At 37.7% G+C, this 135,902-nt stretch overlaps 10 protein-coding genes and 1 long non-coding RNA gene across 18 annotated transcripts in view; 4 read left to right on the top strand and 7 right to left on the bottom strand.

The window, feature by feature from the left end:
- Positions 1–5,064, bottom strand: part of LOC128604442 (uncharacterized) — an 8,830-nt gene extending 3,766 nt beyond the window's left edge. For 2 of the 4 annotated variants that reach the window (XR_008385183.1, XM_053619574.1), the window contains exons 1-2: positions 4,753–5,064; positions 1–70 (exon numbers count right to left, since the gene is read on the bottom strand). The exon at positions 1–70 is cut by the window's left edge and continues 236 nt beyond it. Coding sequence is in view for 3 of the 4 variants with exons in the window: in XM_053619574.1 (XP_053475549.1) it covers positions 1–70; positions 4,753–4,807 (125 nt within the window). In the remaining variant the exon portion in view is untranslated. The remainder of the gene's footprint in view (positions 71–4,752) is intronic. The other 2 variants (XM_053619573.1, XM_053619572.1) reach the window with 2 other exon arrangements.
- Positions 5,065–15,231: 10,167 nt separating this feature from the next.
- On the top strand, positions 15,232–19,267 carry LOC128604397 (natural killer cell receptor 2B4-like). Its single transcript, XM_053619507.1, is given in 7 exon segments — positions 15,232–15,318; positions 16,576–16,911; positions 17,511–17,692; positions 17,694–17,817; positions 18,053–18,163; positions 18,276–18,340; positions 18,480–19,267. Coding segments are annotated over 7 exon segments (957 nt in total). The 5' UTR covers positions 15,232–15,254; the 3' UTR covers positions 18,555–19,267.
- A 26,969-nt stretch (positions 19,268–46,236) lies between these two features.
- On the top strand, positions 46,237–52,889 carry LOC128604396 (natural killer cell receptor 2B4-like). Its single transcript, XM_053619506.1, has 6 exons — positions 46,237–46,561; positions 49,162–49,497; positions 50,362–50,655; positions 51,327–51,440; positions 51,526–51,596; positions 51,739–52,889. Exons 1-6 carry the CDS (start codon positions 46,489–46,491, stop codon positions 51,808–51,810), a joined length of 960 nt encoding a protein of 319 aa, XP_053475481.1. The 5' UTR covers positions 46,237–46,488; the 3' UTR covers positions 51,811–52,889.
- On the bottom strand, positions 46,810–54,404 carry LOC128604404 (uncharacterized). The gene is made up of 2 exons (XR_008385179.1): positions 54,177–54,404; positions 46,810–49,284 (listed from the first exon to the last, which is right to left on the bottom strand). It is a non-coding gene; the product is annotated as an uncharacterized LOC128604404 (long non-coding RNA).
- Positions 54,405–60,420: 6,016 nt separating this feature from the next.
- LOC128604400 (uncharacterized) lies at positions 60,421–61,906 on the bottom strand. Its single transcript, XM_053619514.1, has 2 exons — positions 61,635–61,906; positions 60,421–60,810 (listed from the first exon to the last, which is right to left on the bottom strand). Exons 1-2 carry the CDS (start codon positions 61,900–61,902, stop codon positions 60,443–60,445), a joined length of 636 nt encoding a protein of 211 aa, XP_053475489.1. The 5' UTR covers positions 61,903–61,906; the 3' UTR covers positions 60,421–60,442.
- A 7,928-nt stretch (positions 61,907–69,834) lies between these two features.
- On the bottom strand, positions 69,835–75,577 carry LOC128604395 (C-type mannose receptor 2-like). 3 transcript variants are annotated; one of them, XM_053619505.1, is made up of 6 exons: positions 75,036–75,577; positions 73,453–73,526; positions 71,612–71,998; positions 71,139–71,480; positions 70,358–70,449; positions 69,835–70,186 (listed from the first exon to the last, which is right to left on the bottom strand). In XM_053619505.1, exons 2-6 carry the CDS (start codon positions 73,484–73,486, stop codon positions 70,082–70,084), a joined length of 960 nt encoding a protein of 319 aa, XP_053475480.1. In that variant the 5' UTR covers positions 73,487–73,526; positions 75,036–75,577; the 3' UTR covers positions 69,835–70,081. The 3 variants fall into 3 exon arrangements, with proteins under 3 accessions (XP_053475480.1, XP_053475477.1, XP_053475478.1); XM_053619502.1 differs by having other exon boundaries at positions 69,835–70,449; XM_053619503.1 differs by having other exon boundaries at positions 69,835–70,449; positions 73,453–73,499.
- A 3,349-nt stretch (positions 75,578–78,926) lies between these two features.
- LOC128604056 (C-type lectin 1-like) lies at positions 78,927–82,351 on the bottom strand. The gene is made up of 4 exons (XM_053618828.1): positions 82,297–82,351; positions 80,507–80,896; positions 80,235–80,374; positions 78,927–79,031 (listed from the first exon to the last, which is right to left on the bottom strand). Exons 1-4 carry the CDS (start codon positions 82,328–82,330, stop codon positions 78,927–78,929), a joined length of 669 nt encoding a protein of 222 aa, XP_053474803.1. The 5' UTR covers positions 82,331–82,351.
- A 17,379-nt stretch (positions 82,352–99,730) lies between these two features.
- Positions 99,731–101,396, bottom strand: LOC128604055 (C-type lectin lectoxin-Lio2-like). Its single transcript, XM_053618827.1, has 4 exons — positions 101,350–101,396; positions 100,581–100,966; positions 100,029–100,114; positions 99,731–99,841 (listed from the first exon to the last, which is right to left on the bottom strand). The coding sequence occupies exons 1-4, from the start codon at positions 101,394–101,396 to the stop codon at positions 99,731–99,733; spliced, it is 630 nt and encodes a 209-aa protein (XP_053474802.1).
- A 7,401-nt stretch (positions 101,397–108,797) lies between these two features.
- LOC128604399 (uncharacterized) lies at positions 108,798–113,148 on the top strand. 2 transcript variants are annotated; one of them, XM_053619512.1, is made up of 3 exons: positions 108,798–108,923; positions 111,390–111,473; positions 111,810–113,148. In XM_053619512.1, the coding sequence occupies exon 3, from the start codon at positions 111,815–111,817 to the stop codon at positions 112,526–112,528; it is 714 nt and encodes a 237-aa protein (XP_053475487.1). In that variant the 5' UTR covers positions 108,798–108,923; positions 111,390–111,473; positions 111,810–111,814; the 3' UTR covers positions 112,529–113,148. The 2 variants fall into 2 exon arrangements, with proteins under 2 accessions (XP_053475487.1, XP_053475486.1); XM_053619511.1 differs by lacking the exon at positions 111,390–111,473 and having other exon boundaries at positions 108,799–108,923.
- Positions 113,075–122,186, bottom strand: LOC128604393 (ribosomal protein S6 kinase beta-2). Of its 2 annotated transcripts, XR_008385178.1 has the most exons (17): positions 122,010–122,186; positions 119,992–120,046; positions 119,653–119,690; positions 119,452–119,566; positions 119,275–119,343; positions 118,440–118,587; positions 117,806–117,863; positions 116,739–116,839; positions 116,279–116,369; positions 115,471–115,561; positions 114,680–114,787; positions 114,511–114,573; positions 114,318–114,395; positions 113,973–114,080; positions 113,751–113,863; positions 113,157–113,362; positions 113,075–113,126 (listed from the first exon to the last, which is right to left on the bottom strand). XR_008385178.1 is itself a non-coding variant. In XM_053619500.1 (16 exons), the coding sequence occupies exons 2-16, from the start codon at positions 120,043–120,045 to the stop codon at positions 113,212–113,214; spliced, it is 1,386 nt and encodes a 461-aa protein (XP_053475475.1). In that variant the 5' UTR covers position 120,046; positions 122,010–122,186; the 3' UTR covers positions 113,075–113,211. The 2 variants fall into 2 exon arrangements, 1 of the variants encoding a protein (XP_053475475.1); XM_053619500.1 differs by having other exon boundaries at positions 113,075–113,362.
- Positions 122,187–133,793: 11,607 nt separating this feature from the next.
- LOC128604401 (protein enabled-like) lies at positions 133,794–135,675 on the top strand. Its single transcript, XM_053619515.1, has 5 exons — positions 133,794–134,057; positions 134,463–134,519; positions 134,677–134,751; positions 135,351–135,392; positions 135,484–135,675. The coding sequence occupies exons 1-5, from the start codon at positions 133,932–133,934 to the stop codon at positions 135,523–135,525; spliced, it is 342 nt and encodes a 113-aa protein (XP_053475490.1). The 5' UTR covers positions 133,794–133,931; the 3' UTR covers positions 135,526–135,675.
- Positions 135,676–135,902: the final 227 nt, after the last annotated feature.

Genomic DNA, 135,902 nt, shown 5'->3' with positions numbered 1-135,902 from the left:
AATGTAACAGACTCGCCTACAGCACCGATCACCTCCTGAACTGAAGATCCACCAACAGAGCTGAAGATCTCTGAAAGAGAAAACAGCACTGAGAGTGAGTCTCATGGAAGAGTCAAAATAAATCACATTTAAATATATAGATATTTTTAAGAAATGTACCATAAATCATTCAAATGAAAAACCACCCCTGTGTGTTCATACACTCGCATCTCTGCTTCATCCTGCAGGTTTCCTTTAAATCTGGGATTCCCATCAGCCCCAAATGGACTTTAAGGACTTCCTTCAATACCAAGCGTTGACCATCCTACATTTACCCAATTTATAATCCAGGACTAGTGTAACATTTTAACATTTTAAACAGTAGCTTGAAGTCAGTAATTTATTTAATGCTAATGCTATGCTTGAAAGTTTCATACTCAGTAAATATTTTGCTGTATTTTTGTGCATGCTTTCTAGAATTATACTGTTCCACTATACTGAGTCACAGTTTATTGTTTTTTTGTTTGTTTGTTTGTTATTTTAAAGAGAAACTTGTGGTGGGGAAGTGTTTATTAATTACAGTCATGGGGAAAAGAAAGTACACTTCCTTCAATTCTATGTTTTATTTATTAGGGCTTAAATAACATTGTGTTAAATCTAATAGTGAAATCTGTTGTGTTTTGTTGTCACCTGTGGTTATTTATCCGTTCATAGAAGCTGGCGAGGACCACACAATTGTTATTTAAATACAATAAATAAAAATATAGAATTGAGGGAGCTTATACTTTCTTTTTCTCATGACTGTAACTAGTGCAGTGTTTAAGGATAGCAAAAATACTGAAAATAGCACAGACGCTCTTCATTTTAATTTGTGTGGCTTGTTTGAAGGCGACACCCTATACCTACATATTATAAAGCTTCAAAACCTGTTTCTTTAGATTACCTGTACAGTTCTATATCACGCTTTTACTCAGTCATTACACACAAGTTTCACACTGTCTGAATTCTTACATGCACTCCAAACCTTTTACTGTCATATTCTACATCCAAATCTGCACAGTGAAGCACATACACAACAAATATACAACAAATGTACAGCAAATATACATCTCCAGCCAACCCTCAAACATTGTTCGAACACAGGAGCTCGTACTGTAATGATGAAGTCATGGAGAAAAGTGCTGCAGCGAAATCTCTTAGTTCTATAGAAACTTTTTTCTAATTATCTCTATACATATACAGTGTGCTATATACTGTAGAGTATGACAATCATACCTTACTCTATTATCAAACCTAGGTGCTGAATTACACCTGGTTTGGGTTGGGAGACAAAATGACACTCAAAACCAGCACCACTAATCACCTGAAGCGGGATATGTAATCAATCCCACGTCCCATTTCTCCACCTCTTTTCTGCACCTACTTTTCATCTTCTTTGCATGATCCTGATTCTCCCTCATATTCAGAGCTGGACTTTATGAACAGTTTTATAAACCTGGTTGTAGCTCTAGGGCCCCAAATTAATCAAAAGCTATGAATACATATTTAAGTTTTCAATGTTCAATACCACAATACATAACACACACATATTCTATTAAAGTTTTTAACATTACAGCAAAAAGAGAATCAACTGATTGGGAGATAGTAAAACATTTTCTCTGAATACTGTATATGCTGAGTTTCTGCAGCACTGAAACCTTAGGGACCGTAGCTAAAGTGTGGGAAAAAACAACGTGTGAAAACGTTGACATGAAACCGTCTGGTTTCAGTCGCGTCTCGCTGCACAGGACCTACAAAATACTAATCACTCCAAACAACTGCTGCTAAACTGATTAGGTGAATTTCCCAATAGGAAATAATTATAACGTCATTAGAACAGTGGCTCCAGCCAACAAGCACCTCCAACAACACCTACTAGTTGGGCCTCATATTTAAGCTTATACCTGAAATGTACATGGAATAGATTTTTAAATAATTACGATTATTATTAATAGACACTGATAGTATAGTGTCTGAGTAGTTTCTATTATAATAATAAATTGTCTGTTAATTCCATTTCATCACGATATTAAAGTAGCTACTGCTGTTATAGCAGCTTTGCTTTTTTCTGATTGTAGAGTTATAGATTCATATTAAGGTGTATATAAAGGGCCCCAACAATGGTTTAAGCTCAGACGCACCCCAAACCCCTACATCCACCCCTCGTCCACTCATATTCATATGTATGTTCATGAGTTCATGTTCATGAGCACAGTGGTTAAACTGAATGTTAATTCTCGTGCCCCAGATCTCCACATAACACACATACAGAATGCAGTCTTATTGAAAAGAGACAGCTTAACACATATATCTGGTCCTATGTGCTATGTGATTAGAAATTCACTTCACAACTAAGAAAAATGACAAACAAGTTTCTCCCACTGACAGAAACAGTGTCTCCTGGTTTTATTTGTTGTTCATGTATTTTGTAGAATCCTGATTCATTATGTACTGTTCAAAACGTGGAAATTTTCATGCTCAGGAGACTGTGCAGCTTCTCGGTCAGCTTCCGTGCATTGTTATACTGCATGTATGCACAGAACTGAACTGTATGCACAACCAGCTTTAATGCTTTAGTGGTTAACCGTCTAAAATCCCACCATGTTTACTCGCCCACTGACTTTCCACTCATCACATGCGACACCAAAAACTACACAGGACACAAAAGATCATTCTTTACCAGTGAAAAATTAGCTCTCAATACACATACAATACATAAAAGAAGGCTTTTGGGCTCAAAACAATTCATGTTATATTTTTAAAGAAAACTAAGCATCAGAGTAAAGACTGTGTGTACTGTATATAGATGAGCGGTTTCTATTTCATTTCCTCTATTCTTTTTAATCACATCTGAATCTGTATACAGCTTCCTCAGCCAGTTTTGAGTGGTTTACATGTAAAATGGTGTTTCCTGTAGTTTCTGTGGTTGATCTAATGTTTGATAAAGCACAACTATAATCCAGTTCTGTCGGGACATCTGTCAGTCTGAAAAGCAGATGATATTTTCATAACGTATAAATTCCCCGTATCATAAACACTCTCCTCCCACGTATATCCAGTTTCACATAAATAATTTCTCCTGTAAGTTAATGCTGCTGTTTTTTTAAAAGGAGCAATGATGTTGCATATTTTAACTGCAATTTATTTATTATTTTTCGGTCTTATTATGTTCAAAAGAGGGGGGAGGGCACGGTGTCTTAGTAGTTAGCACGTTTGCCTCGAATACATGTTCTCCCCGTACTTCAGGAGTTTTCTCTGGGTACTCCGGTTTCCTCCCCCAGTACAAAGCCATGCGTCGTAGGCATCTCTAAATTGTCTGTAGTGTGTGAATGTGTGTGCGATTGTGCCCTGCGGTGGGTTGGCACCCCGTGTCCCCCGCCTCGTGCCCCGAATTCCCCGGGATAGACTCCAGGCTCCCTGTGATCGTGTGCAGGATAAGTGGTACAGATAACGGATGGATGGATGGAACTTCAAGAGAGAAAAGTTTTTTATCTTTGGTTGATAATATTGAGGATTATTTCCTATGCTCCTTTGTGTTTTATCCCTTACATATCGTATATAGTGTCGTAGGACTGCAGGTCAGGAAAACACCTCGGATTAACCATGTGAGAACTGTAAACATGTCAAAAGTATTTTCCCAAAACAATGAAGTATGTTGTGGAACAATTATGAGTATGAAGGACTTTCCAACATTAATGAAGGGCATGATGTGTTTACTGTACACACTGTAGACCAGGAAGTGTGCGCTTGTCTTTATGTATTCACATCACTTCCTTTTCCATTATTCAATGCTTCCCCCAGTTTTATATCTCAGTATACACCTTTCCTGTTATATATATTTTCTAACTCTGTCTCTGCACAAGTTGACCAAAACTCCGGAAATCCTGTTTAGATAAAGAACCAGAGTGAATAAGAGTAAAGTGCACAACAGCTCACCATCATCTGGAAGAGTCTTATAAACCTTTCATAGGTTAGATTTATATTCTGCACAGAAGTAAATATTCATTCTTGTATCACAAAGCCTCCTTTACAGATAGAGATAGAGATAGAGAGTACTTTATTGAACCCCAAGAGGAAATTTAGTATAATTTATTCCACTGAAGTTTAAAAGGGTGAAAAGGGTTTCACAAACAGACACGTCCCTTAAAATACACATATATCTCCTGGGATCCATTTACAAAGCAAACCTGTCTGAGTTGCTATGGCTATAATTTAGAAGTCAAATATCAGTTGCACCGTCCAACAGAACAAAACAAGGAGAACTCCAACAATGTATATGCTGTGCTAACCCTAACCCTAACCCTAACTACACATGATGTGTTATGAAAAAAAGGTTGACTTTATTGATTAAATTAGACTTGCTCTTTTGTTGTTGTGTGTATATTTTTTCACACTGTACTGCCCTCCTCCAACAGTTTTATCTTGATGGTATACTCTTAACTGTAAAAGTAAATGCCAGAAATGTTCATGCTCTTTTATATAAGTTAAATTATACAAAAATAATTGTATGCAATTTTCCCTCTTATGCTTAACATTGAAACATGAGCCATACAAAACACAGAGTCAGCAGTAAAGGTCACTAAGCAACTGGTTCTGTTTCCATACAAAACATATACTTTACTGAGAGAGAAGTTTTAGCTCTTAGTTATATAATAAATGCATTAGGGATATAATCATATAGCTCAATTCTTTTGTTATCTAATGAATAGCACAAGCCATATTAAGAATGTTTACCTGATAGGAAAAGGAAAAGTAGGAGCAGTCGGTGACGCTGAAAACATGTCCTCATTTTGCTTTATTGTCTTCACTTCATTTTGATTTTTATACAACTAATGTAGGCAACAATACAAATAAATAAATCCCAAATATAACATTAAAATGTTGAACTAAATGAATCAAACGGATCAAATGAATCGTACATCACTCCTCAGGGAGGGAACTGGCTGCTGAACGGGTGAACGGGGCGGGGCTACAGGTGTCGCTCCGCCCACACGTCCCCTCATTATTATCATTTCGATTAAATAGCGATCACAACTAATTATACATAGGCCCAATATATCTTTGTTAAATATAGGTGTGCAACAATTATTGGCACCCTTTTAGTCAGTACTTGACAACAGTTACTTGACAATAGCAGTAAATGAATCTGTCCTGAATCGAAACAATGCCCATGGCCATATAAGATCATTTTTAATTTCATGTTATCACATTGCTTCGTATAACATGGACATTCAAATGTGTAAATGATGGCAGAAGGGGCAGAAGGTGGCATCTGATAGTTTATTTTATTTCATGGGCATTCAAAAGAATGTAGGAATTTATATATATTTATGTTATGCTAATAGTGTGCCTTTTTCAGTGTATTAAAATCTGTATTCATAGGAAGACTGTTTTGAACGCTGTTAAGACCCTGGAAAAAAAAAAATGTCCTCTTGGAAAACATGAATATGGTCACAGTAGCTTTTGTGATGTAATGTTACCCGCATCAGGGACAGTCATGTTTTATTTATTTATATATCTATTGATTTTGACTTTATTTACATATGTGACCTTGAAGTAATCCAGAAATAATCAGATTACATTACTTTCATATAGTTATACTACTGTTTACATTTTTTATGAAGTAATTTGTAACTGTAAGGGAATAGATTTTTAAAGTAACCTTCCCAACCCTGATGGTGTGAATCATTGTGATGGAAATCAATATATTTAGAGAATTATTATTTATATTATTTATTTATAGAATTATTCATTGAAAGACTGTTTTGAAAGCTATAAAGACACTGGGAAAAAAAGATGTTTATTCCATTCCAGATGTTTATTCCAGTTCCTAGTGTAAACCTAAACATAAAAAAAACATATTGCATATTTGGTCTCCAGCCACCATCTATCTCTGAACAGTGTTCTGGAGTTCAGTAAAGGACCAACAGGCGTGTTCAGCAGGAAGCACCAGGTGAAGACTGAAAGGAAGTTTATTTATTTATTTATTTATTATTATTTAAAAATATATAATTTCTTCTGTCATCTCCAACTTGCCAGTTCTCACCCATGCTCTGTTCTCAGTAGAGAGTGAGTAACTCCTCTTCCTTGTTCTGATCGTCCTCACACAGAAAGCAGCACTTTTTATGGATCTCGTTATGATTTCTGGACATTATGATTTGTTCCCACACACACAATGAATGCTTACACACAATAGCTGAGTACCAGATATAACTGTAAATGGACACATAAACACATTTTTTTGCACATATAGTGTGTGTGTGATTGAGATGTTTTTGATATGTTGCTTTTTTACTTATTTTTCACGTCTACTGCTGAAACTGAACTGCTGAACACCGGCCAAGCTGGACAATGCCGAGCTGGACAATACTGAGCTGGACAATACTGAGTTATTTTCCAGTTTTCTGTCTTTGACCAGCAGGAGTTTTGGAAAGTTGGATTTTTCAGCAGGGGCCTACCTCCATTTTGGTGAAAGAATGGGGGGGCTCATGTGAAGTAAACATGACCATTTGCCTGACTTTAGCTCAGATTTCCTGTAAATCACTGACTACACGGGAAGTTTGTCATTATAAGTGGCATGGAGGCCAACAGGGAGCTCATTAGAGTTTCTCAGTAGACCAGCTGAGGCGTCTGTCTGTGGTCTTATCACTAAGACAATATAATTAACACACACACACACACACACACACACACACACACACACACACCACACCCAGCTGTTTCATGGAGCTGAACAGTAGTCAGATAAGACGAGTGAGTTTAAAGAGATGTTGAAATTACTTTGGGATTTTAAAAAGATTAAATAGTTATCCTCCCTGATGTTTCTCTGTTAGATGCGGATAAAACTACATTACATCACTGAAGGAATTATAATTATTGAGTGTTGAAATCATTGGATAATGTCTTATGGGTCTGCAAACATATGTTCAAGAATAAGATTCATCATGAATAAAAGCCGGTGTTAAGTCAGTATTTTGTAAGCAGATGCGACATTACTAGAGAGAATACAGTAGTGTGTGAAGACCACAGCAACAGCGCCCTCTACTGTATAATAGAGCTACAATTCTAAGTTATTTTCTTTTTAAATTCGTAGATTTAAAGATATCCTGCCTGTTTATTAGTTAGTTAGTTAATTCGTTTGTGTTTGTTTGTTGGATGTCATGTTTCTACTAATTTCTGCTAAATTTACATTCACTGACTCAGATTTAACACATTCACAGCAGTGTATTGTTTAGTGCATTGTTTATTGTTGAGCATTACTGAACTCAGATATTCTTCCTTTTCAAATATCAACCTTAAAACACAACAAGACTAGTGAGTCACGAGGACACACACACACACACACACACACACACACACACGCAAAGTTTTTGTAGTTTTTGTGCCACATGACTGTTTTGCTTGCAGCTTGTTAACAAATATAAATTTTCTGATACATATCCTGTGTAATAGAGATGTCTTGAAGTATAGAGATATGATATCTTTTGTATAACAGTCACAGGAGCTCCTCAGAAACTAGACTTTCAGCCCATGGCAAAGAATCCTTTGCAGTGAGATCATTTGGAAAATAATACTGTCTTGTACGTCTGATTCATTCTTTACATCATCACGTTCTGTCCCTTCTTTTATGGTGAACAGCTGCACATTCACACGAAACCACATGAAAAGATCAAACATGTAATCATTACCCTGGTGATAAGACCTCATCCGATGCTTCATCCTTTATTACAGCCTTGTGTTACTTTTCAGGCAGATAATTGTGACTTGCTGTGAAAAGGCTAACTTAATTATATAAACTTAATTAAAGGCCTTTAATAATAGATCTGAGACAAAACTAAGAAGAGATTAGATGTGTATAATGAAGCTTGGTTACATTAAGGTTCACATTAAGGTTCAGTATTAAACACAAAAAAAACAATGTCTTAGTCATATATCTGCACTGTGTACAGTAGATCAGTGAAACAGCACCTAGATATATTATGAAAGCACATGAAATTCTTTTTTTTTGGGAACGAAATAAAAAAACACCACGAGATGGCGCTATAACTTACAGATGCTACATACAGTACATACAGCGAGTTTTCATGAAGTGATGTACTCCAACAATAGCATGATGTTTTGACCATTAGAGAATACCAGTGTATAATCTACAGTCATTTACCTGAACCTGTCTGGAATTATGATCAATTATAACATGTTCTCCATTATTAGGTTTAAATGTAATCTTTATTGACCAATAGTAATGCTGTGTTTGCTGGATGATTATAGTAATTACGCTGCTTTAATTACACTCCTCTGACCACTGACAAAACAACACCCTGTGGTACTGTTACAACACAATGTGTAACAAGAAAATAGACCAGACAAAACAGTATGAAAGCTTTACACTTCTCTGAGTGTTTTAGCCCAGAGACTGAAAAAGGTAAAATGGCAGATTGTGGGGAAAACAGTGAGCCCAAAACCACAGCACTGGTATATCCACACTTTTACTTGTTTGACATTTACTGGGGTTTTGTAGTCAGTTACTGCCCTCACTTTATCCTCGTTTGGTAGGATACTTTGTGAGATGATGCAGTACCCCTTCACTCCTGGAGAGTTCACTCCTGGCACGTTGCTAGTTTAGTAGACAGCCCTATGGACTTAAGCCAGGTGAGGATGTTTCTAAGCTTGAGGTGTTGTTCGAGCGTGGGCGAGGCCACCATGATGTCATCCAGATATATGGAACAAGACAGCTCCATCTGCAAGCTAAATAGAAGGCACAGACCATGGGTTTGTTTTTATTTTCCTCCAGGAATATTTTGGGTAACTCTGCCTGTACAGCAGACACAGAATCATCTGGATCCAGTGTAGCATCAAATACTTGCCCATAAAGTGCTCCAACATGACAGAGTGAGCTAATGAGCCGCTCCGGTTTAATTCCTTAATTAACATTAATTGAAGATGGACATTTTGTTTCCTCACTGGCATTTGATTTCCTACCTATAAAACATACCATGAAGTTGTAAAAAAATAAACACTTCATGCTCTGTTAGATATGTTTTGACTACTTTTAAATGTACATTGTGTAATGATATCTATAGGAGCGTATGCAATATTTTGTTAATATGTTTATATTTCACAGGGGGAAGGGACACAGTTTTGAGACCATGTTCAGAAATTGTACCGTAGTTCCTTTCTTTATTCGTTTTTCTATGTTCTTACAATTGTTTTCAATAAAGAAATGAAGTCTTTGAAACACGCGTCTACTGCGATTCTTCCATGGAGGTAAAGGGTCACAACGATATGTCTGGGTAAGATGAAGACATAATACTAAAATAAATCTGTCAGAAAGGCCCCACGCGTTTATTTTGCCTCACTTCACCACATAATCTAGATTCGCCTACGTGTAAGTTCACACTTGTATGATGTCGTTATTTTCTTGTATGATGTGATATTTTTTGCTGAGTGATGGAAGTCTTGAAGTATCTGACGCTACCAAAGGTTACTCCTATTAATAAACTTTTGGTTGACTTTTATTCGTCATGTCAGCAATAAATTCAGTGTCTGACTCTGTTTCCCAGATTGCACATCCGACTACAAACATGGCTGTCATGGACTCCAACTCCCAGGTCACATCCTAATGTTCACCTGATTACTGACTGCACACACCTGGGCTCAATCACCTCTCCACATTATATAAACACGCTCACGTAGACTTTGTGAAGTATTTCTTCAGCTCTTTTCTTGCCTGACATTCCAAGCCTTTGAGTCATGTTTACTATGTCTGGTTTTGACCGCATTTGTTTTCTAATTTTGTGATTATTGTCCTGTTCACTGAGTACGTGTTTGTACATCTCCTGACTCTGGATTCTGATCTTGAGATTGTGTTGTGGATTTGTTTGTGCATGCCAGTCTTTATTTTTTATAAAAGCATTCACCACAACTGTTTCTTTGCAGCTAAGATGCTTGAACCTGTTGTTCTTGCGGTTTATCTGGTTTTCCAGCGTGGAAGCGGCTTTCAGTAAATCACACCAGATCGCAAACCTCTTTTCAAGTAGTGTTTCTGTCACAGCTCTAAAGGAAGTGGTGAGCAACCAGTGGGCAAACGTGTGAAAGAATTAAAAGAAGGTGTAAAAAGATGCTGACAAGGTTCACCTTCGTATTTTCAGGTGTTTGAGGCTTGATTTAGAATGTTGTGTGTGACGTGTAGACGGATCTTCACCTCAGTGTGATGTAGTGCTACAGAGACTAAAGACGAAAAGACAAGTCCTCGTATATACGTATGTTTTGGAATCATTTGTAATAAAGAATGTATGTGCATGTGTCATTACTTTTGCATGCACGCTCTCAGAAGAAAACCAGCACAGAGTCTCGTGCAGCTCTCTGTCACTGCAACTCATAATAGAAGCTGTGGCTGCTGTATGTAGGGCAGTACACTGGTGTGTATGAATGCGGTCTGCACTGTTTGTGTGTGAAAGTGTGTGGTGTGTGGACTGCTTCTTCTCACATTCATCAAACTTCAATTCTTTAAAAAGTTTAAAAGCAAAATACACCACTGAGGTGAAATTCATCGCTCAATTTCAATTTATTTAAAAAAAGAAAAATTTTATTCCTGGTGCATCATCGTCATTATTATTATTATTATTATTATTATTATTATTACAAAACAAAGGCAGTTTGGAATTAAAATTGTACACAAAGAAACAATAGCATCACAACATTTTCTTATTTACTGTGTTGCTCGGTAATGTGTTGCCATAGCAACCAACCCCCAGCATCAGTTATACAGTGTTAGATGAATATTTAACTCATTCTCATCTCCAGATGAACACACACACACACACAACTAACAAAGAAAGGCCTGACAGCACACACACCGAGTCGTTCACTAACAAAAGGCCGTTATCATGTGATCAGTAATTACAGACCAGCTGCTGTTCAGTTCCAACATCTGGTTTGTGGGGCATCTGGTCTTAATCCTGCATTAAACTTATTATAGAAGCTGAAAGGAGTCTGAGTTTAAAAAGGTTAGCGAGATCAGTGAGCTGGAAAGGATGTGTGACGTACAGACGGATAAATTACAAGCAATTATTTATTTATATTATTTATTTATTTAAGGTCACAGATCAGCAGAGGACAATAAAAATAAACTACAACATGAACCTTTATTGAACTGGACAGTTATTGTAATGACGCATTTTGAGTTATTTCCAGTTTTGGAATAATACAGAATAAAACAAAACACACTGCACACATTCAGGGTCTTACTCACGTGATTGTTCAACAGGAAGCGTGAGTTTACAAAGACGGTCTTACAGTCAGAAAGACAGGAAATGGAAAACCCCACAACCCAAAATATCAAACAAAAGTCATGCACAAACTCATACACATCATTACACCAGACTCTGTTTATAAAACACTAAAACTTTCTACCAGGCATCATGGAAATACGACACACTCCGAGATATAAATCTGAATCTGTACATTAAAATTCTGTATAAAATATGTACGAGACTTTGAAAACTTTTCTCAGATGCGTCAGTGCAATCAGTGACTTTAGACCTCATGAGTATACACGATCTGACCATCGAAACTTCCTGTTTACTCAGAAGGTCTGCTCACATGCCACTGAAAGATCCCCAAAGGCTGGGTTAAGTCGTGGCTAAGTCGTTTGTTTTGCAGCTGAAGCTGAATGTGAAAGATCAGGTGCAAAATACTGTTTCAAATATATACAAGTAAATGTTTAGGATTTTAATTTAATCTAGAAACGATCATTTATATAACAATTTACAAGTTTGCTCTTGTGCGTTCCGGATTTGGATGGCTGTAGATCATCAGGATTTAAACTGGTGGCACTCAGGAACTCTGTTTTTCATTCATACTCTGTTGTTAAAGCAATCTTCTGCTTTCAGCGTGTTCTGACTTGCTCTTCCTGACACTCTGTGGTTTCTGATGTTAAGTCTGATTGTGGTACACATTACAGTGCAGTAGATGAGATGAACTGATATTCTGCCTCAGATCCAGAACCTACATACTGTAGTAGATCCATTATGGAGTCTGAAGCTTGACCATGTGATTTTGTGCTATAAATCAATAACAAAGCAACTTTGTATGTAAGAAGCTCTCATTATAAGTGTCTCAGCATGATGTGTTGCATAAGAGTGTTCTGCTGAAGTACAAACTATCAGGAGCGAGTGTCATTCCCTACAGCTAAAATACTGCAAACCCACATGAACGAGGTTTTCAGCTACTGATCATGCTTCCTGTCCCTGTACAATTATATTAGAGAATGTGAAATAGACCATTGTTGTAGTTTTTAATGCTGCTTTTGAGAATGAACAGACTATTTAAATATTTCTTGTTAGCAAATACAAAGTAGGATTAGAATCGTGTTAAACTGTGGGCGATATGGGGAAGCAGTGACAGACTAGAAAACCACATCACTACCCTCATTCAATTGCAAAAACTGGCCAGATGTGTTTGCTGAGCCATCAAGTGATGGTGTTACTCGACACGAAAAGGTTTTGTGTTCGTTTTTGTTTGAAGCGGTTATTTCCCTGTTTTATACAATGCTCATTATAATCTGTGGGAAGATCATGTGACTGATTTCTTAACTTCTAATATGAAAACAACAAGCCCAGACACACACTGAGGCTTAGAGTCAGAACAGAGTGTTAGTGGAGGAGTATTACAAACTGAAAGTATGGGACTGATGATGGAAAACCATCTCTCGACGTGTTCCAGCTTGCTGTTTGGGAAACAGGAAGCAGGTGAAAGGCAGCAGTCGTTGTCTGTAACTGACTGACAGTAAACACAAACATCTGCTGGGAATTTCTGTTTTTGGACCATTTACAGACATGAAAACCTGATAGAGGTATAGATAAACCTGTGAGTGTTTCTCTGTGGTATTAAATAAATCCCAAGGCATTAAGAGAGAGAATATTACAGGGTGTGGTCATGCAGGAGACATTTGTTGATTTCAGGAGGGTCCGTGATAATCACACTCCCCTGAGGAATCTACTGACTCTCAGATTATTCTCATTGTTTCTGTGTTCTTACTGACCAAACCATTACACCGTTAATATCTTCACATCTGTACAATGTCCAAATTCCAATCATTTCCATTTCTGTTTTAAAATCGTATCAAATAGCAGCTTTTATACTGACACGATAATTTACTGTCATTGGGTCTGTACACTGCTTCACTAATTTAACACAGATACACATTTAAACCTGATTCTCAGTTAAGGACAAACATCAAAGTGTTTCACATCAATAAGTGTTCAGAGTCCCCGCCTTTCTAATGCATCTAGAACACACAAAACATTTAATGAACCATTAACAGAGAAAGGAAACGACAAAACAGTGACATTTGTCATAGTTAGTGCAGAGGTCTGTGGTTCAGTGTTCAGCTCTCCGTCTCACACACACATGCACACACACACACACACACACACTCACACACACACACACACACACACACACACAGTATAAAAGGGGAAGTGGTGATGGACCACCAGACTGCATCCATCATCAACTTTACATGTTTTTTTTACACAGGACCTGTGAAGTTCTGAAACTACTCCTGAAGTGATCGTTCTGTTCGTTCTACACAAAGTGTTAATGTCTTTGTTGAGAACCAATTCAGTTTCATTTTTATTTGTCTAAAACCTCATCACACTCATTTTAAAATGTCACATACAGTATGAAACAAAGCATGATCATACATTACATAATTCATTCTTTTTAATTAATTGTTTGCAGGCGTGAGCATGATATTTCTGGTTATAAGTACAGACTGGAGTGAAATTGGCATGTAATGTAACGTCTGCCTGAGGGTGTACAAACTTCTGAATGAATCAGGAATACACCCTGGATGGGGCACCAGGACTCCACACGGTTATGGATGATCCATTAGAGGGAAGTCGAGAACACTGTGTTAATCATAATATTGGAGCACAGGTACATGACAAAAATCACATGGAATTATGTAAAGCATTTCTCAAAGCTTATTCAAATCCACGGTAAACACGCATAACCAGTGTATTTTAAATGCAAATGACTTCTCAGCACCAGACTTTTGTTAATATGTGCAGACGAGTTTATAATGTACAGACATTAGAGGGAAGTCGAGAACACTGTGTTAATCATAATATTGGAGCACAGGTACATGACACGGTTCTGAAACTGTAAAATAGAAACTAAATGGGTTTAGGATGAGAATATGAACTATTCAGATTGTTATTGCTACATGGTGATGGTTGGAGTTAGCAGCGTTGTTTATGGTCAGTAACACTGATGAACATGCGGGGGTCAGGCGTACAGTAGAGAATATAAACTACTGCATCTTTTATTCAGGACTGCTGTGTTTATATTGTACACGACAATGTTCAGTACTCGGGACTGCTGTGTTTATATTGTACACAGCAATGTTCAGTACTCGGGACTGCTGTGTTTATATTGTACACAGCAATGTTCAGTACTCGGGACTGCTGTGTTTATATTGTACACAGCAATGTTCAGCTGTAGGATATATGTTGGAGCTGGTATCATTTGACATCAGGTAATAATTACAGGGCGATTAATGACAGTGTTTTTCAACATTCCTTTTTAAACGCCTCTACAACCCCATTTATATTCACAGTACAGTACAAATGTCAGAGACCACCATTTTGTTTTCAGTCAAATGACCATTCAATATTTATTGTTAATTATTTGGAGAGAAACAACATGGGAGAATGTAATGTACAGTACGTCAATTCCATTTTCATTCTAATAGACATACAGTAATTATTTGAACAGGTCAATATTAAAGTTCAGTTTTACAGATGAGATATTGACAGAATTCATGCTGTTTTGTGTGATTTTCTGTTAAATACATTTTCCTGTCATTATTGCTCATAAATCACACAAAGGTGCTGCATGACTGCTGTTAAATAAGTTCTGTATGAATTTAAATGTTAGAGACCCCCAATAAATACATTTGAGAGAGCTATTTTATATGTAAATAAATGTGCAGATCCACAGAGCTGAAAGGAAACCCTGTGTGAGCCTGTACTGAACACGCTGAGGCAGGAGTTAGCATTTCCACAGGATGTACCAGTTCGCTAAGCTAACAGTATGAGGAAGGTTGTGTTTCACAGCTCCATAAATCAGGCTAAAATACACAATAAATCACTGCTTTGTGCACTGGATTCTTCACTGACACTGATGTTCAGGAACACGGGGAAATGTTGGGCTGAGAAACACGATGGATTATGAAAATGATGGATATTTTCTCAGGAAACAGGATTCTCTGGACTTTTCTTCTCTTCCTGTGCTGTAAGTTTACACTTTTCCTTCACATCAGGAGAAACTAACTGTAAATATGAAGAGTTTCTATAAAATAAGTTGATCCTGAAGAAAGTAAAACTAGATGTGAAACTCGGGTGTAATACTGTGTGTGTTGGATGAAGGAGTTTTCCTCAGTGTTAAGCTGAACAGTGATACAGCAGTTTAGAGCTGTGTGTTAATGAATCCTCTGAAAAGATCAGGTTTCACACAACTCTGACTTTTCACACAAAGACAACAGTCTCTTAGTTTATTTCCTTTTATTAAACTCTCACAAATAAACAGTAAACAGTACTTTTCATTGTCTCTGGGGTTCTTCTCTCTACAGTACATCTGTTATTCCTATAGCTTCTATCTCTTCTGTTATTCTGTGAATGTGAATTTTATCCTAAAATTTATTTTGAGAATACAATTAACTTAAGGACCATTCATGTACCTTAATTTTTAGAGGCAGAGATTAAATGTACAGAAGGTGTACTGGACAAATCTGTACATTTTATTTAAATATATCCCAATTTCTCCAATGTTATGTACATATACACTCACTGTTCACTTTATTAGGAACACCAGTACACCTGGACATTTATGCAGTTTTCTAATCAGCTAATAATGCAGATACAGGTGAAGAACTTCAGTTAATGTTCACTTCAAACATCAGAATGGAGAAAAAGTCTGATCTCTGTGACTTTAACCGTGGCACGGTTGTGGTTGTTGGTACCAGTTGAGCTGGTTTGAGGATTTCAGAAAGTGCTGATCTCCTGGGATTTTCAAACACAACAGTCTCTAGAGTTTATACAGAATGGTGTGAAAAACAGAAAACATCCCGTGTTGTGGAGGATCTGCAAACTGAAACACCTTGTTGATGAGAGAGATCAGAGGAGAATAACCAGACTGGTCTGATCTGACAGGACGTTTATAGTAACTCAAATAATCACCATTTACATCAAGTTTCTGAAATACTCAACCCAGCCCTTCTGGTAGAACTTGACTTAACTGCATGATGTTTTGTATTGTGCTGCTGATAGTTAACGGCATGAATGTACAGGTGTTCCTAATAAATTGGACATATGGGGTGTGATGGTCAGGTGTCCACATACTTTTGGACATGTAATGTGTCAGATTTGCAGAAGTATGTTATTTTTGTAGTGGAAAACAGCATTGATCTGGAGCACGGTATAGTTTTAATGGACTGTGTGTGATTATGATTGCGAGTGAAATGATTAATCTGAAGCTGAAGCTGTGGTGCAGGTTTACTGTGTGCAGCTGGAGACAAGACGGTCACACTGCAGGAAGTGGAAGGAACCACTATAACTCTCCATACTGGGATAACTGGAATTCAGAGTGATGCTCAGATTCAGTGGTTTTATGGACCTGAGAAAGCAGAGGAAATTATATTGATTAGGCAGGTGTTTAAAGGAGAAACTGTTACAGAAATCAGTGAGAGATTTAAAGAGCGACTGCAGCTGGACAGAATCAGTGGAGCTTTAACCATCAGGAACATCAGCAGAAACCATTCTGGAGTTTATTTATTACAAGTTCTCACTGGACGCATCTCATCTAGGACTTTCAGTGTCAGAGTTTATGGTGAGTAAAAGTGTTTCATGTCTCCTTCCTGTCCATGTTCAGTCTCATAACTTCATCAATACACAAAGGCCAATCAGAGTTTAGTTAAATGCATAATTTACAGATGCTAAGAATGGTTTGTGTCAATGTGTGTCTCCTTTTGAACTTAGTCAATGAGGGATTATATCACACACAGCACTGTCGAGATCTGGATTGTGATTGGTCAGAAGGTGTTGATTAATTCTCTCTAACAGCATCTCTGACAGTAGCGCGACTAAACATCACAGGTTTATATTTATGCACTTGTTCTAATTCGTTATCGTTTCTATAGTAACGGCTCATTCACATGCGGAATGACGGGAATTTACGCTTTGCAGTTTCTTGATAACATGACAAACTGTGTTTATTTGTCTAATTAAATTGATGAGAAGGAAAAAGAGAGGCTGATGAGGGAATGTTTAATGTGCGGTGGTAGAATTAACAGGCTTTGCAGAGGAAGAGAAACAATTAAAGTAAAACACAGAACAGAGTGAACACATTAGGGGAGCCAACCTATGAAAAGACTTCTAAATCTGTTGTCTCTAATCTTTTCTGGTTTAATCCGTGTTTCTGTTTCTTAGCTCCAGTATTGACTCCAGTAATAATAAAAAGAGAAAGTCGAAGTGTGGTTTCCACAGAGGCGTGTTCCCCCCTGTGCACTGTGGAGAATGGAGAAGATGTGAAGTTATCCTGGTACAGAGAGAACGAGAGAATCTCCATCACCAATAACACAGATCTCAGTGTTCCCCTCAATCTCCCACTTTCAAATACAACACCATGATAATAACACCAACACTTATATCTGTGTGTCTGCAAACCCTGTCAGTAATAAATCATCTTCTCTCAACATCACACAGCTCTGTGATCATCTACACCATCATCTCTCAGGTACGTCAGCACGTGTTACAGGCCACAATGGAGTATTAGTCAAGTGCCAGCATCATGTTACAGGTTTCTCATGGATTTTCACTAACAAACCTAAATATTAATCATGTATTGTATTATCATCAAGTATTGTGTTATGATATTTTCTCACATCACACAGCTCTAGCTCTTATGTTTGTGTCAAATGGAGAAAATTCCACATTTTCTTACATTTATAAAAATATCATAATTTTCACAGAACAAAATGAACGTTCCTACATACTGCTTCCTGTCCTGATACCTGCTGGAGTTGTGGTGCTATTAATATTAGTATTGCTGTATATCTGGAGAAAAAAGGAAAAGCAACAAGGCAAGTAATACATCTTTCTGATCTTGGGATTTGTATAGTCTTTATGTTTAGTAGAATTAATTTTTGTCTTTAGGTGTAATAGAATTAATCAGAATTTTTTTTGTATCTTTAGTTTCTGAAAGAACTGAAGACTTGATGTATTCTGATGTGAAAATCATCACAGAAAGATTTAACAAGGTAAATATTTAAATAAAACTGAAAATGATGATGATGTGAAATTCAGTAGAGGTTTTAGTATAAAAATCAGGTTTGTTCCACAGGGGTGATAAAGTCTCGCCCAGATTCAGATACTGAAATATACTGCTGTGTCTTACAGGAAGAAAAACCCAGAACGACGCGTGGTGAAGAGAATCAGACTGTGGTGTATTCAGAGGTGATGAGATCCACATAACTGAATATATCAATATATAATATTTTTGACTATATTGTTATTATAAACATTATTATTATTATTATTATTATGTTGTTCATAATTGTTCACTGTATGTGTTACCTAACACATTTACATGTGTTTAACATGTGATTATGTAAAATAACTATTTAAAGGTTAGTTTTTTATGACAGTATTTGGTAATGTATAGCAATATTTCAGATGAATGGATTTGATGGGATTACAGAAAGTAGATTTCAGAGCCTGTTCAGAGTCGATTTTCCTGACTGAACTATTTCTGCCGGTTAAATTTCTGTTTGTCTCGTCACGCCACTAACGTATTTTCAAACAGATTAATCCCATTGAACTGAGCTGTGCTGAGAAATCCTGTAGGGGTTAGGGCGTGTCTTCAGGCACTAGTGTTTAATATCAGTTTAATATTTGCATTTGCTCATTATACAGTATAATCCTGAATATCAAAAGAACAAAAACAAGCATCACAAACGACAAGCTCATCAAAAATTCTCTAGAGTATTTACTGGAACACATCAGTTTATTTTAAGCGAATGAGCAGCTTCAGTTTTGCAGCTGCTTCTCAGTGTTTACGCTTCTCACATTACAACCGTATTGTTCAGATCAGATACAGGATACACAGCTCTGTGTTAGAGGTGTGTGTGGGAGTGGATCTCTCTCACCATCCCAGAATTCAGACTCCGTCTACTCGCACTGACCAGCAAAACCAGTAGAATGAGAATAATGAACACACTGAACAATAAAGACTTTAACCCTGAAAACAATACACCAGACTGTTAAAGCTCCAGACTGAGGGAGAGACAGATCTAGAAGATGGTGTTAAAGGTGTTAGTCCGTGTTGTTTATTTGCTCATCAAATTAACTCATTGCTGAAAAACCTGATAATCTGATCTTCTTCCTGGAACACGGCTCGTTCTGGCTTAGTGTGATAGCAGTCATAGCAGTAAGAGACAGAAGGTTCAGAGAGCTTGTATTATATGTAAGAGAGAGTGCAGTGGTGTTGTTTTTTTTTTACTTTGTTTTTTAAATAAAAATGTAAATGTGTAAATTCCCCTTTTGTTATTTTTGCTTTATATGCTATTAAAATGTGGAGCTGAACACTGAACCTGCGAGAGGTTTAGGCTTAAAGCCAAAGTTACAACAAACATTGACTTAGTTTATTATTGTTTAGTGTAAATAAGATCATTTACTGGCCTAGAAACACTTCATTTCATCCACCGTGAAGACTTTTACAAACTATTATACTTCAGTGAAAAATTATAAATTAGAAAGCTCAATTCTGATCCTTTAAAACAGGGGTGTCAAACTCATTTTAGTTCAGGGGCCACATTCAGCCTAATTAGATGTCAAGTGGGCCAGGCCAGTAAAATCATAGCGTAATTACCTATAAATAACAATAAATCCATGTTTTTCCCTTTGTTTTCATGCAAAGAAGTACAAGTACATTAGGAAAATCTTCATATTTAATAAAATATCCTTTTACAAAACATATCATGAACAACCACAGATTTCTTAATGTCATAACAAACAGCAGAAGGCGCATTGCTGCCATCTGCTGTTCGGTCTGAGTTTTTCGGTCCAGCGTCTTCTACTCTGACTAAAACAGTGCGCCCCTAGCGGATAATTTAAGAATAGCATTTTATTAAAAATTTCTAGTTCGTGTCTTTTATGCATTTTTTCACTTTCAAAATTCATCCTGCGGGCCGGATTGAACCCCCTAGCGGGCCGTGCGTCTGACACCCCTGCTTTAAAACAATCAGACAACAACATCCCTGTTCTTTTACTGTCACCTGTATAAGTATTTCTTTGTATAAATAATTTTTACCAAACCAAAAGCCAGGAACTAATCTCCCAGAGTTTTTAATAGGATCTACAGCTGATATTTCCTACAACATTTTCCCATCACTTACACTTTAACTTTTCCTTTCTTCATATCAGTTAAATCAGAAAAACTAAATCATTTTTCATGTCATTTATAAAAGATATTAATATTTACTAGTTTTGTGCTTTGATCATAGAATCATAAAGGGATGTGATAAAGTCTCATGAGTTTTTCCCAGTATATAATTATCTCTAAAGTCACACTGTATCTATCAACTGTGTGATTATAAATCAATTTTACACCAACACACTTATTTATTTTATTATTTATGCCCAAATCATTCTCAGTTGTTAGCTATATTGATAAAACTGTAAAGTAACATGTTAGAACTCAAACTCCACTATAGCTTTATAATATTTGTTATAATCAGGTATTACACATGTATATTATTATCAGCATTTTCCATTTCATCTCTGTACATTTAAATAAAGCATTAAACAGAGTAAAGAAGGTGAATAAAGTGATTATTTCCTGTGAGGAGAGAAAGTTGATGAAAACAGTTTCTCCTACCGTAAAGAGCTCAGTAAAGCCTCCAGGTCAGACGACGACGATGTCCTTTTGATTCACATCCATGTGAGGACACTGCTGTGTAAATGGTCAACAATTAGCATTGTTCAGTAGCAGAAAATCAGGTTTCAGGAATGTTTTAAGTGGTTTATCAACATTACTTTCATTCTTTTGCTGTACTGAGACAATGCTCTGACCTTCACGAGCCGCACGCCTGCGCTTTCAAAATGGTGGGAATGAAGGAAGCGAACGGCTTTTATTTCCCCTCTATACACAGGGCGGCGTGAACCCCGTGACGAAGACGTGACGAAGACGTGACGAGGACACTGGCACTTTCCAGCTTATTTACATGCACGAATCCAAACCCTTTACACACTGAACACATAGACATTAACGATGGTGAAGCACAGAGTCCTACCTGTCTAGAACCTTCCAGCAGGTACATGAGTTCTCTTTCAGAAACCTGAGTGTAAAACCAGGAAGATGATTCAGCACATCACACAGGAAACATCCTGGACATCTAATGGACTTGTTGGGATTTCAGGTTGAACAAGTTCCTCGTCTGTTTATTTAATTTGTGTTCTCAGAACAGATGAGGGAAGGTCACGGTCCTGCTGACATTTCCATAACTTTGCTTAGTGGATCAGGTGAGGGATAAAACTGTTCAGTAGAAAACAATGGTGTATTCACTTCTCCTTTCTCTCATTTAACACATTCATCACTGAGGGAGTTTTATATCACTTATGGCTTTCATAATTATCTTTAATATGATAAAGTTTTATTTATGACCTTTATTTGGAAGAGTGTGTGTAGACAGGTACAGAAGAGTTTGCCACATTTTTGCATGTTAATAAAGATGTTAAATATTTATTTATTATCTTCATTATATTTATTATTTAAGCCCATTGATAACACGGTGCTGATTAATACAGGATTCTGATTGGTCAGAGGGTGTTGATTAATTTTCCCACAGGTTTATTACAGGTTCGTATTAATGCACTCGTTGTAATATGTTATTGTTTCTATAGAAACAGCTTATTAACTGGGACTTGTACATTTATATTTACACATAAAAGTTTTTAAAACGTATAATCGCTGATATGTTTGAAGTTTTCTGTAAGGATAAATTTATTGAACATTTATGGAAGGAGTCTCCAGTGTCAGCTCTTTAAACAGTAACACGAGAAGCTGTGATTTTTGCCTTTATAACGTTTTTTGTGGACGTTCCATACCATTAAATATAATTATAAACAGATAAAAAGTGTGACATGGTGGAAAAAGACACTTGGGGACGTGCTAATGTGGGAAAATAATCAGCTTCATTGTCGTATCAGTAACTCCGCTTCATCACACCACCCCATCACTGAATATTTTACTGTAACAGTCATTTATTTTGGAAGTGTAATATTCCCATTCAGTTTAGAGCTGTGATAGCTGTGTGTGTGTGTGTTAGAGGTTTTAGTATAAAAATCAGGTTTGTTCCACAGGAGTGATAAAGTCTCGCCCTGATTCAGATACTGAAATATACTGCTGTGTCTTACAGGAAGAAAAACCCAGAATAATGCAGGTTGAAGCGGAGACTGATCCAGTGGTGTATGCAGATGTGAGGAGATAAGTCAACATCTGTATATCCTTTTTATTATTTTAATGAGTTTTATTTTTTTAATTGAACATACTTCTGTTCACAATTGGTCATAAATGTTCAGTGTTTGTGTTACATAAACCATTTACACATTTACAGTGTGTACATCCTGTACAGTAAGCGTTAAAGCGTGAACTTGGTAATGTTTGATATTATTTAGAGATCATTTCAGCCTAGAGTTTGATGGGATTATAGGAAGTCGATTTCAGAGTCTATTAACTGAGTTCTGTCTGAATTAGTATTCCTGCTTGTGTTTGTCTCGTCATAAACATATTTATAAACTGATTAATCCCTGAGAAATCCTGCAGGGGTTAGGGCGTGGCTTCAGGCATCAGTGTGTAATATTTGAATATTTGCATGCTCTGACTAGCAACATTAAAGTTAGCAAAGACCCAAGTGTCAGAAAGTTAAGGTAAAAAACGAGCTTCAGCGAATCAGCAGCTTTCAGTGTTTACGCTTCTCACATTACAGCCGTATCGTTCAGATGAGATATCAGACATCAGATCAGATACAGGATACACAGCTCTGTGTTAGACGTGTGTGTGGGACTGGTTTCTCAATCCAACCCCCAACCAGCTCCTGAAGGAATTCTGACTAAACCCCACCCATAACACCAGACTGTTAAAGTTCCAGACTGAGAGAGAGACAGATCTAGAAGACGGTGTTAAAGGTGTTTGTCCGTGTTGTTTATTTGCTCATCAAATGAACTCATTCCTGAAAAACCTGATAATCTGGTCTTCTTCCTGGAACACGGCTCGTTCTGGTTTAGTGTCGCTCTAACAAACACAACGTCACAGCAGTCAGGGACAGAAAATATAAGATGTAGGAGAGACGTTTGCCGAATTTATTTTTTATTATTTTTTTATTAAAATAAAAATGTAAATATGTAAATTCACCTTTTGTTATTTTGGCTTTATGACTATTAAAACACTGAGCTTCTGCACAATTTGGGGATTTTTAATTACATTACATTTTTAATTAAAAACAAATTAGTGCTAAACCTGTAAAGTTTAAAGGCTGTAAAGTTTTTCTCATTAAATGACTGTAAATCCATTATTGTTTATTTCAGTGATCACACACACACACACACACGCACAGTTTAGCCCACAGAGATCTGTCCTTCCCTGTTTTTAATGGGCGTTGTCCTTGAATTAAATAATAAATGTCTATTACACACAACACTGCCCCCTGCTGTTCATAAACAGTACTGTGCAAAAGTCTCAGTAATAGAGGACATTTCAGATAAACCCATAATGAGTCTGTTCTGGTTTTACTGCAGAACCAAAGTGAGAACCAAATATTCAGAAGAACTGTGTGAGGTTCTCCAAGATGCAGAAAACCTGAACCTGAGAGAACTGATACAGGTTTAAAGGCTTCATAACAAATACTGATTTACTTTATTAATGTTTATTGCTATTTATAGTTTATTTATTTTATATATAGAAACATTTATTATATTTGAGGACTTTTACACAGTACTGTACAATCTATTCTGTTACAGTGATAAAAGATAAATAAGAAATATCAATTCTGATCCTTTAAAACAATCAGACAACAACATCCATGTTCCTCTACTGTCACCTGTATAAGTATTTCTTTATATAAATTATTTTTACCAAACCAAAAGCCAGGAACTAATCTCCCAGAGCTTTTAATAGGATCTACAGCTGATATTTCCTACAACAGTTTCCCATCACTTACACTTTAACTTTTCCTTTCTTCATATCAGTTAAATCAGAAAAACTAAATCATTTCTCATGTCATTTATAAAAGATATTAATATTTACTAGTTTTGTGCTTTGATCATAGAATCATAAAGGGATGTGATAAAGTCTCAGGATTTTTTTCCAGTATATAATTATCTCTAAAGTCACACTGTATCTATCAACTGTGTGATTATAAATCAATTTTACACCAACACACTTATTACACATTTATTTTATTATTTATTCCCAAATCATTCTCACTTGTTAGCTATATTGATAAAACTGTAAAGTAACATGTTAGAACTCAAACTCCACTATAGCTTTATAATATTTGTTATAATCAGGTATTACACATATATATTATTATCAGCAATTATCCATTTCATCTCTGTCCATTTCATCACACAGGAAACATCCTGGACATCTAATGGACTTGTTCCAGTTACAGATATTCTCACTGTAAAGATGGATTTCAGGTTTAAAAAGTTCCTCATGTGTTTGTTTATTTTGTGTTAAAACTAGAGCAGTGTGACAGACAGCCCTGATCTCAGACCTGATGAGGAAAGGTCACAGTCCTGCTGATATTTCCATAAGTTTGCTTAGTGGATCAGGTGAGCGATAAAACTGCCATTCAGTAGAAAACAATGGTGTATTCACTTCTCCTTTCTCTCATTTAACACATTCATCACTGAGGGAGTTTTATATCACTTATAGCTTTCATAATTATCTTTAATATGATAAAGTTTTACTTTCAGAAAGTTTTATTTATGACCTTTATTTGGAAGAGCGAGTGTAGACCGGTACAGTAGATACACAACATCACTACAACCATTTAAAGAAATGTCTTTTAAAATTTCCCTCTTTTATTGCCTTAAAGTCCAAAAAGAGTTTAGGCTTAAGTTTAAGATTTTATTTTTTTAAAACAAACAAAATGTTTACACTTTGCGGTTTTGCAGTAACATGACAAGGTGTGTTTTTTGTCGTTTGTCGTAAAAAGGATTTACTGCTAAAGTAGAAATTTCATTTTAAAAGTTGAAGCTTCTGAATTTCCACTGAGTTCCAGACGGCTATTAAATGAAACAATGACACGGGTTGAGTCCTAACCTTTAAATGACGTCTGCACTGATTGTTCTGAAGCAGAAAATCAGGTCTCAGGTTTCTAAAACTGACCTTCAGCATTTCCCATTCTTTTTTAATCTAAATACAGAATTAGACTATTTAAAGTAGAAATTACTGTTAAAGTAGAAATTTTGCAAATGCTTTACCTTCGGCCCAATTTACATACAATCTGTATTTTTGATATTTAAATGTTTTAAAGATTTGTATTTAGAGCTCTGATTTTATTAAATCTCAAAACCCTAGAATATAATTTTGAATTTCAGCCTGTTGCTAGGTGTTTGAGTTGTGACAATTGAGACCAGATACAACCGAACAGTTGAGGGTTAAGAGCTCTGCTCAAGGGACCAGCAGTGGCAGCGTGGTAATGTTGGGATTTGAACTCACAACCTTCTGATGAATAACCCAGTGCCCGAGCTACTATATTATACCAGGTGGTTGCTATGGTGTTCTAGGTGGTAGTCCAGATGGATGTTATAGTATTCCAGGTGGTTGCTAGGTGGTTGCTATTTTATCTTAAGTGGTGCTAGTTCATTGCCAGGTGGTTGCTGTGGTATTGAACATGGGTGCTAGGCTGTTGCTAGGTTGTTGCTATATTTTCTGAGGTGGTTGCAAGGGTGTTGCTAGGTGCTCGGGCCATATCAGTGTTACCCTACAGTCATAAGTCTTTATCTCTCTGTGGAATACCTGCCTCAGCTTTCATAGCATAGAGTGGGTGAAGGGGAACCAGTGACTGAGCACAAATATTAAATAATTTATTTGTACAATAATCTAAAACTTTCTGAGTGTTCTTCCTATAGCACAATCCTCCACAACCAGTTCATGGTGTGCTTTGTGCTGTTTCCACCTTGTGGTCAAAATTTGTATTGCACATAAAGCACTAAAATGGTGTTGAAGTGACGTCACCACAGACAGACTGGATTACAAAAACACTCATTGCTGATGGGTGACTGTATGTTGTCGAATCTCAGCTCCTTATTACAATGTTACTCTAAAAATTCACTAGATATTAGCCTATAGCATAAATCCAGTGTGATATCCTCCTCACTTCATTCTGTTTGAGGCTTTGTAGTTATTAATGTCGTCCTGCTCCATCAGTATCTATGGTCACGAGCCGCTGCTGGTTTCTCTGAAGCTAGAATTTCAGTCCATGGCAAACAATCCTTTGAAGTGGGTTCATTTGGACAATAATACTGTTTTGTATGTCTGATTCATTCTTTACATCATCACGGCCTGTCCCTTGTTTTCTGGTGAACATCTGCACATTCACAAGAAACCACATGGAGTCTTTACCTGGTGATAACACCTCATCACACACTTCATTTGCTCTGAAACGTGACAGTTTTTCTCTCAGTAAAATCCTTTAACAATAAATCTGTAGTGATAATGACATTAATGTAGCTGTAAAGTGAAAGATAAAAGAAAGAAGAGATTAGATGTGTATGAAATTCTTGAAGCTCAGTGCAGTGCATCAGTAATGAAGCTTGTTCACATTATTTCACTGGCTGATCTCATTAAATTTGTATAAAGTTCAGTATTAAACACAAACAGATCAATGTCTAACTTGTATATATGCACTGTGTGCATTAGATCAGTAACACACCGCCTACAAATATTATTAAAGCACACGATAGATGAATCCAGCTAGATAGATGAATGAATCCTTTTCAGCTGACAGAGGCATAAAAGCCAACAAAGGTATGTTTTTTTCTTTAAACAGCCAGAGAAAAGTTAAGATATTTTTGACGTTTATATATATATATATCTTCTTATTATAGTTATTATCTTCACTATTATTGCATAATTATAAAAAGTGGTAATGTAATAGAGGCCATTTCACATTTTCGTGTTCTTGACCTAACCGCCTGCACTTCACCTAATAGGCCTGTAGGCGGCACTTGGACTTCATTTAACCAACTATGAAAGTTTCATTAAATAGTAAATCATACAAGACGCAGTAACAATAGAAACGATACTTGCCGTCTTTTCATTTTTAACCATTTCACCTTTGTTAAAAACAAAACAAAACATGAAAACATACTGGCTATGTAGTTTTCAACCGATGTATGAATTAAACCAGTTGTTGTGCCACGTCACGATTGGTTGGTGTATACATGACAAACGGAAATCGATTATGAATTATGTAATATTTTAAAACATGCAATATGTAGAGTTGTAATTGAATTTAGACACTAGCTTTCGTGATTGTTTTTACTATTTCTTTCCCCGCCGTTGAGCCAAAGGCAATAATAAGTGGCTCGCGAGCCGTAGGTTCCCCGGATGAACCTGATAAAAATCAAAAGAAACTAAATGCAGTGTCATTTAAAGGCCACTAGGTGTCCTTACTGACAGACTGTGAGTTTTTCATCGTGTGAATCATTGTGAGTTTCTGCAGCTTTACCTCAGCGGTAAATACATTTATTTAGAGAATTATTAAGCAGTATTTGACTGTTTCTTCTTTTTCTTCAGTTAGTTATACATATTCTTACAAATATCCTCCTGTAGCTCTGGGACTGAGTTCTCTGTTGTGTTAACGCTCAGCACTAGTGTGTAGTTCCCAGCATGCTTTGCGCCATCATGTGCTTGGGCAGTGTTGTGGTTATCTGTGGTCTGTGTATCGTGAGAATCATCAGTATGAAGTTTTTCTTTAGTCATGAGTTTTATTTTTGTTGAAGTGTTTTTTCTAACACTGTGTGCTGTGAGTCTGTTGAAGTTATCACCTTTTAAGAACTTGGCTTAAGCGTGTGTTCTTCATATTAGAACCACTCCAAATGACCTCCAACAATAGCATGATGTTTTGACCATTAGAGAATACCAGTGTATAATCTACAGTCATTTACCTGAACCTGTCTGGAATTATGATCAATTATAACATGTTCTCCACAATTAGGTTTAAATGTAATCTTTATTGACCAATAGTAATGCTGTGTTTGCTGGATGATTATAGTAATTACACTGCTTTAATTACACTCCTCTGACCACTGACAAAACAACACCCTGTGGTACTGTTACAACACACTGTGTAACAAGAAAATAGACTAGACAAATGGTCACCATGGAAACGGATTCATTTTGATCATACTGAAAAATCCACCCTGAGTGACAGTCCCCTCTGAAAGTATTGGAACAGCAAAGCCACATCTATTTTTTTTTTTTGCTATATATTGCAGGCATTTGAGTTTGAGATCAGAAGATGGATATGAGACGACAGATCAGAATTTCAGCTTTCATTTCCTCATATATACATCCAGGTTTGTTAAACAACTTAGAACATGGCATCTTTTGTTTGAACCCAGCCATTTTTTCAAGTGATCAAAAAATATTGGAACATATGACTGATAGGTGTTTGCTGCCCAGGTGTATCCTGTTAAATTAATTGTTTCAAGAATTAATAGCACTGAACGTGTACTCTTGGTTTGAGCCCTAGTTTTTGCCTGTGAAGACCATTTGTTGTTAAAAAGGATAAACCAACATGAAGACCAGAGAGCCGTATATGGGAGAAAAACAAGCTAATTTTAAGCTGAGAAAAGAGGGAAAGTATAACAAAGCCATTGCACAAGCGTTGTGTATAGCCAATACAACAATTTGGAATGTCCTGAAAATGATATAAACCACTGGTGTACTAACAACCAGACGTGGAACGGGTCGGCCAAGGAAAACAGCTGCAGTTGATGACAGAAACATTGTGAGAGCTGTGAAGAAAATCCCCAAAACAACAGTCAGTGACATCACCAACATCATCCACAGGACAGGGGTGAAGGTCTCACAATCCACCGTGCGAAGAAGACTTCAAGTGCAGAAACAGAGTCCATATCACAAGATGCAAACCACTCATCAGCAGTAAGATTCAGAAAGTCAGATTGGAATTAGCAAAGAAATACAGAGATGAGCCACAAAGTGATGGAAAGACCAAAGTGTGGAGAAAGAAAGGATCTGCTCATGATCCAAAACATATAAGCTGATCTGTGAAACATGGTGGAGGTAGTGTCATGGCTTGGGCTTGCATGGCTGCTTCTGGAACATTAATCTTTACTGATGATGGAACTCATGATGGTAGCAGCAGAATGAATTCAGGAGTCTACAGAAACAATCTGTCTTCCAATTTACAGAGAAATCAGGAGGAACTTCATCATGCAGCAAGAGAATGACCCAAAACACACTTCAACCTCAACAAAGGACTTCATCAGGGGGTAAAGTGGAAGGTTTTAGACTGGTCAAGTCAGTCACCAGACATTAACCCAACTGATCAGCATTTCACCTCCTGAAGAGGAGACTGAAGGGAGAAACCCCCCTGTAAAACTGCCTGTAAAACAAACAACAACTGAAAGAAGCTGCGGTAAAAACCTGGAAAAGCAACACAATAGAAGAAACCAACAGTTTGCTGATATCAATGAGTTGCAGGCTTGATGTGGTTATTGCAAGCGAGGGACATGCAACCAAATATTAAGTGTTATTTACTTTTAGATGATCTGTTCCTATACTTTTGCTCACCTAAAGATTCTGTGGTCTGCCTCCAAAGGTGCCATGTTCCAAGTTGCTTAACACATCTAGATGTAAATATAGATGGAAATGAAAGCTGAAATTCTGATCTATCATCTCATGTTCATCTTTTGATCTCAAACCCAAATTTATTCAATGCAAAGCAAAAACAAATAAGTGTCCTTGGTGTTCCAATACTTTTGGAGGGTACTGTATAGCCCCCTCTGTTTTGTGATGGAAGTTCACACTCGTATGATGCCACTGATATTTACTGCTGAGTTGTGATAGAAAGTCTCGAGGTATCTGACGATGCAAAATTTACTCCCATTAATAAACTTTTGGTCTCCTTTTATTCTATAATTCATCTTACATAATTAAGATGCTTGAACCTCTAGTTCTTGCGGTTTATCTGGTTTTCCAGCGTGGAAGCGGCTTTCAGTAAATCACACCAGATCACAAACCTCTTTTCAAGTAGTGTTTCTGTCACAGCTCTAAAGGAAGTGGTGAGCAACCAGTGGGCAAACGTGTGAAAGAATTAAAAGAAGGTGTAAAAAGATGCTGACAAGGTTCACCTTTGTATTTTCAGGTGTTTGAGGCTTGATTTAGAATGTTGTGTGTGACGTGTAGACGGATCTTCACCTCAGTGTGATGTAGTGCTACAGAGACTAAAGACGAAAAGACAAGTCCTCGTATATACTGTACGTATGTTTTGGAATCATTTGTAATAAAAATAAAGTTTGACACAAATGCATGTCATTACTTTTGCATGCACGCTCTCAGAAGAAAACCAGCACAGAGTCTCGTGCAGCTCTCTGTCACTGCAACTCATAATAGAAGCTGTGGCTGCTGTATGTAGGGCAGTACACTGGTGTGTATCAATGCGGTCTGCGCTGTTCGGTGGAACACAAGTATAAAGGTTTGTGTGAAAGTGTGTGTGGTGTTTGGACTGCTTCTTCCCACATGCATCAAACTAGCACTTTAAAAGTAGAACACACCACTGAGGTGAATACACACTTGGAAATAAAACTGTGTGCTGTATGTTAGCATAAGAAGGCATAACCACCACACAGAGTCTTTATAACCTCCATAAAACAATTCAGCTTCCAGTTTCACTTTATTAAAAAAGAAAATTCATTTTATTTCTGGTGTCATTATTGTTATTATTGTTATTATTATTATTATTATTGTTATTATTGTTACAAAACAAAGACAGTGTGGAATTTGAATTGTACACAAAGAAACAGCAGCATCACAACATTTTCTTTTTTACTGTGTTGCTCGGTAATGTGTTGCCATAACAACCAACCCCCAGCATCAGTTAAACAGTGTTAGATTAATATTTAACTCATTCTCATCTCCAGATGAACACACACACAACTAACAAAGAAAGGCCTGACAGCACACACACCGAGTCGTTCACTAACAAAAGGCCGTTATCACGTGATCAGTAATTACAGACCAGCTGCTGTTCAGTTCCAACATCTGGTTTGTGGGGCATCTGGTCTTAATCCTGCATTAAACTTATTATAGAAGCTGAAAGGAGTCTGAGTTTAAAAAGGTTAGCGAGATCAGTGAGCTGGAAAGGATGTGTGACGTACAGACGGATAAATTACAATCAATTATTTATTTCAATTATTTATTTATTTAAGGTAACAGATCAGCAGAGGACAATAAAAATAAACTGCAACATGAACCTTTATTGAACTGGACAGTTATTATAATGACACATTTTGAAATTTTAAGTCAGATTTAAAGTAGAAAAAAATTATTTCCCGTTTTAAATTAATACAGAATAATAAAAAAAACACACTGCACACATTCAGGGTCTTACTCACGTGATTGTTCAACAGGAAGCGTGAGTTTACAAAGAGGGTCTTACAGTAAGAAAGACAGGAAATGGAAAACCCCACAACCCAAAATATCAAACAAAAGTCATGCATGAACTCATACACATCATTACACCAGACTCTGTTTATAAAACACTAAAACTTTCTACCAGGCATCATGGAAATACGACACACTCCGAGATATAAATCTGAATCTGTACATTAAAATTCTGTATAAAATATGTACGAGACTTGAGGAGATCAGAGACATTAGCCCTCGTGCACATTTTATGTTGTTGAAATAAAGTTAAACTTTTCTCAGATGCGTCAGTGCAATCAGTCACTTCCTTTAGACCTCATATGAGTATACATGATCTGACCATCGAAACTTCCTGTTTACTCAGAAGGTCTGCCCACGTGCCACTGAAAGATCCCCAAAGGCTGGGTTAAGTCGTGTTTAAGTCGTTTTTATGCCAGCTGAAGCTGAATGTGAAAGATCAGGTGCAAAACACTGTTTTAAATATATACAAGTAAACGTTTAGGATTTGAATTTCATTTAGAAACGATCATTTATAATGGATGTTATATTAAAATGACAGGAACAGCATTTTACTTTTTCACATCTCAGACTTAAAAGCATTCGGTGAAATCACAAAGATTTTAATCTGGTGAAGTTTTCTGTAAGGAGACGTTTATGTCTCTGTGGGTTTTCGGTATAATGTAGGAAAAGTGAATAATCTGAGGCAGTGATTTTTAAAAATGTTTCAACATGTTCTAACACTGTTTTTTTTATTAGTGCACTAAGTTATAGTATGGCAGTGTTGTGTTTGACAGGTTACCCGGTCTATCTTCTCTGTACTTTGGTCATGCTCCTGGGGAAGTTGTGCAAACAGAAAGCATGCAATCGACTGCCTTATTCTCAGTTCTGTGTTTTGCTAATATCCCTGAAAAACCAGCTGGAAGATATTGTGTGTTGGATTTTTAAAAATATTTTCTCCCCAGTTTGGTCACATGCCAATTCCACCTACCAGTCAGCTGTCCCTGTCATACAACAGCTACCAACCAGGAGGGTGAAGGCTATCACGTGCTTCCTCAAGCACAAGCCAACACACTGCATCTTTTCAAACTGCTGCTCCTGCTGCCTCACAGGGCGATGTAACACACGCAGAGGAAAGAACTACCTGCCCTCTTCCACAAAAATAAACTCACAGACACCCATGATTGTCATTGTGATTGACAGGCGAGAGAGAATAAGCCCCTCCCACACAGAGAGCACGGCTAAGTTTGCTCTTTTGGCTCCCGGATGTCTGTGGCATCATCAGGATTTAAACTGTTACCCCCCACATAATCAAACAAAGCTACACACATTCTGAACAAACACATTACACATCATTCAGGAGAAACCCAGTGAGCTCGGTAAACACCAGTCATGATGGTGGCAATGAAAATTCCATACGATTGAGCTAAAGAGGAAGAAACATTGGAAAGAACCAAGACTCAGCAGATTGTTTCTGCCTGGCTCTGTGACTCATGAGTTATATTTATATCAAATATTTTAAAAATGCTAGTTTATAAGAAATAGAAGTTAGTGGTAGTGATGAGGATTTAATACAGCAGGACAGGAGTCAGTATATCTGGAGTTATCTGTGCAGATATAAAGCTGAATGTTCTGTTTTACATTCATACTCTGTTGTTAAAGCAATCTTCTGCTTTCAGCGTGTTCTGACTTGCTCTTCCTGACACTCTGTGGTTTCTGATGTGAAGTCTGAATGCCGTACACATTACAGTGCAGTAGATGAGATGAACTGATATTCTGCCTCAGATCCAGAACCTACATACTGTAGTAGATCCATTATGGAGTCTGAAGCTTGACCATGTGATTTTGTGCTATAAATCAATAACAAAGCAACTTTGTATGTAAGAAGCTCTCATTATAAGTGTCTCAGCATGATGTGTTGCATAAGAGTGTTTTGCTGAAGTACAAACTATCAGGAGCGAGTGTCATTCCCTACAGCTAAAATACTGTCTCTGTAAACAGCTCTGCACGCCCACATGAGAAAACCAGTTTAGGGAGTGTTCCTCCTCTCCCGCCTTTTTACAACGACATTTAAATTCTGTTAAATCCAGTCCTTATCACTAGCAAACCCACATGAACGAGGTTTTCAGCTACTGATCATGCTTCCTGTCCCTGTACAATTATATTAGAGAATGTGAAATAGACCACTGTTGTAGTTTTTAATGCTACTTTTGAGAATGAACAGACTATTTAAATATTTCTTGTTAGCAAATACAAAGTAGGATTAGAATCGTGTTAAACTGTGGGCGATATGGGGAAGCAGTGACAGACTAGAAAACCACATCACTACCCTCATTCAACTGCAAAAACTGGCCAGATGTGTTTGCTGAGCCATCAAGTGATGGTGTTACTCGACACGAAAAGGTTTTGTGTTCAATTTTGTTTGAAGCGGTTATTTCCCTGTTTTATACAATGCTCATTATAATCTTTGGGGAGATCATGTGACTAATTTCTTAACTTCTAATATGAAAGCAACAAGCCCAGACACACACTGAGGCTTAGAGTCAGAACAGAGTGTTAGTACAGGAGTATTACAAACTGAAAGTATGGGACTGATGATGGAAAACCATCTCTCGACGTGTTCCAGCTTGCTGTTTGGGAAACAGGAAGCAGGTGAGAGGCAGCAGTCGTTGTCTGTAACTGACTCAGACATTAAACACAAACATCTGCTGGGAATTTCTTTTTTTGGACCATTTACAGACATGAAAACCTGATAGAGGTATAGCTAAACCTGTGAGTGTTTCTCTGTGGTATTAAATAAATCCCAAGGCATTAAGAGAGAGAATATTACAGGGTGTGGTCATGCAGGAGTGTGTTTTGGAGTGTTTTCAGTGTAAGTAAAATGCTTGCTCTGACATGCTCTCTCTCTCTCTCTCTCTCTCTCTCTCTCTCTCTCGCTGTGTATTTTGCTTTTTTTTTATTAAATTCATTAGAAATTCAAAATAGAAACACAGACAAGCCACAAAACAAGGAAGTGAAATTTGTTCTGGAAAAGGAAACCAGGAAAAAAACAACAACAATGCAGTTACTGAAGACAAGACTGATAAAAGACCAAATATAATTAAAGCAATGAATCATCAGGATATAGATTCAGAGTCAGTAAAAGAGTCTGTTCAGTCCTGCACCCTCCATCCAGTGCTCTCTCCATGCATCTACAGCTCTTCTCCTGTTGTGATAACTAACTAACTAACTAGTTCTCTGGGTAATATTAGCTAACTACAGTTTTGTATCCCCCTTATACTCTGGCTGTTCTGCTGCACTGTGTGTTTTTATGGCTTCCAGCCACACAGGCTTTTAGATCACAAAAGCATTTGCTATGTTAGTTGTATTGATTTGTGGATGATGGGAAATGGAGAGATGGTGCATTAGGTTCTCCAGCACAATAGGAGTCACAGAGGAAATGAAAACTGCCTGTGAGGTCTCGAATTCTCCGCTGGGGAATCTACTGACTCTCTGGTTGTTCTCACTGTTTCTGTGTTCTTACTGACCAAAATGTGACATTTAAACCTGATTCTCAGCTGACGAGAAACAAATCTACAGAACCGAGTCGTGCTTTTACCTTTAACAAGCGCTCAGGTAGCAAAATGTTTCACATAAATACTGAAACTCTTCATTATCCCCATCTTTATAATGCACAACCTCCAAAACATTTAATGAACCATTAACAAAACAGTGACATTTGTCATAGTTAGTGCAGAGGTTTGTGGTTGGTTCAGTGCTCAGCTCTCCTCTCACACACACACACACACACACACACACACACACACACACACACACACAGTAAAGAGGAAGTGGTGATGGACCACCAGACTGCATCTATCATCAACTTTACATTTTTCTTTTACACAGGACCTGTGAAGTTCTGAAGCTACTCCTGAAGTGATCGTTCTGTTCGTTCTACACAAAGTGTTAATGTGTTTATTGAGAACCAATTGAGTCATTTGTTAGAGTCATTTTTTTATATATTAAAACCTCATTACACTCATTTTAAAATGTTATATAAAAATGAAGCATGATCATACATTACATAAAACGTTTTTTTATTAAATGTCTGCAAGCATGAGCATGATATTTCTGGTCATAAGTACAGACTGGAGTGGAATCAGCATGTTACCTGCATGTAATGTAACGTCTACCTGAGGGTGTACAAACTTCTAAACACAGACAGGAGTCCAGTCCAGTGAAGAACTTCCTACAACAGGCTTGATAGAATAATTACTGACAGTGAATCATCACATTATAATAAATACCACACATTTCTTTACAATATAAATGTAAAAGTATGTTTTACACACTGACCCATGCTGATTCACAAAAATAAAATCGAACCAACACATCTGTTTGCTCAGTGCGTTACTAACACTTCAAATGAGCTCAGTTATAAGTTTAAACCTTTGTTTAATTGTTGATTGATTTGATAAAGAATTCTAACATGGTGTAAATAAACTTCACAGGAAAGCTGAAACACGGTTATTTTAATCTGTTCATCTGTGTGGTGTGTTCTATCTGGGTCAGAGCTCCTGTAGATCTTTTTATTTCGAGGTCTTCATGACACAACAACAGTTCAGTTCAGGAAAAACAGAGAAATGTAAATACAGACATTAAAGTGCCACTTCACTAGTGTCGTTATTGATTATGAACGTTTGATCTAACACACATAAAACACAAGTCCTGTAACAATCACAGTCAGAACTGTTCTCTGTTTTAGTAATAATGCAAAAATCACATGGAATTATGTAAAGCATTTCTCAAAGCTTATTCAAATCCACGGTAAACACGCATAACCAGTGAATGCAAATGACTTCTCAGCACCAGACTTTTGTTAATATGTGCAGACGAGTTTATAATGTACAGACATTAGAGGGAAATCGAGGACACTGTGTTAATCATAATATTGGAGCACAGGTACATGACACGGTTCTGAAACTGTAAAATAGAAACTAAATGTCCTGTAGAAATAGAAACAGCCTGTCCCTCAATCAACCACAACCTCACTGTACAGCTCGGCTCACTCACACTCATGCCAACCAGGACGGCCAGGAGCCTTGGGGTGATTCTTGATGACGGCTTGACCTTTACAGACCATATCTCAGCAACTGCAAGGTCCTGTAGGTTCATCCTGTACAACATCAAGAAAATCCGACCCTACATCACCGAACAGGCTACACAGATACTAGTCCAGGCTCTTGTTATCTCTAAACTGGACTACTGCAACTCACTGCTTTCAGGCCTCCCAGCAGCTCCATCAAACCCCTTGAGATGATTCAGAATGCTGCAGCGCGCCTCGTCTTCAACCAGTCCAAGAGAACCCATGTCACACCCCTCTTCATCTCGCTCCACTGGCTTCCTGTAGCTGCCCGCATCAAGTTCAAGGCCTTGATGCTCACCTAAAGACCTTGTCAGGAACAGCACCCTCCTACCTCAACTCTCTCCTGAAGGCCTACGTTCCCTCTCGCAATCTGCGATCGATTAGCGACCGACGTTTAGCAGTTCCAGCTCAGCGTGGAGCAAGGTCCCTTTCCAGAACCTTCACACTAAGTGTTCCTCAGTGGTGGAATGCACTTCCAATCTCAATCCGGACCGCAGAATCTCTCACCATCTTCAAAAAACAGCTAAAGACCCACCTCTTCCCTGAACACCTAACCAACTCATAATAATAATAATAATAAAAAAAATGCACTTACACCTCTACTCTGCACTTTGCTTCTTCTGGAATTCAATTAATGGATCTTGTATGGTAGCACTACTTGTATTGTTCTCTGCTTGATATATCGCTTTGCTTGTATCTTTCCCATTTGTAAGTCGCTTTGGATAAAAGCGTCTGCTAAGTGAATAAATGTAAATGTAATGTAAATGGGTTTAGGATGAGAATATGAACTATTCAGATTGTTACTGCTACATGGTGATGGTTGGAGTTAGCAGCGTTGTTTATGGTCAGTAACACTGATGAACATGCGGGGGTCAGGCGTACAGCAGAGAATATAAACTACTGCATCTTTTATTCAGGACTGCTGTGTTTACTGTATATTGTACACAACAATGTTCAGTACTCGGGACCGCCGTGTTTATATCGTACACGACGATGTTCAGTACTCGGGACCACAGTGTTTATATTGTACACAACAATGTTCAGTACTCGGGACCACCGTGTTTATATCGTACACGACGATGTTCAGTACTCGGGACCGCCGTGTTTATATCGTACACGACGATGTTCAGTACTCGGGACCGCCGTGTTTATATCGTACACGACGATGTTCAGTACTCGGGACCGCCGTGTTTATATCGTACACGACGATGTTCAGTACTCGGGACCGCCGTGTTTATATCGTACACGACGATGTTCAGTACTCGGGACCGCCGTGTTTATATCGTACACGACGATGTTCAGTACTCGGGACCGCCGTGTTTATATCGTACACGACGATGTTCAGTACTCGGGACCGCTGTGTTTATATTGTACACAACAATGTTCAGCTGTAGCAGTTGGGACTAGGGATATGTTTAGGATGCTGGAGATGGTATCACGTGACATCAGATAGTGATTACAAGGCAGTGACAGTGTTTTCCACACTCTCCTTCTGACTATAAACACATTTATTTAAGTAATATTTGTAGGATTATTGTGTAATTATAACACATTTAAAATGTTTTTTAATGATATATTAGAGCGCCCACTAAATACAGCTGAAAAGATGTTTAAAAGGGGTTTGTATTCAGAGCTGAGAGGAAAGTGTGAACTGAGCATGTCCACACAGGAGGAGCTGCAGCGGGTTGATGGATGTGAGCCAGTAAAGACGCTAAAGCTAACAGCTCGGGAGATTGTGTAGAGTAGAAACATACATCATGCCGCTTACCTGCATTGTTTATAAAACTCTTCAGTGACACTGATGTTCGGGGAAACGGGAAAATGTGTGTGTGAGAAACGCTTACTATGGATTATGAAAGGGTGGTGAATATTTTCTCAGGAAACAGGATTCTCTGGACTTTTCTCCCCCTACTGTGCTGTAAGTTTCCACCTTTCCTTCACAACACATCCAACTGTAAATATAAAGAGTTTCTATAAAATAAGTTGATCCTGAAGAGAGTAAAACTAGATGTGAAACTCAGGTGTAATACTGTGTGTGTTGGATGAAGGAGTTTTCCTCAGTGTTAAGCTGAACAGTGATACAGCAGTTTAGAGCTGTGTGTTAATGAATCCTCTGAAAAGATCAGGTTTCACACAACTCTGACTTTTCACACAAAGACAACAGTCTCTTAGTTTATTTCCTTTTATTAAACTCTCACAAATAAACAGTAAACAGTACTTTTCATAGTCAGTGTGGTTCATCATAATGTATTCACATCTTTACTTTTAAAATGATTTAAGAACACAATTACATTAATAACTACCTTAATAATATACCTTAATTAGAGTTTAGAGTCATTTTACAGGTACACATTAAGGTACTGAAGGTGTTTTCTGGATGGTTCCACACCAGTAACAGGGAAAAGTCCAGTTTAATACACTTTTTTGGAATTAAAATAATGTTTGCAGTTAAAGTGTTTTGACTGTATGGTAAATACAGCTTGTGGTTATTGATTTAGGATTCTTAAGATTATAAATCCATGGTGTACTGGATCATTGTGCTGATTTGTGATATTTTCCACTTTAATTCTCTATTTTCATGTGTAGCTATAACTTTTCTATAGTCTACCATCTGATTAATGAAAACCAGACAGAAATGACCCATACAAGGGAATTGTACTTGTACATTGTTGTTATTTTTCAGTGGAAATCCTCTTTCATATTTCTCAACACCAAAGTCTCTCCTTATTTAATAGAAATATATTGCATAATTCTGTGCACTATATTTGTAAATATAAGCAAATTCCCCCCAATGTTATTTACATGTACAGTGTCTTGCAAAAGTATGTAACCCCTGGAATTTATCAGATTGGTCTGAATTACAAATAATAAATGAAAATATTCTTCCTCTCAGTATTTTTATTGCAGACTCGTGTTCTCTTACAGTGAAGTTTCAGTCTAAATTAATTATCGGTCAGTAAGTATCTCAAAGCTCCAGATGAAAGATATTGTTTTAACGACTTATAATTGACCTTCACCTGTGAAATATTAAAACAGCTCCTATTTTCTGAACAAAAGCCACCCAAGTTGAACTGACACTGAAGTGATGTTCAGTCTGAAGAAAGAACTGAAAATGAAGGCTAAGGAGCATTCTAAAGAAGGTAAAGGTAAGATAATATAATTTTACAACTTAGGAATAGGGTGTAAAATTATATACAATTGGTTGAATATCCCAGTAAGCACTGTTGGATCAATATCTATTACAAGAGAACCTGCTTCAGTCAGCTAAAAAACAAACAAACCTAATGCTTGGTGGATACTTCACCTTTCATCACTGGTCCCAAAGACAAGACCAAAGCAGTGTAGGAGCAGTTAAAAACAAAAAGGTGAATGTTCTACAGTGGCCAAGTCAAAGTCCAGATCTGAATCCCACTGGGAATGTTTTAAAAAATTGCAGTCAATAAAGAACATCCACCCAACCTGAAGAACCTGGAACAAATCTGGCAGGAAGAATGGGTGAAAATTCCAAACAGTGTGCAGAGCTGGTAGGAACTTCACCAACCCCCAACACACTCACAGCTGTTACTGCAGCCAAAGCTGCTTCTACCAAGTACTAGTCTGGAGGGGGTGAATACTTATGCAAACAGCATTTTTCAGTTTTTAAAGCTCTGCTGACAAATAATGAATTTTGACTTTGAAAATGTGCTTTATGAGCAGATTGGTTTGCAGTAAAAATACTGATGGAACAATCTGTGTAAGTGTCCTTTATAACTCAGACCAATCTCATGACTTTTAAGGGGGTTGAATACTTTTGCAAGGCACTGAATATAGATCATTGTATTGGAACACAGTCCGAACTGGATTTCACAGAGTTTTTTTTTGTGATTGTTGCGGCCAATAATGCTGGATTTTTTTTTTCAAAATTTGTGATGGAATTTGCAGAGTTTGTGTTTTTTTGTGGAAAATTGGTAAATTTGTTGGTAAATGAGAACTTTTAGCTGTACAAGTGTTCGACACACAGGAATCAAAGAGGGATTTGACTGAATGCACGCTGTGATGATGTCACATGACACGTCTCGGCCCAAATCTGCGGTAATTTTGAAAAATTGCAAACTCGTATTGCGGCGTTTGCTTGATTTTTCATTAATTTCTGCGATTGCAAAACTGCTAAATCCTGGAGGGACTAGTAACGTATCTAGTAATAGATGCAGCACTGTAGTAATATATAATAATAATAATAATAAGTACTAATATGTAACAATATATTTGCTGCAGAACATATCAGATTCCCTGAAATGTAATATTTCTGCATTTTGAAGTTGAAATCGGTGTCATCTGAAATCACAAATCTGGAGCACGGTATAGTTTTAATGGACTGTGTGTGATTATGATTGTGAGTGAAATGATTAATCTGAAGCTGAAGCTGTGATGCAGGTTTACTGTGTGCAGCTGGAGACGAGACGGTCACACTGCAGGAAGTGGAAGGAACCACTATAACTCTCCATACTGGGATAACTGGAATTCAGAGTGATGATCAGATTCAGTGGTTTTATGGACCTGAGAAAGCAGAGAAAAAAATATTGATTAGTCCGGTATTTAAAGGACAAGGAGAAATCAGTGAGAGATTTAAAGAGCGACTGCAGCTGGACAGAATCAGTGGAGCTTTAACCATCAGGAACATCAGCAGAAACCATTCTGGAGTTTATTTATTACAGGTCATCGCTGAACATCTCTCATCTAGGACTTTCAGTGTCAGAGTTTATGGTGAGTAAAAGTGTTTCATGTCTCCTTCCTGTCCATGTTCAGTCTCATAACTTCATCAATACACAAAGGCCAATCAGAGCTGAGTGTAGTCAAACTGCATCATGAACATCACTTACAGATGAATCTGCCCTGAAATAATAATCTAATAATAATAGAGGCTGGTGAGGGAACATTTAACGTGTGGTGATAAGCAGGATGCAAATGTGAAAACGTCAATAGTTGTAGTCGGAAATAAAATCACTGACAATGATAAACATTCAGCTAAATAATCACAGGAAAATCCATATTCCAAAGCGATTATAAATGCAGTGTAAAAGGGAGACTGGAAAATGGTACGCTAGAAAAAAATATCAGAATTGCATGAGTACCATGAACAAGACATCACAACGAGGACAGAAACAACAGGGTATAAATAACACAACTAATTAAAGCAAAACACAGGACAGGTGAACACATTAGAGGAATCAACCAATGACATGTCAGGGGCGGAGACAATTCTGAGTCCAATACAAACACACATGGAAAACTAAACAGAAACAGAACTTGTGGTGCTGTGTGATGCACTGAGAGGGGGATTTGTGACTGAACAACTGTTTATAACTGTTTTACAGACATTCTACATTAATTGTAACTATATTGGGATTAAAATGATGGTATTTGTTTTATGAATTATTTATAAATGAGAATTGTAATCTTTGACAAATTGCTGTGGTATAAGAGGAATAACACACACGTGCTGTTTTAGGAAATTAACCAAAATTGGGATGGCAACACACGCACACACGCACACATACACACACACACACACAGTGTTTATGATGTTTATTATTATACTTAAGCTTGTGTTGCTTTAAAAGAAAAGTTGTAGTTTTAATCTGTTCTATTTAATCTGTGTTTCTGTTTCTTAGACAAGACTGATAAAAGACCAAATATAATTAAAGCAATGAATCATCAGGATATAGATTCAGAGTCAGTAAAAGAGTCTGTTCAGTCCTGCACCCTCCATCCAGTGCTCTCTCCATGCATCTACAGCTCTTCTCCTGTTGTGATAACTAACTAACTAACTAGTTTTCTGGGTAATATTAGCTAACTACAGTTTTGTATCCCCCTTATACTCTGGCTGTTCTGCTGCACTGTGTGTTTTTATGGCTTCCAGCCACACAGGCTTTTAGATCACAAAAGCATTTGCTATGTTAGTTGTATTGATTTGTGGATGATGGGAAATGGAGAGATGGTGCATTAGGTTCTCCAGCACAATAGGAGTCACAGAGGAAATGAAAACTGCCTGTGAGGTCTCGAATTCTCCGCTGGGGAATCTACTGACTCTCTGGTTGTTCTCACTGTTTCTGTGTTCTTACTGACCAAAATGTGACATTTAAACCTGATTCTCAGCTGACGAGAAACAAATCTACAGAACCGAGTCGTGCTTTTACCTTTAACAAGCGCTCAGGTAGCAAAATGTTTCACATAAATACTGAAACTCTTCATTATACCCATCTTTATAATGCACAACCTCCAAAACATTTAATGAACCATTAACAAAACAGTGACATTTGTCATAGTTAGTGCAGAGGTTTGTGGTTGGTTCAGTGCTCAGCTCTCCTCTCACACACACACACACACACACACACACACACACACACACACACACACACACAGTAAAGAGGAAGTGGTGATGGACCACCAGACTGCATCTATCATCAACTTTACATTTTTCTTTTACACAGGACCTGTGAAGTTCTGAAGCTACTCCTGAAGTGATCGTTCTGTTCGTTCTACACAAAGTGTTAATGTGTTTATTGAGAACCAATTGAGTCATTTGTTAGAGTCATTTTTTTATATATTAAAACCTCATTACACTCATTTTAAAATGTTATATAAAAATGAAGCATGACCATACATTACATAAAACGTTTTTTTATGAAATGTCTGCAAGCATGAGCATGATATTTCTGGTCATAAGTACAGACTGGAGTGGAATCAGCATGTTACCTGCATGTAATGTAACGTCTACCTGAGGGTGTACAAACTTCTAAACACAGACAGGAGTCCAGTCCAGTGAAGAACTTCCTACAACAGGCTTGATAGAATAATTACTGACAGTGAATCATCACATTATAATAAATACCACACATTTCTTTACAATATAAATGTAAAAGTATGTTTTACACACTGACCCATGCTGATTCACAAAAATAAAATCGAACCAACACATCTGTTTGCTCAGTGCGTTACTAACACTTCAAATGAGCTCAGTTATAAGTTTAAACCTTTGTTTAATTGTTGATTGATTTGATAAAGAATTCTAACATGGTGTAAATAAACTTCACAGGAAAGCTGAAACACGGTTATTTTAATCTGTTCATCTGTGTGGTGTGTTCTATCTGGGTCAGAGCTCCTGTAGATCTTTTTATTTCGAGGTCTTCATGACACAACAACAGTTCAGTTCAGGAAAAACAGAGAAATGTAAATACAGACATTAAAGTGCCACTTCACTAGTGTCGTTATTGATTATGAACGTTTGATCTAACACACATAAAACACAAGTCCTGTAACAATCACAGTCAGAACTGTTCTCTGTTTTAGTAATAATGCAAAAATCACATGGAATTATGTAAAGCATTTCTCAAAGCTTATTCAAATCCACGGTAAACACGCATAACCAGTGAATGCAAATGACCTCTCAGCACCAGACTTTTGTTAATATGTGCAGACGAGTTTATAATGTACAGACATTAGAGGGAAGTCGAGAACACTGTGTTAATCATAATATTGGAGCACAGGTACATGACACGGTTCTGAAACTGTAAAATAGAAACTAAATGGGTTTAGGATGAGAATATGAACTATTCAGATTGTTATTGCTACATGGTGATGGTTGGAGTTGGCAGCGTTGTTTATGGTCAGTAACACTGATGAACATGCGGGGGTCAGGCGTACAGTAGAGAATATAAACTATTGCATCTTTTATTCAGGACCGCTGTGTTTATATCGTACACGACGACGTTCAGTACTCGGGACCGCTGTGTTTATATCGTACACGACGACGTTCAGTACTCGGGACCGCCGTGCTTATATCGTACACGACGACGTTCAGTACTCGGGACCGCCGTGTTTATATCGTACACGACGACGTTCAGTACTCGGGACCGCCGTGTTTATATCGTACACGACGACGTTCAGTACTCGGGACTGCCGTGTTTATATTGTACACGACGACGTTCAGTACTCGGGACCGCCGTGTTTATATTGTACATGACGATGTTCAGTACTCAGGACCGCTGTAGAAGTTGGGACTAGGGATATGTTTAGGATGCTGGAGATGGTATCACGTGACATCAGATAGTGATTACAAGGCAGTGGCAGTGTTTTCCACACTCTCCTTCTGACTATAAACACATTTATATTTTACTCTGGATGGTCTTTCTGTTTCATCATGTACCGCAGTTAAAGACCTTGGAGTGATTATTGACTCCAGCCTATCATTTGATGCTCATGTAGATAATATTACTAGGATAGCTTTCTTTCATCTCAGAAATATTTCTAAAATAAGAAACATAATGTCACTACATGAAATACTAGTTCATGCATTCGTCACCTCTAGATTAGATTACTGTAATGCCTTTCTGTCTGGATGTTCCAGTAGGAATATAAATAAGCTCCAGTTAGTCCAGAATGCAGCTGCTAGAGTCCTAACTAGAACTAGAAGATACGACCACATCACACCAATATTATCAGTACTGCATTGGCTCCCAGTAAAATCTCACATTAACTATAAAATACTTTTATTAGCCTATAAAGCACTAAACGGTCTCGCGCCACAATATCTAAGCGACCTTTTGGTTTTCTATGATCCGCCACGCCTACTTAGATCAAAAGATGCAGGCTATTTGTTGGTACCTCGAATAGCGAAGGCTACAGCAGGGGGGAGAGCTTTCTCTTATAGAGCCCCACAGTTATGGAACAGTCTTCCAATTAGTGTTCGGGACTCAGACACAGTCTCAGTGTTTAAGTCTAGGCTTAGAACGTATTTGTTTACTCAAGCCTACCCTGACTAGATTCTGTTCTACTACTTCGCAGTCATAATAATCTTTTTTCTCCCTCTCTCCTTTCGCCGAGCCCCACACGAATTTATGGAGATACTAGAGATCCCAGATCCTTTCTGCCTCTGGATGGAGCTCAAATCTTCTATAATTCCAGACTGCTGGGACTACGGCTGCTCCTAAGGCCATACAGACTTCATATAAATCCATAATGAAATTTTTCACACTATCTGTTGTTACCCAGATGAGGATGGGTTCCCTTCTGAGTCTGGTTCCTCTCAAGGTTTCTTCCTCTTAAAACATCTTAGGGAGTTTTTCCTTGCCGCCGTCACCACTCTGTGGCTTGCTCAGTTGGGATAAATTCACACCTTTAATATCTGTATACCATGTTGATATTTCTGTAAAGCTGCTTTGAGACAATGTCTATTGTAAAAAGCGCTATACAAATAAAATTGAATTGAATTGAATTGAATTTATTTAAGTAATATTTGTAGGATTATTGTGTAATTATAACACATTTAAAATGTTTTTTAATGATAACATATTAGAGCGCCCACTAAATACAGCTGAAAAGATGTTTAAAAGGGGTTTGTATTCAGAGCTGAGAGGAAAGTGTGAACTGAGCATGTCCACACAGGAGGAGCTGCAGCGGGTTGATGGATGTGAGCCAGTAAAGACGCTAAAGCTAACAGCTCGGGAGATTGTGTAGAGTAGAAACATACATCATGCCGCTTACCTGCATTGTTTATAAAACTCTTCAGTGACACTGATGTTCGGGGAAACGGGAAAATGTGTGTGTGAGAAACGCTTACTATGGATTATGAAATGGTGGTGAATATTCTCTCAGGAAACAGGATTCTCTGGACTTTTCTCCCCCTACTGTGCTGTAAGTTTCCACCTTTCCTTCACAACACATGCAACTGTAAATATAAAGAGTTTCTATAAAATAAGTTGATCCTGAAGAGAGTAAAACTAGATGTGAAACTCAGGTGTAATACTGTGTGTGTTGGATGAAGGAGTTTTCCTCAGTGTTAAGCTGAACAGTGATACAGCAGTTTAGAGCTGTGTGTTAATGAATCCTCTGAAAAGATCAGGTTTCACACAACTCTGACTTTTCACACAAAGACAACAGTCTCTCAGTTTATTTCCTTTTATTAAACTCTCACAAATAAACACTAAACAGTACTTTTCATTGTCAGTGTGGTTCATCATAATGTATTCACATCTTTACTTTTAAAATGATTTAAGAACACAATTACATTAATAACTACCTTAATAATGTACCTTAATTAGAGTTTAGAGTCATTTTACAGGTACACATTAAGGTACTGAAGGTGTTTTCTGGATGGTTCCACACCAGTAACAGGGAAAAGTCCAGTTTAATACACTTTTTTGCAATTAAAATAATGTTTGCAGTTAAAGTGTTTTGACTGTATGTTAAATACAGCTTGTGGTTATTGATTTAGGATTCTTAAGATTATAAATCCATGGTGTACTGGATCATTGTGCTGATTTGTGATATTTTCCACTTTAATTCTCTATTTTCACATGTGTAGCTATAACTTTTCTATAGTCTACCATCTGATTAATGAAAACCAGACAGAAATGACCCATACAAGGGAATTGTACTTGTACATTGATGTTATTTTTCAGTGGAAATCCTCTTTCATATTTCTCAACACCAAAGTCTCTCCTTATTTAATAGAAATATATTGGATAATTCTGTGCACTATATTTGTAAATATATGCAAATTCCTCCCAATGTTATTTAAATGTTCAGTGTCTTGCAAAAGTTTGTAACCCCTGGAATTTATCAGATTGGTCTGAATTACAAATAATAAATGAAAATATTCTTCCTCTCAGTATTTTTATTGCAGACCCGTGTTCTCTTACAGTGAAGTTTCAGTCTAAATTAATTATTGGTCAGTAAGTATCTCAAAGCTCCAGATGAAAGATATTGTTTTAACGAGGACACAACTGACTTATAATTGACCTTCACCTGTGAAATATTAAAACAGCTCCTATTTTCTGAACAAAAGCCACCCAAGTTGAACTGACACTGAAGTGATGTTCAGTCTGAAGAAAGAAGTGAAAATGAAGGCTAAGGAGCATTCCAAAGAAGGTAAAGATAAGATAATATAATTTTACAACTTAGGAATAGGGTGTAAAATTATATACAATTGGTTGAATATCCCAGTAAGCACTGTTGGATCAATATCTATTACAAGAGAACCTGCTTCAGTCAGCTAAAAAACAAACAAACCTAATGCTTGGTGGATACTTCACCTTTCATCACTGGTCCCAAAGACAAGACCAAAGCAGTGTAGGAGCAGTTAAAAACAAAAAGGTGAACGTTCTACAGTGGCCAAGTCAAAGTCCAGATCTGAATCCCATTGGGAATCTGTAGCACTGTTTAAAAAATTGCAGTCAGTAAAGAACATCCACCCAACCTGAAGAACCTGGAACAAATCTGGCAGGAAGAATGGGTGAAAATTCCAAACAGTGTGCAGAGCTGGTAGGAACTTCACCAACCCCCAACACACTCACAGCTGTTACTGCAGCCAAAGCTGCTTCTACCAGGTACTAGTCTGGAGGGGGGTGAATACTTATGCAAACAGCATTTTTCAGTTTTTAAAGCTCTGCTGACAAATAATGAATTTTGACTTTGAAAATGTGCTTTATGAGCAGATTGGTTTACAGTAAAAATACTGATGGAACAATCTGTGTAAGTGTCCTTTATAACTCAGACCAATCTCATGACTTTTAAGGGGGTTGAATACTTTTGCAAGGCACTGAATATAGATCATTGTATTGGAACACAGTCCGAAGTGGATTTCATGGAGTTTTTTTTGTGATTGTTGCGGCCAAAAATGCTGGATTTTGCTGCGGCTTTTTTTTCAAAATTTGTGATGGAATTTGCAGAGTTTGTGTTTTTTTGTGGAAAACTACTTGAATTGGTGAAATTGCAATCGCGCGAAATAGCTTTGTGCACGCTTTCCTAGTGATGTTTGTTGGTAAATGAGAACTTTTAGCTGTACTTGTGTTCGACGCACATTAATCAAAGAGGGATTTGACTGAATGCACGCTGTGATGATGTCACATGACACGTCTCGGCCCAAATCTGCGGTAATTTTGAAAAATTGCAAATTCATATTGTGGCGTTTGCTTGATTTTTCATTAATTTCTGCGATTGCAAAACTGCTAAATCCTGGAGGGACTAGTAACATATCTAGTAATAGATGCAGCACTGTAGTAATATATAATAATAATAATAATAATAATAATAATAATAATAAGTACTAATATGTAACAATATATTTGCTCCAGAACATATCAGATTCCCTGAAATGTAATATTTCTGCATTTTGAAGTTGAAATCAGCGTCATCTGAAATCACAAATCTGTGGCACAGTATAGTTTTAATGGACTGTGTGTGATTATGATTGTGAGTGAAATGATTAATCTGAAGCTGAAGCTGTGGTGCAGGTTTACTGTGTGCAGCTGGAGACGAGACGGTCACACTGCAGGAAGTGGAAGGAACCACTATAACTCTCCATACTGGGATAACTGGAATTCAGAGTGATGCTCAGATTCTGTGGTTTTATGGACCTGAGAAAGCAGAGGAAAAGATATTGTTTAGGCAGGTGTTTAAAGGAGAAACTGTTACAGAAATCAGTGAGAGATTTAAAGAGCGACTGCAGCTGGACAGAATCAGTGGAGCTTTAACCATCAGGAACATCAGCAGAAACCATTCTGGAGTTTATTTATTACAGGTCATCACTGGACGCACCTCATCTAGGACTTTCAGTGTCAGAGTTTATGGTGAGTAAAAGTGTTTCATGTCTCCTTCCTGTCCATGTTCAGTCTCATAACTTCATCAATACAAAAGGCCAATCAGAGCTGAGTGTAGTCAAACTGCATCATGAACATCTGCCCTGAAATAATAATCTAATAATAATAGAGGCTGGTGAGGGAACATTTAACGTGTGGTGATAAGCAGGATGCAAATGTGAAAACGTCAATAGTTGTAGTCGGAAATAAAATCATTGACAATGATAAACATTCAGCTAAATAATCACGGGAAAATCCATATTCCAAAGCGATTATAAATGCAGTGTAAAAGGGAGACTGGAAAATGGTACGCTAGAAAAAAATATCAGAATTGCATGAGTACCATGAACAAGACGTCACAATGAGGACAGAAACAACAGGGTATAAATAACACAACTAATTAAAGCAAAACACAGGACAGGTGAACACATTAGAGGAATCAACCAATGACATGTCAGGGGCGGAGACAATTCTGAGTCCAATACAAACACACATGAAAAACTAAACAGAAACAGAACTTGTGGTGCTGTGTGATGCACTGAGAGGGGGATTTGTGACTGAACAACTGTTTATAGCTGTTTTACAGACATTCCACATTAATTGTAACTATATTGGGATTAAAATGATGGTATTTATGTTATGAATTATTTATAAATGAGAATTGTAATCTTTGACAAATTGCTGTGGTATAAGAGGAATAACACACACGTGCTGTTTTAGGAAATTAACCAAAATTGGGATGGTAACACATGCACACGCACACACACACACACACAACATGTTTATGATGTTTATTATTATACTTAAGCTTACAGTTTTAATCTGTTGTATTTAATCTTTGTTTCTGTTTCTTAGCTCCAGTATCGACTCCAGTAATAATAAAAAGAGAAAATCGAAGTGTGGTTTCCACAGAGGCGTGTTCCCTCCTGTGCACTGTGGAGAATGGAGAAGATGTGAAGTTATCCTGGTACAGAGAGAACGAGAGAATCTCCATCACCAATAACACAGATCTCAGTGTTCCCCTCAATCTCTCACTTCAAATACAACACCATGATAATAACACGAACACTTATATCTGTGTGTCTGCAAACCCTGTCAGTAATAAATCATCTTCTCTCAACATCACACAGCTCTGTGATCATCACTCAGGTACGTCAGAGAGTCTACACTATCATCACTTTGAATAGAACAGAATAATGAATATTCATGAAGGAGTGAGACAGGTGACTGAAGATTAAGATATAAAATGAAATCATTATTGACGGTGTGTCAGTCTGGTTGGTTAAAGAAAAGTCCGTAGTTTAAATGTTTCTGTGTGAAAGTCTCAGTGAGATTTGTTCAGTGAACACAACATCATTCAGTGGAGTCAATATCAATAATACCGTGGAAAAGTGCAGCGAGGTTTCATATTTCACCGACTGCAGTGGAATATTTATCACGTGCTAGCGTCATGTTACAGGTTTCTCACGGATCTGAGGGAAGATGTGTGATGTAGGGCTGGGTGATATGACCATATAATATCGCTATTGTGATCAATTATACCACAGCACACTTTTCTGAGATATTGCTGAGTATCACAAAATCTTTTTATGAAATTTCTCTACTTTCTTTTGTAACAATTACATTTACACAATAGATATTAAATAAATATCACAGTCTTTTTTTATGTTTTGTTTTACTGCTGCTTCTGTTTTGCTGTCAGTTTGTATTTTGTATCTTCGAGTGTCAAGATATGATATTTTGGTCATATCACCCTGCCTTAGTCTTATATCTGTGTCATATAGAGAAAATAATTTATGAATATATTATAATCTTTACAGGACAAACTGATCGTTCCCGTTCACTGCTTCCTGTCCTGATATCTGCTGGAGGTTTTGTGTTATTAATAATATCTGTAACGTTGTGGATTTGGCTGAAAAAGAAAAGGCAGCAAGGTAAGTAATGCATCTTTCTGTTCCTGTGTTTAGTTTTTACATTCGGCAGGTTTCATGAAATTGAATCTGATCTGTGTGTCTTTAGTTTCTGAGAAACCTGATGTGACTTACGCTGATGTGAATGTTACAGCTCACAGTGCAGAGAGAGTTAAAGAGGTAAACATCGAAATATAACTTCTGAAAATGATGATGATGTGAAATTCAGTAGAGGTTTTAGTATAAAAATCAGGTTTGTTCCACAGGAGTGATAAAGTCTCGCCCTGATTCAGATACTGAAATATACTGCTGTGTCTTACAGGAAGAAAAACCCAGAATAATGCAGGTTGAAGCGGAGACTGATCCAGTGGTGTATGCAGATGTGAGGAGATAAGTCAACATCTGTATATCCTTTTTATTATTTTAATGAGTTTTATTTTTTAATTGAACATACTTCTGTTCACAATTGGTCATAAATGTTCAGTGTTTGTGTTACATAAACCATTTACACATTTACAGTGTGTACATCCTGTACAGTAAGCGTTAAAGTGTGAACTTGGTAATGTTTGATATTATTTAGAGATCATTTCAGCCTAGAGTTTGATGGGATTATAGGAAGTCGATTTCAGAGTCTATTAACTGAGTTCTGTCTGAATTAGTATTCCTGCTTGTGTTTGTCTCGTCATAAACATATTTATAAACTGATTAATCCCTGAGAAATCCTGCAGGGGTTAGGGCGTGGCTTCAGGCATCAGTGTCTAATATTTGAATATTTGCATGCTCTGACTAGCAACATTAAAGTTAGCAAAGACCCAAGTGTCAGAAAGTTAAGGTAAAAAACGAGCTTCAGCGAATCAGCAGCTTTCAGTGTTTACACTTCTCACATTACAGCCGTATTGTTCAGATCAGATATCAGACATCAGATCAGACACAGGATACACAGCTCTGTGTTAGACGTGTGTGTGGGACTGGTTTCTCAATCCAACCCCCACCAGCTCCTGAAGGAATTCTGACTAAACCCCACCCATAACACCAGACTGTTAAAGCTCCAGACTGAGAGAGAGACAGATCTAGAAGACGGTGTTAAAGGTGTTAGTCCGTGTTGTTTATTTGCTCATCAAATGAACTCGTTCCTGAAAAACCTGATAATCTGGTCTTCTTCCTGGAACACGGCTCGTTCTGGCTTAGTGTCGCTCTAACAAACACAACGTCACAGCAGTCAGGGACAGAAAATATAAGATGTAGGAGAGACGTTTGCCGAATTTATTTTTTATTATTTTTTTATTAAAATAAAAATGTAAATATGTAAATTCCCCTTTTGTTATTTTGGCTTTATGTCTATTAAAACGCTGAGCTTCTACACAATTTGGGGATTTTTAATTACATTACATTTTTTATTAACAACAAATTAATGCTAAACTTGTAAAGTTTAAAGGTTGTAAAGTTTTTCCTCATTAAATGACTGTAAGTCCATTATTGTTTATTTCAGTGATCACACACACACACACACACAGAGTTTAGCCCACAGAGATCTGTCCTTCCCTGTTTTTAATGGGCGTTGTCCTTGAATTAAATAATAATTACACACAACACTGCCCCCTGCTGTTCATAAACAGTACTGTGCAAAAGTCTACACACCCTTAATTTTTTTTTTTTAAATAAATGAAGAGATGTTTATTTGATTTTTTTTTTGTCATTAATGTGTGAGTAGAAAATTAACACAACTAGGTTTTATTACTTATACAAGTAGTTACATTTTATATGAAAAGTTACAGAGATGAATGTTCTAGAAGTGCTCAGTAATAGAGGACATTTCAGATAAACCCATAACGAGTCTGTTCTGGTTTTACTGCAGAACCAAAGTGAGAACCAAATATTCAGAAGAACTGTGTGAGGTTCTCCAAGATGCAGAAAACCTGAACCTGAGAGAACTGATACAGGTTTAAAGGCTTCATAACAAATACTGATTTACTTTATTAATGTTTACTGCTATTTATAGTTTATTTATTTTATATATAGAAACATTTATTATATTTGAGGACTTTTACACAGTACTGTACAATCTATTCTGTTACAGTGATAAAAGATAAATAAGAAATATCAATTCTGATCCTTTAAAACAATCAGACAACAACATCCATGTTCCTCTACTGTCACCTGTATAAGTATTTCTTTATATAAATTATTTTTACCAAACCAAAAGCCAGGAACTAATCTCCCAGAGCTTTTAATAGGATCTACAGCTGATATTTCCTACAACAGTTTCCCATCACTTACACTTGAACTTTTCCTTTCTTCATATCAGTTAAATCAGAAAAACTAAATCATTTCTCATGTCATTTATAAAAGATATTAATATTTACTAGTTTTGTGCTTTGATCATAGAATCATAAAGGGATGTGATAAAGTCTCATGAGTTTTTTCCCAGTATATAATTATCTCTAAAGTCACACTGTATCTATCAACTGTGTGATTATAAATCAATTTTACACCAACACACTTATTTATTTTATTATTTATTCCCAAATCATTCTCAGTTGTTAGCTATATTGATAAAACTGTAAAGTAACATGTTAGAACTCAAACTCCACTATAGCTTTATAATATTTGTTATAATCAGGTATTACACATGTATATTATTATCAGCATTTTCCATTTCATCTCTGTACCTTTAAATAAAGCATTAAACAGAGTAAAGAAGGTGAATAAAGTGATTATTTCCTATGAGGAGAGAAAGTTGATGAAAACAGTTTCTCCTACCGTAAAGAGCTCAGTAAAGCCTCCAGGTCAGACGACGACGATGTCCTTTTGAATCACATCCATGTGAGGACACTGCTGTGTAAATGGTCAACAATTAGCATTGTTCAGTAGCAGAAAATCAGGTTTCAGGAATGTTTTAAGTGGTTTATCAACATTACTTTCATTCTTTTGCTGTACTGAGACAATGCTCTGACCTTCACGAGCCGCACGCCTGCGCTTTCAAAATGGTGGGAATGAAGGAAGCGAACGGCTTTTATTTCCCCTCTATACACAGGGCGGCGTGAACCCCGTGACGAAGACGTGACGAGGACGTGACGAGGACACTGGCGCTTTCCAGCTTATTTACATGCACGAATCCAAACCCTTTACACACTGAACACATAGACATTAACGATGGTGAAGCACAGAGTCCTACCTGTCTAGAACCTTCCAGCAGGTACATGAGTTCTCTTTCAGAAACCTGAGTGTAAAACCAGGAAGATGATTCAGCACATCACACAGGAAACATCCTGGACATCTAATGGACTTGTTCCAGTTACAGATATTCTCACTGTAAAGATGGGATTTCAGGTTTAAAAAGTTCCTCATGTGTTTATTTATTTTGTGTTAAAACTAGAGCAGTGTGACAGACAGCCCTGATCTCAGACCTGATGAGGAAAGGTCACAGTCCTGCTGATATTTCCATAAGTTTGCTTAGTGGATCAGGTGAGCGATAAAACTGCCATTCAGTAGAAAACAATGGTGTATTCACTTCTCCTTTCTCTCATTTAACACATTCATCACTGAGGGAGTTTTATATCACTTATAGCTTTCATAATTATCTTTAATATGATAAAGTTTTACTTTCAGAAAGTTTTATTTGTGACCTTTATTTGGAAGAGTGAGTGTAGACCAGTACAGTAGATACACAACATTACTGCATCTTTAAATGTCTTTTAAAATGTCCTGCTTTTATTGCCTTAAAGCACAAAAAGACTTTAGGCTTAAATTTAAGTTTTAAGATAAAAACAATCAAACAAACAAACAAAATGTTTACACTTTGCGGTTTCGCAGTAACATGACAAGGTGTGATTTTTGTCTTTATTATATTATACACATAAAAAAGTATGACATGGTGGAATAAAACACTTGGGGACGTGCTGATGTTGGAAATTAATAAACTTCATTGTGGTATTGTCATATATCAAGGAGGTAACTCTGGACTTCATTTCCCAGCAGCCACTGCACCATACTACTTCATTGTCACATAACCACCTGCACCTGTATCACGTTTCTGTTTAACGAGCACTTCTGTATATAGCCACTGTTTGTTTTGCTTCCTTCTCTTACGGATTGTCTATCTTGACCTTTGTCCCTGTACCACGTTTTGTTTCATAGTTTATGTTTAGCCTTAGCCACAGTATTCTGCCTAGTTGTTTTAGTGTCTTTGTTTTGTTGTTTGTTTGTTTGTTTATTAAATGTTTGAATGTCACCTTTGAATCGTGACAGAAGACCTAAAACTCGGAAGCAGCAGATTCATCATGAAATACCTGGGCTTCACTCTGCCACCTATGTTCGTGGAGAACTATGCTACACTAACAGGAGGAGGACATGGAGGAGTCTGGGTACAAGTGGGAGCCTGTTAACTGGGCTGGCACCATCTACCACCCTCCCTCCCCTATTATGGATCTAGTCCAGCCTTTCGGATCAGCTTAGGACGTCGCCCTGGTTGGCTGAAGATGTTGCTCCGTGTCCTGACATACCCAGGTGCTCCCCTCTGTTCGCCAACCCTGCACACAATGCCGCTGTGCTTGCCTGCTCTGCTGAGGAACTCGCCCTGCTTTTCTGCACCGCTGAGGGCATTGACCAGCTTTACCGCTCGGCTGAGGACGTCGCTCTGCCTTCCTGCTCGGCTGAGGACGTTGCTCCTCTTCTTTGCTGCGCGCCATATGTCACTCCCTCTTCCTGCTCCACGGAGGGCATCGTTTCCCCCTCGTGCTCTGCAGAGAGCATCGTTCCTCCCTTTGGCCTTGCGGAGACCCCTGTCCTGCACTGCTGAGGACGTCGCTCTGCCTACTTGTTCCGCTGAGGACGTCGCTCTGCCTACCTGTTCCGCTGAGGACGTCGCTCTGCCTACCTGTTCCGCTGAGGACGTCGCTCTGCCTACCTGTTCCGCTGAGGATGTCGCTCTGCCTACCTGTTCCGCTCAGGATGTCGCTCTGCTTACCTGTTCACCGCCGCTTCTGCATCTGTTCATTGCTGTTGAAGCTGTAGGCTTGGAGTTGGGATTTCAATACTTTGCCCAGCTTTCAAGGGATGTCTTTGAATGCCTAACTCTCACAGGGTCCAGATATTACTAGTTCATTGATTGGCGTGATAACCATCTTTAGGAAGGAATGTGTTGTGATTATGGCGGATATTGAAGTCATGTTTCAGCAAGTAAAAGTGCCAGAAGAAGATTCAGACTTATTGCGGTTTCTTTGGTGGCCTGATGGTGACCTTACTCAAAATATGGTCGAGTATCTTATGGTTGTGCATCTCTTTGGAGCTCCATCATCACAGAGTTGTGCAAATTTCACCCTCAGAAGCTGTGCAGAAGATAACAAAGACTTCAGTAAAGAAATAACTGATAGAAACTTTCATTGCTTTTACGCAGATGTCTCTTGTGTCAGTAAATTTAGATGTTTGTTGTGGGGTTTGGTGGAGTTGTGGTTTAGTTCTGGCCTCTGGAGGGGGAGGTTGTTGGTTCAAACCCAGCTTGGGTGCAGTGTGTGGGATGGCGTCCTTCACAGTAGAAGACCTGCTTTACGCTCCGTACTGACTCTTGTAGGCCAGGAGGGGTAGTGCACGTTGTTGCAATGTGCATGTGTTGACCGCCACCCACTGTGCGTATACGCTAACGTACGTGTTAAAAAAAAAAAAAAACAAACAAAGTATACGGGCTGTAGAGAGCAGTGCAGATTTTGTGTGAAGCAGGGGGGTAAAATCCGGGCATCTATCTTTTATTTTTATAAAATATATATATATATTATATATATTATATATAAAAAAAACAGTGCAATGTGGTGGGTAGACGGTGGGTGGAGTCCGTGGATTTGTGTGCACATCTTGATGCTAGAAATGTTTCTAAATCCACAAATGTACAGAAAGAAACCCACAAATGAATGCCAGACAGAGTTATGTTTGTGACATGTAAACATATTTGGATTTTTTTTTTAATGAGCAAATCTCAATTTATTTATTTGGGGATGTAATTCATTTTCTGTGAAACTCCTAACATATATTTGTGTTCATAATTTATTTATATGAAACAATTCTAACACCACACACACGCACACACATGCACACTACACATCACTGTACAATCTATTCTGTTACAGTGATATCTATTCTGATCCTGTAAAAACAACCAGCCAACAAAACCCATGTTCTTTTACTGTCACCTGTATAAGTATTTCTTTATATAGATTGTTTTTAACCAAACTATAAGGCAATAACTAATGTCCCACAGCTTTTAACAGGATCTACAGCTGACATTTCCTTTAAAATGTTGTATTGAATCTTAATTATTGAATTAACATTAATTGTGAAAGTCATCAACTTTTATGTGAGTGACAACTTATAGACCAGTGCTATTGCTAAGCTAAAGCGTGTTAAATAATTAGTTTGGAAAATTATTTTAGCAAAGTTGCAAGGAAGAAATAAACACAGGCCAGTGAGAAAGTAAATGGAGAACCCACAATGTTTATTAATCTGCCACTTCACAACTTCAAATACTTCATGACCAGTATTCTCATTTATAGAATTCACTGTGTGTGAGTCCTAGGGCTTCACAGTGATGCGGGCAACTCAAACATAAATAATCTTCTTTAAGCCATATCTGTAAACTTATCATTGAGGTCTTACATAAAATGAACAGAAAATAATTTGGGCCATATCCGTGTTACCCTGCAGTCATGAGTCTTTGTCTCTCTGTGGAATATCTGCTTCAGCTTTCACAGCATGGAGTGAGTGAAGGGGAACCAGTGATTATTATTGAGCACAAATATTGAATAATTTGTTTGTACAACAACGTAAAATGTCCTTCCTCAATCAGTTCATGGTTTGTGCTCTGCTCCCACCTTGTGGTTAAAGTCTGTATTGCACATACAGACAGACAGGATTACATAAGTGAATTAATTGAATCACTCCCACAACAAGTCAATTAAAATGTATTTTATTTAATGATGCAAACAGAACATTAACGGTTAGTACAATCTTTTAAATAAAACATTTCTAATAATTGAACTGAATATGATGCTTATTACATTCTCAAACTTTACAGGTCCCCCTCCCAGGCTAAAAAAATTCTACCGACCTCCTAATGATCACAGCACAATAATGTAGTTATGTATAAACCATCTATTCAAACACAGCCATTAGAAAGGCGTAACAGGTTACACTATACTAAAATGTCAAATTGCTTTGAACATTTTTCTATTCTATTCATTAAGATTGCAGTTAGATTGTAGTTGACATTATTTGAGCTTTGGAGTAAATGTTAACTACAGAGTGAGCATTTAGATGTTACGGGCCACGCTTTTTCTCCTTGTAGAAGATGTTTCCATCTGACTGAACCCTCCAGGTCACCGTGGTGTTCTCCGACATGCCGTTTTCTCTCAGCTTCTGCTTGATCTAAAACACAATGAGAGTTGAGTTTAGTACTTGAGCTGATTTTTGTTTGGAAATTTGTCAAGTTACTTTTAATGAGACAGGGTTCGTACAAGGTGCTTGAAGTGCTTGCATTTGGCTTTTTGAAATTTAAGTGCTGGAAAACCTTGAAAATAGCCATTTTTTATCTAGCGGTGCTTAAAAAGTGCTTGAATTATTAGAAGTAAGTGGATACGAAATCGCTAAATAACTTTGAAGTGTTTATTTTCAATAGAACACGAATACAATCCTTTCACTTAAAATATGACTCCCCACTGCAGCCCCTCACCCAGCTATTCACTTACTTGTTTAGACAGAGACAGCTCTGGTCCACTTTTCAGACCCCTTTAGCGATTTAAAAAATTGTTTTTATTTTCCAAAAAGCACCTAGTGACAAATCTAGTGACTTTTTTCGGCAGCCCTTAGCTACTTTCCATAGAAAAGAGTGGGCAGTACTGCTGGACATTCTTTTCACAGTATTTTTTATTTTGGAATTTAAAAAGAAGAAATAAAGAATATGTTTGAATGACATCTCTTGTACAGTCCCTGAAAACAAAAACAAATAGTGCTTGAAAAGTTGTTGAAATTCCTGGAATTTCATTAGGAAGCATCTGTACGAACCCTGATGAGAGCTACCAAACACCCTAATGTCTTGGATTTGTTCATGTTTATACATGAAAATGTTTCCTGGTGATTAACACACCGGAAATTAGCTAGGAAAGTCCCAAATAATTTAAAACATCTTGATTGTGAATCAAGAAATCTTTGGATTGATAAATAAGTGAGGCTCTATCTGGACAGTATTACTTTGAATGGGTGACATTTAAGTCATGTAGAATGTAGTGTAAAGGTACTTATTATTGATATAGTACCATCACATCAAAATATTATTGAGAATTAACTCTCATCACATATTACTGAGGTTCAGACTGCATCCCGGTGGGAGGCAGTAGCATGTGTCTTAGTGAGAGGAGACTTGATAGTAAAACCCTGCAGTCTCTAAACAAATTAAATACAGCAGCGTTGCTGTAATGTTTGTTATTGAGAATGTATTGTACGATTCACCTGCTGTAAAATGGACGACTGCACATCAGGATCAAGCACACTCCCATCAGACTTCACCTGCAGTTTCAGTATCTGCTGTTGCCTCACTGGTGGAGCTGTGAAACACACACACACACACACGTGTATAATTCAGCATTTTATGACAAGTTCATTTTAGCCATATTAAAGTTCAAAAACTAGATAAAATGTACCATAGGCTTGTATATATTTTATATTTCTTTCGCCAACACCCTTGCATGATTGTAAGATACTGTTAATGAACACGCTAGGGTTCTTATAGGTCTTTGCCATGTTTTATGCAGTATAAATTGTAGCTAAGTTTAGGATAGGTGTGGCATGGACTTGATTATAAATCACAAAGTTAAATCTATACTGCATAAAATTAATTAATTAATTATTAATGAATTATCTTCTCTGGTGTTCACTTGTCCACTTTGAACTAGGTGATGTTGAGGGATTAAGTAAACAAACAATAAACATGAAAGATAAATCTGTAATGAAGGTACTGCTTTTTCTGAAAGCATTGCATTTTCTTAATAAATAGCCATGAAAAATGACTCACTGGATTGACAAAAGAAAGCATGTTCATTGCTGCAGGTGTCATCACTGATCAGTCCTACAGCATACGTCCCGCAGTACTTCGTGCCAGAGTGATCCGGCTGGAAAGGAGCCCACGCGATGTTTGAAGCTATGGCTCCATCTGACCATGTCCAGGTGCCCCTAAACAGGCCAAACCAAGAAGAGGTCAGGAATAACACTCGATTCTTTAATTCATCGTTGTCCGTTGTGCTGGCAGCGGTGGCCAAATCAGTGTGAAAAAGTCTGCAGAAAGCCTGAGCTCCAAACCAGTCTAGAAGAGGAAGGATGTAGGGGATGAATCTGGCAAAACCACTTAATCTAGCTGTGAAAAACAAACAAACAAAAAAACACCACATGATTAATGCTTCAAGCAGTACACGATAATATACATAAGTTACTTTTTAAAAGTTATCCTTCCCAGAACACTCAAGACAATTAAGGTTAAATAGTCCTACGTTGAAGTGTCATATCTAACACTTTACAAAGAATTTTAATGGTAATGAAAACTTTCATGTGATTAAAATGGTATCGGTTTCTGGTCAGCCCAGATGCATTCATTTTGAGCCAGGTGTGTATTGGAGACTGGGATCCTGTTGGACCCAAGTCGCGAGAGAAGGCAGCCACATACTGTATGAAGCTAAAGGGACAAAGGAACAGATCGGTTTGAGCAGCTGTAAACATTTTGTCCGTGTAAAACCATTTCAGTTTTATTGAGGCATGAATGAATGAGTATGTATGGTCTCTGAAAAGTGCATGGTGAAAATTTATTATAATATCAGTATTATATCATCATGTTGCCCTAAGGCAGTTAGGCAGTTACTGAGAACTGTCATAAGTGCACTCTTTTATCCATCACGGCTGGCTTGAGCAAGGTCTGGAACATGGGTTAAAATCAATGTCTGTGTTTGATGTAAGAAGCCCATTGTGTGTTATGGGTTGTGCTGGCATGGCAGAGAAACAAATTTTGAAGGGATTAGGAAATATGTTAATAAAAGGGGACAATTACATCTTATTAAAAATATCATGCCTAGTAATGTACTAGGGCAATCTTACTGAACTATAGCTAAAATCCTAAGGTTGATAAATTGATGTAAAACTAATCAGTAAACAGAAACAAAGTGAATTTAAATCAGGATGATGACTCACAATCGTAGCAGATAAAGGATTTCAGGTGTGTGCAGGGATAATCGAACCAGTATCCACGGTAATCAATTGCACCACATGCTTCAATTCCATTCGCTGAAGGCTCACCAAAAGCATACCAGCTCCTCAGAGTTGTATTCTCCAGCGGGAGGTTCTTATAGGACCAACGCCAGACGTCCACGTTTTCATATAGTCCGATCCAGGCAGGGAAAATCATAAACTTTCTCACTGCTTCTGCTGAGATCCTTAACCAATCAAAATAACTTTGCATTGTAGCCAGGTCATCATATGTTTCTCTGCAGTAATTCTGAGCTGCTGACCACGTCATCGGCGTCATGATCAGATGGAACTTGTGAGCGACGGTGGACAGGGTGATTGGCACTATACCTGTTGGCAATAGTGTAATATTTTATACAAACATAGCACTTAAGTGAAGATGAGAGTTTCTTGATTGAGTCAGTCAAAGTAAACCAAAAGTAAACAATCCAAATCAGTTTTTTCAGCCGTGTCTTTTCATACTCTGTTTACTGTGCTCTGTTTGATCTCCCCAGTTTCTTAACTCACTCAAAAATCGATCAGTTTAACACACAATAGGTTAAAGACTTGCGTTGGCTTTTTATGACTAATCCAACAAGGTTTTGTTCTGTGAGTACCGTCAAGCAGCAAATGAAATGTCAAGCAAGATGCCATAGATCAGTGGTTTTCAAAGTGGGGGCCGCCAGGGGGCGCCCGGGGGCCTCAGTAATTTGGTGTGAAAAATAAATTCTCACTCTCAGACAACCACACACACACACACACACACACACACACAATCAATTCCTAATGTAATGTAAAAATGTAAGATGCAATTATTAATAATAAAAAAGGGGGATATATTCAGAAGTCTGTATTTTTAATGTGTTTTAAAGACATCTTGCAAAAGGGGGGCCTCGGTCAAATGTTAATGCCATCTGGAGGGCCTTGCCCTGGAAAAGTTTGGGAACCCCTGCCCTAGATAACGGGCAATTCAGATTTTAAACAGGATCATGCTTATAAGCATAGCGTGTCAAAAAGATATATTACATGTTGAGATGCATATCTTCCCAAAATTCAACCAAACCGTGCTGGCACTGTCACCGTGCTGTAGACGAGCAAACAAGTAGGATGAACGAGGATGTTCTTGGATAGATTAAGATAATAATGAATATCGTGTTCTGTATCGCTAAAAAGGAAGTGGGTTTAGCTAAAATGATTGGACAAATAGCGACTTCCTACTTTACAATATATCTGCAAAACTGTCATTTGAACAATATTATAAACTAATAATGAATGCTGGATGGAACGTGATGAATTAACGTTAGGATCTGTGACAGGTAGCGCAGGTTATGTTATGGTGACATTCTTATGTACATATTAACCGGTAGAGTTAATTTAATCAAGAAGTTTATTAATCTAGACTCAGTGTCATCCATTTCCAGGGAATTTGCTTTCTCAGAACAGAAAACTGGGCTTGGTGGTGTTATTATACGCACAAGTGGTCTCGTGGTCTAACTGGATGGTTAGATCCCTGGATCTTACTCACTGTGAAACGCTCTTGTGGTGGTTTCATCTGTACACAACTAATGAATTTTGGTTTTGAATTTGGTTTTAAGGAATAACATAATCACTATTCTTCAACAGATGAGACCAGTTGGACGTTTGGACGTCGAGGTTGAGTAATAGTGTGTTTGGAATACAGAAGATAGACTGAAAATGGGAATATGTGGTCAGTCAGATTCAATACCTTGTTAGTCCTTTTATAGTGAAAAAATGGGAATGTAAAACGAGAGATAGTGATACCATCTTAAATAAATACATTTATTATATAAAAAAACATTGCAAAAATATTGTGAAATTGTCTTATTTTATTGTGAGATCATTTTGCTTGTTTCACACAATTATTTTTTTAAAAGAAGCTAAATTATTTGCCAATACAATGAAGGCGATTTTAAGCTGAAATGTAAAGTGTCTGGAAATACGCTTAAAATTTGTTAAATAATAATCTCATAATATGAGAACTTTTCCTTTGTTCAAGATATTTACACTTGTTAAGATTTTTTTGCAGTGAGTGGGATAAATAAATAAAATCCACTTACCAGTGAGACACAAAAGAAAAAGAGTTATCTTCATGATGGACAAGTAGCTGTGGGAGTCACAAAAGGTTTGTGTCCATTTAAAAGTACTGATAGGGGCAACATTACAAGATCATCTCATCATGATTAATGTGCAAACAAGAAGAGAAGCAACAATTCATTCATGAAGTCTAAGACCTTAAAAGGAAAAATCCCACAATAATAATCGTTTAAATAATAGAAATATTTTTATGCTAATATCGCCATAATCTCAGTGTATCTTAATCTGCCAGAGACATAACTTTAGGACTGAAATATAATATAAGGAATATTTATAAAGTATAAATAATATAAAGTATCCAATATACAACACAATAATCGTCCAACCGAGTCTCACATTTTTACCGTAAATCATGGCATCTGCATACGACTCATTTTTAATGTAGAGAAATGTTTATACAGGACTCCTGATCACTTCAGTGACTGTGCAGTGTTTTATCATCAATATCTTACAGGATATGCTTTTCACCATGCAAGTAAAAACAAGTGAAACACTTCATACCTGTGAAGGGAAGATTTGAAGGCTGTTGCTTCTTCAGTAGCTCTGTACGTTTCTGATCTTTGCTGCAAGTGATGTTCTGTAAATCGTATCTGGGTAGGAACATCTTCACATTTCAGATTTCTTATGCAAACCTTTCTTGAGCATCAACAACGATAACAGAACGTCAGGAATTTACAATGTGGAAACCTGATTTCCCTAGGGTACGAGTCTGATATTTAAAAAACTACAACATGGAAATACTCACTGATTGCTCTTCCCCTTATTCAACCTCTGATCTCAGCAGAGAAACAGGCCTCAAGTTGAGAGTGGATCTACACAGATGGTACAGACACACTGACTGCACTGTAGTAATAAGGATTATAAACTGATCGTGACTTTGACAATAAGAATAGCATGTTTTATGCTGATGTTTGATTCTTAGTTTTAGATCTGTGTGACCTGATCCTGCTTTTCCAATTACTTAAATCAACATTAGATTTTCGCTTTTGGAGTTCCTTTATCACAACTTCTAGTGTTACAACCTGGAATTGAAGGCGTTTCATGGCATTTCCAAGCTATAGTTGGGAATATATGGGAACAGCTGCTCCCATCAGAGATCTGGATCTCTCCAGCTCCTTCAGACTTACTCTTGGCCTCTTGCTTGTTTCTCTGACTAATCCCCTCTTTTTTCATAGTCAAGGTTAAGCCGTATTCTTCTCATTTTTAATGATGGATTTAATGTTGTGCTGTGGGATGTTTAAAGTATGGGATGATGGCAGCCGGTTCACTGTAACAACATATAAGTTTGTACCCCCCCCCCCCCCCCCCAAAGTTGAAATGTTTGAGTTTAAATGAAATTTCTCTTCCTATAGCTCAGTAAATTATCCTTTCCCCTTGTGAAAGTTTCATTTGCATTGGGTTTCTTGATGACATAAAGGTGCAGAGACAATTCAGAATTTCCACTTAACCCACATGGAGTCCATCATGAAAGACGTGCTGTCCAAACTGTGCAGCTTTTGTATTGCACTAAAGATGTCACAGAAATGATCAAATACAGGGCAAAAATCATATCACTAAATAAGCAAGAAAGTTAGACAAGGTTAAAATCTAACAGTAGGTTATAAATAAGGATATAAATAAATTCATTTATAATAAAATTACATGATTTAGCTAATTCATTATTTTTTTAAAATATTCATTCATCTAAATGATTTCACCATTGGAAAGGAGAATGCTTAGTCATGTCTTGAAGTTCCTTTCCTCTGAACTTTCATTTGCATTGTGTTTATCTGGGACTTGGACGTTCTGAGGTAAAAACAAATTCATGCAAATTGTCACTTGGATGTAAATCACCCCTCCAAGACACGCCTGGCCTCTGAAAAGAACTTTACTTTTGTCCTAAAGCTAAATTATTTATGTTTCAAAACAATTATATAAATTTAATACATTTTACTCGAGCAAAAAGTGAATTTATTCAGTGCATAAATCCTGATAATTATTAAACAATTAAACAATTAAAAATGGTTGTGTGTTAACAGTAAAGAAACAACAGTTTAGTGTGAAAACTGAATATTTTATATTACATTTTTTAATTTGAACTTCAAAATGCAATGCGTTTCACTCAAAAAATGTTAGAATAAAAAAAAGGTGAAATTTCAATGTGTTCAATATTTACTACAAGAGATTCTGAACTATTTCTAGGTCACTATTTAACTTGAAGCAAATTTGTGCTATGGATCACCTGAATCTATATTAATTCTTATCTCTTCTACTGAAGCACCTGTTCAGACGACACTGATGGATTTGTTCTGATGAGGATCATACGTTTTTACACGAACTTGTGGGGTCTTGAGCTCGAGTGCACGCGGTCATTAAAGAAAAACCAGGACGTAGCAACTACTAAAGAATTCTGAAATTCATGCAAATGTTTCTATTTCGGCTAGATCACAAGTCTCTTTATTTAAACAAAAGTGAAGAGAATGGAAATGCTGAGCATTCGTTCATACCTTCATCTTTTTTAGACATAAAAAAGTCTAGAAAGAGTTCAAATGATTTTCTCCATGTATATATGTGTGGATAAACAGTATTGTTATATTTAACATGCATAAAGACAGCTGCAGTATATGATTGTTATATTGTATATATATATATATATATATATATATATATGGATAAATATGAATGAATGCTGCATGTACCTTTCAGGGTAGATTTTGCTGGTAATCATCAACATTAATAGAATATAGTGATACCTGTCCCATATTGAGGATTAGGGTGGATGAAATTGCAGTTAAGAACTTTAATAAAGATTATAATATCCAGAGAGCAAGGCAAAAGATAAAGACCTGCAGTGGTCAGGTGATCAGGCAAACAGGCTAGAGCAGGTAAGGCAGAAATCAACACCCAATGTAAAGCAGACTCAAAACTTATTTATAATAGCACTTTTTTGAAACCAAAGGCTATAAAATGCTGCATAATATATATATATATAAATAAAATGAGGTTCTTTGTAGAAGTAAATGTGAGTGGTCAGTGGACCACAAAAGACCTGCAGTGATCAGGTAAACAGGCTAGAGCAGATAAGGCAGACTCAAAATCAGAATAAACAAAACAATGGAACGGCTTGATAAAATACAGAAATTACGTGAATGAACAGTCTCTTAAATAGTGTTTTGTGATTGTCAGTGTGATTGGGAACAGGTGTGTGTGATTAGTTCTCAGGAGAAGGTACTGTGTCTGTGTTCCACTGGGAGTTTTAGTCGTCGGCCATGTTTGTAGTTCGTGGTGCATTATGGGAAATTGAGTTGCTAGTTTGCCTTGACATGACAATACCATGAATCTGTGAAATTGCTAGCTATTTATAATCCTGTAGAATTTAATATTGGTGCATCCAGAGTGTGAACTTGGACCCCTCTAAAACAGCCCACAAGTAAACTGTATGCAAAAAACCTCTAGAGATGGTCTGTATGGTATGTTTGGGTTCATTTTGTGGTCCACTTGAACCAAGACAGGAAGAATAGATTTTTTTGAATAAATTTTACTAGCAAACATGCTCCTCTGAGGTTGCGTTCAGCTGTAAGACAAGCCCTCACATTTGCTTCTACAAAGAACTTCATATTTAACCTGGAGAAAAAGTCACCAGTCTACAAAGCACAATCCACAAAATGTTTATCATCATGAACTTGTGGGCTACACAAAGCCAGAGCTACGCACATTCAATCCTAATCCTACTTTTGTAGATCTGCATCTGGGACGAGGCCTGTTGGTGATATTTTATTCCATGATATGCACCGTAAAGCTACGCTGGTGAATATACAGCATGAATATGGCTAAGTTAAAGACGTCTATACTTTTTACAATCCAATCATGTAATTCAGCCTGGTGTTCAAATGAAAATGATCATTTGGGTCATATCAGTGTTACCCTGCAGTCTTGAATCTTTCTCTCTCTGTGGAATATCTGCTTCAGTTATTTTAAAGCAGAGACTGGGTGAAGGGGAACCCGTGACAATTACTGAGCATAAACATTAAATTATTTATTTGCACAACAACATAATATTATCTGTGTTCTGCCTCTAGCACAATCCTCCACAACCAGTTCATGATTTGCTTTGTGATTCGCTTCCACCTTGTGGTCAAAGTCTGTATTGCACACAACGCATGAACATGTTGCTGATGTCCTTTCACCACAGACACTATTAGAAGCCCCCTCCCCCCCACCCACCCCCCGTTTTATTTATTTTCTTTTTTTCTTCTTTAAATTTAATGATGAAACCAGGTGCAGAATATTACCTTTAAGCATGAAATATTAACAAGAGTGAGTTTAATAACTGATCTGAGTGTGTTTCCTGCTGTGGTTCTCAAAGTGTGCAGGTCCCCCACTGAGTCTAAATCTATGATCGCAGCACAATAATATAGTAAACTAGTAAGTAAAGTAAAGTAAGTAAAACTTTATTTATATAGCACTTTTTGAAACCAAAGGCTACAAAATGATTCACAGTAATAATAATAACAAAAAAGTAAAATAGAATTAAAAGTAATAGTAAACACATGAGTTGTAAGATGCTGTCGAACACCTCAGTTGAGCAGGAACATTAAATATATAACGGAAGGCTTTACAGAAGCACATTACTTTAATAATTTACCACATAAGCTGAAAAAGCACAATCACCTTTTATTTTCAGCCTAGCCCTAGACAGGGAGAGTAAACCTTGATCAGATGACCTTAATGACCTTTCACTGCTGTGCAAGAGGGCCAATGGGCCTGTGTGAAAATGTATTTGCCCCCATAGTTACTAATTCCCCAAATCTATGGAACTGCGTTCATAATGGGGTTCAGCGAGACTAGACGCAACCAGGCCTGATTACTGCAAACTCTGTTCCATCACATCAACACTTAAATAGAACTTTTTCAACAGCACGAAGTTGGTTAAAAGGTCTTACCCAGTAACACACTATGCCAAAAATGAAAGAAATTCTAGAAATGAGGAAGAAGGTGATGGAAATTCATCAGTCTGAGAAGGGTTACAAAGCTACTTCAAAGGCTCTGGGACTCCAAAGAACCACAGTGAGAGCCGTTATCTCCAAATGGAAAAACTCAGCACAGTAGTGAACCTTCCCAGAAGTGGCCGACCCAGAAAGAGTATCTGATTACACAACTGAGGGTAAATCAAACCTGCAAATTAAATACTACATTAAATCCTAATAGTGCAAAACTGTCCACATTTCCTTATGTCCAGCAGTCAGAGAGCCTGTGCAGCCTTCAGATGTTGGCATGAAGCAGGTGATTGAGCGATTCACACCAACTAACCAACCCAGTTACTATTTAAAATCAGAGAGATCCAAAATACAACAAATTAACATTCTGAACTTTCAGCAGTTGCATGTCACATCCGATGAAAATTAGACTCCACAAACTCAGTGGCTCTTTTTCTATAAGTTATAAAAGCAAGGCAGACTGGAAACAGTCACATGCAAACCTCATCACCTGCTCACCAAACAGATGAACAAGTAGGAGGATCTTTACCTGTCATGGTGGTCATGATGATGGTTCTAATAGGATTTTCAATGCATGTGTGTACATGAAAGTATATTTTTACTAATGAAATAAATCTGGTGTTTGCATCTGTAGCACCTGCAGTTTTGTTTGTGTTACTGATTGTTCTACTGCCGACTTCTGGTCAATGTAAGTATTGCAGTTAATATTAATTGTAGAATTACATTTTATAGAACATCTTTCTGAATTCTGACTACAAAATAGTTACAAGAGGTTTATATTTAAAATTGTTTCTTGATGATATTAATGTATATTATTAATGCCTTTAGGTACAGAAAATAGAAACAAAATACAAGAAATGAGTATATATTTATAACTGTAGATTTGGAAGAAATAAATGACAGTAATAATTTGAAGTGCATTATATATGACTGTTCAAAGTACACACAGTGTATTTACAGGTTCTGTTACATTCACTATATTCTATATAAGAATTCTTCTTTACTACAACACACTGATGCATTAAACCCAGTATTGAACATACCCTCTTTGACTTTCTCCTTATCACTGTGTTCAGTGGCCTCTTGCAGCAAAAGCTGAACATGTTCAATATTAAAAAGTTGCAGTGAAATCTGACTTTAAAATTTAGGTTGCAAAGTCAAAGTGGGCGTGTTCCAATCAGAGCAATTAAATATGTTTATTCCTCTACTTCTAGCTAATCTTGTCCTCTGAGAATGCCTACTGATTAAAGCTTAAATGTTGTAGGTTAAATAAAATTTCAGTCAGTTTGAAATCTGCTTGACTTGAAGGTGAGCATTTAGACGTTACAGATCATCCTTTTTCTTGTGGAAGATGTTTCCATCTGGCTGCACCTTCCAGGTCACTGTGGTGTTCTCCAACATACTTCTTTCCTCCAGTTTCTGTTTGATCTGAGGATCAGAATCAGGATTTAATTACTCAAGCCAAAAAGAAAAGGAATACGTGTCACCGAGAAGACAAGAAATAATAAAAGGAGCAAAATTCTTGAGAATAAAAGAAATTTGAGAGTAAGAAATGCTAATATGGGTTTCTCCAAATTTCACAGACATCATGTGACTCACCTGATCTAAAATGGACGACTGCACAGCAGGATCAAACACACTCCCATCAGACTTCACCTGCAGTCTCATTATCTGACTCCTCGCTGGGTAAACTGTGGAACACGCACACACACACACGCTTTAATTTCTCCATAATGTAAAGTTTTTCCTCTTCAGGACACTGCACCGTCTGAATGAATATTATGATATATGGCTTAACGAGTTAAATCTTAAATGAACATTAATTGCACAGACACTCCTTTATGTGTTAGATTTGATTACGTTATCATTTTGTTTATGGTATATTTATATTTTTATACAGTAAAATTTCACAATCATATTTCTAAATGACTTTTTGCACCAAATGAAAACAAATTGTGTTTAATTTGAACTTCGTCTCCTTTCGTCTTCTTGTGCCGTCATTTGCTCATGAACTGTGAGCTACTTTCTGCTGCATTCAAATATTTTAATGAGCTCTCATCAACCATCCCTTCACTTTATTATCTCAAGGGAAGTTTGCTCGATATAGCGGTAAATTTCTGAGAGACAGTTTACCCAGAAGGCACTGAACACCAACAAATTGTAGATGAAGGTGTTTATAAGCATAAAAAGGAGCATTTATTATTATTATATCATAGCATTTTATTTTCATTTCCTTCTTTTGGCATCTAAACATTTTCAAAAATGTGATTTTTTTTTTCCAAACAAGATACAGAAAATTTGACGTAAAGACAAAACTTAAATAAATAATTCATTTTTGACTTGATATTAGAAGCAATAGCAGAAAGAACAAAAGACTCACTGGTGTGACAGAAGAAATAGTGCAGGTCGATGCATTGTTGATCGAAGAACAGTCTGTCATAAACCCCTGCACAGTTCTCACGGCCCCCATAATTATCAGGTTCTCCAGGAGCCCATGGGATGTCTGAAGCGATGGTCCCGTCTGACCACTTCCATGTGTTTCTGTAAAGCCCAATCCAGGAATCACCCTGAATACTACTCACCTGCCTTAACATGTCGTTGTCTGAGCCATTAAGAGAGCTGGCCAAGTCTGTGTGATGTGTTTGGCAGTAAGTTTGAGCTTGAGACCAGGTCATATAAGGACTACTGATGCCGATGAACCTGGCAGCACCACTGAAATTAGCTGTGAAAAATAAATAAACAAAAGTCACGTCTCTGTCTCACAGACAATATGATACCAAGATACAACCCAAAATGTGAAAAACCAGCCATCAAACCAAGACTAGGCAAATTAACATCAGGATATTGACTCACCATTGTAGCATATGAAGGGCATTAGTCTTGTACATTGGTCATCCCACCATTCACCAATTACAGATATTAGACCACATGCTTCTTTTCCAAAATAATTATCAGGCTGTCCAGGGTGCCAATTGGTATAAGGGACCTTCTTCAGTGAGAGATCGTTTAAGGACCAGCGCCAGCTATTGACATCATTGTACAATCCGACCCAGGCAGGTATTGTCCGACCTTTGCTTACTTTCTCCAATCGTAGCCAATCAGTATCACTTAGGATTGTTGCCAGGTCAGTGTACATCACCCTGCAGTAATTCTGTGCAACAGGCCAGGTCACCCGTGTCATCATCAGGTCATAATTGTGAGGGACGGTTCTCAGGAGGGATACAGTGACTGGGACCAGACCTGCTGGTGATATTATATTTTATGAAACACACAGTAAACTTTAACTGGTGAATATCTGAATATAGATAATCCTAATGGCTAAATTAAAGAATTAGCAATGTATAATGAACAATTCCATCCTGCAGTTCAGTTCAGTGACAATAAGTAAGTCAGTGATTTAGTTGTGCCTTGTTTCCTTTCCTCGCTTGTAAGCTCCTTCCTCTGAGGGTCTGAGGAAAAGATACCAGAATAGGAAACATGTACAGGAGGAATTGAGGAAATACATGATTGCCAAATCAGACCTCGCTTACTGACGTGACTTTAGTTATTGATGACTTGTTGCACATGGCATAAAAAATAAATCTACATGCAGAGAACTGAATAAATGTAAATGAAAACATTATTGTGTGGGAAAACCTTAAAACTAAATACGGGGCAAACAATAACTAAAATCTCACTTGTAGCAAAGTCTCACTACATCAAGATTTCAACTGGTTGAGGCGGCCAAATATGGATCAGATTCCGATCAGAGAATCAGGAGTGGAGAGGAGATTCTTGATAATGAAACATTTATTTACAGTCTTAAATATACATCCGAGGTATGCAGCTGTGATATTGTATGTGGAACGTATTGCATGAACGCATTACACCGAACATAACCAGCAGCATGTAAGAATTAGCAGTCATCTGTGCATCGCTAATAACGGAACGTGCAGGAAACGATAATCTAACATTAGTTCCTAGGACAAGCTTTCTGACTTCACTAATCACAAAAACACAAACACGCACTCAAACTTAATTCGCGACAAACAAAGAGGGAACACAGGGAACTTAAATAAGGAGTCTAATAAGAAATATAACACCGGTGTGAGTGATCATAACAGGAAATAGGGGAAACAACAGAAGAAGAAGTTCGACACAGTGAGTGTCGGTGCCCTCTAGCGGTCCAGGGAGGAACTGCCTCTGGTGGGATTCATCTCATCTACCAACCTCTTCATCAAATCAGTTTATGATTTGTTTATCAATTAAATGTTATATCTTTAATTTCATATGTGTGTGTGTGTGTGTGTGTGTATACTGTGTATATATATATATATATATATATATATATATATATATATATATACACATACACACACACACACACACACACACACATACACACACAATTCTATAATTTCTCATGAAATATAAATAAAATAAAAGAATTATAGTAGTTTATGACAAATTGGTAAGAGTAAACAAACAAAAAAAATTATGGGTAAAATAAATAAATAGCTAAACTTGTGCTGAAGGCAGTAAAATAGAGAAAGTTAGAAACTGAAAAATATAAAGAGACAGCAAATGATAAAGGCAGAGTAATATAAAGCTATTGTTTATTTACAGTTTAGTAAAATCAGATATAAATAGGGTTAGAGGTAAATGCAATATTAATGTGTGTAATATTAATTAGTGGTTTATAAAAATGCTCTCACCAGTGAGAAACAGGAGAAACAGATTCAGCTTCATGATGGACGGACAGCTGAGGAGTCAGAAAAAAAATCACAATCTGAAGGACAAAATAAAAGTATGTAAGTATCAAATACAAAGTGATTTATTTGTGCAACTTTGTAAATGATTCTCTAATCAAGCTTTCCATCATGATCATGATCAGGTGTCAGGTTAGAGCCGATAAGCTTGCGGGACTACAGCATCCATCAGCATTGCTCATGTTCACGTCACTCACCAAGTCACATGATCACAAACACCTGGAGCAGGTTTATGCACAATGCAGCACTAGTATTTAACTCACATCTGTATAGCGCGCTCGGTCTAGTGTCTGTTGTAAGTAAGGTTGTTGTCGTTGGTTTTCTGATCCATGCCATGTTCATGTTTATTCCATGTCTTGTCTTGTTTGTGTTTATGTTACTGTACATAGTCCTAGTCTTTGTTCACATGAGTTTCACTCTAAATAAAATACTCTGCACTTGCTTCCTTCTCCAAACCACCATGACTTAAAGAAATAAGAATTAAGATCCTCGTTGTAGTTCTGGACAGGAAGAGACCGTCTGATGGACACGGAAAAAGACCAACCACAGTCTGTCACGTGATGTAAATGATAATACCAGAATAAATGAACCCTGGAGTTTATTCTCTGATACAGGGAAGATTACTGGCGCTTTGTTAATAAGAAACACAACAATGTTTACATTTACTTACAAATAAAATAAAATAATTCAATAAGTTTATCAGTGCACGCCAAGGGATTTATTTTATGTTCTGAATATAAAAGTCTGATTGTATTTCTCCACATCTCCTAAAATGAGTAGGCTATATTTCTGGATTTAATTACATTAGACTGGAATTATTATTAGTAGTAGTATTATTCATTTGATGCGATATAAACCATTATGCTTCATCACTGTGGTAATGATTTATCATGTCATGACAGATGGAAGACTAGAGAGCTGATATAGATAAAGATATGCTGCAGATAGCTGGGCTGAAAACCGGAGAAGATTGATAAAGGTTCTAATTATATCAAATTATATTTATTTCTCAAGTTTATGCTTTTGTTCTTTTCATTTTTAAACGGATTCACAATCATGACGTACTAAAAATGTTGCCCGTTTAAGTATCTTCAATGTAGTTAACTACTTTTTGTCAGTAACTTGTAGAGGAGAGAACTACTTTTTTAAAAGTTCAGCTTGACTTTAGCTTAACTTCATCAAACTATAAAAGCTACAATTTCCAGGTGATTTCCCCAACACTGATAGAGACACACTGATTTCCAAAGATTGTGGGCTTTATTAGTTTTGTACAGTATTTCTTCAATTAAACCTTTAAACATTTTAACCATATTAGATTTATGTAATATTAATGCAATATATTAATGACTTGCTTAGCTTATTCAACATGCTACAATATTTCTTCATTAATTAATCATTCAATTTGAAGAAATCTGCTACTTTTTACTTGCTGATAATTGGTTTATTAACAAACTTTAAATCAACGTGTTAAATGTTTAAGTTTCAGTCAATTCTAACAATAAGGATAAACATTGAGCATTAAAACATACCTGTAATATGAAACTCTGAAGGCTGGTGTTTCTTCAGTAGCTCCGTTTTAGATCTTCACTGCTTGTACACAACTCTCTACAAATCTGCTTACTTCACCTGTCCTCTTCTTAGTATGGAGAAATTACAACATGGGTGATGCAGACTGATTTCCATTTTACTTTAACTTTACCTTAGACTCCAGACTGCTTATTTAAACAAAACCAAACACTGACCCATCCTCCTCAAATTTCAGCACAGAAAGGAGGTGAATGAGTTCATCAGGTTACCTTTAGTGAGGAACAGCCATGTGTCAATAATCAGATCCAACATTCAGCATACACGATATTATCATGGCTGCTTTATAAAATCATCACTGCCTCTTCTTGTACTACAGAGTATTATAATCATAAAGGAAGATCTACATGATGTATTAAAGGCCAGAAATGGGTCAGGACTAAATTCTTACACACCTTACAATGTAAAAGAAGCACATTATGACTATTTGAATACTATTTGAATCAAACCCCAGGCCCTGGAGGTGTGAGGCGAACGTGCTAACCACTAAGCCACCGTGCGCCCCTATTTGAATACATTTTCTTGGCAAATAAAAAGTAGCTCTGTTCTCCAGTGTTGGATGAACATGTAAAACAAGCCTTCGCATTGGACTCTACAACTATAATAAGAGTCCTGTTTTACCTAGGAAAAGAAGTGTCACCTGACACCAGCCTTCAGTGTCACAGGTCTAAATGTCACAGAAAGAGTATCTTATTACACAGTTGAGGGTAAATCAAACCTGCAAATTAAATACTACATTAAATCCTAATGTCAGTGCAAAACTGTCCACATTTCCTTATGTCCAGCAGTCAGAGAGCCTGTGCTGGGATTTGGAGTCAACACTTCTGTTACTCAGCTAGTGCAGCCTTCAGATGTTGGCATGAAGCAGGTGATTGAGCAATTCACACCAACTAACTCACCAAACAGATGAACAAGTAGGAGGATCTTTACCTGTCATGGTGGTCATGATGATTGTTCTAATAGGATTTTCAGTGCATGTGTCTACATGAAAGTATATTTTTACTAATGAAATAAATCTGGTGTTTGGATCTGTAGCACCTCCAGTTTTGTTTGTGTTACTGATTGTTCTACTGCCGACTTCTGGTCAATGTAAGTATTGCAGTTAATATTAATTGTAGAATTGCACACTATAGGATGCTTATTTCTACAATGTCTACAGAATAGTTACTAAAGTTTTATATTCCTGTCACGTGAAGGAGGCGCGGACAGAAGCAAGTGCAGGTTAGGTAGTTTAACCCAAAAACAACAAGTCCAAAGTTTAATGCAAAAATCCACAACGTAAAACAGGCGGAGGTCAGGCGGCCAGACTCAACAAGACTCGGCAGAGAAACGAGAACAAAGTCAACACCAGGAACACAGACACGATATCACTGCTTGGTACAGACAGAGAATGTCGTGGATAAATCAACCTTTTCAGCCTAAGCCAAAAACTTCAGAGACAGAGGGGTTAGCAGATGTCAAAAAGTAAATAAACTTTATTGAAAACCAATCAAGTGTGAGAGTCTGCAGAAAGTCCAAATTATGCAAACACACACAGCCCTTTATATACCTTTCTCCACAGCGTAGTCATTGTAGGCGTGGTTTTGCCTTTCCTCATTAAAAACAGACCAATCTTCTTCACCACAATTAAATATTCATGTCTATGTGTTATCTTAAATTTGTAGAGCGTGCCAAGTGAGTTGTTTTTTCTCAAAACGATTTCATGAGGTCCGGTTTGTTTGTGTTACTGATTGTTCTACTGTCGACTTCTGGTCAATGTAAGTATTGCAGTTAATATTAATTGTAGAATTACTTTTTATAACACACCTTTCTTAATTCTGACTACAAAATAGTTACAAGGGGTTTATATTTAAAATTGTTTATTGATGATATTAATGTATATTATTAAAGCCTTTAGGTACAGAAATGGAAACAAAACACAAGAAATGAGTATATATTTATAACTGTAGATTTGGAAGAAGAAAATTAAAGTAAAAGTGTCAAGTGCATTATATATGACTGTTCAAAGTACACACAGTGTATTTACAGGTTCTGATACAATCTTCTATATAAGAATTATTCTTTACTATGACACACTGATGCATTAAAGGGGTCATTTGATGCTGTTTAATGTTTTCCTTTTTATTTAGTGTGTAATCTATCTTTGTGTGCATGTATAAGATCTGCAGAGTTACAAAGCTCATCATCATCACAAAGGGATTTATTCTATCTAACAGAGAGCACTGCTCCAGACCCGCCTAAAACGCCTTGATTGAAGTCCAGATATTACTTCCGCAAACATCTGCGTCACTGTTTGAAATATTAGCATAATCCCGCCCAAAGGCAGGCACGAAGAAAGAAGGCGAGACTTCAGTGAATTGTTTGGCGTCATGTCGTGGGGACGCTGTGTGTTTCGATGTTTCGAAACCCCTTTGTTTGGCCTTATGAAAACAGACAAAATTAGGAATCGGTGGTTAAAATTTATTTAGAACGCTGTTCCTGAGCAGTACAACCCAAACGTTTGCTTGTGCGCAGCGCATTTTACGGCGGACGGCCTCCTGAACCTGGGAGAGTACAACGCAGGCTGTACACGAAGGCTACTCCTGAAAAATAGGGCGATTCTCACTTTGCTCGCACAATCTTGCACTTCTGAATCAGAACCTGGAAGTGTGTGATTATTTTCTGAAGAATCTGCTATTGACTGTTCGAATGTGGAGATTTGTGTTGTGGCCCAGGGCTCAGCTGTAGACCTCTGCTAATGTGCTAGCTAAAGTTTTGATATTCAGCTGTGGGAATTTTACTTATAAAATTCACCTCCAGGGCGCAGCGCTGCATGTGCGACTCGTGACACAGGCTCTGTGTGTGTGTGTGTGTGTGTGGTGTTGTCGCATTTAAGTGCTTAATTAAAGAGTTTTAGGTTACATTTTGTAGTAAGAGTATTTAGCTTTTCTTATTTAGAAACTCGATGGCTAACTTTTGGACAACTCTGTGACTTCTGTTGGTTATTTCACACCCAATCGTGGCTGTCTGCAAACCGCTGACTGGAACATGTATTCCAACCACCGAAAAACCTGGTTTATTCACAGAGGCTACTGCTGGACTTGTGCCCACTTGCTTTACCACCAAGCACAGACTCGACACTCTTAAAAAATGTCCCAAAGAGCCTATCGGTCGACCTAAGCCTCAAACAGACTAAAGGGAAAGGGAGGAAAAGCGGCTCAAGAGGAGAAGTACTCAAAAGGCTACAGAGAAGAGGTAGCAGATTGCCGTTACCTGATATAAACTTATCAAACGCTAGAGCCTTGGAGAAACCGGAACCCACTCAGAGTGTTTCAGGCAGGCCGGGAATAGAAGTACTGCAATAATGTATAGTATGTGAAAAATAATGTGTTTTTTAAGCATAAAAGCATGTTAACCTATTCTATTACACCCAACAAACAAAATAATTCACTTTTAACAAGGTTTAATCATCATATAACCCCTTTACACCCAGTATTGAACATACCCTCTTTGACTTTCTCCTTATCACTGTGTTCAGTGGCCTCTTGCAGCAAAAGCTGAACAGTTACATTTATTCATTTAGCAGACGCTTTTATCCAAAGCGACTTACAAATGAGGAAAATATTTCCTCATTAATATTAAAATAACATCTTAAATATTAAATATTTGCCAAAACATTGAAAACTGACTGTCAAAGTGGGCGTGTTCCAATCAGAGCAATTAAATATGTTTATTCCTCTACTTCTGGCTAATCTTGTCCTCTGACACTGCCTACTGATTAAAGCTTAAATGTTGTAGGTTAAATAAAATTTCAGTCAGTTTGAAATCTGCTTGACTTGAAGGTGAGCATTTAGACGTTACAGATCATCCTTTTTCTTGTGGAAGATGTTTCCATCTGGCTGCACCTTCCAGGTCACTGTGGTGTTCTCCAACATGCCTTTTTCCTCCAGTTTCTGTTTGATCTGAGGATCAGAATCAGGATTTAATTACTCAAGCCAAAAAGAAAAGGAATACGTGTCACCGAGAAGACAAGAAATAATAAAAGGAGCAAAATTCTTGAGAATAAAAGAAATGTGAGTGTAACAAATGCTAATATGGGTTTCTCCAAATTTCACAGACATCATGTGACTCACCTGATCTAAAATGGATGACTGCAAAGCAGGATCAAACACACTCCCATCAGACTTCACCTGCAGTCTCATTATCTGACTCCTCGCTGGGTAAACTGTGGAACACACACACACACACACACACACACACACACACACTTTAATTTCTCCATGATGTAAAGTTTTTCCTCTTCAGGACACTGCACCGTCTGAATGAATATTATGATATATGGCTTAACGAGTTAAATGTTAAATGAACATTAATTGCACAGACACTCCTTTATGTGTTAGATTTGATTGCGTTATCATTTTGTTTATGGTATATTTATATTTTTATACAGTAAAATTTCACAATCATATTTCTAAATGACTTTTTTCACCAAATGAAAACAAATTGTGTTTAATTTGAACTTCGTCTCCTTTCGTCTTCTTGTGCCGTCATTTGCTCATGAACTGTGAGCTACTTTCTGCTGCATTCAAATATTTTAATGAGCTCTCATCAACCATCCCTTCACTTTATTATCTCAAGGGAAGTTTGCTCGATATAGCGGTAAATTTCTGAGAGACAGTTTACCCAGAAGGCACTGAACACCAACAAATTGTAGATGAAGGTGTTTATAAGCATAAAAAGGAGCATTTATTATTATTATTATTATTATTATTATATCATGGCATTTTATTTTCACTTCCTTCTTTTGGCATCTAAACATTTTCAAAAATGTGATTTTTTTTCAAACAAGATACAGAAAATGACAATAACAAAACTTAAATAAATATTTAATTCATTTTTGGGTTTTTTGAAGTCACCATTGATTTGATATTAGAAGCAATAGCAGAAAGAACAAAAGACTCACTGGTGTGACAGAAGAAATAGTGCAAGTTGGTGCATTGTACATCGTAGAACAGTCCGTTATACAGCACTCCACAGTTCTCACGGCCCCAATAATTATCAGGTTGTCCAGGAGCCCATGGGATGTTTGAAGCGTTGGTCCCGTCTGACCACTTCCAAGCGTTTCTGTAAAGCCCAATCCAGGAATCACCCTGTTTATCCCTCACCTGCCATAATATGTTGCTGTCTGAGCTGTTAAGAGAGCTGGCCAAGTCTGTGTGATGTGTTCGGCAGTAAGTTTGAGCTTCAGGCCAGGTCAACAGAGGACTAGTGATGCCGATGAACCTGGCAGCACCACTGAAATTAGCTGTGAAAAAATGAATAAACAAAAGTCACGTGTCTGTCTCACAGACAATATGATACCAAGATACAACCCAAAATGTGAAAAACCAGCCATCAAACCAAGACTAGGCAAATTAACATCAGGATATTGACTCACCATTGTAGCATATGAAGGGTCTTAGTTGTGTACATGGTGCATCCCCCCATGCACCATATGGAACTGCTAAACCACATGTTTCTTTTCCACCAGAATTATCAGGCTGTCCAGTGTACCAATAGGTATAACTGACATTCAGTGGGACATCGTTTAAGGACCAGTGCCAGCTATTCAGATCACTGTACAATCCGACCCAGGCATTTGTTGTCAGACGTTTGCTTGCTGCTTCTTTCTCAAATCGTAGCCAATCAGTATCACTTAGGATTGTTGCCAGGTCAGTGTACATCACCCTGCAGTAATTCTGTGCAACAGGCCAGGTTACTGTTGTCATCATTAGGTTATAATTGTGAGGGACGGTTCTCAGGACGGATACAGTGACTGGGACCAGACCTGCTGGTGATATTATATTTTATGAAACACACAGTAAACTTTAACTGGTGAATATCTGAATATAGATAATCCTAATGGCTAAATTAAAGAATTAGCAATGTATAATTAACAATTCAATCCTGCAGTTCAGTTCCGTACACATGGCATATAAAATAAATCTGCATGCAGAGAACTGAATAAATGTAAATGAAAACATTATTGTGTGTCCGGCTAATTCTTAATTACTTTAATACAAATGTTTTAATTTATACAACATTATACTACACACTGGACTCTGGAATGGAAAAGTCTGGATTTTTGTGAATCTCTATTTATTTTTATCAGACTAACTTGCAAATAAATGATTTTAAATACTGTAGAACATCTGAGGTCAGAGTTCATATAAAGCTGCCATAAGTGCATTGTGAGTCGAGTAGTGGCTGTCAGAGCAGAGTATAATTAGGATATTTGTAGAGATGGATGCAAAGAGCAGAACATGTTTATTAGGGACAAAAAAACAAACAAAACAAAAAAAGAGAAAACTTAAAGTGTAAAACAAGGAGCTAAGTTAAAACTTGCAAGAACAAAAACCAAAATCTCACTAATCACAAAAACACGAACTCAAACTTGATGCACCGACAAACAAAGAGGGAACACAGGGAACTTCAATAAGGAGTCTAATAAGAAATATAACACCGGTGTGACTGATCATAACAGGAAATGGGGGAAACAGAAGAAGTGCGACACAGTGAGTGTCGATGCCCTCTAGTGGTCCAGGGAGGAACTGCCTCTGGTGGGCTTCATCTCATCTACCAACCTCTTCATCAAATCAGTTTTATTATTTATTATACAAAGTTTATAAATTAAATGTTATATCTTTAATTTCCAAACTGACAGGGTGCCAGTCCATCGCACAGTCACATACACACCAATGAGCCTACCATGCATGTCTTTGGACTGGGGGAGGAAACCGGAGTGGGAGAACATGCACTCTCCACACACACAGGGCCATAGTGGGAATCCAACCTCTGACCCTGGAGGTGTGAGGCAAACGTGCTAACCACTAAGCCACCGTGCGCCCTAAAATGCTCTAATTTGTCATGAAATTAGCGTGAACATGCTGTCTAAAGCAAATATAAATAAAATAAAAGAATTATAGTAGTTTGTGACAGATTGGTAAGAATTAAAAAGAAAATAAAAATTATGAGTAAAATAAATAAATAGCTAAACTTGTGCTGAAGTCAGTAAAATAGAGAAAGTTAGAAATTGAAAAATATAAAGAGACAGCAAATGATAAAGGCAGAGTAATATAAAGCTATTGTTTATTTACAGTTTAGTAAAATCAGATATAAATAGGGTTAGAGGTAAATGCAATATTAATGTGTGTAATATTAATTAGTGGTTTATAAAAATGCTCTCACCAGTGAGAAACAGGAGAAACAGATTCAGCTTCATGATGGACGGACAGCTGAGGAGTCAGAAAAAAAAATCACAATCTGAAGGACAAAATAAAAGTATGTAAGTATCAAATACAAAGTGATTTATTTGTGCAACTTTGTAAATGATTCTCTAATCAAGCTTTCCATCATGATCATGATCAGGTGTCAGGTTAGAGCCGATAAGCTTGCGGGACTACAGCATCCATCAGCACTGCTCATGTTCACGTCACTCACCAAGTCACATGATCACAAACACCTGGAGCAGGTTTATGCACAATGCAGCACTAGTATTTAACTTGGAGCGGGGTGTGGGGGTGTGGATGTATTTACCCAGAATGCTGTAGTGTTATGTATAGGTCTATGGCACGTCTGATCATGCATTAATTTATCGCCTGCGCTACACTATACATCAGACAGTGGGAACGGACAGCGTTCAGACACGACATTCTTCTCTTCTTTATAGTTCTTCTCAGGCAGTTTCTATCGCGATATTGTTATTAAAATTGTCCAGAGCGTATTAGTGTAACACGAGACTGGATATTAATGCGCGAGCGCGAATCTCTTCCCAGGCGGAGTTCCTTCACTTTCGCACAAAACTCGGGGCGCTTTCGACATTCTCTCTGCTCTCGCACAGATACTGCGAGTGCACGCGCACACTCGGTCCTGTTGACTCAATCTCTACTTTCTCTAGAATGATCCAATCTCCTGTATTTAATGTTGTTAGAAGTTATCGACCAAACACAAGAAGACATCCCAGATGAAATTGTCGTTTAAGATTTGAGACAAAGCTTAAGTTTTCTTCTGATATAGTGGAGTAGAAATCTAAATACTCTGGAAAAGGTATATGAAGGCCACTCTGTTTAATCGGATTACACTTTCATAATCATCAAGCGCACTCCACTCACACATCGTCCAGAACAATATGTGGCTGTTAACGCGCAGTCACAGTTAATGGAGGTCTGATGTAGCCGAAACGTTAATGCATGATCAGATGTGTCATAGGCCTATACATAACACTACAGCACTCTGGGTAAATACATCCACACCCCCCCTTCCACACCCCCTCCATCCCCCGGCGGTACCGGTACGGTCCAATCCGAGCGCAAAACATAGAAAATCAGAATAAGGAGTTGTTGTTTTTTTTATGTTTGTTCAAAAATCAGACTCGGATGCAACAACCCAAACTTGTAGAATCGAAAATTAAACTGAGAGACAATTATCTGTTTGTGGATTATTCCAAAGAAATGGAAAATGAGAGTTTGAAGCGAATTGAACAAAGAACTGCAAAGAGTTACACGGAAAGAGACCAAGCACAGTCTGTCACGTGATGTAAATGATAATACCAGAATAAATGAACACTGGAGTTTATTCTCTGATACAGGGAAGATTACTGGCGCTTTTTAATAAGAAACACAACTATGTTTACATTTACTTACAAATAAAATAATTCAATAAGTTTATCAGTGCACGCCAAGGGATTTATTTTATGTTCTGAATATAAAAGTCTGATTGTATTTCTCCACATCTCCTAAAATGAGTAGGCTATATTTCTGGATTTAATTACATTAGACTGGAATTATTATTAGTAGTAGTATTATTCATTTGATGCGATATAAACCATTATGCTTCATCACTGTGGTAATGATTTATCATGTCATGACAGATGGAAGACTAGAGAGCTGATATAGATAAAGATATGCTGCAGATAGCTGGGCTGAAAACCGGAGAAGATTGATAAAGGTTCTAATTATATCAAATTATATTTATTTCTCAAGTTTATGCTTTTGTTCTTTTCATTTTTAAACTGATTCACAATCATGACGTACTAAAAATGTTGCCCGTTTAAGTATCTTCAGTGTAGTTAACTACTTTTTGTCAGTAACTTGTAGAGGAGAGAACTACTTTTTTAAAAGTTCAGCTTGACTTTAGCTTAACTTCATCAAACTATAAAAGCTACAATTTCCAGGTGATTTCCCCAACACTGATAGAGACACACTGATTTCCAAAGATTGTGGGCTTTATTAGTTTTGTACAGTATTTCTTCAGTTAAACCTTTAAACATTTTAACCATATTAGATTTATGTAATATTAATGCAATATATTAATGACTTGCTTAGCTTATTCAACATGCTACAATATTTCTTCATTAATTAATCATTCAATTTGAAGAAATCTGCTACTTTTTACTTGCTGATAATTGGTTTATTAACAAACTTTAAATCAACATGTTAAATGTTTAAGTTTCAGTCAATTCTAACAATAAGGATAAACATTGAGCATTAAAACATACCTGTAATATGAAACGCTGAAGGCTGGTGTTTCTTCAGTAGCTCCGTTTTAGATCTTCACTGCTTGTACACAACTCTCTACAAATCTGCTTACTTCACCTGTCCTCTTCTTAATATGGAGAAATTACAACATGGGTGACGCAGACTGATTTCCATTTTACTTTAACTTTACCTTAGACTCCAGACTGCTTATTTAAACAAAACCAAACACTGACCCATCCTCCTCAAATTTCAGCACAGAAAGGAGGTGAATGAGTTCATCAGGTTACCTTTAGTGAGGAACAGCCATGTGTCAATAATCAGATCCAACATTCAGCATACACGATATTATCATGGCTGCTTTATAAAATCATCACTGCCTCTTCTTGTACTACAGAGTATTATAATCATAAAGGAAGATCTACATGATGTATTAAAGGCCAGAAACGGGTCAGGACTAAATTCTTACACACCTTACAATGTAAAAGAAGCACATTGTGACTATGTATATGTGAATACATCCATCCATCTTCTACCACTTACTCCTTCTTCAGGATCATGGAGAACCTGGAGGCTATCCCAGGGAACATGGAGCACAAGGCGGGGTACACCCAGGACAGGGTGCCAATCCATCACAGGGCACAATCACATACACACTCACCCATTCATACACTTTGGACATGCCAGTCAGCCTACCATGTATGTCTTTGGACTGGGGGAAGGAAACCCCACAGCACAGGGAGAACGTGCAAACTCCACACGCACATGGCCCCTGTGGGAATCGAACCCCTGATCCTGGAGGTGTGAGGTGAACACGCTAACCACTAAGCCACCGTACACCCCTATTTGCATACATTTTCTTGGCAAATAAAAAGTAGCTCTGTTCTCCAGTGTTGGATGAACACATAAAACAAGCCTTCACATTGGACTCTACAACTATAATAACATAAGAGTCCTGTTTTACCTAGGAAAAGAAGTGTCACCTGACACTAGCCTTCAGTGTCACAGGTCTAAATGTCACAGAAAGAGTATCTTATTACACAGTTGAGAGTAAATCAAACCTGCAAATTAAATACTACATTAAATCCTAATAGTGCAAAACTGTCCACATTTCCTTATGTCCAGCAGTCAGAGAGCCTGTGCTGGGATTTGGAGTCAACACTTCTGTTACTCAGCTAGTGTAGCCTTCAGATGTTGGCATGGATCAGGTGATTGAGCGATTCACACCAACTAACCAACCCAGTTACTATTTAAAATCAGAGAGATCCAAAATACAACAAATTAACATTCTGAACTTTCAGCAGTTGCATGTCACAGCCGATGAAAATTAGACTCCACAAACTCAGTGGCTCTTTTTCTATAAGTTATAAAAGTAAGGCAGACTGGAAGCAGTCACATGCAAACCTCATCACCTGCTCACCAAACAGATGAACAAGTAGGAGGATCTTTACCTGTCATGGTGGTCATGATGATTATTCTAATAGGATTTTCAATTCACGTGTCTACATGAAAGTATATTTTTACTAATGAAATAAATCTGGTGTTTGGATCTGTAGCACCTGCTGTTTTGTTTGTGTTACTGATTGTTCTACTGCCGACTTCTGGTCAATGTAAGTATTGCAGTTAATATTAATTGTAGAATTGCACACTATAGGACGCTTATTTCTACAATGTCTACAGAATAGTTACTAAAGGTTTATATTCCTGTCACGTGAAGGAGGCGCGGACAGAAGCAAGTGCAGGTTAGGTAGTTTAACCAAAAAACAACAAGTCCAAAGTTTAATGCAAAAATCCACAACGTAAAACAGGCGGAGGTCAGGCGGCCAGACTCAACAAGACTCGGCAGAGAAACGAGAACAAAGTCAACACCAGGAACACAGACACGATATCACTGCTTGGTACAGACAGAGAATGTTGTGGATAAATCAACCTTTTCAGCCTAAGCCAAAAACTTCAGAGACAGAGGGGTTAGCAGATGTCAAAAAGTAAATAAACTTTATTGAAAACCAATCAAGTGTGAGAGTCTGCAGAAAGTCCAAATTATGCAAACACACACAGCCCTTTATATACCTTTCTCCACAGCGTAGTCATTGTAGGCGTGGTTTTGCCTTTCCTCATTAAAAACAGACCAATCTTCTTCACCACAATTAAATATTCATGTCTATGTGTTATCTTAAATTAGTGGAGCGTACCAATTGAGTTGTTTTTTCTCAAAACGATTTCATGAGGTCCGGTTTGTTTGTGTTACTGATTGTTCTACTGTCGACTTCTGGTCAATGTAAGTATTGCAGTTAATATTAATTGTAGAATTACTTTTTATAACACACCTTTCTTAATTCTGACTACAAAATAGTTACAAGGGGTTTATATTTAAAATTGTTTATTGATGATATTAATGTATATTATTAATGCCTTTAGGTACAGAAATGGAAACAAAACACAAGAAATGAGTATATATTTATAACTGTAGATTTGGAAGAAGAAAATTAAAGTAAAAGTGTCAAGTGCATTATATATGACTGTTCAAAGTACACACAGTGTATTTACAGGTTCTGATACAATCTTCTATATTAGAATTATTCTTTACTATGACACACTGATGCATTAAAGGGGTCATTTGATGCTGTTTAATGTTTTCCTTTTTATTTAGTGTGTAATCTATCTTTGTGTGCATGTATAAGATCTGCAAAGTTACAAAGCTCATCATCATCACAAAGGGATTTATTCTATCTAACAGAGAGCACTGCTCCAGACCCGCCTAAAACGCCTTGATTGAAGTCCAGATATTACTTCCGCAAACATCTGCGTCACTGTTTGAAATATTAGCATAATCCCGCCCAAAGGCAGGCACGAAGAAAGAAGGCGAGACTTCAGTGAATTGTTTGGCGTCATGTCGTGGGGACGCTGTGTGTTTCGATGTTTCGAAACCCCTTTGTTTGGCCTTATGAAAACAGACAAAATTAGGAATCGGTGGTTAAAATTTATTTAGAACGCTGTTCCTGAGCAGTACAACCCAAACGTTTGCTTGTGCGCAGCGCATTTTACGGAGGACGGCCTCCTGAACCTGGGAGAGTACAACGCAGGCTGTACACGAAGGCTACTCCTGAAAAATAGGGCGATTCTCACTTTGCTCGCACAATCTTGCACTTCTGAATCAGAACCTGGAAGTGTGAGATTATTTTCTGAAGAATCTGCTATTGACTGTTCGAATGTGGAGATTTGTGTTGTGGCCCAGGGCTCAGCTGTAGACCTCTGCTAATGTGCTAGCTAAAGTTTTGATATTCAGCTGTGGGAATTTTACTTATAAAATTCACCTCCAGGGCGCAGCGCTGCATGTGCGACTCGTGACACAGGCTCTGTGTGTGTGTGTGTGTGTGTGGTGTTGTCGCATTTAAGTGTTTAATTAAAGAGTTTTAGGTTACATTTTGTAGTAAGAGTATTTAGCTTTTCTTATTTAGAAACTCGATGGCTAACTTTTGGACAACTCTGTGACTTCTGTTGGTTATTTCACACCCAATCGTGGCTGTCTGCAAACCGCTGACTGGAACATGTATTCCAACCACCGAAAAACCTGGTTTATTCACAGAGGCTACTGCTGGACTTGTGCCCACTTGCTTTACCACCAAGCACAGACTCGACACTCTTAAAAAATGTCCCAAAGAGCCTATCGGTCGACCTAAGCCTCAAACAGACTAAAGGGAAAGGGAGGAAAAGCGGCTCAAGAGGAGAAGTACTCAAAAGGCTACAGAGAAGAGGTAGCAGATTGCCGTTACCTGATATAAACTTATCAAACGCTAGAGCCTTGGAGAAACCGGAACCCACTCAGAGTGTTTCAGGCAGGCCGGGAATAGAAGTACTGCAATAATGTATAGTATGTGAAAAATAATGTGTTTTTTAAGCATAAAAGCATGTTAACCTATTCTATTACACCCAACAAACAAAATAATTCACTTTTAACAAGGTTTAATCATCATATAACCCCTTTACACCCAGTATTGAACATACCCTCTTTGACTTTCTCCTTATCACTGTGTTCAGTGGCCTCTTGCAGCAAAAGCTGAACAGTTACATTTATTCATTTAGCAGACGCTTTTATCCAAAGCGACTTACAAATGAGGAAAATATTTCCTCATTAATATTAAAATAACATCTTAAATATTAAATATTTGCCAAAACATTGAAAACTGACTGTCAAAGTGGGCGTGTTCCAATCAGAGCAATTAAATATGTTTATTCCTCTACTTCTGGCTAATCTTGTCCTCTGACACTGCCTACTGATTAAAGCTTAAATGTTGTAGGTTAAATAAAATTTCAGTCAGTTTGAAATCTGCTTGACTTGAAGGTGAGCATTTAGACGTTACAGATCATCCTTTTTCTTGTGGAAGATGTTTCCATCTGGCTGCACCTTCCAGGTCACTGTGGTGTTCTCCAACATGCCTTTTTCCTCCAGTTTCTGTTTGATCTGAGGATCAGAATCAGGATTTAATTACTCAAGCCAAAAAGAAAAGGAATACGTGTCACCGAGAAGACAAGAAATAATAAAAGGAGCAAAATTCTTGAGAATAAAAGAAATGTGAGTGTAACAAATGCTAATATGGGTTTCTCCAAATTTCACAGACATCATGTGACTCACCTGATCTAAAATGGATGACTGCAAAGCAGGATCAAACACACTCCCATCAGACTTCACCTGCAGTCTCATTATCTGACTCCTCGCTGGGTAAACTGTGGAACACACACACACACACACACACACACACACACACACACACACACTTTAATTTCTCCATGATGTAAAGTTTTTCCTCTTCAGGACACTGCACCGTCTGAATGAATATTATGATATATGGCTTAACGAGTTAAATGTTAAATGAACATTAATTGCACAGACACTCCTTTATGTGTTAGATTTGATTGCGTTATCATTTTGTTTATGGTATATTTATATTTTTATACAGTAAAATTTCACAATCATATTTCTAAATGACTTTTTTCACCAAATGAAAACAAATTGTGTTTAATTTGAACTTCGTCTCCTTTCGTCTTCTTGTGCCGTCATTTGCTCATGAACTGTGAGCTACTTTCTGCTGCATTCAAATATTTTAATGAGCTCTCATCAACCATCCCTTCACTTTATTATCTCAAGGGAAGTTTGCTCGATATAGCGGTAAATTTCTGAGAGACAGTTTACCCAGAAGGCACTGAACACCAACAAATTGTAGATGAAGGTGTTTATAAGCATAAAAAGGAGCATTTATTATTATTATTATTATTATTATTATATCATGGCATTTTATTTTCACTTCCTTCTTTTGGCATCTAAAGATTTTCAAAAATGTGATTTTTTTTCAAACAAGATACAGAAAATGACAATAACAAAACTTAAATAAATATTTAATTCATTTTTGGGTTTTTTGAAGTCACCATTGATTTGATATTAGAAGCAATAGCAGAAAGAACAAAAGACTCACTGGTGTGACAGAAGAAATAGTGCAAGTCGGTGCATTGTACATCGTAGAACAGTCCGTTATACAGCACTCCACAGTTCTCACGGCCCCCATAATTATCAGGTTGTCCAGGAGCCCATGGGATGTTTGAAGCGTTGGTCCCGTCTGACCACTTCCAAGCGTTTCTGTAAAGCCCAATCCAGGAATCACCCTGTTTATCCCTCACCTGGCATAATATGTTGCTGTCTGAGCTGTTAAGAGAGCTGGCCAAGTCTGTGTGATGTGTTCGGCAGTAAGTTTGAGCTTGAGACCAGGTCATATAAGGACTAGTGATGCCGATGAACCTGGCAGCACCACTGAAATTAGCTGTGAAAAAATAAATATACAAAAGTCACGTCTCTGTCTCACAGACAATATGATACCAAGATACAACCCAAAATGTGAAAAACCAGCCATCAAACCAAGACTAGGCAAATTAACATCAGGACATTGACTCACCATTGTAGCATATGAAGGGTCTTAGTTGTGTACATGGTGCATCCCACCATGCACCATATGAAACTGCTAAACCACATGTTTCTTTTCCACCAGAATTATCAGGCTGTCCAGTGTACCAATAGGTATAACTGACATTCAGTGGGACATCGTTTAAGGACCAGTGCCAGCTATTGAGATCACTGTACAATCCGACCCAAGCATTTGTTGTCAGACCTTTGCTTGCTGCTTCTTTCTCAAATCGTAGCCAATCAGTATCACTTAGGATTGTTGCCAGGTCAGTGTACATCACCCTGCAGTAATTCTGTGCAACAGGCCAGGTCACCCATGTCATCATCAGGTCATAATTGTGAGGGACGGTTCTCAGGACGGATACAGTGACTGGGACCAGACCTGCTGGTGATATTATATTTTATGAAACACACAGTAAACTTTAACTGGTGAATATCTGAATATAGATAATCCTAATGGCTAAATTAAAGAATTAGCAATGTATAATGAACAATTCAATCCTGCAGTTCAGTTCCGTACACATGGCATATAAAATAAATCTGCATGCAGAGAACTGAATAAATGTAAATGAAAACATTATTGTGTGTCCAGCTAATTCTTAATTACTTTAATACAAATGTTTTAATTTATACAACATTATACTACACACTGGACTCTGGAATGGAAAAGTCTGGATTTTTGTGAATCTCTATTTATTTTTATCAGACTAACTTGCAAATAAATGATTTTAAATACTGTAGAACATCTGAGGTCAGAGTTCATATAAAGCTGCCATAAGTGCATTGTGAGTCGAGTAGTGGCTGTCAGAGCAGAGTATAATTAGGATATTTGTAGAGATGGATGCAAAGAGCAGAACATGTTTATTAGGGACAAAAAAACAAACAAAACAAAAAAAGAGAAAACAGTGTAAAACAAGGAGCTAAGTTAAAACTTGCAAGAACAAAAACCAAAATCTCACTAATCACAAAAACACGAACTCAAACTTGATGGACCGACAAACAAAGAGGGAACACAGGGAACTTCAATAAGGAGTCTAATAAGAAATATAACACCGGTGTGACTGATCATAACAGGAAATGGGGGAAACAGAAGAAGTGCGACACAGTGAGTGTCGGTGCCCTCTCGTGGTCCAGGGAGGAACTGCCTCTGGTGGGCTTCATCTCATCTACCAACCTCTTCATCAAATCAGTTTTATTATTTATTATACAAAGTTTATAAATTAAGTGTTATATCTTTAATTTCCAAACTGACAGGGTGCCAGTCCATCGCACAGTCACATACACACCAATGAGCCTACCATGCATGTCTTTGGACTGGGGGAGGAAACCGGAGTGGGAGAACATGCACTCTCCACACACACAGGGCCATAGTGGGAATCCAACCTCTGACCCTGGAGGTGTGAGGCAAACGTGCTAACCACTAAGCCACCGTGCGCCCTAAAATGCTCTAATTTGTCATGAAATTAGCGTGAACATGCTGTCTAAAGCAAATATAAATAAAATAAAAGAATTATAGTAGTTTGTGACAGATTGGTAAGAATAAAAAAGAAAATAAAAATTATGAGTAAAATAAATAAATAGCTAAACTTGTGCTGAAGTCAGTAAAATAGAGAAAGTTAGAAATTGAAAAATATAAAGAGACAGCAAATGATAAAGGCAGAGGAATATAAAGCTATTGTTTATTTACAGTTTAGTAAAATCAGATATAAATAGGGTTAGAGGTAAATGCAATATTAATGTGTGTAATATTAATTAGTGGTTTATAAAAATGCTCTCACCAGTGAGAAACAGGAGAAACAGATTCAGCTTCATGATGGACGGACAGCTGAGGAGTCAGAAAAAAAATCACAATCTGAAGGACAAAATAAAAGTATGTAAGTATCAAATACAAAGTGATTTATTTGTGCAACTTTGTAAATGATTCTCTAATCAAGCTTTCCATCATGATCATGATCAGGTGTCAGGTTAGAGCCGATAAGCTTGCGGGACTACAGCATCCATCAGCACTGCTGATGTTCACGTCACTCACCAAGTCACATGATCACAAACACCTGGAGCAGGTTTATGCACAATGCAGCACTAGTATTTAACTTGGAGCGGGGTGTGGGGGTGTGGATGTATTTACCCAGAATGCTGTAGTGTTATGTATAGGTCTATGGCACGTCTGATCATGCATTAATTTATCGCCTGCGCTACACTATACATCAGACAGTGGGAACGGACAGCGTTCAGACACGACATTCTTCTCTTCTTTATAGTTCTTCTCAGGCAGTTTCTATCGCGATATTGTTATTAAAATTGTCCAGAGCGTATTAGTGTAACACGAGACTGGATATTAATGCGCGAGCGCGAATCTCTTCCCAGGCGGAGTTCCTTCACTTTCGCACAAAACTCGGGGCGCTTTCGACATTCTCTCTGCTCTCGCACAGATACTGCGAGTGCACGCGCACACTCGGTCCTGTTGACTCAATCTCTACTTTCTCTAGAATGATCCAATCTCCTGTATTTAATGTTGTTAGAAGTTATCGACCAAACACAAGAAGACATCCCAGATGAAATTGTCGTTTAAGATTTGAGACAAAGCTTAAGTTTTCTTCTGATATAGTGGAGTAGAAATCTAAATACTCTGGAAAAGGTATATGAAGGCCACTCTGTTTAATCGGATTACACTTTCATAATCATCAAGCGCACTCCACTCACACATCGTCCAGAACAATATGTGGCTGTTAACGCGCAGTCACAGTTAATGGAGGTCTGATGTAGCCGAAACGTTAATGCATGATCAGATGTGTCATAGGCCTATACATAACACTACAGCACTCTGGGTAAATACATCCACACCCCCCCTTCCACACCCCCTCCATCCCCCGGCGGTACCGGTACGGTCCAATCCGAGCGCAAAACATAGAAAATCAGAATAAGGAGTTGTTGTTTTTTTTATGTTTGTTCAAAAATCAGACTCGGATGCAACAACCCAAACTTGTAGAATCGAAAATTAAACTGAGAGACAATTATCTGTTTGTGGATTATTCCAAAGAAATGGAAAATGAGAGTTTGAAGCGAATTGAACAAAGAACTGCAAAGAGTTACACGGAAAGAGACCAAGCACAGTCTGTCACGTGATGTAAATGATAATACCAGAATAAATGAACACTGGAGTTTATTCTCTGATACAGGGAAGATTACTGGCGCTTTTTAATAAGAAACACAACTATGTTTACATTTACTTACAAATAAAATAATTCAATAAGTTTATCAGTGCACGCCAAGGGATTTATTTTATGTTCTGAATATAAAAGTCTGATTGTATTTCTCCACATCTCCTAAAATGAGTAGGCTATATTTCTGGATTTAATTACATTAGACTGGAATTATTATTATTAGTAGTATTATTCATTTGATGCGATATAAACCATTATGCTTCATCACTGTGGTAATGATTTATCATGTCATGACAGATGGAAGACTAGAGAGCTGATATAGATAAAGATATGCTGCAGATAGCTGGGCTGAAAACCGGAGAAGATTGATAAAGGTTCTAATTATATCAAATTATATTTATTTCTCAAGTTTATGCTTTTGTTCTTTTTATTTTTAAATGGATTCACAATCATGACGTACTAAAAATGTTGCCCGTTTAAGTATCTTCAGTGTAGTTAACTACTTTTTGTCAGTAACTTGTAGAGGAGAGAACTACTTTTTTAAAAGTTCAGCTTGACTTTAGCTTAACTTCATCAAACTATAAAAGCTACAATTTCCAGGTGATTTCCCCAACACTGATAGAGACACACTGATTTCCAAAGATTGTGGGCTTTATTAGTTTTGTACAGTATTTCTTCAATTAAACCTTTAAACATTTTAACCATATTAGATTTATGTAATATTAATGCAATATATTAATGACTTGCTTAGCTTATTCAACATGCTACAATATTTCTTCATTAATTAATCATTCAGTTTGAAGAAATCTGCTACTTTTTACTTGCTGATAATTGGTTTATTAACAAACTTTAAATCAACGTGTTAAATGTTTAAGTTTCAGTCAATTCTAACAATAAGGATAAACATTGAGCATTAAAACATACCTGTAATATGAAACTCTGAAGGCTGGTGTTTCTTCAGTAGCTCCGTTTTAGATCTTCACTGCTTGTACACAACTCTCTACAAATCTGCTTACTTCACCTGTCCTCTTCTTAATATGGAGAAATTACAACATGGGTGATGCAGACTGATTTCCATTTTACTTTAACTTTACCTTAGATTCCATGCTTATTTAAACAAAACCAAACACTGGCCCATCCTCCTCAAATTTCAGCACAGAAAGGAGGTGAATGAGTTCATCAGGTTACCTTTAGTGAGGAACAGCCATGTGTCAATAATCAGATCCAACATTCAGCATACACGATATTATCATGGCTGCTTTATAAAATCATCACTGCCTCTTCTTGTACTACAGAGTATTATAATCATAAAGGAAGATCTACATGATGTATTAAAGGCCAGAAACAGGTCAGGACTAAATTCTTACACACCTTACAATGTAAAAAAAGCACATTGTGACTATTTGAATACATTTTCTTGGCAAATAAAAAGTAGCTCTGTTCTCCAGTGTTGGATTAACACGTAAAACAAGCCTTCACATTGGACTCTACAACTATAATAACATAAGAGTCCTGTTTTACCTAGGAAAAGAAGTGTCATCTGACACTAGCCTTCAGTGTCACAGGTCTAAATGTCACAGAAAGAGTATCTTATTACACAGTTGAGGGTAAATCAAACCTGCAAATTAAATACTACATTAAATCCTAATGTCAGTGCAAAACTGTCCACATTTCCTTATGTCCAGCAGTCAGAGAGCCTGTGCTGGGATTTGGAGTCAACACTTCTGTTACTCAGCTAGTGCAGCCTTCAGATGTTGGCATGAAGCAGGTGATTGAGCGATTCACACCAACTAACCAACCCAGTTACTATTTAAAATCAGAGAGATCCAAAATACAACAAATTAACATTCTGAACTTTCAGCAGTTGCATGTCACAGCCAATGAAAATTAGACTCCACAAACTCAGTGGCTCTTTTTCTATAAGTTATAAAAGCAAGGCAGACTGGAAACAGTCACATGCAAACCTCATCACCTGCTCACCAAACAGATGAACAAGTAGGAGGATCTTTACCTGTCATGGTGGTCATGATGATGGTTCTAATAGGATTTTCAATGCATGTGTCTACATGAAAGTATATTTTTACTAATGAAATAAATCTGGTGTTTGGATCTGTAGCACCTCCAGTTTTGTTTGTGTTACTGATTGTTCTACTGCCTTCTGGTCAATGTAAGTATTGCAGTTAATATTAATTGTAGAATTACATTTTATATAACACCTTTCTGAATTCTCAACCTTTGCTTTGTTTGCTGCTGCTATGAGGACAGTTTTGAAGTGATGTGGTGATTGAAGGGTGGATTCTGGAATCCCCTGCCTATATATATATGGATTCTTTGAGTGATTTGAATGGCTTCTTCAAGCTTCTGAGATTTACTATTCTTATTTAAAGCATTTATTTTACTTTTCATCATCAATCACTAGAGAATAATGACAAATATTGTCTGAACTTCTTACTGAGAGAAAGTACATCTAATCAGTACATTTTGGGAAAGTTTCCTGGTCAGAGCTAAAGCTTGACCGAATCCAACCTTGAGGAATCTGTGTATCTGTGTGTGCAGTTTGTTGTCACGGGACGTTCCGAGGTGAACTGACCATCTGACGAGACAACTTGAGCCCAAAAACTCAGATTGATGACCTCAGTGGTTCAGGATGTGACTGACGTCCAGATAATCGATATTCTTCTGACGCACAGCCATACGTGGAAATTTTCCAAATTTATCTATACCTTAAACAATCAGAATCATTCAACCTGACGTAATGACTAGCTCAGTGATTGTGTGAAAGTATAATTGTTGATGTGATGAGTGTGTACACAGAGCGGCCTACGAACTCCTTGCTGAGTGTGAAGCTGACTTCTGCAGATGAAACTGCAAACTATTCTTCAGTAAAATTTTCTTCAGTTGATTTGCATCTCTTGACTCCGGGCCTTCATTCATCATTTCTGGTCCTTGGGTCTTTAACTGTAAATTCCCCTACATGATGATGTGTAGTTATGGATGAATATAAAACACCTTTACTGAATTAATAGCAGCAGACCATAAGAAGCTTAATTCTATTATAGCTATAAAATAGTCACAAAAGTTTTTTCCCCATTTTTTTATTGGCTAAATTATGTATATTCTTAATGTTTGCATAGAAAATAGCATTAGGTGGGTACTATATGATTAAAAGAAGAAAAAAATACAATAATTGCAGTAAGTACATTAAATTTGACTGTTTAAGGCATACAATTTATTTAAAAAGTTCTATCGCTCATTCGACAGGAAACCAGAGGAAAAATGTAGAGGAATCTTAATCATAATTATTTCAGAATTATGGATCTAGAAAGGAACTACAGAGTATTATAATCATAAAGGAAGATCTACATGATGTATTAAAGGACAGAAACAGGTCAGGACTAAATTCTTACACACCTTACAATTTTAGGAGAAGCGCATTGTGACTATTTGAATACATTTTCTTGGCAAATAAAAAGTAGCTCTGTTCTCCAGTGTTGGATTAACACGTAAAACAAGCCTTCGCATTGGACTCTACAACTATAATAACATAAGAGTCCTGTTTTACCTAGGAAAAGAAGTGTCACCTGACACCAGCCTTCAGTGTCACAGGTCTAAATGTCACAGAAAGAGTATCTTATTACCAGCGTTGGGAAGGTTAATTTATAAATGTATTCCATTACAGTTTCAAATTACTTCATAAAAATGTAAACAGTAACGTAATCCAAGTAGAACTCTATGAAAGTTATGTAATCTGATTACTTTTGGATGACATCAAGGTCACATATGTAAATAAAGTCAAGAGAAAAGCAATATGATCTAAAATACTTTTAGAGATTATTTTAAGCTTAAAACATGTCAATGTTTGGATTTGTTTTAAAGAACTAAATCACTAAAAGTTCACTGTCCCTGATGTTGTTAACATTACATCACAAAAGCTAGGGTGACCATATTCTGGTTTTCCAAAAAGAGGACACTTTTTTATTTGGGGGGGGGGGGGGGCAATGATGTTCCAAACAGTGTTACTATGAATGCAGACTTTATACACTGAAAAGGCATCACATAAGTACATATAGAATATATATAAATAAAATTGGTTTCACTCTGCACACGTTTTATATTTTTTCCTTTTTTTTTCTCTCGAATGTCCATGGAATAAAATAAAATATCAGATGGCACGAGTGTACCTTCTACCATCATTTAAACATTTGAATGACCATGTGATAACATTAAAAATGACTTTATATGGTTATAGGTGTTGTTTCCACTCAGGACAGCTGACATTTGCTGCTATTGTCAAGTAACTGACGCTGAATACACCAGCGCTTCACCTTCCCAGGTTCACTGAGAGAACTGGTCTCGTCTCAAAATGCACCATTTCAGACAGGCTTTCCAGTGACTGTGTTTATGTCTCATTTTATTGTTTGTGGTGTTTTTAAGCCTGCATTGAGTGCCTCTGTTTGTTTGTTTTTGCCAAACTGATAATAATAATAATAATAATAATAATAATATTTTCCTATTATTTTCTTCAGTTGATTTGCATCTCTTGACTCCGGGCCTTCATTCATCATTTCTGGTCCTTGGGTCTTTAACTGTAAATTCCCCTACATGATGATGTGTAGTTATGGATGAATATAAAACACCTTTACTGAATTAATAGTAGCAGACCATAAGAAGCTTAATTCTATTATAGCTATAAAATAGTCACAAAAGTTTTTTTTTCCCCATTTTTTTATTGGCTAAATTATGTATATTCTTAATGTTTGCATAGAAAATAGCATTAGGTGGGTACTATATGATTAAAAGAAGAAAAAAAAATACAATAATTGCAGTAAGTACATTAAATTTGACTGTTTAAGGCACACAATTTATTTAAAAAGTTCTATCACATTCAATAACTTCTATATGCTTGTACACAACTCTCTAAAAAGCTTACCCTTCAAATTAAATACTACATTAAATCCTAATGTCAGTGCAAAACTGTCCACTTCCTTATGTCCAGCAGTCAGAGAGCCTGTGCTGGGATTTGGAGTCAACACTTCTGTTACTCAGCTAGTGCAGCCTTCAGATGTTGGCATGAAGCAGGTGATTGAGCGATTCACACCAACTAACCAACCCAGTTACTATTTAAAATCAGAGAGATCCAAAACACAACAAATTAACATTCTGAACTTTCAGCAGTTGCATGTCACAGCCAATGAAAACTAGACTCCACAAATGTCATGGTGGTGATGATGATTGTTCTAATAGGATTTTCAGTGCATGTGTCTACATGAAAGTATATTTTTACTAATGAAATAAATCTGGTGTTTGGATCTGTAGCACCTGCAGTTTTGTTTGTGTTACTGATTGTTCTACTGCCGACTTCTGGTCAATGTAAGTATTGCAGTTAATATGATCTGTAGAATTACATTTTATAGAACACCTTTCTAAATTCTGACCCTTTGCTGTTTGCTGCTGATATGAAGACAGTTTTGAAGTGACATGATGTGTGTGATGATAATTGTTATGGATGAATATCAAACACATACTGAATTAATAGTAGCAGACCATAAGAAGCTTAATTCTATAATGGCTACAAAGTAATGACAAACTGTTTATTTGTCATTAGATATATTATCTATATTCTTAATGGCTGTTGGTACAGAAAATAGAAACAAAATATATAATTATAGCATGAAGTCAGTGCTACGTATATAGTTAAAAGAAGAAACAAGTGACAGTAATAGTAGCAATTAAGTATTAAATATGACCATTCAAGACTCACAGATTCTACCACACTCTATATCTTATATATGAAAATGTTATATATGATTTTATTTTATTCTACAGTATATGATAATTTGGAGCCTGTGTTTCATTATTTTATCATGCCCCGTTCATCATTGTCGTTGAGTGTTGCCAGTTGGAGCAAAAACTGAGTGTGTTAAATATCAAATATTTGCTTTCAAAATGCCAAACAATGACACCCTTCCTACTAATTTAAAGCCTAACTGTTGTAGGATATATATCTGCTTAATGTGAAGGTGATCATTTAAATGTTACAACTCATCATCATCCTTCTTCTTGTGGAAGATGTTTCCATCTGGCTGCACCCTCCAGCTCACTGTGGAGTTCTCCAACATGCCTTTTTCCTCCAGTTTCTGTTTGATCTGAAAAAACAGAATCAGAATTTGATTACCTGATCACAAAAGAGAAGGAATACATGCCTCCAACATGTCCAGAGTTAATAAATGGAAGGAGCAAAATTCTTGAGAATAACAAATTTGAGCAGGTGAGCAGCGAGCTTTCACAAGCTCACAAGCTTTCACAAGCTTTCAGACACGTTGTGCGACTCACCTGCTCGAACATTAACGACTGCACAGCAGGATCAAACACACTCCCATCAGACTTCACCTGCAGTTTTATTATCTGCTGTTTCCTCACTGGTAGGATTGTGGAAAACACACACACACACACAGTGAGAGAGAGCCTGAATAATAAGTTAAAAACATGGTTATGTAAAGCAAAGTATCTCCTTGTGTCCTCTCTACCACAGTGGAGAATTCTTCTGACACTCTTACATGATTAAACTGTCATCTGTCCTCAGTGATTCATATTTTAGGGTTTCCTTTTAAAGATTTTATCACTTAACCAATGAGACAAAGTATTTTATTCTTTTAGAACCTTTTTTCTTAACTTATTCCAGATTTGGTCAAGCCTTGATCTATGTTCTGTGTCTTGACCCCTCGCTTCTTTTTTGACCACGTTTTTGCCCATCATTTGGATTTGTCTGCCTGTCTCTCCTTAAATAAAGCTTTTAACTGCACTTGCATCTGTCTCCATCCACATTACATGACATAACCATTGACTTGATATTAGTATAACTGGTCAAGAAAACAAAAGTCTCACTGGATTGACAGACGAAATAGGCAATCAGGCCACAAAAATAATCATTAAACTGTACATTAATAGCTGATGCACAGTTTTGATTGCCTCCTTGATTAGCAGGTTCTCCAGGCAACCATGAGAGGTTCAAAGCCTTGGTCCCGTCAGACCATTTCCATGTGTCTCTATATAGGCCAATCCAAGAAGAACCCTGGATATTGAACAGCTGCAATAAATAGTTTTGATCTGAGCTGTTCAGAGAGATGGCCAAGTCTGTGTGATGTGTTCGGCAGTAAGCCTGAGCTTGAGGCCAGGTCAGCAGAGGACTAGTGATGCCGATGAACTTGGCAGCACCACTGAAATTACCTGTGACAAAAAAGTAAACAAAAGGGGATTGTCTCTGTCTGCACCTGTCTCACAGAAAATATGATACCAAGATACAACCCAAAATAAAAACCAGCCATAAACTGAGACTAAGCAAATTAAAAATCAGGATCTTGACTCACCATTGTAGCATATGAAGGGTCTTAGGGCTGCACAGTCTACATCACCCCATTGACCAGATGTGCCTAGTGCAGCACATGCTTCTTTTCCACCACCATTATTAGGCTCTCCAGGGTACCAATTGGTATAAGGGACATTCTTCAGTGGGAGGTCATTTAAGGACCAGCGCCAGCTATTGATATCATTGTACAATCCGACCCAGGCATATCCTACAAAACCTTTGCTTGCTGCTTCTTGCTTTAGTCTTAACCGATCATCATCACTTGCGACTGTTGCCAGGTCAGTGTACATTGCCCTGCAGTATTTCTGAGCATCTGCCCACGTGTACTGCTTCATGACTATGTGATATTTGTGAAGGGCGGTTTTCTGGATGGATACAGCAACAGGGAGAAGACCTGTTGGTGACATTTCATTTTATAATTTTAGTATACAGTTGCATTACAACAGAGTGGATTTGACAGAGAAATAGTGAGGGGCAATAAAAGGGGTAGGCCATGTCAAATAAAGTTTGGAAATTCAGTTTTGAGGTCCAGCCCTTTTGTTCTGGTCCAGCCATTACCATTAAAAATGTGAATTATGATTTAAATAACATAAGTAATAAACACACACACACACACATATATATACATATATATATACACATATATACACACATATATATATACACACATATATACACACACACACACACATTATATATATATATATATATATATATATATATATATATATATATATATATATATATATATATATATATATATATATATATATATATGCAGCAGTTTAGACATTAATGGCTGTGTATTGAGTTATTTTGAGGGGACAGCAAATTGACACTGTTACACAAGCTGCACACTCACTACTTTACATTGTAGCAAAGTGTCATTTCTTCAGTGTTGTCACATGAAAAGATATCATCAAATATTTACAAAAATGTGAGGGGTGTACTCACTTTTGTGAGATACTGTATATATGCTAAAATAAACAATTACTACAATAATATATGAATGCATGTAACAACCCTGAATACACCCGTGTGTGTGCGTGACAGACAGATCAGTTTATTTATTTATGTAATAAATGTGCTCACCAGTAAGGTATAGGAACAGAAAAAGATTTGTCTTCATGATGAACACCTAGCTGTGGAGTGAAAAAAAAAAGTTGAGAACAAATATACAAGATTGCATAAATTTACATACAGAACTGAATCATGCAATATCATTTTATTACTGCTTCATCAGACTGAATTAACTTATAGCACTCCTATGCCCAGCAGCAGATGGTGCAGTTTATTCAGAATAGCTACCAGTATTTCAAAAAGATGTTACAGATCTTCCTGAGCAGTGGTGTAGCTAGGGGAGGGGTGCATTTTGGGTTTAAGCTCGCCTGAAAAATGTTCCCATTCCAAATGCTTATTTCTGTCACTATAATCATGGCATGTTTGTTGGTGCCAGATGGGCTGGTTTGAGTATCTCCTGGAATTTCCACACACAACAGTCTCTAGTAGATAGTGAGACTTAAAAAGGATAAACCAACACAGACCAGAGAGCTGCCTATGGGAGAAAAGAGGAAATTTCTATCAAAGCACAAGCACTGGGCATAGAGAATACAACTATTTGGAATGTCCTGAAAAAGAATGAAAGCACTGGTGTACTAACAACCAGATATCAAACACGTCAGCCAAAGAAAAGAACAGCAGTTCCTGACAAACATTGTGAGAACTCTGAAGAAAAACCCAAAAACAACATTTAGTGTCATCACTAAAGATGTAAACCACTCATCGGCAGTAAGGATCGGAAAATCCAGACAGGAATTCACAAAGAAATACAGAGATGATCCACAAAAGTTCCAAGATGAATGTCTACCAAAGTGATGGAAAGGCCAAAGTGTGGAGAAAGAAAGGATCTGCTCATGATCCAAAACATATAAGATCATCGGCCAAGCAGTGTAGAGGTAGTGTCATGATTCTGGAACATTCTCACTAATCTTTATTGATGATGGAACTCATATTAGCAGCAGAACAAATTCAGAAGTTTACAGGAACATTTCGTCACCAATTTACAGAGAAATGCATCAAATATACTGTAATTGGGAGGAACATCATGCAGCAAGACAACGATCCAAAACACACTGCCACCTCAACACAGGACTTCATCAGGGGAACAGTGGAAGGTTTTAGACTGGACAAATCAATTACCAGACCCTCACCCAACTGATCAGCATCTCACCTCCTGAAGAGGAGACTGAAGAGAGAAACCCCCCGAAACAAACAACTACTGAAAGAAGCTGCAGGAAAAACCTGGAAAATCATCATGAAAGAAGAATGCAACAGTTTGGTGATGTCAGTGAGTCACCAGCTTGATGCAGTCATTTTAAGGGCTATGCATCCAATATGTAATTGTACAGATCACATAAACCACATTATATTTCCTCCCCTAAAGCTAATTTCTGGAAGTTAGTGAGCCCCTGTACACATTACGGTTTGGTAATATCAAGATAAATTCAGTTCCACAGTCACTGCCTTTATCAACTTTTATTTTAACAGCCATGAAGGCTTATTGTAAATAGCACACATTAATGTTGGTCAGCTTAGGAACATTAAGTGAGTGGATAAATATTTTAAAATAGTAATTGTGTAATTATTGTTGTTGATATGTGGCCGGTCGTCAATGTAATTGTTTATCCCTTGCTATTCATGTCTTTGATATCAGACAAAATTATGTTTTTTTCTTGTTTTTTTTTTGTCTTAAATTACTCACTGATCTAAAAACATTATGATCTTCAGTACATTATAATATCTGCGTACACATTTAAATTCAGCATGACACTGCAGCACTTTCAGAATAGGATATTTAGTTAGCAATGTACACTTGTATGCACGTAGCCATGGAGTTTAAGTTCTTTAAAAATTTATAGACAAACTAAAAATCATCTATGACACAGTTGTTTATTCAAGACCATGACATTAATCATGATATACTCACACGCCTACGTATGATACAAAGTACAAAAACATTACAAGAACCATTAGACCATAACCGTACAAGTATTTTTTAATGATAATGAATGCCATGTAGGCACACAGCATCAAACTGTACCTTGAATCTGAAAAGCTGATGTGATGCTGTATCTTCACAAGCTCCGTCTGCTTCAGAGATTCACTGGTGAATAAACTCCTATCACGCTTTTTCTTTATACAAATGAGTCAATTTCTTAAGAATTTAAGAAACAAACAAATAGTGAACATTTGCATCACAAATGTGTGTGCGCGCGCGAGAGAGTTTGTTTATTTGTTTTTAATGCCATGCAAGCTTCTATGGCTATTTCCATGGCGAGAAATGTGTAAGGAATCTAAGGTTTTTAAAAATCTACTTAACGTCTATATTTCCTAAACTCTAAAAACTCTAAAAACGCATTAGGTTTGACTTTCCTAAAAATTTCTTCCAGAGTGTTGACTGAATAAAAAAAGATTTCTCATGGGGTTAAGACCAGTACACTCTAATAAAACAAAGATAATGGATTCTGGCAGAAGGTACATGTTGGTCCTTTACTTTCACACTATCCGTTGTTCCCCAGATGAAGATGGGCTCTCTTCTGAGTCTGGTTCCTCTCAAGGTTTCTTCCTCTTAACATCTCAGGGAGTTTTTCCTCACCACCGTCACCACCGTCTCGCTCAATAGGGATAAATTCACACACTTATGTTTCTGTAAAGCTGCTTTGAGACGATGTCCAGTGTTAAAAGCTCTACACAAATAACACTGAATTCAATTGAGAATTGGTGAGTCTCATATTAAAAACATCCTGGGGTGACCTTTTTGACAGTGAGTACAGAGAGAGAGAGAGGGAGAGATAGAGAGAGAGAGAGGGGGGGGGAGAGAGGGGGGGGGAGAGAGGGAGGGGGGAGCGGGGGAGAGAGAGAGGGAGGGGGGAGCGGGGGAGAGAGAGAGGGAGAGATAGAGAGAGAGGGAGGTGAGGGAGAACACAGATTATTAGGTATGCTCATGTCACGTAATGGTTAAAAAAACCTGGTTGCTAAGCTCCCATCATGCTAATTCTTTATGCAAATCAGCTCTCACAATTTAAATCAGAATTTAAAGAAACAAACATCCATCCATTTATTTTTGTACCACTTCTCTACGCAGGGTCAGGGGCATCCTGGAGCCAATCTCAGGGGACTTGGGGCACAAGGCGGGGGTTTCCCCCCTGGCTGGGGTGCAAACCCATCACAGGGCAAAGAAACAAACAAATAGTGAGAATGTACACCACACGTGGTGTTTCCACTGATTTCCATTTTTAAAGAAACACCTTTTCTAATTCTCCTGTTGTTTTCTGGTCAACTTTGGCCAATTTGCTATTTTCCTCTATCATAACTATGGTCTCTGTAATCTGACTGGAATAAAGCTTACTGATTCTGTCCTTATGCATCTGAACACATCAAATTAATAACTGGTTTTATTGACTGTTCAGTAGTTTCAGTCAGATCTGACCTGCCATAGCGCACGATCGGGCCAGAGTATAGGATCACTCGATAAGGATTTTCTCTGCTCCTTGGTCTACAGTACCCAAAATTGTGTTCATTTCACTCAAAAAGTAGTGGTATAATTTCCTGTAAGTTAACTGTATTCATCATAAGTTGCATAAAAGGTGTAATCCAACAACAATAATAATAATAATAATAATAATAATATTTAATAATATCCAATAATAAATATTTTTAAAGTACTTTATTGACAGTTTTAAAAGAGCCCAGACATTTTTGACTGTGAGCCTCAAACTCAACACAAGGTTTAAACAAGACTAACATTTGGGCAGTTCGAGAAAGTCACAGACAAACTTTACATTATAGAAATGCAGGGGTATAAATTTAAAAATAGTGCAAACTATGTGGCATTCTGAAAAAGTCGATTTTCCTATGTTTGCTCCAGTTCTATTATACACCTCCCAACACACTCATTGGGCCTATTTGGTTAAGACTGATTTCCATTTTGACTTTCCCTAAGACTTTCCCTTCTTTCAACAACAAATGCAGACATTTGAAACAAACACACAAAATGGTAGGAATTAGCTTAGTCCTTTTACTGTTTTATTAAATCACACTCATGCAGTTATTATTTATGTAAATGGTAAATGGTGCACTTATATAGCGCTTTTATCCAAAGCGCTTTACACCGTGTCTCATTCACCCATTCACACACACACACACACACACTAATGCTAGTAGAGCTGCCATGCAAGGCACTAACTTGCCATCGGGAGCAACTTGGGGTTCAGTGTGTTGCCCAAGGACACTTCGGCATGTGGAGTCACGCGGGCCGGGAATCGAACCACCAACCCTACGATTGATGGACTACCCGCTCTACCACCTGATCCACAGCCGCCACGTTCGCCTATGTTCGCCCCTGACTGCATCCAAAATATAAACAAACTAGTAGTCTAATTTAAACCTCCACAACCCTGACCAGGCAGTTATTAATGATGAATGAACACTGTATGCAGTGTTGCACATTTTATTGTTCAATTTAATGAGCATGGTCTTTATTTGTCCTGCAAGCTTCATGTCTGACTGTTTGCATACACACACATGAAAGTAAAAACCTGTCACTTTAGAATTTTTTGTTGTATCCATGGGACCCCACACTTGATGTGCACCTCTGGCAGGCTTTGTAAAACTACAACAAGAACAACAACAACAACAACAACAACAACAATGTTTTGCTTGTTATACATCAATGTAAGCACATCTGGATTTGATCGTTTTATTCACTCTTCCTTTCACAAATGCTCCAGATCTATCAAAGTGCAAGGGGATCTCCTGGACACAGCCCCCCAGAAGATGAAGATTTTTTTTCATCTTCAGCTGTCTAACAGAGGCCTGCAGGTTTGTGCCAAAATCGATTGGTATTAGGAGCCATCAATGATTCCCTGTAACTTGACTAGAGCCCCAGTCCCAGCTGAAGAGAAGCAGCCCCATAGCATGATACTGCCACCACCACGCTTCACTGTGGTTAGTTTGTTCTATGGGTTTATTTATTTATTTATTTATTTATTGGGAAAGGGATATTCCTGTAGGTCTATTACCAGCTTTGCTTTGAAGTTTTCTTCTTGTCCTTTCATTTATTTTGGAGGGACGTCTTGTTCTTGGTGCTGTTACTGTGGTGAGTCATTTTCTCTGTTTGTTGATGATGGCCTTCATGGTGTTCCATGGTACATCTAACGTTTTGGAAATTCTTTTGTCCACCCCTCCCGATCGATTCCTTTTGACAGCGAGATCCCGTACATGCTTTGCAAGCTCTTTGTGGACCCTGGCTTCAGCATTCAGATGAAACCAAGACGATGTGAAGAAAATCGTTGATGACAGGTGTATGATAATGACTTTTGAACATGAGTTTTGGTGTGACTGGTTAATTCTACACGTAAATACATCACTGTAAAAGGACTAGTAGAGAGAATCCTATAGACAGTGGAATCACTGAACAAAATCTGAAATGTATTGATGAAATACAATCAAATCACAAACCAAACTGACCACAGCCTGCTCTTGTTGATCAGTCAGAACTTCACCTCTTCCTCCCATATTTGGCATAGTCTCTATTCTGCAGGGAAAATTACATTAAGAACACATTTAGTCATTAATCACCTACTTTGTGGTACACATTGACTGTACAGTATACTGCATGCCATTTGACAATTGAGAGTTGCTTAATGTTTAGTGCATGCTGAGGGGTTGGCCACGGTTGATCTGAGGTCTGGATGAATCATTGCAGCTGCTTCAGTCATTTTCATCCCATGATTTACTAATGCTTGGATTTCATTGGACACGCTTTGCTGTTGCTGACACGCTCTCAATCCATGGCCTTGTCCTCTACCATGTTCAGAGTAAAGCGATCGCCTGTTGCTACGACATTAAGCTAGGTATAGTTTTAGCAGTCATAGATTACACTAAATGTGAACAAATCATTTGAATTATCTAGCAAGTATAAGATATTCTTCAATACTTGCTACTGACTATATTAAACTTGCAATGTGAGTCCTCAGATTTGTAAATAAAGGCATTATAAAGTGTAATAAGTCGACTTTAGGGTGGTTTCTGATCGTTCTGTATACTAAAACCCTGCCAGTGAGGGTGCGTGCCATTTCCCCTCAAACCCACACACATGAAACTGACCTACATGCGTTCTGCAGATGATTCGTCATCCTCGGTGTAAATCCTCAGTCGAAAAATAATTCTGCAATATTTTAACAAATATGTTCAAATCTACAAAAATTCTACACACGTCCAGCGCATCGTGCGTCGTCCAATCGCATTGCGGATTTCCTGTGACGCCACTGGAATTTAAGCGATGTAGAAGTTACCGATTTATTCAGTTTTTTAGTACGAGTCTATATTTGTCTCACAGAGGGAACCCTTAAAGTTTATTTAAGCAGAACCTCTTTAGAAAGCAAAGAACCCTTGAGTATAAAAGATAAAAACCTTGTTAAGTTTGTAAAGAATTTTTTCCCCCTCCAAGATGGTTTCAAAAATTTTATTTAGAATATGTTCACCTTCTGTCTCTCTGCTCTTAATTTATTATTTTTTTAAAAAAATCTTAATCGACTAAAAGAAAATTCTGGAAGTCCTTCAGATAAGATTGGGACAGTCTCTATAGGACAGTATAAGGTGTCTCAAGGTGTCTCTATAGGACAGTAATAAGCGCTCTGTGAAACCTGTGGTGTCTGAGGTTCTCTACCATGGTTTTTTTTTTCTCTTTTGTTTTCGCGCCACCTTTCTTTGTTTCGCACTTTGACACTTGTGCTGGAGCTCGTTCAGTCTTCCTCTTCACCTCTTCACCTCTTACATCCCCGAGATCACCCGAAAAACCAGTGAGTACTACCGTTCTCTTTTCTACAGAGTAGCAAATGAATTCTCAGTGCAAGGTGTTGATGAATTTAAAACAATACTTCGAGTGTGTGTATTTTGTGTGCTTTTCCACACACATTTAATCAGAGGCCCCGTTCTCATCGGTCTCCGAGCTAGCAATTTATAAATATCTCTTGGATGCTGTACAGCACCATGAACTCGGAATTAATGTAAATATTTCGCTATTTCCGTCTCATTTGTCCCACACTTTCCTATTTCCAATGATCATACACATCACTTTCACAGTTACTGAAAGTATTTGGAGATCCTCAGGGTGCAGGCTTCTTTCCTCATGGAAAAACAAACAGTGCTTTCATAAATAGAGAAATAATAAAAGTAGCATGTGCATTAGGAAGGCTGTGTTACAGCAGTGAAATTTTCCAGATGTTTTGTGGATGTTTCTTGCAGAAGAACCCCGGGTTACATACACAAACTTGTACCGTATTCACTAAACGCAAATCAAGACGAAAATCCAGCTGCACGAGTACATGCACTGTTTCTTTTTATTTGAAAGCATGCTTTAATCTTATTTATTAACTGACACCAGAATAAGGTTGTCTAAAGATGCTGCGTATTGTGTACATCCACTCAAGCCTGTTTGTTTAGTTTCTGTAGTTGTTGTGATGAATACAGGCAGTGAAGAGAAGTTACACCACACTGTAATATAATGAGATAACAAGAATTGCTTGATCTAAACGTTCCTACAATCGTGTGATGAGCATTCAACAACAACGAAAAAAACCTCCACAATGCTCTGCAAAAACACAGCTGCAACATCCAATCCATTTTGTAGGCTTTTCTTTTTCCCCCTTGTGGTTTACTCACTGGTGGTATGCGCGCCAAAAGTGCACAGACTGCACCGCAGGGCTTCCTGTGCAAGAGAAAAAGATTTGCAGACCCCCGAGCACAACCTGCAGAACACAGGTGTCCTAATAAATTCAAGAATTGCTTCAACAAACAAATAGACGAGGTGTAAATATACGTTTTTCTCGATCACGTATCTGTTTCAAGTCACAGAGAGAACCTGCAGAGATGAGATTATATTCTGAGGTACAGCATCATCTAGATCCTGACCTGTTTTTTTTTTCTTTTTGTATGTTTTTGCATGTTCATATGAGCTTTTTGAAAAAAAGGAGAAAAAAAAAAAAAAAAAAAAGAGGTGGTTTCCTGTAGCTGCTGGCAACACAACAGGTTCAAAGCCATGAAGCACGTTGTCTCACTTCACACCACGCTTTATCAAAAACTGTAAAACTCACACTGTTGCTTTCAACACCTTCTACACATTGCAGCTCACTTTCCATCTCATGAGTGTAAGAAAATAAGCACAACACCTTGAGTGTAGAAGGAAACAACAGGGTGTGGCTGTTTAACAGGGACACGAAACCTCAGCGTCTCTTTCTACTCGGCCTTAATAACTTTCACAGCAGCACCATAACACATTTGTATTTCTCCCCAATAAACCCAAACAGAAATACCCGACGGAGTAAGACTGAAGTAATACGAATAGGAATGCTTGGCGGAGAAGGAAGGGAAAGAAATGACGACTACTAAAAATCCAGATTACAGTTTTATGTAAAGAGTTACCAGGATCACTGAAATGAAAAGAGAAGAAAATCAACTTCATCAATCTGTCGTGTTGTACCTTTAGATATAATCTATACAGAAGATTCCTCCTGCTATCTGTAACAGTCTAATATCGTAACGTTCGCTAACTTAGCTAGCTAACTGACTCCCATTAAGCACACTTCAGTATCAGGGTCTCAATTTACATCATTTTATCACCGATTTATTGAACAGCAGCCCAAACATGTCTCTCTCATATATATATATATGGGGATAATGTAGATACAAAGGATTGAGATTCATTTACAAATTAGGCACAATAAGACATTAATAACTAACTTATAATACAATCATTATAATAATAAAAGTTATGTGAATGTGGTGTCTCTCTTTTGCATCTTCTACGCTGGACAGAGGGATGATTAACGTCCCGGACCGAACCGCACAAGAGTTCGTCACCTCCCTCAGAATGGCTCACAATTTACATTATGAATGTTTACTGTATTTCTGGAATTTTCTATTAAAAAAATTCGGACCGCGGTCAACCGCGATTAAGTAAATCTGTGGTAACTGAAACAGCGGATACAGGGGGTTACCGTCTCTGTGTGTGTGCACAGACATAGACGTTATCAAGACAACAATTTTGTTTGTCACCAGCGTTATCTAGCTTAGCAACTTTGCAGGTTCAACACCATCCTCTAAGAATTTGTATAGCAGTATAAAGATGCAATCATCATTTTTTACATTTTTTATTTCTTATTTGTACAAATAACCCGAAAAATACGTAGAAAAAAAATAAATCTGTCAAATCTGCTTTGAAAACTGTGTCACGCTTCATGTTTGTGTTTACACTGGCGTCTTGTCAGTCATTTTACAGTACAGACACGCCCCGTGCCCCATCACTCCACCCCCATCTCAGAGTGAAATCGGTAAACGCCCAGCACAGCCAGGTAATTCTCCTGCGCGGGGAAAAACCCCGGATCGTGCAGGATTACAAAATAATACAAATTCTATTCTGATCTTAAATTGACAAATCTTGCACCTTTAAGTTACAGCATTTCATGAACTCACAAAATGAGCTTGTATCTAGCTCCACCCCCAAATCAGTATTAAGTAGGCAATAAACAAACAAACAAATAAATACTGACCCAGAGACCAAGCTAGATAGTTCAATAGTTGAAATCAGACGACAAATGAAATGGAAAAAAATTGTGGTTTTACGTTTGGTTTTTAAGACAAAAAGTATTGAACGATTTGACCCCCATTTGTTTGTTTTCCCTCCTCAGGCATCATGAGACCCCAGACATCTGCATTTCTGAGAGCACTGTGTTTGCTCCTCTCTATGACTCCTGTTTTCTGTGAAACAGCTACCCTGAACACAACACACAGCCTGGATACAAACACGAGTTCGACTGAAAGTGTGTCTCCTACGGCCGTACTCTCCCCCACCGTCACCGTCACCGTCACCACGAAAGCTCAAGACAAGTCCACAATCAGCATCAAGTCCACAACACCCCAAAAATCCACACAAAGCCCAAAAAGCACAAAGGTCACTCCAGCTACTCCCACGCCCCATTCACATGTTGGAACTGTGGTGTGCTTGATCCTCTTCTTCTGCTTCTTAGTAGCACTGTGCGTCTGTGCGTATAAATGGTACGTTCACAACGGACGGCCAACGTTCCCAGAAATTCGGAGACGCATAGCAGAAAGCGCAAGGAACGCCTGGGCAGTGGCTGTGGCGTGTCTGACATCATCATCGCCCAAAGCAGAGGAGGAGGAGATAGAGGCAGGAATAACAGAGGCAGAAGAACAGAAAAAGCAAGGAGACGACGAAGACGACGACGTGTCAGACGATTACTCGAGCATCGATGGCACAGCAGCGATGAGACCGAACAAGGACGAAGAAGAGGATGGGCGGAGCGATGAAAGTGAAGACGATATGACGTCAGTCGAGCTCAAGGATGAGAAGACGGAGCCAGAGAAGAACGATCTTACGGTGCTGTGAAACAAGATGCTGGTAGCACTAGATTAGATTCATACATTGGATTTTAAATTTGTGTAAATTTATTCTAATTCATTTGTATGAAGTATATTTTTTTCCTCCCAAATTAACAAATATCAGTTTTAGCTGTATGTGAGCACCTTTAAGAATTATATTTCAGACCCCAGTTTTTTGTGTCATGGATTTATTATTATTTTTTTTTTAAAGGAGTTTCCCCAAATTTGAGCAAAAGGAACAAAAAACAAAAAAACAAAAAACAACCAAAAACCTAAATTAAAACAATTGCATTTAATACATCTCAATCAAATGTATTAATCATATATTAAGTCTCTTTTACACTCCTGTAAATAAAATAAACTTGGGACGACACTTTTTTGCTCTTTAGTTCCATTTCCTGCGGAAAAAAAAAAATTCTTCCACATGCGGTCACATGATCCAAAAGCTTTCCAGAAATAAATGTAATTTAATCAGTCAGTATGAACACATTCCAATCAGTACCAACATGCTCAAGATGCTTCTTTTCTCTCCTCTCGTTGTCGTGTCATGATGCTTTGGTTTGCGCTGCGCGAGAGAGAGAGAGAGAGAGAGAGAGAGAGAGAGAGAGAGAGAGAGAGAGAGAGAGAGAGAGAGACCAAGTGGTAACAGACATTAGCATCCTGAAGAAATCGGAAAACTGATTGACAGCTTCATTTCCCACCACGACGGCCTTTTTGTTTCTTGTTGCGTCCCGGCGTTCTGATTGGCTTGGAGGCACCGTTTTCAACAGGGAGGGGTGGAGCCTGAGCAGAAGGCTCCTCCTCTCCATCAATACTGATCTTAAAGGGTCCGGAGAGAGGACTAGACAGAGAGACAATAAAAAAAATGTTGTTTCAGGGTATTTTTTTTTAAAAAGCAAATTTTTTCAAGTTGTCTCAACAGCACGATAACGAACCTCTACATGCTGTCTTTGCTAAAATGTGTTTAAAATGATGAAACGAATAAAATTTATTGCTTCAGATTCTTGGCTGAACACCTCAGCTTTGCATTTTCTTGATAGACCCAGCCGTGACGAGTTTTCCCTTCTGAACACTAACACTCGAATATTAGAAATATCTAGAAGACAAATGAGTATTTCTATTCCTGATACGTCTTGAACACTGCTGTCACACGCAGCATTAAAATAATCATCCGCGTAACACACGTGTGTGTAATGAGGCGCGCTGGTGTTGCAGCTCGTGTCTCACACCTGATGGGCGTGCGTGGGCTGCTGTTGTGTCTACGGATGGGACGTAACCGCGGTTCTACCGAGAACCCCTCCTTCAGGCTCTCCAACACTGAGGGGGCCACGTAGGTGAAGCCCTGTAACACACACACACACACACACACACACACACACACACAGGGGTCACACATTGACCTACACTTGGCTTTTCAATGAATGTGTGTGGACTTTGTGTGCGTTAGTTACAGCAAATGCATGATCAGCGCTGTCACTCAGTGTCGTGTCATCAGGACTGTCCACTGGAGTCTGTTTGGTAAAGCGACTGTCAAACTGACTGACATCCTCATCCGAGTGCTGAGAGAGAGAGAGAGAGAGAGAGAGAGAGAGAGAGAGAGAGAGAGAGAGAGAGAGAGAGAGAGAGACAGAAATGAGAGAGTGGCATCGATGAGGAAGAGAAGAGAAATGAAGACGGATGAAAGAGAGATGAGAGGGAAAGACAGATACGTTACTTTTAATCTTTCACGTATTGCATTAAAGTCAGTTCTCAGATGAAGCGAGTGAAGAAAAGAGGAGAGAAACAGGACGCAGTACCAGCGATGGCTTGTAGGGCGGCTCCACTCGCTTACTCAGCAGGTCGTCCCAGTTAACGTGGCGAAAGAAAGGCTGCTTCTGTAACACAGGAAGAAAAAAACAGGAGACCGACTGATTTTCTCTCAGCCAATAGAAATGAAGAATCACTGTTCTGTTTCACGAGGACACGGACGTTTGGAAAGGTGTGTTTCACCTGAATGTCTGCGCAGTCGGCTTTACTAGAACCCAGTCTCTGAGCCGGGTTCTTCTTCAACAACTGGGGGGGATGATGAAGGGATGATTAAAACATGCAGTATAACACACACTAATGATATTTAAAAAAAGAAAAAGAAGAAATATCCACCAATGAAACGACTGACTACCTTTTTGATCAGCTCTCTGGCGTCCGGCGTGAGGTACGGAGGAAGGTTCAGTTTACACTTCAGGATTTTGTCAATGGTCTTCTTCCTGTTTTCGGCTGAGAACGGAGGCTGAGAGGGAGAGAACAAAAATACATGATCGATCTCATTATCTGTTCGTGAATGAATATAAATATTGTTTCATTTTAATACAACATTTATTTAATAACATGCAGCACATCTGGATCTTTATCAAAGAATCATTTTATTTTACTTGGGCTCACACCAGATACTGAAAGCAAAGGTGCACATACTTTTACCCCTCACAGATCTGTAATACTGGATCATTTTCCTCAATAAATAAATGACCAAGTATATTTGTCTCGTACGTTTAATTAGGTTCTCTTTATCTACTTTTAAGAAAATCTGATGTTTTAGGTCATATTTATGCAGGAATCTAGAAAAATTCTAAAGGGTTCACAAACTTTCAAGCAGCACTATATATATCTGAATGGTTTTTGAATGTATTTTCAAAAATGGAACCGTATGAACTCTTTGCTATTTAAAATTTTTTCTCTCCGTCTTGTCCTCTCATCCACCTCTCCACATCTCCACCTCTCTACATCTCCACCTCAACCACCTCATCTCCACATCTCCACCTCTCGATGTCATCCACCTCATTTCCACCTCTCCACCTCTCTATCTTCACCTCAACCACCTCTACATTTCCACCTCATCTCCACCTCAACCACCTCATCCACCTCTACATTTCCACCTCATCTCCACCTCTCTACATCTCCACCTCTCTCGCTCACCGAGCCGGTCATCATGTCGTACATCAGCGCTCCGAGGCTCCACCAGTCCACGGCTTTGTTGTGTCCTGAGCGATTCAAAATCTCTGGAGCCCTGAAATAAGAAACACACACACACACACACACACACACACACACACACGTGTACATTTAAAATGTGCAATCAGTGGTTTTGGTGGATGTTAGGCAAAACTATGTTTTGAAGACAAAAGCAGCCCCTTCTTTCATCGTTCCTCCGAAGCCACACCCTGAAGTCAGGTGTGCTTGAATAAAATTTAAAAAACACTAACGCGTACAGTCTACAATATGCAAATGAGCCCTTTAACCAATCTCTCATGTTAAACACGGCTGTTGTTTACTCCGCGATAACGTTTACAAACATTTATCCTCCATGCGTGTAGGAAAACTGGAGGAATGCGTCATCGTCGTTTTCAGTTCCTTCCCAGAGTCTGTTTATACAAGTTACAGGAGCAGTGGTCCCGCCTCCTGTTGATTTCTATTGGCTGCTGTGTTTAACAGCTGCAATCAACTTGACCTGTATCTAATCTAATTTAATCTAATTTTTCAGAAAGAACATCCTCTATTCCCAAACTCTAAAAATTCTCATAACTAATAACCGAGACGCATCAGTCAGTGAAAATAATCATTAAGATATTGCAAAAGGCACTCGTGTAAGACCTGAAAGAATACGTCATCCAATCATTTAACCTCGCATGCATGCTGTGATGAATGAATAACAAATAATTAATACATTAGAAACCTTTAGATCAGACCATCTTATTGGAAAACCTCAGTAAAATGAAAGACTCACATGTACTCGATGGTACCACAGAAGGTGTGTGTGACGCTGCCGTCGTGGATGGATTCCTTACACAGGCCAAAGTCAGTGAGTTTAATGTGACCTTGAGGAGGAACACATGGAGTCTCCGATTTAAATTCAGCTTTAAATCTTGTGAGTAAACGATGCATCATTTAAGTGTTGTATTTCTTGGTTGTGAAAACATTTAACTCTATAAACCTGCTCTTGATGTTTGGGGGGGGGGGGATGTTGGGGGATGGAGGAGGTTGTGGAGGATCCACAGTATGAATATTATTCATGCTGAAGATGATTTGCAGGATTTTAATAATTGTTAGAAAGCCCTTTCAGCCCAGATGACCCTGACTCACAAATCTTAACATGCATCACACAGCAGTTTCTGCCCGAGTGCCTCAACCAGATAAACGGGTTTAAATAGGCGTAAACAAACTCTCTCTCAGACACACACACACACCTTCGTGATTGAGCATGATGTTCTCAGGTTTCAGGTCTCGGTAGATGATCCCATTGGAGTGCAGGTGTCCGAGCGCTAACGTTATCTCAGCCAGATAAAAACTGCAGAATAAACAACAGCACAAAGTCCAGAACTGGACAGGAAGTTTCGTGAGTTTGGAAGTTTTGCCATTAATAACATAATGGCAAACTTCTTATAAACACAAATCATTTCCATCAGCGATGAAGTCTCGACTCAACGTCCGTACACCGTAATCGGATTTAAATACATATTTAGCAGTAATACTTGCATATACAGCACATACTCCACATCAACATTACAGAGGCTTTTAGGCCCAAGTTATGTTATTTATCACAATTTCTAGCTTTCTGTAATGGCAGAATTTTTGATTTTATACCGTAAGATAGAAATCCACCAGATCCCCTGAACGTCTGATACGAGTTTATTTATGTACATATAATCCAAATAATCTAAGCATTCTAACAAACAAAAACCCCAAAACGTGTAATCATTGATACGGTGAAGTTTTCTGTAAGATGTATGGAAGGAGTCTCCACACTTTTAAACTGCAACTATAAACGTATTTAAAAAGGACAAAAGTGTTCTTTAATTAATAAAAAAAGGAATCATTGGTAAGCTGCTGTGATGTAAGAGGAATAAAACACTACGGGACATGCTGCTTGGGTAACAGTGGGAAATGAAAACATTTTGTAATCTTTATTCCGTTTTTTGAACTTTTGAGTGTGTATGTAGTGAAGCAGCTTCAGAGCTTTAGGTTTGTCGTCAGTTGAGCTACCTACAGGACGTCTATGTGATGTTTATTCTAGGACTTTTCCCTGAATTAGTCAGTGAGGTAGCGAGTGGCAGCCGCCCGCTCCTAATAAAAGGAGTTCAATCTGGGAAATGTTGAGCTGGACTTTACCTGAACAGGATGTATTTGTACGTAAATTGTGTCATTTTGCCCGGATGTGCCTTTAATTTCCAATCAGCGAATCAGACAAACGCACGCCAGCCTTCACATTTATTACTTTTACTTTTATCGTTTATGTTGTCAAAGGATTTCATACCAAGCCGTGTCCTCCATGAAGATCCCCTCCTTCTCCAGCTGCATGAACAGCTCACCACCTGTTTTAACAAGGTTTTGAAATATATTTCTACAAGATTTGATATCGATATGAATATGCTAACGATACTGAGATGAAAGACATGAAGAAAATAAGCACTGTCTATACACATCAGTTCTTAACCATGTTAGATATTGATTTTATACTTTTGAATTGTCTCAGTCTTAAAGGATCAACTGTACACCTGTACCCAGCCCTGTACACCTGTACCCAAAACCTGTACCCAACCCTGTACACCTGTACCCAGCCCTGTACCCAGCCCTGTATCCATAACCTGTACCCAGCCCTGTACCCAAAACCTGAACCCAACCCTGTACACCTTGGTATCCATGTTCACCTCAATATCCTGTACACTTCAGTATTCCTGTACAACCTGGCACCTCCAGCACGCCTCTATAATGCCCCTGTATATTTTCACCAATCAGGTAAGGATTAGGAGATCATAAGTCTTTAAACTAGTTTACATTAAACAGCATGGCCAACACTCCAGTCATTCATGTTGATAAGTAAACCCGTTCAAGCAGGTAAAACACCATTAGTTGGTTGTAGCTTCAGGTTTTGTTTACACCACACCCACCGCTCAGGCACTCCAGTATGAGGTAGAGTTTGCCGCCAGTCTGGAAGGCGTACCACAGGTCCACGATGAAGGGGTGACGCACCGTCTCCAGGATCTCTCGCTCCGCCCTTGTGTGTGCCGTGTCCTTCGCACTGCACACTATTTTTGCCTGAAAGACGGGAGAGTGTGTTTATACGTGCAACAATATGTGCCATCTTTCAATAAAGAAAGAACTTTTCCTAGAACTGGTTATTATGATTTAAAAGGCTGACAGTGTTGATGTACTGTCCCCCTTCAGCAGCAGTTTAACCAAAAATAGGAACTGAAGCTTGACAATAATTACATTCACATTCGTCATACCTCATTACTTCACGCGTGTGGGACATTTGTTATATATACATTTTTTGTTTTTCTCAATGGGACTGGCACTGAGTGCACTGGCTCGTCCAACCCTGCAGTGACTGGGGATGGTTCCCTGACCGGGAACTAACTGCTAGCCAGTAATCCACCAGGAAACCGTCTCCCCACACTAGGGTTTTAAATAGTTTATCTTTATTTGTTCTTATATTAAAGAGCGAGTTGCATGATGCAGGATCGATCAAAATGTTCCTAACTATCCAGTTTCTCACACACAGCCTGTCCGGTCTTGCTACGCGAGTTATATTTAACCACAGGAACAAAACGAAACAGGTTCCTGCCTCCCGAAAGAGCACAGGCGTAACGAGATCCTCAACAATGCATCGTAGCAATACCAAACACGTTAAATACTTTTAATGCATTTTATTCTGAAACTGATTACTGAAATATGGTATGTTCTGGACGGCAATGTGTGATATGAGCGTGGAACGGAACATACTTTTTTCAGAACTTTCATGGCAAATATTTTTCCTGTCTGACTTCCCTGTACTTTCCGGACCTGGAAAACCTAAAAAAAAGAAAAAAGAAAAGAAATAGAAAAGGTGTGATGTTTGGAGAATGTTCAGACATGTAGTAATTGCAGCTTCCGGGATCTCTCTAACACACGCGCACACACCTTGCCGTAAGCTCCTTTCCCGAGCACAGTGAGCAGTTCGAAACAGTCGGGTCCGACTCGCTCGCTGTCCCTGTTCACGCTGGCGCTGGTGAGCTCCACTTCCTCCGTCTCACCGCTGTTAAACACACGTTTATCCCCTTCATATCAACTCATAACATTTCAAATGATATTATTAATCATGACACCTCGACGGATACGTACGGTTCCGTTTCCGCCACCGTGAAGTTACACACATCATCCTGTAAGAGAAACAGTAATCGGTCATATTTCATTCATTTGAGAAGATGGTTAATTTGAGTTTCATCCGTTCCCAAAGTAACCGAGAGGTTGAGATGAGTCACATTTCCCAATGAAAAATCTCAAACGTTCCGTACTTCTCCACCCACATTCAATTATCATGATCATCACTGCAGAATGCTGCACGGCAAAGTGAAGCGTGTTTACGGAGTGGCGTGAAAGACGAGTACGGTAAACGTGTAAGAGACGCTGTTAGGACTAGGAGCGACTCGGACCTTCTTGACAGTCACAAGGCTTTCTCACCTCTGCATCGCTCACGTCCTCCGACTCCAGGTCGATGTCGAACACCCCCGCCATCCTAAAGAACCAGAAACCAGGAAGAAAACGTTTATGCTTTGAGCATTACATAAATAATGATGCTGAGTCAGAGAGTCAGTTTGGGAGTCAGAGAGTCAGTTTGGGAGTCAGAGAGTCAGTTTGGGAGTCAGTAGACATTTTTAAAAATAATTTGTGCCAAAAATGTACAGGATTAAAAGTTATTTACTAACTAATTTACTAGATGTTTAAATCCATCCATTTTCCATACTTCTTATCCTACACAGGGTCGCAGGGAGCCTATCCCAGGGAACTCGGTGCACGAGTGATATTTTACTTTACTTTATTATTCGGTTTCATATTTTTGACGATAATTATTCCACCCACTTCAATGATCTGAAGTTCCACCACCAGAGTCTCATTGAAACAGCTGGGGCAAAGTCCTGCCTTCACTGTGAGGGCTTTTGTTTTTTTTTTAAGAGCCACTGAGTCATATGTTTTGAGTACAATAGTTACTAATCAGGGTTTTGTTAAACGTGTTAAAGTGACGAGTCAAAAGCATGAGGCTGTGAGAGAGAGAGAGAGAGAGAGAGAACAGCTTACAGGCTCATGGGGTTAAAAACAGCAAATGTTTTAAAAAAACGTGATAAATCAAACTACACAGAAAGTTACTGCTGTAGAAGGGCCTTCGTCTTTTAACATGACGACCACAAAACTTGAGAAAAAATATAATAAATAAATGAATCCGTGTCTTTAAACTCAAATGTAAAATAAAAAGTCAGAGTTAAAGATAAAGTGAAAGACGAGAGGGAATACTGCAATCATTAAAGAGAAGAGAGGAGAAAATGAAATAGGAAATAAACATGTGTGCGCACAGTGTACACATCAAACAGTCTGATCATTATCTGATCTCAGCGTTATCAGATTATTCAAGATTTCATATGTCCAGAAAGCACGGTTTCTTAAATCAGAGTAAAATCATGAACACGGTTTCAATAAATCTGAAACGGCTCTATTTTAATAATCTCATTATTCACCATGTGCACTCTGCTAATCCTCTTCATGCATTCATTCCTTTAAGTATTTATTTTTTATTTTAATTTAGTTCTGCACACGTGCACAAGCAGAGAGAGAGATAAAGATCTGCCTTTCTGAAAATAGTGAAGCTGGAAGGAGGACATCATGTGTAACCATAAACTGTGTAATGACTCGAAACTAAAACAAAAAGAACAGAAATATAATGTATATGTTAAGAAAACGACATGATGTGATATTATCCCTGGTTACAAGCCGATTACATTTTGCCAAAATACTTTGTGAATGTACAGGTACACATTGTAAATGCACCAGGGTTCATTCTAGCCAGCTCTTTTCCTTCTTCATCGTTACAGAGAGAAGGAACAGCAGAATTAGAATTAGATTTCCTGATGTAACTCAGTTCCTCGGCTGCTTAACAAAACTTTCATTTGGTGTTTTAGAGAAAGATTCAACGCTGATTTATGAGCCCACATGCATGGTGATTTTAGGTGTTTGCCTGCTCAGACACACCCGCTTTAATCTCCCAGGATGTTGTGTTGTGTACAAAAGTGCATTGCTGAAGTCTGATGAATCATGCCATACTCAGAAAAGTGTCAGTGTTAATGATATCCAGATCATACTGATTTAGCCTTGTTCACTGTAAGAGTGCACAAACTTTTGCACTGAACATTAATTCATGACTGTTTTGCCATTATTTGAAGATCTCGAGGTGATCTCTTGATGTGAAGTATAAAGTTGATATAATTATACTTGTACAAGGCCAGAAGTGTGCCATGTCGTGCCTATGATATAAAACCCACATTAATCCGAAATAAACTTTAAACAGAGCTTGTGTTTATGTATTTTGATGTATGTGATATGTACAGTACTGTGATTATGATAACAGCTTTTGGTTTATAATAATAATAATAATAATAATAATAATAATAATAATAATCCTCGATAGAGTGAACTAATCCCATCCATACCTTCATCCGGGTCCTAAACACACTCCTGCTCCTCGGCACCTCACCGTGTCGTTATTAAATGTTCTTATTTACAATAATATAATTAATAAACCTAAACACGTGAATGAACACAAACACTCGAGTGGAAGTCGTGCCGCAGCTGAACCGCCGTAGTGTTGATACAGAACAACTGCGTCATCAAAGTGAGACGGACGCTGTGGCGCGCGATGGCGTCATCTTTATGAGACGTAAAGGCGGGATTTGGAAAGAATTCAAAAGTGTATTTATTTATTTTTTAAATATGGCAGTAATCTGCAAGGATGTTACTGTATAAATAATGCATCTCTAACATTTTAAAAAGATAAATAACTACGATAAAATATGCTTTATTCGTAATAAAGAAAAGTAATAGACCATCTCACCGATTAGCCTAGCTAGCTGTTTTCCTTTTATTCACAACCAGTCGTTTTTATGTACAACTTATTTTCTTAACGCCTCCTTATTGTCCCTTATTCTCATTTAACCAGAAAGTAATGTCGAGCAAATAACAAAAACATAAAAAATAGTCGAATAATAATTTAGATATTAGAATGTGTCACATTTACCTTTTAAAAATAGATTCAAGAGAAAAAAAACTTTAAATAAATCTCAGTTTTTCAATGTATATATTTAATGTATTTGTTAATATTTAACTATTTTCACCAAATTAGTAATATTCTATAATTGGTGTACCTCACTTGTCACCTTTAATATTAGCTTTAACCAACTGTTTAACAGTTTTAGACAGGGCTATCGATTTAATTTAAAATAGCATATTCAAACTGTCAACATTTCTATATTGATATAAACAAATATTTTACTGAACTATTCATGGCCTATATAATTAGTTATGTATTTTCTTTTTCTAAAGTTCCTGCAATACATTACACATGTGATGTTCAAACTATTTACCCTATTTATTTCTTCTCCAAATGACAGAGATCTAAACTATTTCCAGACTGTAATAGGTGTATAAAATGATACTCATTTTGGAAGAGGAGTATTATTTCATCAGGAATCGCATATCCACTTGTTTAAAGGCCAAGTCATCATAATGACTACAAATTTCTGCAGAAATCCTTCTTGAGGTCAGATCTTGAATGGTTTGTGAGTTTTTATTTCCTGTGCCATTTCAAAATGAAAAACAAAGTGAACACTAGACCTCGTCCCGAAGCCCTGACAAGCTATGTGGGTGAAAGAATACACAAGTATTATGTGGTTTGACTTTAAAGAACCTGACATATGTTCATAGGAAAAAGTCCTGTCTGAGTTTCACACCTTTGCAGACGAGACATGATTTCAGTCTTCAGAAACTCGCATCACACAAACAATGCTGCGGCCCGTCCTCTTTGGATTTATAGGTGAGGCACATTTACTTGATTTATCTTTAAATCAATAAATAAGATTATTCACATTTGTAAAAGATTTATAGATATCACACTGTCTTTAAGTCCGGAAACTGCTTTGATTTCTTGTATGTGTGTATTTTCAAAATATTGTGGAATAATAGTTGGTTTCATCATCTACAGCTTCAGAAAGACTTTTAGCTAAAAACTTGACGAAACTTCTTGCTCTGTGCAGTGACTCATTACCTAATATATTTATTAATACACTTATTGTGTGTGTGTTTGTGTATCTGCAAAACAAAACTGACACACATCACCTCATGCCTTTCAAGTTGCCCCTTTAGGTAAATTGTTAAAGGTTCTCCGTACATAGGACCCTACAATAACGTGATGTAGGAAGAACCCTCGCATAAGAAACTTGGATCATCATAGATTCCATAAGGGGTCTACAAAAGAACTGTAGTCAAGGCTATTCATGTTGTTTCACTGAAAAAGTGAATTCCAGCCATCATGGGTTCCATACCTCATGGGAATTTAACAAAAACTACTGAAGTGCAAAGAACGGTGGTGTTAACCAAAGCAATCTGTCTATATATCTGTATATAGATATTTATAGAAGGGTCTAATCTAGCACCTTTAAGATTTCTTCGGTTTGCTTACACTTACAGCATTGATCAGATGCTCCAACCCTTACAGAAGCGCATTGAAGTCTCCTTATCCTCATGCTAACGTAAATAAAACACAGTATAAGAACACTAAGGCTAAATCCTGTTACATAATAGATAAAGATGCACCTTGGGAAAGTCATTTTTAGTGTTAATTTCATTGACTGGTGGTGGTTACTTGAAATGATCTCATGCTGAAATAATAATTATGGGTATGTCACAGGCTTGTTTGTGACATGTCTGTGGTTGAAGATAATTATAACTCCTTATTCAGCCACGGTATTTTGAGGTATTTTCCATCATGATAACTCATAACTAATTGTTTTGTTTCCCGCAGGGATCATCGTTTTGTCCCCGAGGCCGTCGTTAGGCGTGAAGACTCTGGAGGTCCGTCTCGGCACGGCGGTGACCCTGCAGTGTGATTTATCACATCTTTATGAGATTAACTGGCTGAGGATGAGCCCGGAAATGAAACCTGAGCTTCTGATGGTTCTGGGGCTGAACAATGATGGACAGTTATCAATCACCTGGAGTTCCAATAGCTCCAGTTTCTATGGTTTTATCCAAAATCGGTTATTCCAGCTGAGAATTGAACGAGTGTCCGATGCAGACCTCGTCACGTACTTCTGCGCAGCGGTAAATGAGAAGCGGATCGAGTTTGGTGAAGGATTGCGGTTAGACGGTAAAAACAGGATGTCTGGTGAAACATCATGTCTGTTGGTTAATGAGACCGTTCCTGCTCATTAGGTTTTTTTTGGGTCTTTCTTCCAGCCGTCTTGGATGTGCAGCAGCCTCCAGATCAGAATCTCACACACTGCCAAGGTTACGTCTGTAAAATCTGTGTGTTATGTACAAGCATTGTTTACATGATGAGCTGTGGATAAAATTGTTGAATATTCTTTATGCTTTTTTTTCCTGCCCACATCCTTTGCCCGACTGTAGCCTGTGCACTAACTTCCTGTCTTTGTTTTTCTAAGGCTCAGACACCAAACCCGAAGACTCGGGAGGACATTTTCGCACCCACATGATAATCTCAGGAGTGTTGAACTGCGGCGTTCTCCTCATGGTCATCACCGTCATCGCTGTCCACATTATGACCAGTGAAAGAAAGCAGTGCTAGAGTGTACTAGTGGTTAAAAAAAATCCATTTTGGTTTACTGAGCAGATGTTTCAGACAAGCTTTGTTATTAACACCATCATTTAACTGATTTGAATTGTGTTTATTGTATTACAGTTGGATCAAAGGCTTCTCATTTTAGCATCTGTGTATTGCTGATGTTCTGCTGGCTTTTCTTCCCCAGTAAAGAGAATAGACCATGTTGGTGATTAACAGAACCAAGTGCAAGGATGTAGACAAACTAAAGCAATTGTTTAATGTTTTCTTTTCAATTAATGTATTTAATTTGTTTGTTAATATAATATATTTTACCTTTCATGTTAGTTACCACTATTTTATACAGGATTACCGTACTTTGTTTAAAATTTTTTTCCTGCATCACTGTTGGATCGCTGTGGCTTCTCTCTTCAGCTTGGTGTTTTTGTTCCTTGGTTAGATTTTAATATTAAAATAAGGCAATTTAAACATAAATGCTAAAATAAAGTGTTCAGTGGTGTCCAGATTCATTTCGGTGATTCTTTTGATAAAATGAACGGAAGCTTTTGCTTCTTGAACCAAATGGAACTTCCTCTCGTCCTGCTAGAGACGACCAGCGAGGGCAATCGGAAACAGTTCTACTATCAATGTTACTCTATACAGCTCTGGAATTGAACTTTGTAAGCAGACGCGGTTTGGTCTGTGGATTATGTACTTGGTAGTAAAAAGTAAAAAAGAGAATATAAGACACTAGTTAGTTGGATGAAAGCTTCATTTAGAAGTTCTGTGTACTTTATGGAGAGTTTTAATTACTATATGACTTTCAGATATCCTGCTAATCATCCAAATAGTGGTAGTGGAAGTGTAGTGATGTGTTCCTCACCATGGAGCTAAATCTGAGGTTCTTCAGACATCCATATACAGTATAAACCAGTGGTCACCAACCTTCTCGATGAGATCTATCTTCCTGCAGGTTTAATCTCCAATCAAAAGCTAACACCTGTTTTAGTTGATCAAGAACTTCTTAAGGCACTGATTAGATGTTCAGGTGGGCACCATTATGGTTGGAGCTAAAGTCTTCAGGAAAGTAGATCTCCAGGAACAGGGTTGGTGACCACTGCTATAAGTCATGTTAGATCCTTCACCCTGATGTTTTTGTGAAGCTTCAACAGATTCCAGCAGATGGCAGTAGGGCTGATGAAGAAGAAGTAGAAGAAGAGGAAGAAGAAGAAAACGAAGAAAGCGGTTCTCTAAAAAGAAAAAAAGAAACTACAAAAAAAAAGGGAAATAAGTTTTAAAGACTTTTTTTTCCAGTGGATATTTGATTAAACAGGATGCAGCTCATGAGCAGGATGTTTTTGCTGTATTTTCTTGGTAAGCTGTGAAAGAATGCTTGTGACCCTCAACACTCGGATATATCTAATGCATGAAAAATTAATAATACTTGATAAATGGTTAATGATAGCTCAGTGAAACAAGAGTCATATCTAGCGTGGATCCACATGTGTTTAATTACAGATGTAATGCAACATCTGTAAGTGACACAGTAATAACACTGTCGTAATGAACTTCAGCCAAACTTCGCTTTCCTGTTCACTTGCATGTTGCATGAAATTGCATAATCACGTTTATATCACATTTCTCTTTTATTATTATTAATGATAATTATTTAATATGTTAAATTGTCTTATTGGATTATTTTGGAAAGTACTAGCAAAAATGCAGGTATATTGTAAAAATAGTTCTATATTTCTTTAGATATTTCTCTCCTGTAGATAGCATTGTTGCCACCAATCTGATCCTGAAAAACAGGGTGTGTTAAATATAATGAAGTCCGCTGTATAATATAATATAATACATGTGGTTTCTAAAATAAAGACACACTTTCTGCATTTTTAAAAGGCAGAAACAAACAGGGGCACTTAGTGATTAGCACGTTTGCCTCACACCTCCAGGGCCGGGGTTCGATTCCCACCGTGGCCCTGTGAGTGTGGAGTTTGCATGTTCTCCCCGTGCTGCGGGGGTTTCCTCCGGGTACTCCGGTTTCCTCCCCCAGTCCAAAGACATGCATGGTAGGCTGATTGGCGTGTCCAAAGTGTCTGTAGTGTGTGATTGTGCCCTGTGATGGATTGGTACCCTGTCCAGGGTGTACCCCGCCTTGTGCCCCATGCTCCCTGGGATAGACTCCAGGTTCCCCGTGATCCTGAAAAGGATAAGCGGTGTAGAAGATGGATGGAGAAACAAACAAGAGCTAGAGTCAATGTTTTCCAGGAAACTTCACATTTCAAACAGCAAAGCATTTGACTTCATCAGATCAAAATAACGCACACTGCTTCACATGCTGTGAATTCTGTTTGCTCAGAAGCTGCAGCTCATTCACAGGGACTCGTACGACAGACAATCCACAGAAAGGGATTTTAAGATTCATTGATATGGTGGCATTTTCTGTAAGGAGTGTAGTGTTTATTGAACACATACTTTTATGTATAAACATTATTCTGTAATCGATTACACAAGGTATCTGCTGGTAAATTGCTGTTGTATAAGAAGAATTAAACACTTGAAGTGCTGCTGTAGAAAAATAATAAACTCTGATGCTAACAGTAAGTCGGATTCATCACCACACCCTGTCACAGCACAGTGTTTTATTGCTAAATAATTCTAAAAGAATAATAAAGAACAGTTTTATATTTGCATTGTACCGTCAAGAATTCAGGTCTCTACAGATTCCCAGCTCTGATATAAAGTGTTATTGTTTCAGGTCTGCTCACCTTCCTGTCCGTGACCTCTGCCCTGATTGTGATACTCGGACACAAGGCCAACATTCCTTGTAATCGAAGCTGTTCTACAGTTAAATGGTTTAGAAAGGATATCCTGGTTTGTAGTTTTGCTGAAGGAAAGTTCAACGTTTCTCCCGAGTTTAAAGGCAGGATCGAGTTCTCTGAAGTGAACCTGAGACAGGGAGACGCCTCCCTCACTATAACCAACGTTGAGTACAATGACAGAAGCTGGTACGTGTGCTCCTGTGACGACGAGAAGGGCTGTGACCAGTACCTGGAAGTGCTAGGTAAGTTCTTCAGGAATTAAGCTAGATCTATCTCAGATGTCCATCACGCTTGTCTGTTTTCATTTGTTGTTGCACTTAACCAACTGTTTCTGGCTCCAGGCTTGCTCTGATTGGCTGAGCCATAGAGTTGAATCAGACTCAGCAAATAACACTGAGGAAAAATGAATCATTTGTACTAGTTGCAAAAAGTGTTAATCAGCTAGTCCGTCCCATGACCTGACGATTTGAAAAACTATACAGATAAATGATTCTTTTTTCAATCCAGTTCCGACTCCATTAACCGTCCTGGTTGGTGATGAGGCTAAGCTGAACTGCTACGCCGAAACAGACAAACTCACAGCTGAATCTAAAGCCGTTGTCCGATGGGAAAAAGATGACAAGCTCGTGGTGAAGCTAGAACACGGAGAGATGGTGTTTGGTGCAGGATTTGAGGATCGAGTTTCTGTCTCCAAAGAGGATTATAACAGAGGAGACCTTTCGCTCACCATCCACGACGTCAGGCCCTTCGACGCTGGCTTGTACAGATGCTCTTGTCCGAATGAAAAATCCAAAAATCCTAAGATCATCGAGCTCACCGTTAAAGGTTTATATTCTCATTAACTTTCCTTCCAACTGCAATTTATATTCAGAGTGGAGTTAAGCATGTCATTTTTCTTCTCAGGAAATGTTTAGGTCATTTTGATCTGCTCGTTTGTTGTTATTTAGATTCCCCACCAGACCGGATTCCAGCAGTTTGTATCTCAGTGGTGTGCGTGATCATCGGAGTTGCAGCAGTTGTTCTGTGGGCTTATCGGCGAAAACTATTTACAGCACTACACAGTGCCAGCGACTAAAGGGAGATGGAACTTATTTGCTGCTATTAATGTATATACATTATGTTTACCCTCTCTAGCTTCTTTCAGCTAAAGCAAACTTTATACTTACCTCAGTACTTTAAGCTTGATTAATTACTGGATTAGCTAGAAAGTGGTTAAGGCTCTGGGTTATGGATCAGAAGGTTGGGGTTCAAACCCCAGCACCAGCAAGCTGCCTCTGCTGGGCCTTTGAGCAAGGCATTTAACCATCTCTGCTCCAGTGGTGCTGACCTCTGACCTCAACCTCCTAACAAACTGAGAAACATGAAGAGCGTTTCAGTGAGGTACACTAACAGTTACTGCGCACGTCTGTTCCTAAAGCATGTCCGGTGGCAACATTTTTAAACAAAGCTGTTTAATACAATAATTACTCACTTGAAATTTCTGAGTTTTTCAAACAGTGAACAAATATACTGTAGATATTCAAAAAATCAGCAATACATGATCGACCGTCACTGCCAGATCTTTTGAACAATAATGTGAAACTCCGCAGTCTGAGGAAAAAACTCCTCTTGTACACTTTTAGTCTCCGGCGTTACTGTGGAATCTTATTGTAGTTCGGCTGTGCTTTGTCTGCTGGAAAATCGGTACCCTGTCGTTTCCCCGAACGCTAGTTTGCTCCTGACCTCAGAGAAATCCAACTCAACAATGGTACTAATCGTCATTTTGTCAAACAGTCATTAAATCAAGCCACTAGTCATGGAAAATGAGTACGGTTCTTCGCTAGTGTTTGTCAACCGAATATATTCTAGGAACAGCAATGTCACTTCCTGCTCTTGTGAATACTAATATGAAATGATCTACAATCTGATATACCTCATATCCATTAGCTCAAAGCCTTAACCACTGATCCACATCCATTACTTAATTATAAGGCCAGATGGTTTTTTTACACAACTGTCCTTTTGAATGCACTTTCAAGTTACTTAAATTTGTTTTTATTACGTTTAATCACAAACCAGAAATTTAATATAAAAATTGTAGGAATAAGAAAAACCACTGCAGACCGAGCTAGTGTTAAAACCCGGAAGTTGATTGTTTTCCTATAACAGCACACCCTGATGAATTTGAGTTCTCTTACAGCACAGCAATGTCCCAAGAAATGCAATTCATCATTTATTAAATATCACTATGGATGTTTTTACATTTATAGTTACATTTTATGTGGAATATCAGCAAAACAAGTTAGCTCATAAGACAAAAAAGGGGAAAAAAAACAAAAACAAAAAAAAAAAAAAAACCACTGCAGGTTAATGTTCCTGAGAAACCACGAGGTCATCTCCGTTACAGCTTTACCTTATATATTATAAGATATATACCTTATAAGAACGTACTGACACTGGAAACATCTCACTGGGAACTGAATGATTATTTCTTAGATCTGTTTACATGTTACTGTTACTATAGTAACCGTAACGCATTAGAACGAGGGTATTGATAGAAACCTGTCAGAGCTGCTGTTATAGAACATTAATCACCTTCTGAGAGCAGTGGTCTCAGAAAATTCAGTAAATTCGATTAAAACACATATGCTCCATATGTGGATTTTATTTTTTGCTTTTTTTACACAATGAATTGTCAAATTTCAAACCTGTGAGTTAATGTATGTGATATTGTGCATAGAGCTGCTAAAGAAAGGTGTTTACAACTACCTCAGTACATGTAGAGTACTACTTATAGGGCATAAACAACTGGAAACTCCTGTGAAATCAGCCCTGTATTCCCTCAGCTCCATCTTTCACTACTCATGCTGGGGCTTGAAATATTTTACTTGAACCTCATTATCTCCAGGTATTAAAAAGGAAATTTGATGTAAATGTTAATGTGCTGGTTCAGATTTTGGTGCTATTGACACAGTGACATCATGTGGCAGCTGAAACTGACTGAATCTGGCAGGCCATTAACATAAAGCATTATCTTGAATGTTTAGTGTTCATTTTTTTTGTGCAATTTGAATTACTGCACTTTATTTTGACATTAATACAGAAGAATTAGGATGTTATTGTGATGATTTTGTCCAAGATAAATTTGTTTCTGTATATCCACCCCTGCTTTACTAGTCTTCATCTCTTGCCTTTTGCTTGGTTAATTGCTTCAGTCATTGTATTATCAGAATTGTTTCTTTTTTGTAATAGTAGATGTTCTGATACTGAAGTATTGTACTGAAGTTTAAATAAATGGACAATGTGAAATGAATAAGTTTGTCATATTTAAATAAGATAGACTGTATGATGAGTTATTGGCACTCTTCATTAAAACGAAAAAAAAAAAGAATGACAAAATGAGTGATTTTCAGCTTTAGCAGCTTTCTCCACATGGGTCATGTTTTCCTGCAAAATGCTGATTTCATACCATCCTTTGACCATTTTCAAGAAGGGTGCCAATAATTATGAAGTCAACAGTATATGCAAGATTAATCCCTAATGTGCTTATTCACAACATGGGAGTTGTGTTTAAAATGAACTTCTGTTTAGTTCACTATTTTGCAAACGTCCGAAATCAGAATGAGACGTTTCATATTTAGAAACGCTTGTTGTTCGATTGTCGTTACTCTCAGGACAAAAATGTCGATCATCATTTCATCAATATTTTTATATAGAGTTATTTGTCATGAAGGAAATGGCACTGAAGTGTTTTTAGATTTGTTCCAATTTCAGTCAAATTATTATTACAGTTTTAGATCAGTGATGACGCGGCGTTGCTGTTACCACCCTGAACATTTCTTTTCCTGAAACAGCACATCCCCAAGTGTTTTATTCCTTTTATTCCAAAGCAATTCGCCAACAGTTACCATTTACCAAAGAATAAAGCAAATTAGCAAGTTAGTTCTTGTCCTCACTTACGTTAGAGCACCTATAAGCAGTCGTTCCCTCACTACTCTCTATTCTCTCAGTAAGGTTAGTAAGACAAATCGCAGCGTGTCATGTTACCAAGAGACCGCAAAGTATAAACTCCACCATCCTGAAAATGTCAAGTTACAGCGGTACCTCTGACACTGGAGACTCCTTCCATACATGTTAAATAACCATCTCTTTACTTTAAAAAAACTGTTGTTAGAACTGTTCTGTGGAGCATCCGCCATACAAGTCCCTGTGAATGAACTGTTGCTATAGAAACGATAGAGTATTAGAACGAGTGTTAACACAACCCTGAGAGCTGCTCTTTTAGAAAATGAATCAACACCTTCTGACCAATCAGAATCGAGGATTTAACAACATTAAATAATATTTCCTGTATAATATAATATTTAAGGTTCACATTCTCTAAAGATTGCCTTTAATGACGGGGTGTTTGTGAGCAAGCAGGTTTCAGGTGTTCATGATGTCATGGAGTCGTGTGGCTTTTTAATCCTGTCGCACAAAAGGAACAAAAACCTCAAAATTCAATTACAGAGTTTTTACTCATCATCTCTTTCTGTGGCTCGGATTAAAGCGTTCAGATAATGAGAAGACGTGAACAAAAGCTCGGCGCTTACTTACCACAAGTGTACTGTGCGCAAACAAACAGCTGGATTTGTGAGCGGGAAGTCATTAGGCTGGAATTTCTCAGGACCGATATAAGTCCGGCGTCTGAGCCGGGGAGAGCACGGTACAGACGCAGTCCACGCTTCTGAACATTCCCTCAGTGAGGTGAGTACAGATCGAATACTGTCAAAGCTCTGCAGGCAAATACAGCTACGGTGATGAGCTCTGTCCTACGTGTTTAAGTCTTATATGTTTACATTATTGCATTTTGGTAGATTTCTTGTCTTATATTTCAAAGATATGGAAAGTGTTCATGTGTAAATTAGAGATGGGAGAGCTGAAGGTTTCACTCCATCACAGAAAACAACAAGAACGTATCAAAACAAAACCGGACCTCGAGCTGAACCTTGAGGAACACCTTCAATAAGCAGCATAAATGAACATCGCTGTCAGGGAAAGAATTCTGAACGCCAGATGTTTTAATCGTAATTAGTATTAAATCATATGTTTAAAAATATCTGTTTAAGGTCTTGCTTTCTCAGCCTGCAAACATGAAGCTGTTTCTGTGTGTGGCCTTCCTGGCCTCAGCTGCCTGCGTAAGTCTTCAACTTTACACCATCTCTTCTATTCTTCTGGGGAGAAATACATTCTTCGCATGCATACCTGTTTTATATTAATCATTTCACATTTTTATCCTCACAGGTGACTTCAGCAAAGGTGAGCACGTAGAAGTGTTGACTGAAACTGACTGAGTTTGTGGATTTTTTCCATTTTGCTTCGTTATTATTGTTGAATTTCATGAGGAGCTCGTTATTTCTTTGAGAACCAAAATAAATAAATGTATGTCATTAGCATTAGCATGTTCCAGCATCTCAACATATTAGTTGAGATGCTGGAAGACTGAATATTGAAGTGAATATTGAATATCACCTACATCTCCTCCGTATATTCTCATATTGGGTAGAAACTGCTGGTGGTTGGAGGTTTGAATGGTGGTGTTGTTGGTCTGAACCCTGGCGTGGTTGGTCTGAACCCCGGCCTGCTCGGTCTGAACGGAGGACTGTTGAATCCTGGGCTGGTGGTTGGAGGTGTGAATCCAGCGCTGATTGGAGGTGGTGGAGCTTTCATCGGTCAGCCACCCATTGGTCAAGTAAGAACATCGTGTCTTTAGAAATTTTCCACCAAATGCTAAAATAATGCAGATATATTTGGGTTTTTGCATCATGAAAAGCTCGGGTTCTCAAAGTGAAGCACAGACAGGGGAACTGATTCTCATTTTGTTACAGTGGTGAAACACATTATCAAGTTATATCAATTGAAATGAGGAATTTAATTAAAATGGGTTCAGAACATTCAGAAAGTAAGAAATTATTGGCTTCAGTTAATAGACAAAATTTATAGAGTTTGCCTCAAGAATGAGTTCTGGATTATTTTTCCTCCAGATGTTTCCTGCGATCCCTCCATACATGCTCCAGCCTCAGTTCGGAATGCCCAACGCTCCGGCTCAGCTCCCTCAGCAGTTCCCCTTCCAGCCTTACGGGGTATTTAACTTCCTGCGTGATGTTTACATTTACACTCATCAGGCTTTATGATTCGAGATAAAACATCCAAACATCTGTGTAGCAAGAAGTGAAGCGTTAACTATCCAGAGATGTCCTGAGGATCTCGCTCGTGCTCATTTATAGAAATCCGGATGCGAGTTTTATCAAAGAGGACAGTTTTCTTTCAAAATAAAAAGAAACGCATGAAAAAGCCGCTTTGGAAAGTTAAGAACCTTCGAGGAACTCATTCTCCAACACCTTTATCTTTTTCTTTTTCTTTTCCAGCTTGAACTCTAGTTTACTGTGTATGCTTTTACTTAACATATGATACATGATTGTTAGTGAAGTCATTTAGTGTTTAAAGCCGACAGTATTTGATGTTTGTTCTGCTCTGGTGGTAATTAGGCAATGCCCTTCATGCCCCCTGTGAATCGCCAGGTTGTGCCTCAGCAGCAGGCAGCGGTACGCTTACACTCGCTTACTCATAATGAGATGTTTCATTTCATAACTGTGTGTGTGTGTGTGTGTGTGTGTGTGTGTGTGTGTGTGTGGTACGTCATTCTACATACACATGATGCAGACGTTTTCTCTCTGATGAGTATGTGATGTGTATCTACAGGGGCAAATGAACCCGGGGGGAAACGGGCAGCAGCCGCAGGGGGACATGCCCTCCGGCCCAGCGCCACGCTTCAGGGTAATTTACATATACACAGTATATATGCTTATTTTACATATTTATTATATATATCATATATAATTTAACAGAAGTAAAAACCACAGGTGCAAAGAAATGTAGCAGCAGTGTACTTTGGGTTACAAAGCACCTAACACTAACACTAACACGAACACTAACCCTAACTTTTTATTTCCCTTTAAGGAATAAATAGAAAGCAGATTATCTGATAATGGAATAACTACAAACTTAAAATAGCGTGAAATGTTTCAAATATTATATATCTAGTCTGTAATAATCCCACAATGAGAGGTATTATGAGAAATAGAATTTTTTGTGCACAGTATCATTGTTTATTTGAAAGTGATATAAAATAATATTTAGGGTTTTTTTATATTATAAAAATATTTTTGTAGCAGATTATTGAATACGTCGTTATTAAACTGATAATCTCTTAATAACAGACAGCTGCTGTGACTAATGATGTGATGAGTGTTTATTAAACATCAAATAATCTGAAAGTTGATAGTCTGATTAGGGGATTGTTAGTGGATTATAAAGGATAAGTTACAGGTTAGAAGAGTGACTATATGATATGAAATTGTTGAATTCTCTCTCAGCGTGCTCTCCGGTGGAGAACGCAGGACAATTCAGTCGCTCAGGTAATGTAGTGATGACGCTAATCAGAAACGCTAACATGTTTAAGGTTAAAAAAAAATAAAAATCTTATTTATGGTTAATTTGTGATTTCAGGCCAGCCCGAGCCCGACTACACCTGAGCAGCCTGATGAGTGAATCCTCCTGACTTTACTGCACAGTTACACGTCTGAGGTGCGTCTTTATCTCACCTGAAATAGCCTGCACACTTCACTTTCAGTTAGATGGAGAGAAAAAGAAGTTGACTTTGATGTGTTCATTCTTTCTTTCTCTGTTGTTTACAGGCTTGACCCGGAGCAGCTCCTTATTTCTTTTTTGGGAATGATAATTAGATGATGAAATATAGAAATCGTAGAAATAAGATTAGTATTCAATTACAAATTTGAAAAAGCTCAATAATTCATTCTTGACTTTGATTTGATGATCACTAATAAAATTATTCATGCATGCTAAGACAAGTTGTCCTTTTTCATTGGTCTCATTTTAATTTCACTCCATGATCAAGTGGTGCATTA

The sequence above is a fragment of the Ictalurus furcatus genome, chromosome 29 (assembly GCF_023375685.1).
Source record: "Ictalurus furcatus strain D&B chromosome 29, Billie_1.0, whole genome shotgun sequence".
In the NCBI taxonomy this organism is placed as follows: domain Eukaryota; kingdom Metazoa; phylum Chordata; class Actinopteri; order Siluriformes; family Ictaluridae; genus Ictalurus; species Ictalurus furcatus.
This window is presented reverse-complemented; position numbering and strand designations above follow the sequence as displayed.

Coding starts and splice junctions, on each gene's coding strand:
- LOC128604396 (XM_053619506.1), top strand. CDS start 46,489: ATGGATTATGAAATGGTGGTGAATATTCTCTCAGGAAACAGGATTCTC. Junction 46,562..49,161: donor TTTTCTCCCCCTACTGTGCT/GTAAGTTTCCAC, acceptor GCTGTGGTGCAG/GTTTACTGTGTGCAGCTGGA. Junction 51,441..51,525: donor GAAAAAGAAAAGGCAGCAAG/GTAAGTAATGCA, acceptor GTGTGTCTTTAG/TTTCTGAGAAACCTGATGTG.
- LOC128604400 (XM_053619514.1), bottom strand. CDS start 61,902: ATGCAAAGTTATTTTGATTGGTTAAGGATCTCAGCAGAAGCAGTGAGA. Junction 60,811..61,634: donor ATCCTTTATCTGCTACGATT/GTGAGTCATCAT, acceptor TGTTTTTCACAG/CTAGATTAAGTGGTTTTGCC.
- LOC128604395 (XM_053619502.1), bottom strand. CDS start 73,486: ATGAAGCTGAATCTGTTTCTCCTGTTTCTCACTG. Junction 71,999..73,452: donor GTTTCTCCTGTTTCTCACTG/GTGAGAGCATTT, acceptor TATCACCAGCAG/GTCTGGTCCCAGTCACTGTA. Junction 71,481..71,611: donor GCCCTTCATATGCTACAATG/GTGAGTCAATAT, acceptor TATTTTTCACAG/CTAATTTCAGTGGTGCTGCC.
- LOC128604056 (XM_053618828.1), bottom strand. CDS start 82,330: ATGAAGCTGAATCTGTTTCTCCTGTTTCTCACTG. Junction 80,897..82,296: donor GTTTCTCCTGTTTCTCACTG/GTGAGAGCATTT, acceptor TATCACCAGCAG/GTCTGGTCCCAGTCACTGTA. Junction 80,375..80,506: donor ACCCTTCATATGCTACAATG/GTGAGTCAATAT, acceptor ATTTTTTCACAG/CTAATTTCAGTGGTGCTGCC.
- LOC128604055 (XM_053618827.1), bottom strand. CDS start 101,396: ATGAAGCAGTACACGTGGGCAGATGCTCAGAAATACTGCAGGGCAAT. Junction 100,967..101,349: donor CAGAAATACTGCAGGGCAAT/GTACACTGACCT, acceptor TCTGTGAGACAG/GTGCAGACAGAGACAATCCC. Junction 99,842..100,028: donor AGTCGTTAATGTTCGAGCAG/GTGAGTCGCACA, acceptor CTGTTTTTTCAG/ATCAAACAGAAACTGGAGGA.
- LOC128604399 (XM_053619512.1), top strand. CDS start 111,815: ATGAGACCCCAGACATCTGCATTTCTGAGAGCACTGTGTTTGCTCCTC.
- LOC128604393 (XM_053619500.1), bottom strand. CDS start 120,045: ATGGCGGGGGTGTTCGACATCGACCTGGAGTCGGAGGACGTGAGCGAT. Junction 116,840..117,805: donor TTCATGGAGGACACGGCTTG/GTATGAAATCCT, acceptor TTTATTCTGCAG/TTTTTATCTGGCTGAGATAA. Junction 116,370..116,738: donor CATCATGCTCAATCACGAAG/GTGTGTGTGTGT, acceptor TTCCTCCTCAAG/GTCACATTAAACTCACTGAC.
- LOC128604401 (XM_053619515.1), top strand. CDS start 133,932: ATGAGTTCTGGATTATTTTTCCTCCAGATGTTTCCTGCGATCCCTCCA. Junction 134,520..134,676: donor TGCCTCAGCAGCAGGCAGCG/GTACGCTTACAC, acceptor GTGTATCTACAG/GGGCAAATGAACCCGGGGGG. Junction 135,393..135,483: donor AGGACAATTCAGTCGCTCAG/GTAATGTAGTGA, acceptor TTGTGATTTCAG/GCCAGCCCGAGCCCGACTAC.